The following is a 144,179-nucleotide window of genomic DNA, read 5'->3' on the forward strand; positions in this document are numbered from 1 at the left end:
TAATCATATCCTGATGTAACTATCACTATTATCTGCTGTATTATTGAATTGTGGTTTGTCACACTTGTACTTTGCTTGAACAAAAGTTATTGTATTTCTTGCTCTTATTGTATTACTTGTATTGTAACACTTGAAATGTATTTGCTTACGATTGTAAGTCGCCCTGGATAAGGGTGTCTGCTAAGAAATAAATAATAATAATAATAATAATAATAATAATTCAGTTGCTTACTAATTCTCGCAAAATTGTTTTTGCAGGTGTGACAGCTATGACCACACTTGGTGTAGATATTTGGAGATAAAGCCATGTGATTCTATGGAGGGACCACCTGAATTATAAAAGAATGCACGTATTAGAAAACTTTTACTTATTTATATGTCTGTGGCATGTGACCAACTAGACCTATTTAAGCTGTGTGAGAGCATGCAACTATTCAGCAATCATTTAGGGATCTCGGTGGCACAAGGGGCATGACAGTGGTGGCCAATGCAGCCGTCTTGTCCCTTAACAAAGCAGAAAGCATGGAAAGCCCTGGAAAACACAAGACAGTCATGACAGATCTTTAACACTGGACAAGACACATGTCATTTGTAGTGCAAATTATTGTCAGACCACTAACGGTGAAAACTTAATTCCAAGTACTACCACAGAAACAGGCTGGAAATATTAGTCAGATTAGTTCTTTGGCCTGATCTGCAATTTAATTGTGTCACGCTTCAAAGACTTTCAGAAAGCGCCCATCTAATTGCCTGTTCCAAATAGGGGAAGATCATTTCCCAATTTGTTTTTTAAAGTCTTTAAATCTATGCTAGTTGATAATAACCTATATTAAAATGATAAGTGATCCTGCCCTGCTATACGGTTAAGGCACTTCAACAGATGCTTCTGCCTATAAAGCTCATTCCATTCAGCTTTAATGCTGTAACCTAGGGATATAATTGGAGGTATAACATAATATGCTGCATTTATTTGAAAGTAAATTACATTTTTAAGTAGGTCTGGCTGTAAAATATACCAAGGGAAAAGACTGTGAAACAGTGTCTATTAAAAATAAGGTACATTTTTCTTGGACTCCCAGATCACAGTGGGCGAGAAAATTTAATTATTTTCCAGTCTCTGGTGTCCTGCCCTACATTAATAACTTTGGAGATTATCAGGACAGACAAATCTTGGAGGTTAGCTTTATTGACTCTGCTCTGTGCTGAGGCGTAGATTGCTGTTTTATTTCATTTTATTTGACTGCACCTTTAAAGGTCATGTCCGTTGTCTGTCTTTCTTGGTTGCCTTTTGATTGCTTGTCCTCATTTTCCCAGCATCATCTTGACTTTTCCCCCCAGCCCTGCCACCGTTCAGTATGTCCATGCAGGTATGAGTTTCACTGACATCGGCGGGAATTCAGATGGAAACAGCTTCTGTTAAAGGATTATCAGTATATGATCAAAATGATTATTAGAATCGCTTGTGTGATGTAGTATAGATAACAACCATGGAATATATAAAAACAGGCTGAACATTCGCAGTAGATAGTACAGAAGGTGAAAGGCTGCATCCTTCAGTTGAGAAGAAATATGAGGTCCCTGTACCTTACTTTTACGCTGAGGGAACAAGACTTGGAACTTGATTTCAGGAGACTAGGTTTCATGCCACTGCATGGCACACCAGGAGAGACTAGTTGTTTGATACAGCAAAGGCCTCAAACTATTCACCCGGTCTCTTGGAAGCAGGTTTCAAATCACTGTTCCTGAAAAAGTGTTCCCTCAGCTTTAGGGATCTCATACCAAAAACTCCCCATCACAGAAACAATAATCATATTGTTATAGTAAAACCTTGATTATCCCAACTTAAATGTAATCTCCTATATTATCAGCCACCTGGGAAACAGGTGTGCAGGGCTTTCTGCCCTGTTATCGGTTACAATTTTGCTAGTTTCCAGACTTTATTTTCACATTGCCATCACACTATAACTTGATTGTGCAACAGGTATTAGGACAACATCTTAGCTTCAGCCCTTAACTGCAGTACTTCTTACTTTTTTGGTTTTGTTGTTATTTAAAACGTGTTTATCTCTCAGGTCCTTAAGTGAAAGCAGCCTTTAAGCATTGAGCTATGTTGAACCACAGGGAACTACAGGTAAGCATTAACTAAGCTGCAATGAATGGAATAACTTCAAACCAAGGGGGTGATGTAATTATAGGCGCAGTGCAAATAATTAAAAGCAATGCAAATTACTCAACACGCACAAATAATAATCCGCAATTATGATAATGAGGGTCTCAATGAGTGCATCGCCCCATTTAGCAGCCGCACTTGTAAAGGTATCCACACACCTGACGCGATACAAATGTGTTATACGACACACCGCACCACGACCAAAAAAAAAAAAAATTATTTTTGGTACGAGATGTTCACGCTGACTGCGATGCGACACAGAAGTGATGTGAAAAAATACGGTTTGTGTCAGAGCAGTAATCGCTGTATGACACGTGTGGCGCACGAAAATACAAAGCAAAACAAATGTTAGAGGAAATTATTATTATTATTATTTATTTCTTAGCAGACGCCCTTATCCAGGGCGACTTACAATCGTAAGGAAATGCAGCAAAGTCGACTTGGCGCACAGGAAAAAAATAAACGTTTTCTGAGAAGGAGCTGAGAGTCCTTACGGTTGAGGTCACTCAGCATGAAACAGAGTTGTTTGGAAAAGCCTCAGCCAACATCGGTTATGCTAGTATCCTTAAGAAATGATATGTATTGGCCTGCCCTTTTTAGCATGACATCCAGAAATTTGGCTAGCAGTCTGGAAAAGGTGGATTGGCCTTTCCCTCCAGACATTCCAACTGTGGGCTGAAAGGAGAGAACACAGCACTTTGACATGTACAGGGATAGCAGTCCTTAGATTGACGCTGGGGTCTAGGTCATCCCTCAATTCAGCTATGAGGTAGGATGACCTGCAGAATGAGACGATAACGCTTTAACACCGCGTTCCCCGGCATCCCAAACAAAGAGACACTAGTAGGATTGATTATGCGGGGTCTTTGTCTTGCCCTTCTCTGAACGTGTTCCAGCTCCACAATAGCCAATGTCGTCGCATCAGAAAGTGTACCACAGCAGCCACCCTAACACCAATGACAGGTCTCTGCAGGTGTCTGCTTTAATACAGCTCTTAGTTACTCGCTTCTACAATGGTTTGGAGCTTGTAAGAAGAGGTGTAAAGTTTTTGGAGGGTCAGCAATTGCCCAAGTGCAAGGCAAAACCCTTACATCACATTATAATGTTTATGCCCGCTTAGTATCCAGATCCCACCAAATTCCATCCTCTTTTATTTATTTGAATGCATTTCAATATAACTTTAATGGATGTATGATGGCAAAGTGCAAATTTGATAGCGGTTGCAGAATGCCAGGTGAACACCATTCTTTACATACTTTCTTTCCATACGCCGCATTTTTAGCGGCCGGTAAAATCAGACTTTATGGCTGCTGAACACGATTTATGGCAGTATTATGGGGGGTTTGCTCCCACAGATCACTTTGCGCGTATCCTTACATCACCCTCCAAATGGTCATGCAGAAGCAGCTTGTTACGGACGCTTCCATCCAAGCTTCTCTGGATTGAACCGTTGGCCCATTTGATTTGAGAAAATGTCTCTTCATCCCTGCTGCAATCTGGCTCATGCTGTGTCTCAATCAACAAAAATATGGCCAAACAGACAGAAATGTTCCTTGCGGTTAACCCGGGTATGACCCAGGTACGTGAATTGTGACCCGGGTCTGAGTGCCAATGTGAAAGGGGCTCACTACATCACAGTGCAGGGGGATCGTTTGTTTTAACAAATATCCATGGAAAGTGTAATGAAAGCAAGGTCAACAATTACACTGTAATTGTACAATTCTCAAGATATAACGTAATGTGCATGTGTCATACAGTATGTAGAGGTATAAAATATCCACTTATCATTACATGTCTAATCTTCTGTGTATTTATTTATTTTTAATGACTCAAACAACATTTCCACCGGCCGTATAAAGTTACACTTTGTAGATTATCCCTTAAGATCTTTACAATTGTCATTTTGACATACATGTTGAGTTTCGAGATGTTCCCTAACTTTGCCTTCCCGGTTACTGCTGGGATGCCGGAGGACTAAGAAGAGGAGCTGCTGCAGTAACAACATCTCAGATGGAGAGAGATCGTTTACATGAAATGATAAGACTAGATAAAATAAAAACACGATCTCTGCATACAACAAACAAAATGTAATACAGGAACCTATGCAGGCCATCTGTGCAAACCCTAGTAAAAGCCCCTCGAAAATAGCGTTTGAAAAGCTGGAGTAGTACAGGCGATGCAGCAGCTCTGAGAACGAAATGGGAGGGGGACTCATGTAATTTACTGTACGTTACACTAGTGATGAGAATAGATTAGAAAAAAACCGCAACAACAAGAAGACGACGACACGAAGATTATCGTATACAGTCAGATATCAGTTTCGGTACTTGTGGACGTTATTCTAATCTGGTCTGTTTCATAACTGATTTAAAATTTAAGCGCAGGGTTAGCCCTGCTGCAACCGTGTCCGAGTCTCTCACAGGCCGGACGAGTGAAAGGGTAGCATCAGGAGATTCAAACAGTTATTTTTCGAAATGCAACGGATTATTTATTTTTTCTCTTAAATACAGTAAATAATTGTACATCTCTCTCACGAATATTCGTAATTGCAGCAATGTGAAGAGGATGTGAGCTCTACGTGGATTTTTATAATATTAATATATATATTTTTTCCTTTTTTTAAACTTAACGAGATTTCTTGGTTTTAACGACGAAGAATAATCTATTTCTCCGGCGGGTTGGATGATAACTCGTGCTGTGTGGATGACACATGGTTTGTAATGACAAAAATATGTTTTCCTTGGTATGTAAATTGGTTGTTTTTTCTGCTTTATCGAATGGATTCAGATGTCGAACAGTTACCGATGTTAAACTATATGCAGAAAGCATACTTAACTGTACGGATACAAAAATTTCACTTATCTGTATACATTGTTTTTTTTTATTAACGGCACACACAGTGTATTAAAAACGTTATTTTGAAATTAGTTCGTCTTGGATTTGCAAGACTAAAAATGCTAAATTATAGCAATTGTTTTTTTTATTGTACTGTTGTATCACAGGCGTACTCCAGTGCTGGATGCTTTTACAAAAAAAAAAAATAATAATAATAATAATCATGACTGGCCGTTTTTTTAAAACCTTGTTGTACCACGGCGACACGCATCTAAAATATTTAGTTTCCATACAATTACATTAGCATCGTTCCTTGGTTTTATTCAGTAATTGATGCACATTTTAATTAAATCACCTTAACTATGTATGTGTTGTGCATGGCTGTTTGGCCCATGCACCTCCCCTTTTCTCAGGTTTAATTTAAAAGTATTTTTTTTCGGTTGCTGATTCTCAAATCATGTTATTAACAGTATTTAGGCGAACTGTGCAAAACATTTTATTACCCTCGTAAGTTTTGTGTCTTCTGTTATTTTCTTCAGAAGAGACGTTGCCCGTCTGCTGAAGAGGACAACAAGTATTACTAATTATCTCTCTCTCTCTCTGCAGACACGAGATAATATATTTTAGAGACACATCACAATAAACCATACTATTAAAAAAATGACCACTCCGGCTCTGTTGCCAATTTCTGGGAGAAGAATACCAACCCTAAACCCCGGCTTCTCTTCATTCCCTCATCACCGGGCCACCTTGCGACTATCTGAGAAGTTCATATTACTCCTCATCCTCAGTGCCTTCATCACCCTGTGCTTTGGAGCGTTTTTTTTCCTCCCAGACTCCTCAAAGCACAAGCGCTTTGATTTGGGTTTGGAAAACGTCCTAATACCTCATATTGACTCCATCAAGGAGGGAAAACACCCTGGGGGTCATATCATCCATGGTCAAGGAGGACACGACGAACACCGACACAGGTACACCTTTATACCGTTTTTATTTATTTATTTATTTATTTATTTTTCAGATAAATAAATTTGTGTACATTAATAGAATCATCACTACAAAAATCTGGGTCATGCCATTGTTCTGGTGGTTTTCATGGGAATGGCCTTACAGCTAAAATTAGAAGGGTAAGCTTTGGAAGGTAGCCTAGTTTGTAAACCGATAGGTTATTGCTAAATGATATAACATACTGTTGTATAACCCCTTGTTTGGTGTGACTGTGACTGTGACTTTCACCAGGGACCTCCTGGTTAAAAGACAGGTGCTCTGTCAGGCAGCCAAAAGAGATGGTCTGGTTTTAAGCAAACACAGTACTGATAATATTCACCACTAGAAGGAATTTGCCCTTCTAAATACTGATGGGGTGAAACTCAACACAAACCTTACTCTCCAGCTTAAGAAAGAGCCCAGGTTTTTTGGCTGATGGGAACCAAGGAGAGGGCTGGTGTAATGCACTATTCTTACAGTGGTGTGCAGTGGTTTGGTTCCTGCCCACTGACTATTATGACTTGTACTGTGTGGTTGTGTTCAAACTGATCTATCTATCTACAAAATCTATCTACTATGATTGCACAATACAGCCACAGTATAGTGTGCCTGGGAGGTGGAATGTATGGGTATGTGGTTAGTAATAATGGCAGTGTAGCTGGAGGAGAGAGTTTGTGGGCACCTCATTAATGACCGCCATTAGCGAGGATTAAGCTTGATCTTTATGCAAAATACTCTGAAGAGATGATTCACACTTCATGCTTATTAATGAACAGATAAGTATTATAATGCATTTCTGTAAATTTGGAGAGGAATCTGTTTTCCTGTTAGTCTTCACTGCAATGTTGGCAGGATTACTGCATAATGTTTCAAGCAAGATGTTCTAGCTTCTTTGTAGGACCTGGGTGAATTATAGACTGTAAATTAGCAGGGGATCAGGATGGACGTTCAGTCTGTTTTGGGAATCACCTCTGATTCCAGAAGATATCAAAGTCTCATCCCAAGGAAGGCACAGGTACTGCATCTGCCCACTATTGAGACCCGGTTAACCAGCACCCGGGTCGGGACCCAGGTTGGAGTGCCAGTGTGAAAGGGGCTTAAGAGATCTTTACGTTTATAACATCTAGTGAAAGACCTGTTACCAGTTGTTTAATGCTCAGTCCTGTTAATGATGATGCACCCCCAACAGTAACAGTAATTTTAACAGAATTACTGTACGATAGTTACTGAAGGCTCTGCCAGATGTAATCTGGTTACTTTCAACTACAGAAATTATGTTCCTGTATGCTGCCCATTTCCCACACAACATTACTAATAACACCGTACCTAAACTTTGATAGGTACATACTGTACAATGCTTCATTAGTTTCCAACATTTCTTCCGCTTTTGTTTTAATGGCTAGCTCCTTGTAATTGTTCCAATCTGTTTAGCACTGGTGAGGCATACTTCGTAATTAGGCATTTTTGAATGGTTCATATTTTCATTGCTTCCCCCGCAATGAATTGTTTACAATATACTGTATCTCTGGGACAAATCCCAGTTCTGGAAGCTGTCATCATTAAGCGAACATGATGCATTCCTGACCATTATGAGCATCCCATAAGGGGAGCTTGTATGAGTTTGTCAACCCTCTGCCTCGGCACCTTCTACTGCTAATATCTTTTATAAACGGGTCATTCCATGCCAACTCAACCAGAAAAGGGACATTTCATTGCCCGTCTGTCTCAGATTTTCCTAGAAAAATACACCTCTGGGTTTTCTGACACGTTGAGTTCAGAAATTATTATTATTATTTTTTTTTTTTTAAATGTCAACCAAAGTGAGAAAGTGACTTGACCAAAAAAATTGCCCTAGGTGCAATTTAGATGCTACCATCATGTGTATAATTTTTCTAGGAAAATCTGAGACAGACGGGCAACGGTACTGGTTGAGTTGGCATGGAATGACCCAAACCGTTTCAGCTGGCAACTTCACACTTTGTGTTTTGGAAACTGGCTTTATACTCAGTAACCAAGTGTAATGTGTGGTTCTCTCTAATTCAAGTTCGATCATGGGTATCATAAAAAAAATGTTTTTTTTTTCTGCAAAGCGGCTGCAGGCACAGTCTGTTTTTATCTCAGAAACCATTTGAGGTAGTGACTTAATATTTGCAAGGTTACTGTATTTAAACCTGTCATGCTAACAGTGGACCAATATGGCTGCCATACCAGTTTTGTGGCTGTCGTACACAAAAACATAGACAGGTTTTACAAGCAACGAATCCAGTCACATGTTCATTATTTTCATTCGCTACTATTCTAAAAGAATTCCACACTTCTGATTTACCTCTCGCACTGTTATCCGCTACATGATATAAATCCTGCACTATCTTTTGTTTAACCTCGTCCACAGACATTTTTAATATCACCAAGCAGTCGTGTAAAAAGGATCTTGCAACGTATCAAACAAGCGGCAGTACAAACCGAGAACACTGTTTAGTCAGCTCCCTAATCGCCTCCTGCTTTAGTGCAGGAAATACCGCTACATTTACCTTTTAATATGTTATTTGGGAAAGGGTTACAGACGAATGCGCTGAAAGGTCAGAAAACGATTTTGGTGATTCAAATTCAGTCCTGAGCCTGACCCGAAAATTACATTTTTTGACCCGCAACCGAACCGCAAACCACGAAAAAGCTCACGTTTCCACCTGAACCCAACCCGCGGGCACCCAACCCGATGCAGGACTCTACCTTGCACTACTACAGTATATGTCACATTTTTTTTGCGAGATGTTATTTAACATACTGTGAGTGGAAGTCAAAGTGATGTGCTTTTTCACTGTACTGTCTGCCACTTGATTTGATGAACCTGCGGTGTGCATCCGTATTTGTGAAATGCATGCTGTATGTTTCTTTCTAAGATGGCTGTTGTGGTTGGTTTTAATAAAATGTATGTATCCTGTTGACATTTTCTCAATTGAAATACTGAAGAATTTTTTTAATAAAAATTATATTTAAAAACCGATGGGAAATGCAGTTGGACACAACATACTGGACAGTTTATGGAAAATAGAATAAAATAAACATGCCTACAGTAGTAATATTTAAGTAAACTGTGAACATGTGTGTATGTGTACTGTAATCTTCAAGAAAATTGAACTTTTATTGCTTGAGGTGTTGAACTCCTTTTTCAAAAAGAGCCTGATTTCTTGATCTGCGCTTCCCCATCAGTCACTCTGCCCTGCTATTCACTCTTGCATTTCTCCTGAGCCTGATGTGTTGTGTGGTCTGTAGTGTTTTTTTAAAATTAAGGACTTATGGCCATATTCAGAAACAACATGCGAGTCTGGTTTATGCAGCAATAGACATAACGTAATTTGACTCTCAAAGGTGAAGCCAGTGCATTCCACTACTGATATTATAAATAGTAAATAGCCAGCACAAACCCAGTGCCTTAGAATGAAGATACTGTAGATTTCTGGGGTCATAGCCATTGTCCTCCAGCACATCAAGATGATGGAGCAGAAACTCTCTAGTGTGGCAGGAATCCAGTGTGAGAAAACAGCCAAAAGCCTGCTTAAGATATTGCAGTTATTAAGAGACATCAAAAACAAAGTCATGTCATATCTAAAAGCCAAGAAGAACAAGTTATTAAATTCCAACTTAAAAAAACAACTATCCTTTTAATGCTGCCTTTGTGCTACAGTATTATTCAAAATCTGTGTTGTCTTGAGCTTGTGGTAGTTTATACAAATTAAAAAAAGATTAACAGTATAGCACGGCTTGCACTTAAAAAATGTATTATTATTATTATTATTTATTTCTTCGCAGACGCCCTTATCCAGGGCGACTTACAATTGTTATAAGATATCACATTATTTCACATTATACAGATATCACATTATTTTTTACATACAATTACCCATTTATACAGTTTGCTGCTCAAAATGCTCTGGCTTCCACTTGCACACTGTATTGATCATAAACTTTTATGCTTGGTTTTTGTTAGTTTTGTGTGTATTTGTCAACTTTGAGTATTCCTTATTGCTGCACATATTGCTGACTCATCAAACAGGACGCTGTGTCCTTCTTTTACTGTAATAACAGGGCATGCCAACTTCCTGAAATCCTTCATTCAGTTTAAAAACCCTTTCAGGCACCCACATTTCATTATACAAACCGGGCAGTATTTAGATTCATTGTGATCATCCCACACAGGGTGGTAGTTGCTATGAATTAAGGAGAAACATTATAAATTCCAGTCAATTGCCTGTTTAAAAAAAAAAAAAAAAAAAAAAACTCACATTTTTGGAGAACCTTTTTCCCTCTGAGTTTCAATTGGATCTTGAGCCATTCATGCTACATTCATGCAATTTGTTTGGATGAGCTAGCGAGATTTAGATTCTGGTATAGTAAGCAAACTCGTTAAATTTGCAGACAACACAAAAATAGGAGGAGTGGCAAACACTGTTGCAGCAGCAAAGGTCATTCAAAATGATCTAGACAGCATTCAGAACTGGGCAGACACATGGCAAATGAAATTTAATAGAGAAAAGTGTAAAGTATTGCATGCAGGCAATAAAAATGTGCATTATAAATATCATATGGGAGATACTGAAATTGAAGAAGAGAACTATGAAAAAGACCTAGGAGTTTATGTTGACTCAGAAATGTCTTCATCTAGACAATGTGGGGAAGCTATAAAAAAGGCCAACAAGATGCTTGGATATATTGTGAGAAGTGTTGAATTTAAATCAAGGGAAGTAATGTTAAAACTTTACAATGGATTAGTAAGACCTCACCTAGAATATTGTGTTCAGTTCTGGTCACCTCGTTACAAAAAGGATATTGCTGCTCTAGAAAGAGTGCAAAGAAGAGCAACCAGAATTATCCCGGGTTTAAAAGGCATGTCGTATGCAGACAGGCTAAAAGAATTTAATCTATTCAGTCTTGAACAAAGAAGACTACGTGGCGATCTGATTCAAACATTCAAAATCCTAAAAGGTATAGACAATGTCGACCCAGGGGACTTCTTTGACCTGAAAAAAGAAACAAGGACCAGGGGTCACAAATGGAGATTAGATAAAGGGGCATTCAGAACAGAAAATAGGAGGCACTTTTTTACACAGAGAATTGTGAGGGTCTGGAACCAACTCCCCAGTAATGTTGTTGAAGCTGACACCCTGGGATCCTTCATGAAGCTGCTTGATGAGATTCTGGGATCAATAAGCTACTAACAACCAAACGAGCAAGATGGGCTGAATGGCCTCCTCTCGTGTTCTTATGTGGTGTTCTTATGTGATATTTTGTACCACACACCAGTACCAGACTGTACCTGCATGTCCTGTGTTAGATAAGAAAAAGAAACATTATTTTAAAGAAAATGCACCCACTATAAAGTAACATTGAGCTGCTGCCATAATTGATCTCTGTTTTGTTTTTCTATTGCATTGCGATTGGATGCTGACTCGATGACATTCCGGTCCATCGTTAAACAATTTCGCCTTGTTTCTTAAAATGCTTGCCGGGCCAGCACTGGTATATCTCTATGTGTGCAAGAAGGATAGGACACCAGTCCTGCATCTAATCCAGCGTTTCAGAAGTACAGTGCCCTCAAGTATATTATTGAAATGATTTGGAGCCAGGTGATTGAGCAATCAGACCCTCTTTTATAAATAATTCCTCCCTTAGAGCTGCCTGAACAGCTGCCCATTAGTAAACTCATAGGCTCAGGCTCATGCTGTTTTAAGTGCAGTCAGTTCACAGCAGATTTACCCAGGGGCCTGAAACTCAGGACTGGATGCATGACTGCAGTAATATGAGTTTCTAACTCTGGTACGAGCACAGAAACAGCTTCCACAATGTGCCTGACAGGACTCCAGGGGCATCCCTCCAAATGAATACTCAAGAGTCTCAGAATTTTCTTAGTTTTACCCTTCATATTTTTCTTTTTATTTAGGAGACTTTATAGAAGCTGTTTGAGATAGGTAGGTGATGCCTCCATGATATGATTTCATAATATAAAGAAACTCTAAAGCAGTGTTAGTTGGCTTGTGTACGTTCCCTGTAGACTTGCAGACTATCATATTATCTGCACCTTTTCTGCAGTGTGGAAGGAGGCCTATTTATGGACTTAAATATTAGTTATTTATTGGACATGCACAATCCATCAATTTGTGAAACTATTAGAACATGGAGATTGACAAATATGTTTGATAGAAATTAAATGCTTATATATGAGATTATCTGCACAATATTTTATTATATTAAAATAAAATAGATTGGAAATCTTATGACAATGTGTTTTATGTATTAATTCAGTTATGTATTTATTTTTCAGTGAGAGTAGTGCAGGGAAAGAAAAAAAAAAGCCATCAGGGTATGAAACCAGGATCACCCTGCTGCAGCAGTGTTCCAGTTAGCCATCATGGGACAAGATGTTAGATGAGGAACAATAGCTGTAAAATGTTATACACTGTTAAAAAAAAAAAAAAAAGTATATAATAGAAAAATGTATTTGTCTTTGCAGAATTTGATGGAGCCTACTGTAAATATTGTGTGTATTTTGGTAGAAAAACTGTAAAAAATGCAGAGAAGCGACTGGTTACACAAGTCCTAAAACTCTAGGGGTACAAAGCTGAAAGCTGAAGAAAAATCAGAATTCCACAAAGCAGCTGTAATAGCTGGCAATGATTTTATATCTGTGATGCAACAAACTAAAATATCTGTACAGAGATAAGCTATTTTTATATTTGAATAACTCCAAGTGTTGCTTAGTATAGTTGTACTCTTAATATGTTACCTAAATTTATTAGCAAATGTGTTCCAGACTGCACTGAAAGGAACATTTCCTTAAAGTGTGTTATACATTTGTTGAGGTGGGGAGGGGTCACAGGGAACCTTTTCTGTGTCTTGAAGAATTTAGTGAACCAGTCAAGCTACAAGGCTAGATCTGCCCTGTTAATCACCAATTGATTAATTGTGTTCACTGTTAAATAAAACCAAAACCTTACAAGTTTTATATTCTACTTTTTTGTGTGTGTTTTGTGGGACGGTGAGGCGGCAGGTAGATTTTTAAGAAGGACAAGTATACGTTTTTTTCACAAATTGCACACCGCTGTACTAAAATATCACTGTCAAGGGCAACTGACAGACGCTTATATTTGATAAATGCACATCCAGGCCCTGGAGGATAAACATAGCTTTCTTTTAGTGGCCATTTCTTTTGTTTGCCAGGGGACTGTAAATAGGAATAAAAATCAGTATACATTTTTTATACTGACCTTTCAATTACTGTTCTGTGATACCGCATTTAGGGATTATCGATACGATGCACAGTATCATGATATTCGATACTATCGCGTTATTTTGGATCTTCTGTCCATTACATGTTAAATGACTGCCAAAGTAATGTTTTTGCAAGTACAAAATGCGTAAGAGGCTAATACACAGTTAATAATGCTGATATATATATATATATATATATATATATATATATATATATATATATATATATATAAAGTAGTTGTGTATAACAAGTATTTGTCATGCCGTCAAAAACCTATAAATACCTCCAGTGTTTTAATTCAAACACATGCTCCCTTGAGAAAGATTTTACAACATATCGAAACGTTGGACAGCTGGCTTTTTCCTGCTGAAAAGAAGTTCCAGTGTATTAAAACTATAAATTGACTATAAAATTCAAATAAAACTGGTAGGAAAGCACAACACTTAAGACACAATTTTCTTACATATAAAAAGAGAACTCTGGTGTTTCGGGCAGCTTCAAATACTCGAGTTACAAGGAATCTCTTAATTCTTATCTATAACAAAACAACATAGAAATGCTTTTCTTGAAGCATACTTTTTATAACTAGGCCAGATGTTTTACATACAGAGGTATCTTAGTGCCCTAAAACTGAGCAAGGAATGAAAAAAGGAAACACTGCTGTGGAATCCGATTCAAGAAATGGCTTGAGGTTCTTGCTTGGATCAATAAACAACCAAATGTGCAAGATGGGCCAAATGGACCTCCTCCAGTTTGTAACATTTCTTATGTTCTTAAAGTCACATACAACATAATACCTCAATGAATCTATCTTGTTCAAATCTTTAAGAAAGTAAAACTAGTAAACAAAGTATAAAGGCTACACTAGACTAGCCTTTAATGAATACAGTAATGTGTTACATTAAGGAATACACACAAATGTTGTGATCCTTAATGTTAAACGCTGCATTCATTTTACAATTTTATAGTGTTTAGATATTTTGAAAATGATCACTTCCAAATAATGTAATAAAATTAGTTCAGTGGATACAAAAATCGTATTTCTGGCAAAGAACTGCTTCTGATGGTACTAAAAATGTTGCTAACATATGCAAATTAATAGTGATCATTTTAAACTTGAGCATTATATTTAATGCCACATTTCTAAAACAAACGGTCTACTAATGTCCTTCCTCTTACATCCTATAAGAACATAATTCTGTTTAAGCATATTCAAACCAAATGTCTCCATCAAAACAACTCCCCAGTGCACCTTAAATAAGAACATAAGACATTTTACTAGCGAGAGGAGGCCATTCGGCCCATCATGCTCGTTTGGTTGTTGAAAATCTTGCATAGAAAGGGAATTAGAGAAAAGATACTGGTAACCACTGGCTACTATGATAAACTGTAAGTGATTTTTTTTTTGCTTTCATGCTGAACCAGTAGCCGTCTGCATTGGCGGACTTTTGCAGTGTGACTCGTAAGCTTTATAGGTCCTGTGCTTTGCTCTGCAGGTGAAGCGTCACACGATCCTGTTACCTGTAGGGAAACTGATATGCTGGCAATTAAGTCTATTCATTCTGGTCTTTCCATCACTCATTCATTCAATTCAAAACACAGGAGTTTCACAGCTATTACATTACATGCACACATAATACGGATTACCACAAAATCCAAAGAATAAATAAAAACATAGCTAACATTTTTGACATGCGGTAGAGTTTTAATGACACATGTCTGCTAAGTATATTTTTGCAGCTTATAGCAAATGCACTGTAATGACAGAATAAACAAGCATCAATGAACTCCCTTTCTGAGCAGCAACTAGCGCATTCCTGTTTTATTTGTTATCTTTGCTGTGTCTTTTTTTTAAGTAATATGCACTGGGGATTCATTTACTTAAAGAAAAAACTGAAGAAACTACAGTAAAAGAAAAAAGTGGTGTTTCCTCCCTTGTTTTGTTTTTCACTTCTTTAAAACACTTTCGACGTTTTGGCTGTCTGTTGCCGTTGTCATCTAGTTGAAATCCAAAATAGTTCCACACCAAGCTTCTTTCTCTGGCATTCGTCATTACTACTGCAGTAATTTACATTTCCCTAGAACGCACAGGGTAGTTGGTCAAATTAGTAAGCTTAGTTCATACTGTGTTTAAAGCACACAATTACAGAGTTGTTTTAAAATAAAAATAAAAAAAGAAATTACTTCCATGGATTCTAGCTTTTAATACAAGCTTGATTAGCCACTGTGTGTATGTAACAAGCTCAGCCTGTTAAAACTCGTAGTAAAACAATGAATTGTAGCAATCTGCCATGTTGTGGAACATTCTGATAAGACAATATTTGAGAACAAAGAAAAAGTAATAATAATAATCTGTGACTTCATTGACATGCAATACATGTAATAACAAGACATGTGGAATTATAATGATAACATAGACCAGACCAGTTTAGGCAGAACAGTGTTTTAAATATGTGATGTACTACTTTCGTAAACAATGACACAGTAGCTGGTTTTGATGTCAGTTTACTGATTCTTGCAGTATTTGTGCTCCTGTTTGAAACAATAGATAGTCCCTGTTATTTTGAAGCTGTGTTAAAGCTCAGAGTCTGCATGGGAAGACATAGTAAAGATGGTAAAGTAAATGTGACAAATATTGTCTACAAAAAGGTATCGGTCATATAAAGATCGGAAGTGATAGAGGATACAAAAAAAAAAAGTATTTGCTTCCAGACAATGGAAGACCAATTACACAACACAGACGCTTTTGCTTTTCTGCTTGTGCTCATTTGCTTTACTGTACATGAACTTGATTTTCACGCTTCATGATAAATTACATACAGCATGTCACTCCTTTCTTTACTTGTTAGACATTAGGCTAATTAGGATGTATCAATGCACTCGCACTTCTAGTTTGTCAGTATCCTTATCTATCACTGAATAATTAGCAATCAAAGACTTTGTACTGAACAACCACAGTACAGTTACACAGTGTGTGCTGTGCTCTGCTTATTAAGAAATTGATGGTTATAGATGAGGTGTTAATGATTTTTTTCCCCATGCATTTTTTCGTAATGGTTCTCTAGTTATACTTCTATTTATCTTCCATCTTCTTGAAAACCCTAGCACTCACTTGACATTTACTGCAAATCATTGTATCCCCCTTAGCCAGTCAAACCATGCCCAATATACCAGAAGGCTACATTTCCACTTCATTCACCTTCATGTTTTATTCTTACAGGCTCCTTTGTCTCATAACACTGTAAACAAAACCACAGTTTTTTTTTAGACTTTGCCAGTCTCGCCAGCCAGTTTAACTTGAAAGGGTAATCCTTTTTTTTGGTGGGGGGGTGGGGGCAGATAAACAGCTGTGCCACAATACAAAAGACATTGATAGAGTTTTTGTCAAAATGCCTTATTTTATTGGTATGTGTGTACAAATCATGACAGTACTTACAGTATCGATCCTTTTTAAATGTTTATTTGGCAGTAGAGGTGTTGGCACACAATTGTTATATATGATTATATAAATAAATACTGTTCTCCTGCTGCTGACCCAGATGAAATACATTTTAAATGTATTTATATAAAATAATACCCAGGTCAGAATATATTATCACATAATAATATATGTCTGAGTCTGGTTTTGGGCAGACTGTGCCACTCCAGTTTGTTTAAGATAGCTTCAGATAGGAAGCATTATGACATAGGAATGTGTACTATAAGAATATACTTATACACGTACCTATGTGTGAACTTGAATACAAGGATATATTTCAAAATTTAACAAGAGGTGTTTCTCCAGACAGAATGTCTTTATGAAACAAACTGTGTATAGTGTAGTGACTACATCCTTTACACAGTAAAGAGATCAATTTCCTTTGCGGAATGCATAGCTAGACAAATTGCTTTGAGCTAGCTTCATCGTCAGATAATTGAATTTAAGAAGCAGTCATGGTTTAACATTGCTAATTATTATTGCTAATAGCTTTATTAAATGCAGGTAGAGTGGAAAGAAATAAACTAAACAATAGTTAAATACTCAATTAATTTAGCTTACTTACTTCAGAAAGCCCTGCCTTGAGCAAAGTGTCTCAGGTCAGCATAGAAAAATGCAGTGCTTTGCCATTTTTTGTTTCTGTCTTTATTGCTTTCTTGTTCTTTACGTGTTTACGACCGGCAATATGATCTTTAATGGTATCGACTCATACATGATCAATCGAATGACAGCACCATGTGCAGAATAGTATCCCAGCACCCTCGGTCTTTTGCTGAAGCATTGCATTTTTTTCTAATTGTTAGTGCAGATGCCATGTTGAGTTTCAGCAGAGAACTGTGAGTGAAGTCACATGATGAATGAGGCTGGGTGTGTAGTGCAAAGAAAACCCCCAAAAAACACAGAAAACTGGAGTTGCGAGGAGAAAAAGACAACATTGCAAAATTTAATATCCGAAATACCTAATTCCATTCCAAATGCCTAATTCGGCGAGCCTGTCTGCGATCACTGAAAATCAGTAGCCCTGTATAATATTGTGTGTGTGTGTGTGTGTGTGTGTGTGTGTAATATATATTTGAAATGTCCCAACCACGGTATAATGGGAGTCAATGAAAACAAGCTCCTGACAATATTACTATTGTTAATAGTAAGGAAATGTTACAATTGATTTCCACTCCACAATATCATTTAAAGATTCCTGCATCAACTGTACTATATTTTTACACATTCTGTTCTTGTGGTTACACCCGGCTGGACTTGTGGAGATCAGAAGTGTGTGTCTTGTGTTTTTGTTTTTTTAGCATTGCATATTAAAATGGAATCTAAAAGATTTAAATATAGCCACGAAGGCTGAAATAATTGCTCTATCCAAGAAAGAAGGGGGGGGGGGGGGGGGGGGAACAAAACAAAACTCTCACTTACACATTTTCTTCGCCCAGTCAACGATATCGAAGAGTCTTAAAAGCAGGAATGCAACGTTGAGTGACTATCACAACTCTCAAGTGGCTTCTTCTACTGAAAGAATGCGTGCAGGACAGTACAAGGACTTAGAGAACTTAAATTGGTTTAAATTTGTACTGTATGTGGTCATTTGTTTTGTTAGGTTATCGATGAACTCTTATAACGTCAGCTCCACTTATTGTCATAGTTTATGCTCAGTCCCTTTGAAGGGATATTACGCAGGCTTGACTGTATGTGTGTATGTGTCTATATGAATGTGAGCTAGGATTCTGAGTGACTGCCCCCCCTCTCTACTCTATAGGGAGGACGAGGAGCATTTGAGGAATAAGATCCGCGCAGATCATGAGCGGGCGCTGGAGGAGGCGAAGGAGAAGCTGAAGAAGTCCCGTGAGGAGCTACGAGCCGAGATCCAGACTGAGAAGAACAAGGTGGCCCAGGACCTTAAGAAAAAAGACAGCAAGCTGCTACCGCCAGTTCCCATGCCCAAGCTGGTGGGCATTCACGATGGAGACCCGGGAGATCCTGACGTCAAGGAGAAACGTGACAAGATCAGAGAGGTAAGACTCGCATACATTCATTATTTACTCCCCTACCTCCGGTACCTGTCATGTCCCTCTAGTTGTGCATTGTATCATATTGTAGAGTCATGCAATATTTAGAGATTTAAATAATTCATGATGACCCCATCTCAACCTTTTTCAATCAGCATGGCATCAACCAGCCTTGTTCTCCTAAATATTGCTGACATTGTAAAAACACGAATGAAGGTATTAGCTGAAATGTTAGTCTGCTTGACTTCCAATTTTTCTGTTTTCGTGATTTAATCCATTACTGTCTTACGCATTTATGAACAATGAAATTGTAGTCACAGATTTGATTCTGAATAAATCTAATACACATAGTGTATTTATTCCAGACTGGGCTGCTTGTTGTTGAGCCCTGAAAGAGATTTCGGGTTTAATTCAGGCTTGCAGTGTGATCAGGTTAAGAGTTCAGATTTATCAATCCAAATCTATTTTTTTGTGTAACTAAGGACATGAAGCAATGTATGGTTTTAAAGGAAACACAGTTATTTGGGGTCAAAATAATGAACAAAATCCAAATTTGAGTTATTTTGATTTCTAGTTTTATAATTTTGCGACACTTTCCACAAATTAAACACATCATTGGAATGGCATTCTGATTGTTAAAACAAAGCTATGCCAGCTGGCTCTGTGTTTCAGAAAAAAGTGCCCCCTTATTGTGTCCAGTGAATAGGCTACTGTAGTGGTGGAAAAATTGCCATGTTGCCTTAGCCACTGCTTCACTACCACTTTTTTCAGCAATATCACAACAGAAAATAATTCTTCTTACTCCAATGAAGGTTTCTTTACTTCTGCACTAAGTTTTTTTATGTATAGTTGTTTTCTTTGTTAAGGAGTGTTTAAAGTTGGTTCAGTTCTAATCGAATTGTCAGCTTAGCTTTGACTTGTTTAAATGGAAGAGAATAGCTGTAGGATGCTTATTGTATTTCCTACACAGCCTTACATTCTTCCATTCTTAATGAGTTTCAACACTAATAAATGGCGGAGCGGTTATTGTTTTACTTTCTAAAATGTGTTGCATAAACAATAATGAGAAGCGACCATTCATTTTAATACAATTATTAAATTTAACATTTTAAAACAAAGAAATGCTCAGCTTGAATATTAATGTGATCTCATTTACATCAACGTGTTAAAAGGTTTGAAAGCCTGTTATTAAAATTGGACCATGGGGTAAACAAACGGGTAAATTAGCCAAGCGTGTAATCAACCAGTTCGGCTCAATCAGGTAAAGTAATTGCTTTCAGTACAATTTGTTTGTACTATAGATGCAGATGGTTTGAACAAAAGACTAGAATCTAGGAGAGTTTAAAAAAAAAAAAACACTGACTGACTATTTGGTCCTCCTTTTTACAGAGTGAAGGGAAAGTTAATTTAGTTTCTGTTATGCAAAGTGGAAGCTATGCACTATACAACTGTAACACAATTGCTGAATCATCTCTCTACATAATAACTAGGAATAAAAGTGCTAAACTCCAAGACTACAGCAAACCTACCATAGCCCTACACTGTGGCAAGACCCAAATCTATCAAACAGATTTAAAGGAACTTTTATTTATTTATTTATTTTTAATAACCTTACTCTGTGTTTGTACAAACGTGTGTTCAAATCAGGTCATTAACTCTGAGAAAAGAAAATGAAAATGGTGAGTGAAGGACATACATATGGACTGAAATCATAATTTTAGATACTATGCCTGACTGAAGCTGACTCAAATCTTTTTGACAAATATTGATCTATGTGTGAACCAGTATAAAGTCAAAGGTTTTTCCTAGTTCAAACCACCCAAGACAACAAAGTGTGATCAACTGAGGCAAAAGCATTTGACAGGTCATCATGCAGAATGAGCACGCAGTAGAAGGGCAGTTCTGTAATTGAGTGAAAAGTGATTAAGTGCACCATGTGACAATAAGCGTGTTGCCACTCTACTGTGATGGTATTTTAACACAGTAAAATGGATTTACTTGTAGCTTTTATTTTATCAGGAACATTTCTCTTTGGCACGCATTATGATAAAAAACGATAAAAAATATCGGTAAAAAAAGTTACCCAATTCAGGTTGCCCACCCCTTTCCCATTCAAAAAAAAAAAAAAAAACCTACTAACCCCCACCCCAACTACTGAGTGACAGCACATTCCTACATTTCTATTGGAAACTCCGCTTGTGAGATTTAGAACGAGATTATAATTGGGAATGGAGGTTTGTGCACGGAATTAAAGTGTATTACAGTTAAGGTATGGAGTATTTAAAAAATAATTGCAAATTGTGGTGAATTGTAAAAAAATGCTTACACACAAAAACCCCAGAAGAATGTGCCCGTGACCAAGGATTTCGTTGTGGAAGACCGCAAAGGAAAAAAAGTACAATTTAAGTGTACAAGTACAGTCGAGTTACTACTATACATATATACATATGTACTACTATACATATATACAGTATATAAAAAGCAAAAGCCCCCCCCCCAAAAAAAGATTTGCATAAAACTCAAAAATAGCTAAAAATAAGCACCGAAAAATACAATTAATAAGAATAGAAAAACAGAAGCCCTAATTATGATGTTATATAAATAAGAATGCATATGTATATACAAGCACGTATTGTACTATGATACCTTGAGATGTGCATCGCTCATGAAAACCAAAACACCTCAGTAAATGATTAGCTGACTGAGATGTAGTGATGTTTTATCAGAACTTTCCCCTTTATCATTGGAGGGTACAGTAACTGAGAAGCTGTAACTGCTAATGGCTTGAAATGATTATTAAAGCTTGGCCCAGTTTTACTGAAGTCAGTAATTGTGAATTTGAAATGGTTTGTGCAGTCAGTCGATTTTTTGATAGCTATTCAGATTCCACTAGGTTGAATCTATGCAGGAATCCATTTCCTCTGCAGGTTATTAATATTGACTCTTCATTAAAGTAAATCAATATAGAGTGAATACACTTAAATTATCTAGAAACAGCAGTTCTATAAAATATTTATGATGCTTTATAATAAGATTCTATTAGGGTGGCCAGATTTTAGTTTTCATGACGGGATTGTACATCTAATTCCATTCAGTTTGTGGTACAGAGACTTCTACTGCCAACATCTTTTCACGTGTGACCTGGTACCGATGACCTTGCACCAGTATACAATTAAAACATAAAAGGTTTTCAAAAGCTGAATAAAACGTGTACATTCTGTGTTTTGCCTTGACTACCAGTCAAATGCCTTTTCTGGAATGCAAGGTTATGAATTGTCTAGGATATAACTATTTTAGTTGGAAAGTGTTTTTATCAAGCTGCGCTCTGGGGTTGTTGCTACCAGCCTGCAGCTCATTATAGAGTGCACCTGTAAACTCTTTGCCACAGTGAACTTGATAGCAAGGTTTAATTGTACACTGAGATTATCACCAAAACAGCACTACCACAGCGCTACAATGCCCTTACCAATTACTAGATTCGTAAGGGTACTGTAGCCTCCTCTCAGTCTACATCATAAAGCCTGATTCCCCCCCCCCCCCCCCCCCCCCCCGAGTTGGTAATGATTCGATCTCTACAAGAGTTTCACCTACAAACTCACACATTTCATGCAGTCCTAATTGTCCTGACACCTGCTGTCTTAAGTCTTGCTTTGTTGGTTTATCTGTTTATTTGCTAAGAGGCAGGCAGTCTGTGTTTCCATGTTTGGCACTTTTACTGTGTTGGTTCTGTATGCAGACAGAAGTGCATAAGAGACTGACTTGAGATGGACACTGAATCTGACTAATGCTGTTAGTGTTTTCGCTGAAATTCTTCAAGTGGAATTGGCCCTTTCACACTGGCACTCCTACCCAGTTCACAATCCTGCGTAGTGTGAAACCCAGGTTGCAGCGACCAACCTCAGGATGTTCAGTTAAGCTTAAAATGCAGTTCTCGGGGGCTCCGGTAAAGGATAGCGCCCTATAGCCTGGAGGTCTCTGGTTCGAGTCAAGGCTATTCCACTGCCGACCATGGAACTGAGTTGCCAGGGGGCGGCACACAATTGGGCAAGCGGCACCCGGGGGGGGAGGGCTTAGTTCAGCCAGGGTGTCCTCAGCTCACCGCGCACCAGCGACCCCTGTAGACTGGCGGGGTGCCTGCGGGCTTGCCTGTAAGCTGCCCAGAGCTCCGTTGTCCTTCGACGTTGTAGCTCTGGGTTGGCTGCATGGCAGGCCTGCAGAGTGAAAAGGGGCGGTCGGCTGACGGAACACGTTTCAGAGGACAGCGTGTATTCATCTTCGCCGCTATGGTAATGAAACTAAAGAACCGATCACAGTTAGATGGCTCAGCATTAGAAATGCTCTGCATGCAGTTCACAAGTGCTACTCCATTCTGCGTACTCGGTCTCTGTTATCTGCTGATGGAAACCCAGTGGCTCAGTCACTTCCTTTATGCTGGATGTGCATGACAAAGTAGCTTGTTGTGCAAACACTTCCAAAAGGAGCCCTTGGGTTTGGAGAGAATATGTCAGTGGTGGAGGTAATGTGTGTCAGGGTTAGATGCCTTAAAGGAAGTAGATGGCCATTACTTGTCAGAATTTAGAAGTGTCTGTAAGTGGAACTAATACCAAGGTGACATTTACATCTCAAATTGAGCTGGTGAACTACAGTGATAAAGCAGAAAGTTGATTTTAGTCTCTGAAGGTGAAGTACATTGATTCACTGACAGAATGCATCCTTCAGCAAGTAAATGCTGACTCTTCTGTAGTAACTGCTTAAGAGTTTGGCACTCAGCTTGACCCAGCAACCTTCTCCTTGTTCAGAAAAGCATAAAGTGAAAAAAGCTTTAGAACATGTTGAGGACAGGTTTGGAGTGCAAAGGGACACAAACACAAAGCAGTGTGCTCCTCTGATAAATGGTAACCAGCTGAAGATAGTGGGCAATGGTAAATGACATGATGAGTGAAAGCTACAGAAAAATTGACAAGTCTCTATTTTTATAAGAGTCATAAGCTTACACACAGATATTCTTTCAAATGTTGCACTCCTTTGTGAACTTGCTCTGTGTATGTGTCTCAAGTGTAGAGTGTGAAAGAGGGTTTAGTACCCAAAATCTTTGTCAACAGCCACATTGAACAAACTGATGGGGATTGTTTTGCTTGGTCCGTCACTTGGGAAATACAACTTCAACAAAGCTGGAAAAGAAAGAAAACGTAGGAGGGAAGCCAGGTTGTTTCAGCCATATAAAATCAGAACAACAAACAAAAAAATGAGCCCTGTCACCCATCTGTGATATTTTAAGTTAAAAGAAATACATGCTGCCTAATTTTGAGATGACTCAAGTTAAGTCCATCAGATTGTATTTACAGACCTCGTTGCTGGAAATGAAACAAACACTGGTAGCAGCCAAGACGTTTTAGTTCAGGACAGGCATACCTGTGTTTAGTTTTTTTGTTTTTGTTTTGTTAATTCTGTATGTGAAATAAAAAGTAATTGTACTAATGGACGTATTTTATTATCACAATAATTTACTACTGTAGTTCGTAAGCAATTTAAAATTACTACTTCTGGCAAATTTCTGGGAGTGATTTACTACTGACAGAAAAAAATATCTGGAGCACTGCATACAGTTAAGTAAAAAGGCACTGAGACAATTCACTGTCTAAAAAGGGTACTGTATTATACCCAACCCAGAGTCCAAGGCTTACGCTGTATGCATGGTCAGCTCAAATTCATTTTATATGAATTAATTTCATTTATATATTCATTCATGCTTACATTATTTGTATAATTTGCATGTATGGTGTAATAATCCATTGTAGTTGCTACTAATTCATATTTGATTACTGTATTGTACCTGATTCTACTGGATGTCCTGTTTGGTAGTATGTACACAGACCTTTCAGCTGCTGAACTGAGCTCTTTTGTAAATGTACCCTGGGGGAATTTTTAGGATAATTTGCATTGGATGTTCAAACTACCAATTATTGAAATTAATAAATACATTAAATGTAAAATATTGTATGCTATAAAATCCAGCATTACACAATTTTAAGTGGCCCCTTTGCAAGAACTGTAATTTAGGTATTTGGAATACCAGATATTTTTTTCCTAATTTGCAGTGTGTTCAAGGAGCAGTTGAAAAAACAGCCCAAATGTAGCCTTGTACTTCATGCTTCAATTTTGAGGTTTCAAAGACAGTATGTCAGACTGTGGTGTCATCGTCGTCGTTATTTCAGTATCATTGCTTTCAATAAGACCATTGGAATAAAAGAGGGCCAATGAAAATGTGACCCAGACGACAGGAAATCAGCTGATTAAAATTCCAGCTACTGAAGGGCTGCACATGTACTGCGGAGTGTGTGTGTGTGTCTGGAGCGCCCAGCCCCTCTGCACTGCAGTCAAACGCTCCAACCTCTGAGGCTTGTCACGGCCCATTAAAAACTACAATGTTATCCAAATATCACTGCGACTGCCCTCCTGATGGAGCTGTGTGAGAGGGCCTGCTTTAGCATTCAGAACAGTTCCAGCATGCTGTGGCATCAGGCCAGGCTGCAGGTACAGCCTGTCCACCTGGGGACCTGACTGCAATCCTGAAGAATCTGTACGAGAGGCGGCTGGTGAACTGCAGCTCAAATCAGTGCAGACCGACACTTGATGGGTCAGGGAGGGGGTTTAGATATGACTCTTAATCAAACGCCACTAATATCTAACAAGTCGTGTATAAATTAACTTTTGTAAGCATATTGGCACTGTACAGTGAAGCATACATTTGATTGTGCTCCGAAGCCTGTGTAACACTGATATGTTCTTTAAGGCTAAATGAAAGTGGGTTTAGTTAGATGCTGTCTCCAGAAAAAAAAAAAAAAGCATGGGGGAATATTGTGAAAAGGAAATGATCCTTCAGCTTTTGTTGTTGAAGACATGCAAGGCTTCCTTTCTGTAGATCAATCTGTCCTAATTTTTATTTTTTTATTTTATTATTATTATTATTATTATTATTATTATTATTATTTATTTCTTAGTAGACACCCTTATCCAGGGCGACTTACAATTGTTACAAGATATCACATTATACATTATTTCACATTATACAGATATCACATTATTTTACATACAGTTACCCATTTTTACAGTTGGGTTTTTACTGGAGCAATCTAGGTAAAGTACCTTGCTCAAGGGTACAACAGCAGTGTCCCCCACTGGGGATTGAACCCACAACCCTCCGGTCAAGGGTCCAGAGCCCTAACCACTACTCCACACTGCTGCCAGCAGAACCGATGTAACGTTCACAATGCATGATGCATCAGTCTTAAACAGATCCTTCATTTGCACCCTATCACTTAACTGGGCCATTTATTGACACTTTGTTTTCTTTGCTTTCTAAGGGTAATAAAACCATGGAAAATGCAGGGTTAAAAATGCACACTGTACCAGTACATGTCATTTTAGCTTGCGTTTTACTTGAGAGTATTAAGTCATGTTCTATAGGCGACAGCTAAAGGGTGACACTGTTCCTACTATTGAAATTGCTAGGTTGAAATTGCTCAGGGCCGGGGATGACACTTTTTTAAAATATATTTATAGTATTAATTAGCTAAATAATGTTTCTGATAGATCCTCATTCATGGCCCTCAGCAGTTAGCTGTTATTTAAAAATGCTTCCAGGTGATGCACCTATAATTGTATAGTTTTTTGCACGCAAGGCACGAAAAAGTCCCTTGATTGAATCACTGTAGCATGGTAACTAAAGTGCCGTCCCATCTCACTTGACAATATAGCAGCTGGTTACATGAATGGGGGAAATATCCGGAAGGGATATTCAGTGTACTGTACTCCTGTTCTCTGAAAGCAGTGACTAATTGCATTCCTCAGAAAATGGGCTCAACATGTTGACAGGTTTAAGTATCATGGTCTATGGTAATGTTTATGGTAATACAGTAACCCATACCAATTTACATTTATAAAGCTGCTGACTATATCGTCTACTGAATATGCAACATTAGTGACCAGAGAGGGCTCCATAGAAACGTGGTCTGTTTATACCTATAGCAGGAAAATTGTGTTAGGGACATACGTGTACATTGAATGGATCTTATACTGAAGTTGAAGCCCTTGCTGATGAGAGGTACAGTATAGAAGCACACACTGACTGTCTGAATTAGTGTGGTTAAAGACTAGTAAGTACAGTACCTATTTTTATTATTATACATTTTTCTTATATTTGAACAGGCAATATCTACAAACTTAGTGGGTCAGGGTAGTGAAGATAAAAAGTTAAACATTGAAGGTTAAACATCAAATAAATACAAAATAAGCTGAACTGATATGCTGTGCATTGTGATTGGTTACATTCCACAGTATAATAAAGACTTATGGCGTGTGAATTAAAAATATCAAACAATTATAAATACTCTTATCTTGAAAAAAAAGTCAGCTTTACTAAACTGTCCTTTGCAGCCTTATGCTTTTGCAAACCTCAGTTAACACATTTAATTGAAGATCGTGCAGCTACTGCACAAATGAGGTTTTTTCTTTTCTTTATGTATTTGAACACAAGAGAGTTTCCTGTGTTTTTTCATTAGCCAGTTACGTTGATTTAACCGAGCTATTTCATTAAATTAATTAGCTGGCTGCCCACCTGAATCTGATGCGTGATGTCCCAGATTGAACAGCGGTTTGCTGTGCTGATTCAAGTATTTCTTTTCCGATGCCTTTGCTAAAGTCAGCCGCCGCTGTGTGCTGTTGCTGGTTAAAGAATGCTGAATGGTTTGCCCTTGGGAAATGTGTCCAAGGCAAACATATTCTAGTTTTCTGTGCATAGTAAGTTGTTTTAAAGCAGTCCTGCCATCCTTGGAATACAAACATTGCAGGAGTCACAGTCACTGATGCACTGTATTATGTGGATGCAGTTTTGTATGTAGCTGATCATGATTTTGTTGTTGTTGGATAGCAGCCAGGGTGGGACAAATCCCTTTGTATACTGGTGGCCATTTGGCCACTAGCTTTCAAAACCTGGTGGCCAAGTGAACTTTTATGCTGGCCAACAAACAAGGACGTGTATATTTTGCACACACATTGCTTTTGTGTGCTTTGTTTTAATGTAATGGGTGTTTTTTTTATTATCTTTAAATTGTGGGAGGGGAACTGTATACAATCAATGTGCCAGAGAACTAACTCTGCAAAATCCAGGGAACTTTATGCATTGAATGCCAGGGAACTATATACATAAAATGCCAGGAAATAGAACAATATTAATAAATGCCAGGGAAGACAACTATAAAAAAAAATCCAGGAAAGTAAACGCATTTCTTTATTTTTCAGTTACTGGCTAACATATTAACACTCTGTTAGCTTCTCCTCCTCATCTTCAGTTACATTACACTATGTAACACAATTTTTGTTCCTGGGTAGTAAGTGTTATTTCCTAATTGCTTATGCCTCAAAAGTATAGAAAATGGCTATTATTCCTCACAAACTTTGCTTTTGTGACCAGGAGTGATATTTTGAAATTTACCTAATTTCCAATGAGAAAACGGGCGAATTTGTGTCTTTTCGTTCACATAAAGTCAGAAAAAAACAACATATGAATCCAAATTAACATGTACTTATACTAAAGTAATACAAAAATGACTACAAAAGATTTAGAAGTGAGTAGTTTTTCGAGATTTACGATTATACTGTAAATCACTTTCACGAATCAGCCCCAAATGTAGTCTCCCATCATGTTTTGGCATTCTGAATCACAATGGCATTCTGAATCACAGCTATCGGTGGCTGTCTGTTTTAGTTACTGTGCCGAGAGATCCACTGTACACCCCAGAGACGGCAGAACAACTTTTACCTAACTGCAGTTAATGCAGTTTATGAATCAGTTCTAGAGATGTTTGTCTGAGCTGCTAATGCATTGTGACAGCGTTACCTGAGGGAAACTTATTTTTGCTGTAGGTATCTAGGCAGCAGAATAGATCTAGAAAATGTAAAAAAAAAAAAGTATACATGATTCTGTTTAAACTGACAAGTACCTTACTGATACCAAGGTTAAGCTTGGTGCTGCAGCCCATCTTGAACATTTCCACAAGCTGTGCAGTAGTCCTCACCCCAAGGTTAAGCTTGGTGCTACAGCCCATCTTGAACATTTCCACAAGCTGTGCAGTAGTCCTTACTCCAAGGTTAAGCTTGGTGCTGCAGCCCATCTTGAACATTTCCACAAGCTGAGCAGTAGTCCTTACCCCAAGGTGATGGTTCAAATAACTAATTTTAATTTAACAATTGTTTAAGCATAATTAAGAGAATAGCAGGACAGTACCTGTTGAAACGAGGGAGGTTGGAAACGTAATAAATGGCACCTGTAGCTTCAATTATACGAATGTAACCTCTGCAAATATAACTGTGAAGGATATTATCACTGTTAAATATTTTGTTTCAAACTTTTGGACCCCTCCGGCGCCCAATGCATTATATATTTATATCTATATCTATATCTCTCTATATATAAAATATCTCATTAAAAAAATAACAACTTACAGCTGAGGATGTGGGTTTTATGTTTTGTTCTCCAAAGGTGTCCAAAAAAAATGAGTTAATGCCCTTGCCAAGTACAATCTATTTTCTACCGTGAAGTGTACATAGAAGCCCGCATCAAGGTTACCCTTAAGATGACAGTGGCCAAAAATGAATGCATGGAACTCTGTGAGGTCCCAGCATTTTTTTTTTTTTTTTACAGGTTTACTATATGATATGAGCATTGTTCTGTGTCTCTCTCCCAATGAAATCCTCAAGACAGAGTCAACGGCATATCTCTTTCAATGAGCAAAACTAGTTCAGATTATTTTTTGTCAACAAATTTTGCATGTGCGATATGGAAACTGGGGCACATCTTTTTTACACCATACAATCACAGTGTGGATTTTAAAGTAAAATATTCTAGAAAATTAAAAAAAATGTTCCCAATGAATTACAATATCTAGATTGTGAATTTTTGAGAATATTTTGGATTAGTGCATATTTCCCTGGACAAATTTTATATTTTAGAAAACATTACATTTTTCATAAATATTCTGGAATATAATACCTTTGAATATTATACAATAGAACAGTATTCTAGAGTATGTGTAATATTCTAGGTGTGATCACAAGGGTATAAAGTGCAAAGGCTGTCACAGTTGGGTATATAAATTAATCATGTGTGCTTACGGTGTTACTAATGGCAAATAGAAATATATTTGAAGTTTTGCTACAAGTACTCCACGTAGATAAAGATGATAGTGACTGAGGATAATGGTGAATATGTAGCATCACATGATGAGATGGGGAGCTCTGTTGAAAAAGTAGCATCAGAAGGTTCAGATGGTGCACGAAGCATTGATGAAACAGCTGAAGAAAGCACTAGCTTGTATTGGAAAAGATGGGACAGTGTGACAAAAGGAGACTCCACACACCACGAGCTGGACAACAGAACGTCATACAGAATCGCCTTGGTGTTGTACGTTCTGCAGGTGAAGCTATGTGCAATCTACTGGAAAAAGAAAACACTGAGTTTACACTTCAAGCTGCATCGCAGGATAACCGTGGTACTGGGAAAATGTCCCATGGGACCCACTGTGAGGTACAATATTGCAGTTTAAAACAACAAAAAAATGTTATGGAAGTACCAATATCACAGTGGCCGTCACATACATTAAAAGCCATCTCTAAATAATAAGTAAAATACATGTAAACTTTTCCAAGTGGCAATATTCGTTGACACCTTTTCATTGTTGCAGTAGTTTGTTTACATGTGTCCTGCGACAGTGTTTGCGTATTAAATCGGCATTTACGTTTGCTAAATCTGATCAATAAGTCCTTTTCCATGTCTTGTAAATCCTTCACAAACCCCTTTTACAGAAATGTTCTGGTAGAGTACTAGCCTCCTTTCAGACGCTCTTTTAAAATGCGGGTTTAAAAGACCTTTATGGATGCGATCAGATTGTCTGCCTTTGGGAAATGATTCATCCAGATGGGATGGATATGAAACCCAGACTGAACCAGGATTTGACGGATCCCTTTTCTTTATTCTTTGTATCAGTTTGATTTAGTGCTGGGACAAACTTGGTATTTTCATGTTCAGATATACTGTATGTTCAAAAATTAGTACTGGTATTCAAACATTTGTTCATTTGCAAAATATAATCAAAGCCATTATATGTTACACTGTATTATAAACATATCTCGGAAGTAAGAAAAGGTTGTGAAGGCCTTACTTTACCCACTGCATTAACTACAAAACAAAGGATACCAGGTGTTTTTTTTTTTTTTTGGACGTATATTTCAGGCAAAAACAGTAAATAAAGTAGAAATCGCTGCCATTGCCGTTTCATCACTGAACAAACAAGTGAAAATGGTCAAATTGACCTTGAATAAACACTTTAAATACAATAAATGTGGAAAAGGGGAACATACCACCTAACAGAAAATAAGATCACAATATAAAACAAAAACAAAATGTTGATCACTATATATAACATGCTTTAATTTCTAGCAATTATGTCATTTCTGGTGGCCCTGGACAATAGCGTTCTGCCTTTGAATCCATGCCATGCTATGTTCACTCAAATATTTACATCATTTCTCAAGAACCTAGCTATAAACATATTTTTACTTGAATCTAGAGAAACACTTATCCAAGCATTCTTGTTGTGTTTCTGTCAATAAGACATTCAGCTGGGATAAAAGTTCTGGATATAAATATCAATCTGGGATATACTGTATGAAGGTCGGTTGGTCGGTCTGTCTGTCTGTATTTTAGTCTTACATTTGTACATGCACAGCGGATTGTTACTGTGATCTAATGTTTCAAGTTTAATGAGATCTCATTTTTAAGGTACAGCTGTGGTGGGAGATGAGTGTTACCGACATGCTTGTTTTATTTGGTCTAATTGTTCTGACAATCCCTGCTCATTGTGAAGGAAAGACATGAAGACCTGTGGCAGATTTACTCTCCATCTGGGCTAACAGCAGCACAAACCCTTTTTGTCTGTGCAAATTCCCTCATTTCATTTTGTGCTGCCGTAATTACGTTGAGCGAACGTTTATTCATCCGGTTCAAAATGAACTGCTAAAAAAAAGAGTGGTTATCTGGTTATTCTGATTATGTAAATTAAATGAATACTTATCTGATTACCAACTTAAATAACATTTTGGGAAGATTTAATTTATTGTGGGATTAGAACACTTTAAACTCAGAAATGGATCTGAATACAAAAATACATTTAATGAAAAACTCAGCAGTTTGGAAAATGAAATTTTATGATCACAGGTTTGTGCTAAAATTGTGTTCAACCTCAGAACTGTCTTTCCTTTATCATGCCAAGTCAAATCAAGCTCTAGTTGCATTGTGACTTTGTTTGTTTGTTTGTTTGTTTCTAAAATAGCCTTTTATTCCTAACTTTTAATTACTCAATCGAAGAAACAATAAATAAGACCTCTTATATTGCAAGTATCATATGATATGGAATTTCAGCAAGTCTAATCACAAAAGTGCTTTATATGCAAAAAAGAATATGCGTGTAAAAAATTACTTACTTTCCACAAATATATGTGGAAGGATAAAAGCATATTATGCAAATGTTCTGATGCCCAGGTTCTTACGTAGTTAAATAAAGGGTTCCAAAAATGTTGACTGTAGTTAATAATAACCTCATTAGCCAAGTCAGCTAACAGACTGTTTAGGTAATGTCAATTTCTTCATTTAAAAAACAATTGTGATATTGCATACCAGCAATTCAAACTATTAATTATCTCCAAGAGGTTCCCAATGCCAAGGAAACTACAGTAAGTTTGAAAGGTCCCCACAGTAGCGTTGAAACTAAGGTTTAATTACATTACTTCTCCCTTCTGACTTCATTTATGTCCAGTTATTTACCATTGATTAATTCTGTGCCCAGCAGTTACTTGACATGTAATACAAATGCACAGTATTATACTGTTGCTTGTATACACGTTTCCATTTTGTAAATAAGCTGTATTGGACTGTCAGATCACAAATATTGCACTGCTTTACAACCCCAGTGGGCCAATGATTTTCTTCTGCTGATTAAATACTTTTATCAACATGTGCCTCGTTTTCCTGCATTATTCAGAGTACTTTGCCTCTGGTTTTCTCTTCATTAATTTCAACCCCAGAGGGATTATTTTTTTTTCTTATGATGTCAGTAGAATGAGTAGATCATATTTCATGTGATAATCTATGCACTCAAATTACTGTATGTGGCCAATTCTAAACAGTCCACCTTTCTTCATACTCCGTGCCAACGATATCATATGATTCTCTAGGTTAGGATTGTTAGTGGGTAGCATACAAAAAAATGTAGGCCAGCCATTTTTGTTTTTACAAAGAGAAGACTGAAAATGCCTGCACAGACCATGTTTTTGGTACATAGGCCCCTATTTGTGGTTGCTTATTTCTCTGAATTTAGCATTTATGTGAACATATTTTAGAATGTTCACTCTGGATTTCCCAATTTTGTCTTTTTTTTTTTTTTTTTAAACATATGTCTGAGCCTTTTCTTCTTTATGTAAAAAGTGGATAAACTGAACAGAGACAGGTTTCGCGTGGGTGTGTTTGAAGGTCAGCTAAACACAATGGTCAGGTATAAAGACAGTACACTGTAAATGAATCACAAAACTGTTTTCTACTATTTGTTAGAGTGAAGATGTGTCACCTTCACTGTGCTGTAAGTCTGTTCTATCCTTGGTGTTGCACAGTGAGCCATAGAGTTTTCTCTGTGGCTGGACATACTGAATAAGTAAATGATCCCTGGGGGGAACATCCATTCATTTAAAAATAATTTCTTCTGTTTCAAAGGCACTATCATTACTTTTACTTTTAAGTAAAAAGTCTGTACCATGTTAATAATGGTAGACCTGCCCACCCACATGACAATCTGGATTTTACAACATGTTTTGGGGTCAGACAGAACCTTACATAGACCTAAGTGCTGTTTTAAAACAACCTTTTGGGAGTGTGCTATTACCTGCACAATCCCTTATCTGACCACCTACAACAAATTCAATTGTAATTTTGAAATGCCAATCTTGCAGCAGCCAGCCATACAGGTACACTACAATGACAATATCCTGATGCTACCTTCCAAGTTTCATTGCTCTGGTGCACCTATATTTTTCAAAACTCTTGCATAAACTGTTGAAGTGACTTTCTGAACCACACTTTACATTACAGCGAGTCATACCTGACATGTGAAATAGGCTCTTTGCTCTGATTAACATCTTCACATCCCTGTCTTTTATCTTTAAAGCCATAATATTGTTTGCTCGCCTTTGATCATCCAAGGTTCTGTTATTATTGATGTGGCCTTTAAGTGACGGAGACTGCAGTTGATCATACAATACTGTGACTGATTTTTAAAGGCACTCCCCAGCAGAACAGTCTGCATGTTTATACAGCTTCCTAAATTATGGTTTGTTTTGTTGTTGAGGTGTATTGCGGTGTCTGAATGCTACTGGTATTCAAATTAGCAATTGTGTTTTATGTTACATGTATTACATTGATGTAATTGGACAATAACGCTTACATTATATTAATGACAATACTGCAATGCTATTCCCTTTGTTTTGTGTTCTTATCTTTCTTTCCTTTTATGATTCTATCAGGAAATTCAACCGCTGAAGAAGTTGCACTTTCTCTGAAAATAAATTCAGTGTGCCTGATTTCCACCATTTCATAGACTTGCTGTCATAGAGGTGAACTTATTGAACTAAGGGAATAAACATCTAGTCTCGCTCTGGAAGAGTTTGTTTAACATCCCCATTGTGGGGAGCATAGTATGCAATTCCACATCGCCACAACTAATCTGCTGATGTTTCATTAGCCATAATTCAATTTGCAATATTTTCAGTGTATAGGAACTATTCAGGAAAAGTTTTAGATAAAGATCTAAAATGTTGAGATGTTATACTTTACACTGTACATAAGTGTATTCTGTTAAATGGGTTTTATAAATCCTGCATGATAAATGTGTTGGTGACCTCTGACCTAATGTGGCTGCCACATTCTGCTGTATAGAGACAGTGCACTTTGAGTCTTAGTTTGGTACACAGCTGTATTCTATGATTCACTCAAATAATGTTCCATTACAGGTGGTGTCTGGTAGAAATTAACTACTGTATTTCACTGCCAATTTTAACATCTGGACATATCAATGCTACAGATCTTTTTTCACATGTCCATTTTACTTCATGTTTAGAAACCATTCAGTTATGCATGACAATTTTCTGCGCTAGCTATTAATGGTTACTATTATTTTCATATTGCAGATGATGAAACATGCATGGGACAACTACAGACAGTATGGCTGGGGTCACAATGAACTGAAACCTCTCGCCAAGAAAGGACATTCCACCAATATCTTCGGTAGGTTTTTTTGGAATACTTTTGTGAACTTGCTATTTTTTTGTAGGGAGGGCAGATCTTAATACCGGTACATTTTTCTGGAATGTGTCACAGCTGCAGCCTGAGATTGTGATTCAGTAATACAAACGGCATGTACCTTCATGTTCCTTTTAAACTTTTTTTATTTCCTTTATTTTAATTTTTGTAATGGTTGCTATTGACGAAGAATAAGAGACATGGTAGCAGTATGCCCCATGGGTTAGAGCAGTATGCCCCACAGACTTTCTGCCCACTACACAATGATTAATATGGACCCAGCAGTCTGCAGTAACCAGTGGCTTTTGTGTTCTCGTAGAAATGGTTATACCCAGCATCCCGGATTCATACAAAATCTATGGGGTGTAGGCTTAATTTTGAAATCTAAACAGCATTTGGTCTAAATACTGGTGCCATTTATCTGCCCTTTAATGTCTTGGGATGTAACACTGGACTTAGGCATAAAACAATAAACAATCATTAGGAATTTTAAAGAGGTTGACAAGGATGGAAAAAATAAAACAGTACCAGGATGTTGAAATAAAGCAGCAAATAAACAAACAAATGTTACTGTAAACAAGAGGTGTGTATTTCCTGATATCCCCACATGTGGTTAATCATAATAACCTTGCTGTTTTACAGAAGAAAATTTGCCGTGGCCACTGACAGTGTAACAACTCTTTCTAATTCCTTTTCGAACACCTTATATTTCTTTGCTGAAAACTCATTAAGATCACCTTCCTTGCTGACTATTTGCTGGTAGATTTATTTTTTATTTTTTACATTTTGTAACAGATTGCTTTCACACATTTCTTTTAGGATGCAGGACAATGTTAGCATTAATAAAGACTCTTGTTAGTTGCCAGTCTTCCTGTCCGTTTTTTCTCAAGGTTAGAAAGACAAAGTCCTAACTTTGAGTTAAAGATGATGTACGTGCTTTGTCTGTAATTAAAGAGTGAGGATGTGTTGTCCGTGACATTGTGATAAAGGCAGTTGTGGCGAGACATTGGTTTGAACCAGCAGATCATGCCATTTTCAAAAGAGCCTACATTTGCTGTATTATTTATTTATTTATTTATTTATTTATTTATTTGTACTACCCATTTTGGTTTTCTTTTATGTTCTGATGACAGGGAGTAATAACAGTACTCTTAATATAGACAGTAACTGCCTCCAGCTAGACAGCACACCGCTGTGACAATGTGACTCTCTCTTTACATTTCTGAGGCTATTATCATTAACAGTTCCGAACTGTGAGCCTAAAGATATTTTCATCTCTACTGACTTTTGAAGCCAACGATTATTATAATTCTTGTTATTATTATGCCTACAGAAGGATAATTTTCTTCTAAACTTCAGTGTTTTACAGTCTTATTGTACACAGTGGGGTTACAAGACTTGTGTATAATAAGGTTGATGATAAACCTGCTAACCTGCTTTTTAAAAACAAACTCTACGACCAGTACGGTACATGAACACAATAAAACAGTCACTACCAAAACAAACTTACCAAGCCTTAGTTTAGACTGATGGCCCTCAGAAAGCAGAGGCTCTTGGCCCTAATGCAATAAAGTTTAATAATAAAAAAAAGAAACAGCTTGCAATAAGAAAATATTCAGACAACAAACAAGCAAAAACATACAATAATTTGGTGGTGTAAATTGCCCTATCCTGAGCCTAGTTCCAACACAAAAATGAAAGCCAAGAGCTTTTAAACATTTTAGGCCAAGGAGACACTAGTCTATATGTTGCTAGAAAATTTTGGCTATCTCGGCGAAGCCAGTCTGGGATGTTGTCAGGAAATGTCTCATGAAAGTTACAGTTAACTAGTCTTCATTAACAAGCCATATATATTTAGGTGTAAATGCACCACGGTTCTAATAATTTAAGGTAAACAAAAGAAACCCAATAACGCAAGAGTCAATATGTCTCAAAGGATATGATAAAACATTAATTTAAAGTATATGAGAGAGAGAGAGAGAGAGAGTATTTCTGTTGCAGTAGAAATCAGTAATAATGAACACAGATGGAGAATAGGGTTATCTGCAGATTGATGTGCTGCATCATAACTACAAATGTGTTTGAGTTAATTGAATAAGGCTTCCATTTGAATAAATATTATTTCTTAGCAGACGCCCTTATCCAGGGCGACTTACAAGATATCACATTATTTTTACATACAATTACCCATTAATGCAGTTGGGTTTTTACTGGAACAATCTAGGTAAAGTACCTTGCTCAAGGGTACAACAGCAGTGTCCCCCACTGGGGACTGAACCCATGACCCTCCGGTCAAGAGTCCAGAGCCCTAACCACTACTCCACACTGCTGCCCATTTGATAGTTGTTTTCTATGGGAAGTAGTTTCAATATTGGGTAGTGTTTCGGGGGCTCCTAAATATAAATATATCTGGTCTTGCATGATTTTGCTGGGGGTTCAGACACATAAATACAAAATGTATTTCTACAAGTTGTAGAATGAAGTAGAAAGGTATTCCATGAAAGTAGAATCAACAGATTTCGTTCTACAATTTCTGGCAACATGTAGATTAGTGTCCCCTCGGCTCTAGAGTTTTTTTTATTCTAACCAGCTAGGGCTACAGTACTTGCAAAGCCTTCAATCCAGTGATAACATATGTTATTCAGGAGTAGTTTTTAAGGGAGAATATTCCAACAGTAATGTAAATTCTGCAGGTGAAACGAGGGAGGCCATGCACTCTGAAACATTAATGAATCTCCAATGGAATTTGAGATGGAATTGAGCGCTCTTTTCTCATTCCTGTTAAGTACCAAATTCATCTTCCAAGAATACTGGCGTCGGTTTTGTGCAAAAAATAGTCACCATCACTGAAGAAAGGCAAACCTTGCTGCATAGTTGTTAAGTTATGGCTCCCATAAGTTTTAAAAACTGTATTTCATTGGAATGATGCCCTTTTGATTACATTTTGGAAATAAACTCAACATGAGTTGCCAGAAAAATGTCAGGTAGGCTTAATTGTGGAAGAATGTTTTAAACCGACACCAAGGAAAGATACAGTGCCATCAGTATATACATTATAGTGGCTATTTCTAAACTACAGTAAGAACCACATTAATGTGGACGAGGAGTATTTATTTGTATTAAATAGTTAGACATTCACTGTTACAGCAACACATTCCAAAATGGTTTCTAAGTAGCTATTTAAGAAATATACCATTGTTAATCCGGAGACACTGGCAGTCCAACCTGGAATTTCCCAGCACAGTTATTAATATCACTATTGATTAACTTTGAACAGTACTGCATAGGTTTAGGTATATTTATGTGATGATTTTGTTTTTCTAGCTGCATGCTGATCTACATATGAAGCATAAACGGCATAATTCCATCATGGAAAATGTAACATTGTATTGGACTTGGAAGTTATTAAAAAAATAAAAAATAAATAATAAACAGAAACAAATATTCCAGTTTTATTTGAAAGCGATATTGGTAGGATTAAAGCAGAAGCTATTATAAGCCTCTTTCACACTGGCATGATCTACCAAGGTCAGAACCTACCCTGGCAGGACCCGGTGTTATGCAGGTCAGGTGACAAGACACAAGTAAAAAATATGCGTATCAATGACCCGGAAGTAGCTTGTTACTGACGCTTCCATCCACACTTTTCTGGAATGAACCGTTGGCCCAAATGTTGATTAGACCAAATGTTTCTTCATCCCTGCTACAATCTGCCTCATGCTGTATCTCAAGCAACAAAAATATGGCTAATCAGAAACGTTCCTTGCGGAAGTGAAACTTTTTGTGGCTGTTTGTTATTGCGTCGGCTCACGTACGGCCGTCAAGCATTTTGTCTCGCTCAACCCGAGTCAAAGTGTGTCAACCCACATCCTGAGGGGGGTCACTGGGACCCGGGTAGGAGTGCCACTGTGAAAGGGGCTATATGCTGGCTTTGTTTTAGATTTCTCTGTAAATACATACAACCAACATTCAAGTATAAGAAACCACACACTGTATGATAAATAAATGCAAGGGTGTCCCTATTGAAAACAGAAGAGATTGCTTCTGTTACTCAGCAGGTATGGCCAGTTTTATTTTTATTTTTTCCTAATGGGTTTTCAAAACTAAGCCAACAGCAAGGACATATTTTTTTGTTGTATTATTGGTTCTGACATCCTCTGCAATTAAATAATCATGACATTTCAAATTGCTTGACTTAACATCCTGATTTGCACTACATTCCGGGTCTAAATAAATTAATTAGCAAGGATTGAATGTTAAACATTCAGAAATCTGAGATGGTTCATTCAATTGAAGTCCCGGGTGCTGACATCCTTCCATTTGTCTCTGTCTGTCTGTCTGTCTGGCTGGCTGGCTGGCTGGCTGGCTGGCACCAGATTGTATGTGCAATGTTAGTGTCACAGGATAACTGGTTGCTGAGTTATGAACCCTCAAAGTGGACGTCGGGCCAGAAATGTCACCCTACAGCGCCTCAGAACTCAAATAGCAAAGCACTGTAGATTACACACATGGGCTTCTGATATGCCATAAATGTGTGTTTTTCGAAGTCTAGAAGAAAATAATACTGTATAATAAAATAATCTTGTGCATCTATGTGAACAAAAAGCCCATGCTAAATGTGTTCTGCTAAACTGCTTTCCCATTTATGGTTGGCTGGATTTCAATTAAAGACCTACAGATTTGTGGTTGGACAACTTATTATAAATCTGTTCAGTTAAGAGCAGATTGAGCAGGAGCCTGATTGCTCACATTTCTGACACATCATTGTTTTCATAGAACTAATATGGCTGACTGAGACTGTCCTAGCAAGACCTTTTTTTATGGTCATTGGGACCTGCCTCCTCAAAAGATAGATACAAATACAATTCTCCTAAACTGTATACAATACTGTAATATAGTTTAACTGATAATAATTTACATAGACACCAAGGTTTGTTTTACTATCGGTTCCATTGCTTATTTGCTGTCTAGATGCTTATAAACCTATAAAATGCCATGAGTAAAAGTGTGCTATTTTTATAGTAGAAAGTGGGCCATATTTAAGTAGAAAGATTTTATCATAATTTTTTTCAGACAAATACATAGATTCATTACATAGCAAAAGCACAAGTGAGTATCTGATATCTCATTCTGAAGATGCTGAAGTGATGCCATTTCTGGCCTGACGTCCATCTTGTGGGCTTATAACTCAGTAACCAATGACCCTGCGACACCGATGTTGCATGTGATCTTTGGTGTTGTTACATGCGCTGGAGAAACAGCAGTGAAGGTGATAACTACTATTTTTACAGTCATCATTGAATTTATTTTATTATTAGCCTGATCTTTGCGCACAGATAGTATCTAGAAGATATTAAATATTTTGAAAGATCTGACATGTCAATCATGGCCCCTATTCAGTGCTTTTTCACCCCCCTTCCTGAAGCATTCATCTGAGGCAGTGAGATAGGGACCATTGGTCCATTTGTTATAGAATGACAAAGTACTGTGCATTTTTTTAAAATTTTCTTTATTATTCACTTGAGAGGACAAGGATTAGAAATGCATGTAGATTGAACTGCTCCCTCCCCTTAAAGAGAGTCTGCCCTGGACAGTGGAAGATTTCTGAACTGAGACTGAATGTAAAGTATAGATACATTAAACTGGTAATGAGCATTTATGTATAAAAACCCACTATGATTGATAATGAAATGCACATATATCTCCTCTCTCTCTCTCTCTCTCTCTCTCTCTCTCTCTCTCTCTCTCTCTCTCATGTGTTACCTCCAAAATTATTGGCACCCTTGATAAAGATGAGCAAAAAAGGCTGTATAAAATAAACAATACAGGTAATTAACTATATTTTATGCTCAAATATATGGGGAAACCATATTCTTTTATTCTAATAATTGCTCAGAGAATTTTTTATTAACAAGTAATAACATTTTTTTTCAAAAAGATAGGTGTCAGAACCCCTAAAGATTCTAATAAATAAAATCAAACAAAATTAATTCTGCATTAACATTCTTCTTCTTTAAGTTCATCTTGGTCTTAAGGAACTGTATTGTGGCCTTCCATGGCTTCCTGTTTCTCTGGGGTATAAAAGTGAGGTAACACGCATATGAAATCCATTTGTCATCCCATCACCATGGGGAAAGGCAAAGAACTCACAAATGACCTTCATAAATTAGGCAATGGGTACAAAACAATAGCTAAAAAACTAAATATACCACTTACCACTATTAGGGCAATAATTAAGTTCAAAACCACTGGTACAGTGGTAAACTTGCCTGGTAGAGGACGCAAGTGAGGCAGATGGTTCGGGAGGCAGAGGGAAATCCAAGGGCCACAGTTGGAGAATTACAGAACTTGGTTGCATCTTGGGGTCACCAAGTCTCCAAATGTATAATTAGACGCCACCTCCATGCCAATAGGCTATTTGGAAGGGTTGCCAGAAAAAAGCCTTGATTGGGAGCAACCAACAAATGTAAGTGCCTGGAGTTTGCTAAACGGCATTGGCACTTCGATTGGAACCGGGTGCTATGGTCAAATGAGACGAAAATAGAGATCTTTGGCCACGCACACCAGCAGTGGGTTTAGTGTCGAAAGAACTGCGTGTGCAGAAAATAACCTCATAAATAAATGGTTAATTGACCACAAAATCAACATTTTGCAATGGCCATCTCAGTCTCCGGACTTGAACCCCATTGAAAACCTGTGGTCTCAATTGAAGAGGGCAGTCCATAAGCGCAGACCAAAGGATATCAAGATCTGGAAAGATTCTGTATGGGGGAATGGTCTAAGATCCCTCCCAATGTGTTCTCCAATCTCATTAAACATTATAGAAAAAGACTCAGTGCCGTTATCCTTGCAAGGGGAGGGTGCACAAAGTACTGAAAACAAGGGTGCCAATAATTGTGACACTTCATTTTTTTTGGAAATAAATTTATAATTGGAGAAAAATTTGTAATTTTGGTGGATTCCATTGAATCATTAATAAAGTCAAATATATTCCACATGTTGGAAAATTACAATATAGCTCAGTATTGGTATTATTTATTTTATACAGTCTTTTTTGCTCATCTATCAAGGGTGCCAATAATTTTGGAGGTGACTGTGTGTGTGTGTATATATATATATATATATGTGTGTGTGTGTGTTGTTTTGCAGTGGTTCTGTCAAACAATGTTACAGTAGTGTTTTGTAAAGTATCCTGTGGCTAGCCATAAATACCTTTTTAACGATCTCTCCAGTAATCAATCACTAAATTGAGAAAACCAAAGCCATACCAAATCTGTTTGAGTTGTGCAATCTAAGCCTTCCATTTATCAAACGTTTCAGGTTGTCAATAAGTTTGCAAACTGATTTGCACCGGAGGCAGAATTTAGGATTTTGTTAATGAATTAGACAAGGTCACAGGTTTGCAAGGTGCCCTATTTGCACTTCATCAGCAAATTTGTGAAAACAAGTCTTCTGATCTTAAGCCTAGAGTGGCCTGAAATCAACCTCTGGAAGTCAGCCTGCCACAGGGGTTTGCCATGTCTGCATTAGTAATAATACTAACGCCCCTGAGCAGGACAGAAGCAGTTAACTACAGTATGTTCATTAACAGCAGTTATCCAGCGACAGGATTATATTTGAAACGCTTTTGCAGTTGTCATGCATTTTGGAGCTCAACCCTATTAAATTTCAGCCTGGGGTGAAACAGTTTAAATATGGTTGGATGGATGGATTGATGGTTAATGCAAATTGTAAGGAATAAAAAAGAAAAATACAAACGGCAGACAAATGCTCATTGTTTATTGCATGAATTTGTGTTTTCTGAATCCATTTTCCCCAAGCTACAAGTACATTGAATTGAGCCCTTTTTGATGACATTCCTTCACATAAGATATTCAAAATATAAAAATCTAGAGATGTGTAACAAATATTTGAATCCCCCCCCCTTTTTTAATTTATATATTAACTCCTGATTATCATTTTTGACCCATTTTAAATGTATCACCACATGTTGGAGGATCACCCGCTTTTAATGCTACTGTAGTCTACGCATGTTACTATAAAACCATGGCAGAATGTAAATTGATCTCTAGATTCAAACAATGCTTGACTTATTTATCAACTTCTATAGCATTTGTTTAATTAGAAGAGATCAAGATTAAAGTATTTTTTTATATGATTTCCAAAACCGTTTTTTTTTTTACTTGTTGTCATTCAATCGGTGTAGCAAAATACAAGTCGCGCTATAATAGTTTGTGATAAATGCAAAGGTAAAGATAGACTAATCTGTATGATACACTATAATATGAAGGACACATTCTGGTAAAAGGCTAAATGTTAAGTGTACTAGGGTAGCATGTAGTTCATATCAACTTTAAATAACACTTACAGTATCATTACAGTAAACTATTTGGTGGTCTACAAGTTATGTTTTTGGTTACGTATCATGATACTCTATGTAAGAATCATGATACATTGATGCACTGTTAATAGTTTCAGCGTTGAGAAAGAAGTTTTTAAATCACACTTTGTTTGACTCTACAGATCAATGTACTGTACTTTCAGCAAAGCAACAAGCATTTGCAATCATTTTTGTAACCAGAAAGACCTATTGAGATTGCATTTTCCTTGGGGTGGAAATACAGGCAGCAAACAAGCTGTAGATAAAACGGGTTACAACAGCTTAATATAAAGCAAAATAGAGGATATTGTTCACAGCTTTTTCTTCTAAGCGCTGAGGTTTAGATCTTATTGTCAGGGGGCTTTAAAAATAGCAATATCATTAATAAAGCACAGCTTGTCCCGAGGAGAATTTGATGGTATGTCCCGGTTTTGTAAGTCAGTTATAACTTCTGCTAGGAATAGCCGTCTCCATATCCAGTTCATACTGTAGCACCATGTTAGCTGTTCATTCACTCAATACTTTCACAATGAATGACATAATAGGCTGGATTTCATAAAGTACAGTCGTTAATACTGGTATGAGAATCTGGGGATACAGTATATGTGTCACTTGTAACTCTTATTACCTATAAACGCTTGACGGTGATACTTTTGAATTTACTGCAGGGTAGTACTGTATAGGCTACTGACATACTTGTTGGCTACAGTTGAAAGTTGCAAGTTTATCACACTGCTGCTCAATACAATACATCTTTATCACATGGATGACAGTCCAGTTCTCATCTGATTGATCGGACTGTTTGATCTGAAGTTGGTACATGTACAGTATGTTAAAAAGATAAAACAATGTCCAGCCTATGACTGTCTCTCATTAATCTTTGGTGCTTTGTTTTCAGCTTATGGTGGTTAGAAAGCTGGTGAGATCAGACTGAAGGGAGAACTTAAGGACAAGTTCTAATGACTGTTGTGAATAGCAATGGTGACTGCTGATTATACTGCCCTGATTTTGCAAAAAACTGGTCTTCAGTTTCAGGGTAGTGTGCACTGTTGGATGCAGTTTAAAATGAACCATTTATAAATAATCTTGATTTCTGCTTTAGCTGCAAAGGATCTGTATGGAAATACATTACATGCTCCTGGAACATTGGGGTAACTGATGGAAAACTGTATGTTTTCTTTTATTAACTTATAAGAATATGGTAAGTACATGATATAATTCTGGAGCACTGTAGGCAAAGGGAATAAGTTGTGGTTAAATGAAATGATATAAAGAAGGAAACCAGTCGTTGACCCCTAGTTGTACCTGAGGGGCAGCAACTGACAACTGGAACACTGCCAAAGGCTATATTTAACAGAACACAGACACGCTTTTTAGCATCCTGAGATCGCCAGGTATAAATACTAGCATAGAAGATGCTTCTTTGAGATACGAGTTATGTCTTGAAGCATCCTGAACTCCGGAACAGTGTAGAGATCATGCCAGTCGTGCTCCCAAAAGAATATGTCAAAGTGGCCATTTACTTCACTTCCGTTAAAGCTATCGCTATATTATTGTGCTTAACGATAATGTTCAGTAGGCATGTAACTTTTTATTAATGGATCGGGATTAATTCTTAGTCACTGTTTGGACATCAGTCATTCTAAATCATAAAAATAAGTTTCCTTATAGATCTGGACAGACTAAAGCATCTGTCAATGTGATCCCACATCGCTGAACATTTACTATTTTAACGAAGCACTTTAAATCTGACAACCCTAAAGCATTGCTGGTTTACAGCTCCACGCATTGGACAATACTAGCGTAGAAGTCTGTTGTACTGGGACTTATGTTGACTCAACCTGGGTAGAAACCCCCTTAAGTAGTCACCAAAGAGCTGCTTTGTTGCATTAATAGAAAAATGTATAATAGCAGCCGCCAGGCTCATCTGACAAACTATGGCACTTTTTGGTGACAGAAACCAAACATTCTGATAATAAATCCAGATTATTTAGAGATTGTTTATTAAATTTACTTAAACCAGTGCTTCAAACCATAATCCCACACCCACAGGTCTGTCATCTCAACCCCAGAGCAGGTACCCAGACCGGATCAGGGCTAGTTTGTATCAGAATGCAAAATGAGAAATGCTGCTTCCCTGTCATCATTTATTCTGTTCGAAACAAAACAGAAAGCATAAATAAAATAACCTGAAGGAATAGTGCGTTCCTCAGTGCTATCTATTATACTTGTGTAGTATTGATTGACATGCAGACCCATTGGAGCAGCATGTGTCTTTGAAGGCCACAAGGTGACAGTCCCAACTTTTTTATTGATTGAAAGAAATACCCATAGGCGAAATTACAAATAATAAATACTGTATGTATGAGCTAAGATCCCTTTATTTGAAATATTTATAATCCTCTTACATCATTGGGATTTAGTGTTAAGCCGAGACCAAGGGAGCAAATTGAAAAAAAAACCCTGAAAGTTCTGTATATGTACATTTGTACCCATGCAAAATAGCTTCTTGATTCCATTCCTTATAGAATGGAATGGTTTTGTTGATTTTTTTTTTATATTAAAAAGCATTATTTTTTGTAAGCATTTTATGCACAATAGTTTGAGTTTATACTGCCATAAAAACAAATAGCAAAAGATGCACAGGCTGTTTAAATTATTTAAATACAGGTTCTACATTTTTAGAAAAAAGAAAAAAAACACAACTGCAAGTCAACTTTCAAGATTTTTTTGGCAATTTTTTTGTTGGACTTGTGTTTTTTTTTCTTTTTTTCTTTTTTTTTTTTTAAGGGGGAAGATGCATTTTATTTCTCAAACTGGAGGGACTGTCAAAATGATTTTAATCTTCTTTCTATTTTCAATTTTGCTTTTATAACATTGCAAAAAGAAGCAATGTGTAACTGACAGTTTAAATTAAGATCATTTTTCAGCCTTAGGGAAACGCTAGAATTAATGTTATAGTGCAAAATAGAACTAGATTTAAGGAGAGGCTATCATATCATTACCATGCCATGGAAAAGAAAAGACCAAAAGGAGTCATCTTAAAAGATCCCTGTGGGCACATCATTTGTGTCTGCGTATAATTTGGTGTAAGCCACTATGTTTTCCTCTGCTGACATTTTGTCTGAGTGTAGAGAATGCCACGTTTGCATTTGCTTTGTAAACGCATACAGTGTATACTGTTTGGTAAATACTGTTGACCTGTGCTACAATCAGTGTTATTTTGGTGGTAAAACTTGACTGCTGACAAAAATCATCTACTGTATTTATTTTAAATGCAATAATTTAGTTTATTTTTCTTTATACTGATTGAATTCAACTATTCCTGCTAAGATGAGATGATATGGATGTGAACAAGAAGAAAAAGAGGTTGAAATGTGTTTTCACATTGTACAGTCAGTAGTGCATGTATTTGCATATCACAGATTTAAAGAATTTCTTTAGTTCCCTCCCTATATTTAATTGTGACTCTGTTCTTCAACAGTGTTACCTTATTGTTACGCTTTGACTTGGGGAGCTATGAGTAATGTAGCAGTCGCCTGGGGTTTAATGAAGCTTTCTGCTTCACTAACGGCGTGCCTTACTCTATGAATGATGAATGTGTTTATAGAGTAAGGCGTTGCTCTTACATGTTTCAGTGCAGATATGATTTGCAAACAAGCCTTGGACAAGGGTGACAAAGCCAGCAATCAAACAGAAATGAAGGCAATCTTATGAACAGGATGCAGTGCAGTGTAAATACAACAAGGTTTTTTTTTTTGTTTGTTCCCCCCCCCACCCCCCACCCCCCCATTGGTTTATTTAACCCGTTGCCATCCAAGCTATCAATCCTCGCCATCTTGATTCAAGCAGAAGTAAATTCTACAAGTAGTATTTTACTGCATACTTTTTTTAACCCAACATTTACAGGCATGCCTATAGTAGCAGTGTATTTCCACATTGAACTTTCTTTGAAATGCATTTGGTCACAATCACAAGGTTGCAACAAGCGTTTCTTTTAAACACTTTCAGTTGGCAAACACCTAGAAGCTTAATTTCATGTCTTTTTTCCAATGCCAGACCTTCAGTTAAATGAATACTCCTTTTCCACTGCAGAGAACTCAATAAGTGATGTAATTCCATGTTTATTTTTTTATACTGTAATGTACAGGTAGTGGACAAAAAAAATGGAAACACCAATGTAAAGTCACTTAATAGGGCGTTGGGCCACTATGGTCTCCCGCTCTGTGGAGTTCTCTGTGGACCGTTTTTGATGAAACTGGCTGCTTGTGCCTGTTTTGCCTTGCACTTCGAATTAATGCACGGATATCACGATCCTGGAGTATTCGCTTCCGCCCACTGTTGCCCTTTGCTGATGATGTATTTCCCTCGGAGTTCCATGCCGACATCACCTTAGACACCGTTGCTCGTGAAACATCAGCAAGTTGAGCTGTCTTGGTCACTGAAGCTCCTGCCAAACACGCCCCAACAATCCCCCCTCTTTCAAAGTCACGGAGGCCTCCTCTTGCAGCCATGCTAGCCATAATTATAGACAACCAGGCCTGTCCAGCATTTTTATACATTACCCTAAGCATTCTGGGATGTTATTTGCTTAATTAACGCATGAGCCACACCAAGTATATTGAAGCCCTTGCTTTCAATATACTTGGTGTCCCTCATTTACCCAGGTGCTTACATTTTTTTGTCCACTACCTGTATATGCTAATTACCATTTTTCCTACACCCATTCTGTTTAAATGATGGTAGGACATGATTTATGATGATGCTGGTATTGTTGTAACAATTTATCGCTGTACAATTGTGTGCTGACTTAGGTTTCAACAGCAGCCCTTTCAGGCTTCTGTTTCTCAGTGTCAGAAGTAAAGTCACCCCTGCATGGTGGTTGCTGCCATGTTTTAAAGTTTTTCCCATCCTTTCTTTAATCGAGATGAATGATAATGTAAATAATCAAGTGTTGTATGGGAATGAAGTCGCATGGCATACACCCACACCTCATCAGACAAGAACTTAAAAGAAAAACACAGCACATAGATTTTTGTACGCAGGTCACTTCCGTACTGTGACTGAGCAAAAATGCTGGAGTGCCAGAAAGTGATTTTGGTTAATGACCTGAAAATCAGATACAGTACTGTGTTCTTCTCCCTCTTCTTGTTCATTAACTTCTGCTTTTACTTCCTCTTCTTCCATGCAGTGGTTGTTTCTTGTATCTATAGACACTGGTGTTAAGTATCTACAATACATTAGAAAACCACTTTGGTTTTAAACTTGGTTCCAACATTCTTTACCACAAAATATTGAGCATCATAATTCTGAGACAGATGGATGAATGTCAGTCAGTGTGTCTGTCTATACCTGTTAGATCTACTTTTTCAAGTTACTGATATTGCTGTCTAACATGGTTGTGTGATTGCTAGCCTTAGTTTTCTCATGTGGCACACTAGGTGGAGGCCGACGAGAAATTAGATTTTACAAATCGAAAACTGGGTACCAGTGAAATCAGAGTTTTTGTCAGATTCAGTCTACTGTATGTTCTGCCCCATTTGGATAATGAGAGATTGTTAATACTGTGTATAATATACAGAGGGCTTTATACATTGTTAAATCCCCTCTGCACAAAGAGCACATCTGTTTAACAAATACCTGTTCTCAGCATTTGATTTAATAGCTTGGCTTGCATATATGCAATATTCTGTAGGTACTGATTTCTGACTAAGCCTGTCATCCCTGCATATGTTACAGGAAATTCCCAAATGGGAGCAACCATCGTTGATGCTTTGGACAGCCTCTACATAATGGGCCTGCGTGACGAATTCAAAGATGGGCAGGAGTGGATTGAGAAAAACCTTGACTTCAGTGTGGTGAGTATAGAGGGAAAAAAGTGTAGTGGAGACAGACACATGCTAACTCAGTGCTGTTTATGGTACTCTAATGTCATCAACAGATCTTCCCATCTCGTTGGGTAACATTGCAGGCATACTGTAGGTAGTTAGTCACCTGTTTGCTGTTTTGTGGCAATCTTTGAAGAACAATGCTTTATCGTAAAACTATTACATATGTATATACAAATATTTTGGCTAGTGCCATGTTGAGGTCTGTTTTTGATGTTCTAGAACAAGTATAATAAACACTAATTGATTACTTAATTGTTGACATAATTAACAGATCCAGGATTTCCTGCAAAACAGTAATAATTTAGCCTTATGCACCTTGCTGTACGGGGCACAGTGAGTAAATGCACACAGTGCTTTAAACCAAACATGTACGTTTTAATACAGAATATTAATGTTTGTATCATGATAGGATATGTCCTTGGCATGTTAACATTGAAAAGGCATTTTTCAAAATGTTCATCCATTAACGTTTTTTTTTTTTTAATTTGTATTTATTTTTTAATTTTTAGTTCTGTTGTATCAGCTGTTCAGTATGACAACCATTTCAGAGTGCCTCTGTCTGAATGTATTTTCACAATGTGTTATTGCAATAGCCCTCCCTACAGGACCTTGTATATTCAGAGAGACAGCTTTCTTAGGACTCCAGGGACTGTTTTGAGCTCACCTTTTCCCAAGAAAGGCAATTAAAAACTAAACGTGTTTGTCCCAAATATATGCTCCTAGGAACTTAGACCTCAGGTAATTGGTCTTCATTGTGTGATTAAGCGAGAGAAGGAAATTAAGTTGCAGAGTGTAAGATTTAGCAATATATTTCTAGATTAACGATTAAGTGAAATAAATACATTTCTGTGGAATCCTGTAAGCACAGCTAATATTATTATTTATTATTATTTGTTTATTTAGCAGACGCCTTTATCCAAGGCGACTTACAGAGACTAGGGTGTGTGAACTATGCACCAGCTGCAGAGTCACTTACAATGACATCTCACCCGAAAGATGGAGCACAAGGAGGTTAAGTGACTTGCTCAGGGTCACACAATGAATCAGTGGCTGAGCTGGGATTTGAGCCGGGGACCTCCTGGTTACAAGCTCTTTTCATTAACCACTGGACCACATAGCCTCCTCAGAACTCCTGATAATGCCTGTTACCAGAATGGTGCAGCTGGTGCTGTTGCATACTCCAGCTAAATAATGAGTGGTGTCTTCTCTATGCCATTTTTACCCTTGTCTAATTGATATTGCTGTTGGTATTTGTTTCTGAGTTATCATCAGTTGCACACCTCACTTGCACAGCATGCATTTCATTTCCAATTAGTGAGCACAGGGTACTCTTACCACATGGCTGGAAAGAGACCAAGTCAGATTATTGCTTTTGTTTAATTATTTTTTTTGCCATAATTAAAAGCAACAGGTAACCAGGCAAATTTGGCCTCCCCTCTTCTGCAGTATATGTGTATTGAACCCAAAGTGGCCCAAGAAGCTTTGTACAGTACATGTAATTGGCATTTACATTTTTTGTAAATCCATTGTATTTAATATACCGTGCATATTCTTTAGTTAGTTTCTTGTATATTGCTGGCTACTTGCTTTTTCTATTTTATATTTACAATAAATAAACGGTTAAGAGTTGGGAAGCAAAGAAAAAGTACGTCCTTGGGCAAAAGCTATTAAGAGTAAAGCGATAAAATAGAAATGATTGATGTGCAGAATTCAGATGTTCAGATGATTAAACCTCTTGACCTTTCGGTCAATGAAAAATAAATGATGGGACTCCCAAATTGCTGGAGAATAAATCTGTGCACATATATTAAGATCTGGCTTAGACAGATTACATCTACTGTGGGTGAATATTGCTACTTAATTGTATTCATGTCATTCTATTATTATCTCCCAAGGGATACATATCCCTTGGCCTGGGGATACAGGGAACCACAGTCCTTATGTTCTTATTCCAGAACCCAAGCCATGCAACTGTCATCACATGCAATGAACTTGTTGATTCAAGTAGATGATGCAGTATTAAGAGGCACTGTATTTCAGTTGTGTTTTTCTTTATTTTCTTTCTTCATGTATTAGCGGCCATCCAAAAATGATCATCATTTTCTGAAAGAGTACAAAGCTGGGGCGGGATCCATTGGCTCCTAAGGCAAAAAGTTTGTCTGGAGCCCTGAGTATTATTAGTTAGTGGGGTGAAGATTAGGAGTTTTATTAATGTTATCTTTAGTATAGAGGACAATGCTCTTAATCATAAATCCAGAGGTCTTAGTTTCTACTTTAATGAGCAGAATTTGCTTGGCCCACCCCCCAGTTGCTGCACCTCAGTTTAAGTATACCCCATTATAGAGTAAAGCACAGGGCTCACACTATAAGAAAACCATAAGTTACTTAGCAAACCAGGGGTAGAGTACTCTGTGCTGTGTAGAGAAAAAAATATTGCTTTTAAAATGAATTCACGCCTTCAACTTAATTTGTACTAGGCAGGGTCCTACACTGAGATATAAAATAATTCGGAAGCATTGTGCTATAGTCTAGACTACTTCATGTTTCCAAATAATGTGTTTGTTAATTTAATCTGTGCGTTTATAGTTATTGCTTTTGTAATACATAATAGGCTAGATACGCATTGACAGCTATCGAGTTACAATGCGGTGTCCCTCTACAACGTTACACTTACACAGATCATCGATACAGTTGCCTCGCTTACAACCAGAATAGTGAAGAAACATCTCAACTGTCCATAGTATACCCTCAAACTTCAACTGCTTAGCGTTAGCGCAGAAGATCCAAAATGCCTTGTCCAGTGTATGTTCTAATTACTCTAGCCTGTAGTAACAGTGACAAAAACAACAAAATACACAACTGATCAAAACTGACTTGCACCATTATTAAATAAACATTCAGCTGCTAATGAATCCTGTTCACTCCTTTGAATAACAGCTGCTTTCTTCTTCTTCTTCAAATCATACTGGAAAGTGATGCTGTAGGAGACCTCTCAATGCATGCATAATACATTCTAAAATATTCAGCACCCCTGCATCTGTGAGATATGAAAAAAGCAGCTCACCCCATAGTGTATTGTCCCATTGAAAAGCGATAGGTCCCCCAAATAGTCACTGCAAGAAAAGTATGCGTGTTACATCCCATCAATCAGACCAGCATCAAAAGAAAGGCTCCCAAAACTGTCAGCAAATCATAAAAATAGTCATACAGTAGAATTGTAGCACACAGGAAATACGTTCAAGTGGTCAATTCCATTCTATTAAGCCTGGTTTTTATATATTTCAGCCACATTTTTGCCATTTTGGGTATTTCTGTAATAATTTTTTCCAACAAGTATTTGATAAAAACAAAGGAGAAATGTGTGTTCAAAATAAAACAATACAACACATAGAAGTTTAACAGTAAAATGAAAATGCTGTCACTCTAAGCCTACAGAAAGCCGAGGTGTAAACACAGAATAAATGTATTTCTTCAATATGGCTAACAACTGTCTTGCTTTTTACAGAATGCTGAAGTGTCTGTCTTTGAAGTCAATATCCGGTTCATTGGTGGTTTGCTTGCATCGTATTACCTGTCTGGACAGGAGGTAAGAACCGCTGATTTGATTGTTGTACAGATACTTAAATATGAACTAACTACCTGGCAGAAGTGCAATACTGTATATAGGGATTGTGTGCAATATCTCATATTTACTACTGTGGAAAGACATAACTCATGCAAGCACTTTGTAAGCTGATATGCAATCTTGTACAATTGTATTATAGTATATTGCATTTTTATGTAGGCATGTTTTTGTTTTTAGCATACACATTCCAGTTATTGAGCAGGTAACTTTTATGAGATGGCATATGGCATTGCGAAACCATAATCTAATTCACAACCACCAACTTTTCATCCCAATATTTGAGTGCTTTAGCCTTGCCTTTTGAGACAAGCTTGACACACTTGGCCTTACTGGCTGGCCGCCTTCTTCCTGTAACCTGGATTGTTTGTGTCTTCTATTCCCGTCATTGCACCAACTTAACGGCTTATTGTAAAGGTCATTAAACTGTGGCAGTTTCGATCTCTGGTTGAGATTGACAAAGCAGATGTAATGAAAGATTAAAATGTGGCTTGGCAGATCACCCAGAGGGCTGGCAATGTCTCTATGGAGTGTTACTATGGGGACGGAAGCATGCCACTTCATCCTGTAGCTTCTGTAGAGGAGTTAAGGATCTTGTTCGAACAAATGCTTTAACCTGTTATATGGTTGTGCAGTTTACCTTGACCGTTTTACAGAACATATAGCATAGCACGTAAGTTCAATACATTTGCATATTATGTCCCACAATTTGCAGCATGTTACATAATCAAGAAAGAATCATACTACAAACTCCTCACTTCCTAAATTAAACTATGAATAAAATAAGTTTCTCTGTGTCGTAATTAAAGAAAATTGTTAAGTGTTGTCATGTGGTTTCTTGCCAGTACAATTTAAATTAAAAGTTGCACTGTATAGGTTTTCATGATTGCACAGTATAACTGTTTTTGCTTTTTGAATATCAGATCAATGTATAAGATGTTTCTAGGATTACACTGTTATTTCTGTAGTCATTTAACATTATGTTTCTGCAAGTTTTAAATGTTTTGTAATTTAAAACAATGCCACATCATTTAAAGCTACTCCTTGTAGTCATCAGTTTAATTCAGTCCTGTTAAGCAAACTGCCCACATAAATACCATATTCCTTTGAATTTAAGATGCCCTCGAATTTACAGACGTGCTCAAATTTGTTGGTACCCCTCCACAAAAAACGAAGAATGCACAATTTTCTCTGAAATAACTTAAAACTGACAAAAGTAATTTGCATCCACCATTGTTTATTCCATATTTGATAGAAATCAGACTTTGCTTTTGATTTTTTATTCAACATAATATTGTAAATAATAAAACAAATGAAAATGGCATGGACAAAAATGATGGGACCGCTAACCTAATATTTTGTTGCACAACCTTTAGAGGCAATCACTGCAATCAAACGTTTTCTATAGCTCTCAATGAGACTTCTGCACCTGTTAACAGGTAGTCTGGCCCACTCTTCCTGAGCAAACTGCTCCAGCTGTCTCAGGTTTGATGGGTGTCTTCTCCAGACTGCAAGTTTCAGCTCTTTCCATAGATGTTCGATAGGATTCAGATCAGGACTCATAGAAGGCCACTTCAGAATAGTCCAATGTTTTGTTCTTATCCATTCTTGGGCGCTTTTAGCTGTGTGTTTTGGGTCATTATCCTGTTGGAGGTCCCATGACCTGCGACTGAGACAGAACTTTCTGACACTGGGCAGTACGTTTTGCTCCAGAATGCCTTGATAGTCTTGAGATTTCATTGTGCCCTGCACAGATTCAAGGCACCCTGTGCCAGGCGCAGCAAAGCAGCCCCAAAACATAACCGAGCCTCCTCCATGTTTCACTGTAGGTATGGTGTTGTTTTCTTTGAAAGCTTCATTTTTTTGTCTGTGAACATAGAGCTGATGTGACTTGCCAAAAAGCTCCAGTTTTGACTCATCTGTCCAAAGGACATTCTCCCAGAAGGATTGTGGCTTGTCAATATGCATTTTAGCAAATTCCAGTCTGGCATTTTTATGTTTTTCTTTCAAAAGTGGAGTCCTCCTGGGTCTTCTTCCATGGAGCCCACTTTTGCTCAAAAAGCGACGGATGGTGCGATCAGAAACTGACGTACCTTCACCTTGTTCAGCTTGTATCTCTTTGGCAGTTATCCTTGGTTCTTTTTCTACCATTCGCACTGTCCTTCTGTTCACTCTGGTCGATTTTCCTCTTGCGGCCGTGCCCAGGGAGGTTGGCTACAGTTCCATGGACCTTAAACTTCTTAATAATATTTGCAACTGTTGTCACAGGAACATCAAGCTGCTTGGAGATGGTCTTGTAGCCTTTACCTTTACCATGCTTGTCTATTATTTTCTTTCTGATCTCCTCAGACAACTCTCTCCTTTGCTTTCTCTGGTCCATGTTCAGTATGGTGCACACAATGATACCACACAGCACAGTGACTACTTTTCTCCATTTAAATAGGCTGAATGACTGATTACAAGATTGCAGACATGTGTGATACTAATTAAAGAAATTAATTAGTTTGAAATATCACTATAATCCAATTATTTATTATCTTTTCTAAGGGGTACCAACAAATGTGTCCAGGCCATTTTAGAATATCTTTGTAGAATAAGCAACAATTCATCTCTTTTCACAGCTTCTTTGCTTTATTCTATGACATACCAAAGGCATGCAAGTATACATGATAAAATAGCTTTTAATTTCATCACTTTTCAGGAGGAATGAAGCATTATTTCAATGAGCTGTAAGGGTACCAACAAATTTGAGCACGTCTGTACAAAGATACAACCTCAATTATGCATATGGAGGCAGTTTGCGGCCGTCTGCAATCACACAGAGCATGTACTGCTTCTCATTTCCAGTCGTGATTACTCACCTGTTTTTCTCCCAATTTGTGAATTATGGTGAACTATGCCTGACATGTCAAAAAAATATGGGCGTCTGATCAGCATTTCCGATCTGTCCAGCTGGCACGGTTTGTTAGAAATGCTGAAATTGTAAAAACTTCTCTTTGAATTCCTCAGGAAGCTAATGACTCTTCTTTGAAAATAGCTGCCTGTATGTCATGGATGATTCGAGATCGGGCAAGTCTTTTCTCGGCAGTCAGTCACGTTGCTGTTTGTGTACTCGGGTAGTCACGTCTTTTGTTAGTGATTTTTTAATACACGCATCACTATACTGTACTCAAATTTAAGACGCAGGCTATTTAAGAAGAAAAAAAAGGAATATTGCATCCACTGCTGATTTTAGTGGAGTCGTATACAAAATGCTTTTTTCCTGCCAAAGGAAATGTGTTCAATATTCACAGAACAAATAACGGCTTGATTGATTGTGTTTACCTTCTATATCTTCGGTTTTAAGCAGCTCTTTTATGTGTTTGTCTCATCTTGTTTTTTATAACTGACATCGCAGGAGGCAGGTAATAACAACTTAATTCAAAGGATTGGACTCATTCTAAGACGTGTCACCTTAAATATTGAACAGAGACGTTGACAAACCCCTTTAATATTGTCCCCTCTGATCTACATGTTGGGGCAGGATATAGCATGCACTGTCATGCATGATTTATGCTACCATTGTATTCCGGAAAATCCATACGATGCCCTTTTAAACAAAAGTGAAATAGCTGCATTATAATAAACCATCAAAGGATGATTCTTCTTCTATTGTGTTTCATTTGTAGTGAAATGCTATGTAGATTCATTCACAATTCCAGACCAGGCTAGGCCATACCACTGCAGCAGCATTGTTTTCACAGATGATACTACTGTAGCAAACCATTTGTTATCGCAGGCAGCCCTGATGAGAGAAATGATCCAGGTTTGTATTCCAACTGTAAAGCTGGGCACCCCCTTACCTCTTTTCCTAAGAGACCTCATTACATTTTCCAAACTGCTACAGACAGATATTTCACATCCCCTCCCAAATAAATACCAGTCGCACATATCTGGTACTAATCCTCAAGATATTTACTTATAATTAACTTTAGTCTTGGAGCAAAACAATAAATCTCTGCGTCCTTGGCTTCTGTCCCTGTGAACAGCTAGACTGTATAACTAAGCCCTTTTATTATGGACTCAGGTTGTGGTATTTCTGTCCTGTTAAGAGAATTGATTACTAAAAATGAATTACTAATCATCACAAAAAATATTTCATGTGAACCCTGTAGTTCAGGGCTTCCAAAACTTTTTTTACCAGAGGCCCACCTGTTCAGCTGCATTAGGCACTGCGACCCACTATTAGCACTCCTTGGGAAAATGTCAAATTAAAAACATTTTATATATATATATATATATATACAGTACTGTGCAAAAGTTTTAGGCAGGTGTGAAAAAATGCTGTTAACTAAGAATGCTTTCAAAAATAGACATGTTAATAGATTATATTTATCAATCAACTAAATGCAAAGTGAGTGAACAGAAGAAAAATCTAAATCAAATCCATATTTGGTGTGACCACTCTTTGCCTTCAAAACAGCATCCATTCTAGGTACACTTGCACAAAGTCAGGGATTTTGTAGGCATATAGTCCGGTGTATGATTAAACAATTATACCAAACAGGTGCTAATGATCATCAATTCAATATGTAGGTTGAAACACAATCATTAACTGAAACAGAAACAGCTGTGTAGGAGGAATAAAACTGGGTGAGGAACAGCCAAACTCAGCTAACAAGGTGAGGTTGCTGAAGACAGTTTACTGTCATACACCATGGCAAGACTGAGCACAGCAACAAGACACAAGGTAGTTATACTGCATCAGCAAGGTCTCTCCCAGGCAGAAATTTCAAGGCAGACAGGGGTTTCCAGATGTGCTGTCCAAGCTCTTTTGAAGAAGCACAAAGAAACGGGCAATGTTGAGGACCGTAGACGCAGTGGTCGGCCAAGGAAACGTACTGCAGCAGATGAAAGACACATCATGCTTACTTCCCTTCGCAATCGGAAGATGTCCAGCAGTGCCATCAGCTCAGAATTGGCAGAAAACAATGGGACCGTGGTACACCCATCTACTGTCTGGAGAAGTCTGGTCAGAAGTGGCCTTCATGGAAGACTTGCGGCCAAAAAGCCATACCTCCAACGTGGAAACAAGGACAAGCGACTCAACTATGCACGAAAACACAGGACTGGGGTGCAGAAAATGGCAGCAGGTGCTCTGGACTGATGAGTCAAAATTTGAAATATTTGGCTGTAGCAGAAGGCAGTTTGTTCGCCGAAGGGCTGGAGAGCGGTACACGAATGAGTGTCTGCAGGCAACAGTGAAGCATGGTGGAGGTTCCTTGCAAGTTTGGGGCTGCATTTCTGCAAATGGAGTTGGGGATTTGGTCAGAATTAATGGTCTCCTCAATGCTGAGAAGTACAGGCAGATACTTATCCATCATGCAGTACCATCAGGGAGGCATCTGATTAGCCCCAGATTTATTCTGCACCATGACAACGACCCCAGACATGCAGGGAAAGTCATTAAGAACTATCTTCAGCGTAAAGAAGAACAAGGAGTCCTGGAAGTGATGGTATGGCCCCCACAGAGCCCTGATCTCAACATCATCGAGTCTGTCTGGGATTACATGAAGAGAGAGAAGCAACTGAGGCTGCCTAAATCCACAGAAGAACTGTGGTTAGTTCTCCAAGATGTTTGGGCCGGCCTACTTGCCGCATTCCTTCAAAAACTGTGTGCAAGTGTACCTCGAAGAATTGATGCTGTTTTGAAGGCAAAGGGTGGTCACACCAAATATTGATTTGATGTAGATTTTTCTTCTGTTCACTTACTTTGCATTTTGTTAATTGATAAATATAAACTATTAACATGTCTATTTTTGAAAGCATGCTTACTTTACAGCATTTTTTCACACCTGCCTAAAACTTTTGCACAGTACTGTATATATATATATATATATATATATATATATATATATATATATATATATATATATATATAAATAAATTTAGTCATTGCCAATTATTTTTTATTATTTTCTCCCAATTTGGAATGGCCAATTATTTTATTATGCTCAGCTCACCGCGACCGCTTTTTTTCACACAGTGGGACTCGCCATGCAGCCACCCAAGAGCTACAGCGTCGGAGGACAACGCAGCTCTCTGGCAGCTTACAGGCAAGCCCGCAGGTGCCTGGCCAGACTACAGTGGTCGCTGGTGTGCGGTGAGCCGAGGACACCCTAGCCGACCTAACCCTCCGTCCCCCGGGCGATGCTTGGCCAATTGAGCGCCGCCCCCTGGAAGCTCCCGTCCTCGGTCGGCAAAGGAATACTTTGGACTCTAACTCGCGACGTCCAGACTATATAAAAAACATTTTATATGTTTAAACCTGTAACATAATAAATAAACCAAACTTTATTCCTTTGAATAAATATTGTGAAATCACATAGAATATGCACTGAGTTTTTAAACACTTGAATTTAGGTAATTAAAATAAATTGCAAAAACTAAACAGATGTTTTTATCATTAAATTAAGGACCTTTGTATAATTGAAAATTTTAGAAATGCAGTTATTTTTCTTGGTCATCAAACAAGAAAGAAGTGCATGTCTCTTATTATTCCGATTCATAAATACCTGAACAGGAATCACTTTTGAGTAAAACCAGTACAACGTGCACAAGAACATAACTCTTGATCCTAATTTCTGAACACTGTAACTTAACCAAAAAAAATATATGAAAATAAGTCATCCATCTGCAGCGAAATTTGAATCCGTCAAAAACCTTTTTTTATTTATTATTTTTCAACAAAAAATATTTTACCATTATTTTAAGACAACTGTGAACAAGCCAGTAATCAATAAAATAACAGTATATCCAAACATTTTAATAAATCAATTACTGGTATGTAACAAGATGTATCAGTTTGATTAATAACTTGATTTAGTTAATATTGAAACATACATCAAAATACTCAATATTTTAAATGTTAATAGCTAATTAGTCCCACAAATGTATTCATCATAGGCATCAATTTAATTTTTAAATGAATGTTATCAAGTACAAAAGTTAGTATGAATATGTTTCTTCAAAACAAAAAAAAACCCATTCCTTCACCTCAAAACTGAGCCCACGGTACAAATGCATTCAAACTCCTGCAGCTGCCGTTTTTGTTCTTTATACTTTGCAAAATGTATTCTTTGTTTGCGGATTCGACATATTGTAATTTTACTAAAACACACTGCTAACATCTGCCAGCAGAGTGATCATATGACCTTAACACTGGCCTATTGTCAGAGCTCTTGCTCTATATATCCCGCCTACATTTCTGCTTTGATTGACAGTCTGCCAATACTGTCGTTACACTGGATTTTTCTGCAGTTATAGCTGCCGCCGGCGACTGCTTTTCACTATTAATAGAAAAAAATACATAGAATGTCATGCTTCCGCGGCCCACCCAGAACTGTGTCGTGGCCCACCTTTGGGCTGCGGACCACAGTTTGGGAACCCCTGCTGTAGTGTAGTTAAGGCTGCAACCCTTCAGTACTTGTAATAAAACCCCTTTACCGCACACAACAAAGTTGCAGTCATACAGTATCTGCTGCCACAACAAACAATTGGGATAAGGCTGAGGAAGGCAGGGAGATATAGAGGCTTTATTGCTCAATGTGACTTTATGCTTGTTTATCCCAGTATTATTGTTAAATTTAATCAGTATGTTGTCAGTGATTTGTGAATCGTCTTGGTTACCAGTTACCCCTACTGATGGGAGAAAACATCCTAAATGAGGAGAAATGTTGCCTACTGTATTATACTCCTGACTGTAATACAGAACCCTGAGCTAAAGCTGGATAATATTATATATATATATATATACTGGATAATTTGGATGCTAAAGTTATGTTTAACATTGTTGCAGCAGCTGATTGATTGGGTATTTTAATATAAAACCCATTTCTGCAATCTTTCCGGACTGACTCGGCCCTGTTAGCCTGCGATAAAGCAAGTGAAGCATTACTGTAGGTTATGGCCCTGTAATAACAAGTCTCGGTAGATGGAGGAGGATTCTGTTTTTTTTATTTCTAATGAAGCAGTTTAAATGTATGCTGGCATGCATTTATCAAAGCTAAGATGAATGCTTAGATTTATTTTGCATGCATTCCCATGGTAGTTCTTATTCTTGGTCTGGTGTGTGTTAAGGAATATGTGATAACATCATGATGGTATTTTTTTATATATATATATATATATATATATATATATATATATATATATATATATATATATATATATGTGAAATGTCCTTTAGTAGATTCATTTCTGAGAGTGTCGGCATCTACTCTCTGTCACTAGCTCAGTAGTTGTGGCCTGTGTGCTAACCTTCTTAATAATAAAACTGCACCTGCACATCCTCAGCATTAATCTGCTACTCCAGAACATAATCCAGCATATCAACAAACAAAATATGTTCCTCCTGCGGTGACAACATCACAGTTCAATTATAAATTCTGAAGATCATCAAGGGTAATTATAAATAATTGAACTACAATGTCCTCCGTCACTTAGAAAATCCATCCCCAGTCCTACACGGGGCAAACTCCCAGTGTAAAAAGACAGACTCCTAGATGTAGATTTGATGACAGTAATGAATGCACTGGAACTCCCATGATTACCTTGCAATCCATTTATTTACTTTCATATTTGTTGCTTAGACTGTGATATGCTGTACTTGAATTCATTTATGTTTTTTGTTTTTTTTAAATTGCTTGTGAGTCTCTATAACCCTATTTTCCGCTTATGCATTCAGGTGACCCGCGGGATACATTTTATTATTTCCACATTGTGTGTAATAATAGGATTTATTTCTGCAGCTCTGAAGTTTGAAATGGAAAATTGTAGCTGGTACCATTACTGTGCTAATTTACATACCTATTTGAAGATTCTGTTTTTTTAAAAAAAAAATAAAAAAAGTCTTTGCCTATGGTAACATTTTGATAGGGACATTAATAAAGGTACATTAGTAGTATCAATTGAATAGAATCATCATGTTTCAAATCATGCTGTATATTTCACTGTCTCTAATGATTTAACACCATATGAACTGGTTTACATAACAAAGTCAAACCCAACTGAGGCCCAGTGTGTAATTTCCTACTGCTTCTTTAAAAAGGGACACTATGTGAAAGGAAACATACTATAGCATTGTGCGGTGAATACAAATGAAACCTGCAAGACATAGAACATGTTCTGTTGGTTTTGTGATTTGTTCAACACACTTTTCATACTTTTTGTTGGCTAGTATTTTTTCTCAAATGTGTGTTTCCGTTTTCTAATTCAATGTAGCCTGGTTTTCCTACATTGATAAATCTTTCTTGCTCTTGGTAGGTGTGAATAACAGGTTTTTCCATCCAGCTTTCTGGTGCACCATTGCATTTGCAGCCTCCAGAATAGCCAATAAAATTGATTAATTAATCATAACACTGCTGTTCTTCTAGCAGCTTTAAGAAAAACTGGTAAAGATTGTGATTGATTAGCAAAACAAAATGTACAGTTAGCTTACCCGGTTTGAAGTCGAATTTGCCACAATTCAAAGTTTATTCCAGCCACTGTGCTTCTAAAGCATTGCTTAAGGCTGAGGATACTGGCAGTAAATTAGTTTTTCTTTTATTTTCCTGCAGTGAATGAAGAGCCACATATATGTATTAAATAATAATAAGGGCCTATCTAGTCTTATTAAACCTGTTTATTCTAAGACCCTGTCTGTGTGTGTGTGTGTGTGTGTGTGTGTTTTCTTTTTCAGGTTTTCAAGATCAAAGCTGCCCAGCTGGCAGAAAAGCTGCTGCCTGCATTTAACACCCCGACTGGTATACCCTGGGCGATGGTAAATTTAAAAAGGTGAGGATTTCCATCATTGAGTTGATTGTGTGCCCCCACAGGACTTAATGAGATGTGCACTACAAATAGTACATTGTGTGTATCAAACTCATGCACAGCTGACATCTTCAAGGGTACATTCAGCTGTTGCATCCCAATGTCAGGTGGCTCTGAGAAGCTAATCAGGCTGTTCAGTTCTGCAGAGCGATGTAAGAATGCACGTTGTCTCAAGGTTTTCTCCCTGTTATGACATAGATAAGAGTCAACAGAAAGTTTAACAGAAAAAAAAAGAATTTTCGTAAGTGTGCACTTTTTCAGTCTTTTTGTGTTACATACCAACAGACTTGGGATGTGTCTGTTTGTTTTTTTGTTTTTTTGTGGGGGGGCTTTGTGGATTTGCTATTCAGGTAGCTGCAGTTTCATGTTTTTGAGCCTGGTGGCTATATCCAGAAAAATAAATAGGTGGGCTTATGTATACTGTGTAGGTTTGTTACACTAGCATGCATAAGAAAGCCTTTGCTTTCTATCTAGTTTTTAAACCAGTCAGGTTAGAAAAGCAATATAGTAGAGTGGTTAAAAAAAAAGCCAGGCAGGAATATATACTGTATATGTAATGCCCTTAATACACTTTAGGCCAGATATTGGTGTTTTAAAAATCATTGATCGAATCCCCTGGTACATCCTTTCTCCTGTGGTGCAGTATAAAAAATAAGTTATAAATTTAAAATAAACTGCGCTTAGCCTTTGAAGGTTAGCTTTGTCATTGTCTAAGTTTTCAATGATAAAGAGATCCTTTGGGGTAAGTCTGGCTGATGCAGGGAAGTGTGTGAATCAGCGATAGAGGAGGGAGTCCTTGAAGGGGATGGGTGGGAATAGAGGGTGGAAATCAACAATAAGCAAACAAACAAAAAAGTAGGCCACCTATATGTAGGGGTTGGGTCATTTGTTTAATCTCCCACTGACTGACTAGATCATCGCAAACAGTTTACATGTCAGATATCATGTTTTGTATATGCAAAAAGGTTTTAATTAGCAAATTGTAACCCAAATGTTATCCATTTACTTGTGCGCTGTTTCAGTTGAGTGTGTTTATGCGTCCTGTTCACAAGGAGGCAGTTGAGTTACACTGACACTGGGGGCATTCCTCACAACATGCCTCTGCATGAGCCGACTCAGGGACAAATGCATTCACAGTAAAGCAAGAAAGAGAGCTAACGTGGCTCTGAGCCTGGTCTAAAGTAGGCTACATTTATGACAGCTCAGTGTAGGACTGCTCGGTTTACACTACAAGCTGTCCTTAGAGTCGAGCAGTCTCAATGCTGTCCTAAAAGTGGCAAGTGTAAACTGAGTTTCCCAGACCAAGCAGGGAGAATGGATGAGATGGGACAATGTGGAACAATGCAAGATCGTCTGGCAAGACCTATGGGCAGTGGAACAGAGCAGGATCAGTTTCCTCATCAGATCAACATATGATGTTCTCCCATCACCACAGAACCTAAACCTCTGGGTAGGAGAGGATCCCTCATGTCCTTTGTGTTCATCACCTGCAACGTTAAGGCACAAGATGTAAGGTGGGTCTTAGCCAAGGACGGTTTACTGCGATTACCAGGTGCTGCGATGTTTGACCTTAGCATTGGAAGACAAGAGTAATATGACCAATAAGTTGCCACCAGTTCCATGAAAACATTACACACAAAAGACAACATTCCTCCACCCAGGAGAGCAACTGCCAAGAAAAGGTGTTAAAACCAAGCCTCACCCAGGACAACTGGAAGCTGTTAGAGACTGGAAAATGCTGGCAGATGTTGGTCAACGGCTTATTTTTCCACCTGAGATTGCCACCACTAATGGTTGACCAGATATTGTCTTGTGGTCTGGATCAGCACGCCTTATTCACTTGGTAGCGTTAACAGTGCCATGGGAGGATTCGCTCAACTAGCCGCTGAAGCAGAACAGTGAGGCTGGAGAGTCCGGGTTTGTTGTGTCGCACAGTGAAGAACTTATTTGAAGCAGCAGAGAGGAGCAACAACTGGCTGTGGTTGAGTTGGGGATGTCAAGCACAATAGAAAGAAAGAAACGCTGATGTACGGGTAGGTAAGTGAGTTGAGTGGGGGACGGATGGGGGTGATGCCGGGACGCCAGAATCACCGTCGAGCCCTCTTGAAGTGTCGCGGGCTAGTCGACGAAACACCGAGGATGGAAGGTGCCCAATTGAAGAACCCAGAGATGTACCGTACTTAGCTCAATCCATACGGTTGTCATGATGATGCGCTGGGGCGACCGCACAGTGGTTGATCCCTGGAGGCAGCATCGCAGCCATTGTGTGTGCTGATGCGCTGGGGAGCCAGCATTATACTTCAGCCATCAACACTAGGCAGAAGGATATCTACATCATCAGATGGAAGGAATCGCAAATGGATGGAGACGCAGATGGATCACATTAGTTTACTGTAAAGCTGCGTCTTAGTTGGTGCTTATCTTGGCGAGAGCCAAGTTCAAATCAGCATGAAGTTTTAACATCTACTCTCATGTAATGGAAATCATAATGTTTATAAGTCACTATTGCACAAAGCCATTTATTGGGTTATAATGAAACCAAACGTCCCATCCAGTTGTACTGCATTGCTAGAAAACAGATAACATTGGGGGTGATGCTGCAGTTGTGGGGCTTTAAATTTATAGAAGGCATATATTTACTCACTAAATTATGTGAAAGGGGTTTGAATTGGGTAAAACATGCAAACAATGACTTAACCCCTTTTTAGAATGGCTTTAAAACTGAGGATATGGCTGATGAGAGTAGAGGGTTAAAGCATATCAAAGCATCTCTGTTTCCTTCTGAACTGGTAATAGGTTGTTAATACAGTACCTTGCCCCCATTAACTGCTCAGGTTTACCGGACAACCTAATTGTTTTAGAGAAGTTATCTGAGCTGTCTCTGTGGAGGGCAGACTGTAATGTATTCCAGGCTAGACAAAGAGCGGTGGGCAGGATAATCCACAAGAGGAATTTAATCCCAAAAAAGAATGTTTACTTGATTAGTTGTTCATCCATCTTAAAGGAGAAATTAATGTTTAGGTAAATTTTAAATAAAAAAAATCACAAACTGTAACCTTTTATTTAAAGGGTCTGTACTTCACTTGACTGATTTGAATGGTTTTGCTAATGACATCCCTGACATGTATTCTAAAGTGTTTCAAAGCTGAATTTGTTGCATGTCAGTTTCACATCTGATTACTTTGATAGTGGACTGATTATCCAGCCCCTGTATTAACCAGTTTATTATTATTCAAACCACAATTTTAAGACCAGATTAAATGAAAGCAGACTGGAAGCTCACAGATAAATATTAGATTTATGTTCTGTTCTATGTTCTGAACTACCTAAACCTGTTCTAGGTAAGCTGTCTTTCTACAGGAGTTATCTAATCAAGTGAAGTCCATAAGGCCAAGATAGGCATTGAACCATGGATGCAAACCCATTAATATCAACTAGTTCAGAAGAGATTCAGCATGGGTCTGATGATTGCTTGCACTTGATCAATTTAATAACAATAAGTTAGCAATAACAACAGGACTGGGTGCGGAATAAGTGGATTATTAAACCTCATACAACCAGGTTGCGGTGAATAATAACCAGTAATAATGTGTTTGGCATTTACTGGGTTATTATTTTGCCAAAAGTGCACAGCGCACTGCAATATCCTATTTATAGTAATCTCGCTTTGGGAATGTGCAATCATTGGCCTCGGCTGGTGGAAGCAATCACAGATTGTAGAGCTCCACTTGATTCCACTTCTTGATTCCATTTGGGACCATGCTGCAATTATTTTGCTCCTTCATTGTCAGTTTTTCTGTGATTTGTATTCACAGCAAAAGACTTCATATCTAGTATAAGGCATTTGACAACAGTGCTGGCTCTATTATGAAGAAGCGCTCTTCAGATCAAACTAAGACAGCCCCATTCAAGTATCTTTCATGTAATCACAATCATTCTGTCCTCTTAAACCAGAGCTGCTGTTCTGACTTTCCACTTGTAAGATTGCATTTGCATTTGTAAGTCTTTATGACCCTGTGCTGCCTGAAGCCAACGGTATATTTTTGATATGCAGTACATAATTGCAATTATTCGAGTGTCATTTATACAAATCTAACAAAATCAGTAGAAGTGTTCATCTATTTCAGTTAAAACCATAAAACCTAATTGAAGTGTCCCAGAAAAAAAACACTATGACTGCTTTCTCTGCCGTAGGAGGTTCGGTGTCCCACAAGCGTATGGATACCAACTTAAATGAAAAGTACATGGCTATGGTTGTAGGCAATGGTGTGGTATCTGTAACAATATGTCTAGGTTTTTGTTTTGTTTCTCTTATGAAGAGAAAAAAATGGAATTACTTTTTTTCTTTCGATTTTAGTGTTGCTAACCACATTTTTTTGTAAGTTTGAACAGAAGCGATATTAGTTAGTTATTGGACATGCACAATCCATCGATTTTGTGAAACTATTAAAACATGAAGATTGACAAATATGTTAATAATGATATAAATAAAATGCTTATATATGAGATTATCTGTACAATATTTTATTATTTTAAAATAAAACACAGATTGCAAATCTCATGGCAATGTGTTTTATGTATCAATTCATTTATGTATTATTTTTCAGTGAGAGTAGTGCAGGGAAAGAATGTTGCAGGGTACCTTTTGTGTATCTTGAAGAATTTAGTGAACCAGGCAAGCTACAAGGCTAGATCTGCCCCTGTTAATCACAAATTGATTGATTTGTGTTCAGTGTAAATAAAACCTCTGTTTTTGTGTATTTTTTGTGTGAAGGCGAGGGGGCATGTAGATTTTTAAAGAGGACAAGTAGATCTTTCTAGCATTTTATCCCTTGGACAAGAAGTGTTTTTCAAAAATTGCTGCACACCACTGTAAACTATGTAAACAAGATGCAGAAAGATATTTCAAAGTGCTTTTTTATGTATAAAATGGATTACCTTGAATGTGAGGAGGCTTGTTTAGGCCTTGTACATGAGAAGACTAATAGGGGAAAAGAGAGAGAGAGACCTTTTATCAGATTTGTTAGGTAGAGACAGGTAAGCTAGAAGATGGCTGATATTTTCACTTTCTATTAAAGTAAATTGACTGCTACTGAAAAAGGGTTGGCTTTAATTGACTATGCATTGACCTCAGAGAGCATCTCAGGGAAATGTTGTAGGAATCCGGTTGGAAAGATGCTGCTTTTAAATCTGCATTATTAAAGCAAGCCACCTAAGTGACTGAACTAAGCTTTTTGTCCCCTTCATTCTTGGAGATGAGGGGGGGGGGGTACATGTACTGTACTTTAAAGAAACAAATGGCTTTTAAAAAGTCATCCATAACTATAAAACACTCAGTGGTAAGAAATGTAGTAATAATAAAGTAATACCAGTTTCAGCAGTATCGCTGTGTAACTGTTTTGTAAGACAGTGTTCAAGATGTTTTGGTAACCATGACATTGTTTTTCATTTTGGAGCAATGTCATGCTACTCTTTAGCAGTGTTTCATTTGGTTTGGCTGATATATTGTAACTGCTATGGCTGTTGTGGTGAATTACATTTCCATAGTCCCATCACATGTAATGCATTCCCTATATTTTAAAATGAAACGCACTGCTACAGTAACAGTGAAAGATGAATTTATTCAAGAAATGACCATAGGTCTGCTTGCTACTGTACCCTGCAGATAAAAACAAAAATTGGAAGCCATCATTGTGTACAGTATAAGTGAAAAGTGTCAAGCTGGTGCTGGTCTCCTGTTTGCAGCTGGAATAATTGTCTCCCTCCTCTTCGCAGTGGTGTTGGGCGCAACTGGGGCTGGGCTTCTGCAGGCAGTAGTATCCTGTCTGAATTTGGCACTCTGCACATGGAGTTTGTTCACATGAGCTACCTAACGGGAAACCCTGCCTACTACAATAAAGTGAGTGAAATATTTACATTTCTAATGTGTTTTGCCAAGAAAAAAATATGTATTTATTTGTATTGCAGTTATCCAGGACTGTCCCTTTGTTTTTCAGTGGTCACTAATGCACATACAAGGCATAGTATATCTGTTATTCCAAAGTTTGTACTAAGAAGAACTAAGAACTTATTCAGTCACAGTCAAGAAATAAAATACCTCCGGTAAAGGCTAATGGTGTTACATTATTAAAAAATAAACAAAAAAAGAAAAGAAAAAACACAGCAATAAGAATTCTCTGAACTGGTTTACATTTCTGCATAACTGCTGTCATAGTAACAGATGCTTAAAGGCATAAAATCAATTGCTTCTACCATATTTCTATTTAGCAAAGGTCAAGAAGAAATGAATATTGAAGGCACTGAAAGCAACAAAAAACAGTGTTTATGTCTTTGATTTACTTAACTGGACTCTTGGATAGAGATATATTATGTTGAGAATAATATTGTATAATCTTCTCAAATATAGCAAATACGGGGACTCCCTAGTGGCTCATCCAGTAAAGGCGCTCCATATGAGTCCAGACTATTAAAGTCCAGACTATTCCGTGAATGGGAGCTCCCAGGGGGAGAAGGGTAGACAACAAAGGTAGTTTTATGGTACAGGAGCACTTGGAATATCGTTCCCAGCAGTATGTCAAATTAACAATATCAAAAGGTTTATTTGCTACCTATTTGCTAAAATATTTAATATCATAAAGTAATTTAAATCAGCAACTCCAAATAATGAAAAAATTCTGTTGTGCTTATCTGCCCAGTGAGCCGTGTCTCACAGCAAGGCCTAATTTCAAACAGTCACTATTACTGTACAGCTAAGTTCTGAACAGATGTGAGTTTCCAGCACACATTTACCCACTTCACACCCGTTTACACTGGCCGTTTTTAGGATGGCTTTGGGCCGTCTCAGGTCTTTTTTCTGCAGTGTAAACGCACAGTGCCAGCTTAGGTCCATCTGAAAAGCAGTGTAAACTCACCCAACTTTAGGACGACTCACGCAAGACGTAGAGCTTTGTCAGTGCTTTGTTCAACACTCCAGAACAGTGCAGTAGCTAAACAAAGATGTGTTTTTTAGGTTATTCTCATGACAAATAATTCATAAATATTAAACACTCAACAGTGCTTATTTTTTAGAAATACTAAAAGAAACCTTCAATAAATGACACATGATAAGGTCATACTGGTGATTTGTTTGTTTATACTAAAAGGTAAAAATAAATTGTGCCCTACTTTCAGACTACATACAGAACCAAATTCCTGTAGGCATTGACTGTGACTAGGAAATGTAATAGATTAGCCCAGAAGCAGAGTTTGATTGTGTTCTTTTTCGTGCAATTTAGTGCCGACTGGTCAAATACATACAGATCTATCACTGCAGTAACTGGCAGGATTGGGGAAACTGTGAAATGGAGTCACCACATAATTACTAGTAGCTGCTCAATAACAATATAACATCTGTGAAGAGCCTACAGCTGTGTAACATTTTGCCCGGCTAATTCTGATAATACATTGCCAGTTAGCACCCTAATTGATGTTCATTTCCTTTAATGCCAATTAGGTCATGCACATTCGAAAACAGCTGCAGAAAATGGACAGGCCCAACGGTCTATATCCAAATTACCTGAACCCAAGAACAGGGCGCTGGGGGCAACGTGAGTATTTTAATAATCTTTTCAACTCCCTTGTGAGTATTTTAATAATCTTTTCGACTCCCTTGTGACAACATGATTGCCAGTTTGAAAAATAAAACAATTCTAGAAGGGCTTTGTAGAATAAGGTTACCTTACTTTTGAACTGCACTAAACTAATATCCAGAGATGAAAAATCTCTGCTGATTGGTGGTTTTCCGCTTTTACTGCCCCCCGTGGCCATTGATCTGATCAATGCAGATCTAGGGGGAAATTATTATTTATTTATTTATTTATTTATTTATTTATTTATTTATTATCTTTTAAGCCCTAACACATTTGTGACAGTTGGTGAGGTTTTTATTTATTTATTTATTTATTTATTTATTTATTTATTTATTTATTTCTACATAAAACAAAAACAAAAAAAACTGAAAAAATAAGGCACAGTTTCATTAAGGCGGTTGTTTTTACATTACGTACCCCATTGGTGCTTGTAGACGCCTGTCTTGGCAAATTGCTATTTCATTGGTCCACAAACAAGTACTGTGCATTAAACAGTTATGGTGCAGTTCTGCAGTTCACATTGCAGAAAATGGTGAAAATAATGGGACGAAAGGAAGGTGATGGCAAAAAATTAAGACATATATATTTATTTTCTGTTTCACTTGTGCAGCGAGCGAGTAACGGGGGGTGTGGTGAAGCTGAAGTTTTAAACTCAGTTTACTGCATATAAAGCTTTCGGGATAGGGAGTAATTCTACATTGTGGTGTCAGGATAAGAGTTGAGAAAGGGTAGACTGCAGAAACAAAATGTAAACACAATAATAATAATAATTATAATAATAATAACAACAAAATGCTATTGAGAGATAACAAAATACTGGCTGTTGCCCCTGTTTTAAATTATTTAATTTTTTTTTATTTTTGTTATTTAGTTTGGCATGAATCCTACAATAAACCTAAAGTAGGCCTCTTTACAACATCAGAAGAGCCCTGTGATTCTTATTCTCTCCGATTTCAGAAAATCAGCTTATTACTGTTCCAGTCATATTTCTTATTGTAATTGGCGTTCCTGGCTGATTGGTTTCTAATCCTGTAGTGTGTGCACTCTTTATTTTAATGGAAGCTGTGGCCTGTAGACAACTAAGCTCACATCAGCGCCTGTTTTCTTTTGACACTAATGGACTTCATGTTGCTCCTCATTTCTTTAATGTGTCTGTCATGGGGATAATAAATGACGTGATTAAACAATCTTTTAAATGATTGGAGGAAGACAATTATTTTATTGAATTCACCCCTGAAAATTAGTAGTTTAGGAATTATTACAGTTCCAAATGTATTCATTGACTTTGTTTGGAGCATGTGACAAATATTGGTTGTCACCAATAAATAACCATCCAGTTTTATCCCATGTAGATCATTTGCAAAGGACAGTGAGCTATCTTCTTTACTCCATTACACAGCCATATCTAATGCATTTTTAAGATGCTGTTGTAATGGTTTGGGGCTTTGCCTCTTTTCGTTTTGCAAAATCAAAATTACATATAAAGAATGAATTTTAAAGATAGTAATCAATCTCTGTTGATGCTTTAAAGAAAGAGATTTGACAAGATGAAACGGTTTTCATACGCAAAATAGCATTATTCCACATTGGCTGTCCTTAAGGTGTACCATTAAGCGATAATGAACTTCAAAAAAACTAAGAAAGGGCCTTTTGAATTTATCTGTAAACAGCAGGGGTTATGGAAATTAAATTAGATTCGTCCCAGCAACAAAACACAAAAAACTTGCCAAGAGCTTTCTAATCAGTAATAATTAGCATTATAGACACTCAATGGAGTAGTGTCAGATTCAGAGAGTAATGCAGTGCTGAATAAAATAAAAAAAAAATGAATACAAAAAATTAGACATAGCATGGCCTGTAGCATTTTATTGCATAACCCTTTTACCTAATTTATCATTACTATAAGCCTCTAAGTGGAAAGCCATCGCAGACGTTAGACCCATTTTCTTTTCATATTGCTTTGAAAGACAAATTGTGTTTTCTTTTTTCTATAAAGACTACAAGCTTCTATATACAGCAGTATAATTTTGACCACTCAGATTAAATAGCCTGAACTTTTTTGTAGCGGTAAAGATATGCCTAAAGAAGCGGACAGCAACCTTTTTGTTTTAAAGAACCAAACATTTTAGGGCAGTTATTATGCTGAGCTTGGCAGCATCAACATCTGCGTCAATTAGTTTGATCATATGGTGCACTGTGAAACGTGCAGTAAAAATCCAATAACTGTCATTATGGCTTTGTGTTGTTGGCTAAAGAATGCACTGCAGTGGGGTACTGTATGTTGCTATACAGTTTATTAAAAAAAAAATTGCAAACCTTTCATAACTGTCCATATAAAAATGTGATTTCTGATCACATAGTTATGCCTGCAAATAAACTGGCTCATCATTCCCCAAATCACTGTAGCACCTCTAGTGCACACAGGAGATTATTTTACCACATGGGTTCAGCTACTAGACTAGATCATGACCAATTTGAAAAGAATTACGAAATGTGAAATTTCTGTTATTATTTTATTTAGTCATTTGTTGATGTATTCCTTCAAGAGAGGAAAAAGGATACACACCTGTTTCAAGCAGAATCTGGTCCTTAATGCTTGAGCAGAATGTAGCAAAGGCATTATAACATAATAAAAACCAGCATGTGACAACGTGTGCATACAAGGGTACAACAAGCTTGTATAAAGAAGAAAAACAGTAGTGACTGTGCTCTTTGTGGTCATGTTTATGAAAGTATTAAGGAGGCAGTTCACGCATCCTGCGTTTTGTACTCTTGGTTCTCAATTCTTGTCAAGCATTTTAAGTGGTATAACAGCTTGCTCCAGGCAGGACAGAGTGGGATGGAGGAGATTCCAAGTCTCGATCTATGGACTTCTGGAGAACCTGAATTAGATCCATTTTCATGCTGCTTAAAAAAAACTCTTTCAAGAATAGTTTCCTAATTTGAAGCAGAACGAATTTACAAATAATCTGATTATATGTCCAGTATTAAAATATGTATTATAAAGCAGTAATCCTACCTTGGCCCCTTTTGCTCTGAAGCATTTGAATGGGGAGTATATGTTAATCATGCCTTACTGTGGTTTTCTTGATCTAAATGTACTATACATACTTATTATAATACCTCCACAACCCAAAATTAGCTGAATCATCCTAGACCCCTAGCCAGTGATCCTTGTATTTCATATTAAACAGCAAAAGTACTCTGTTAAAGACAGTGTTACATCTGGCTCTGGCTCACCCAAGAAAAAAGGGTGAAAATAGGGTTATTGAAATTCAAGATTAGATTTCTGCTGGTGAAAATTGCCAAGGGATATTTAATCAATAGCTATTAGCGCTTACCAAGCACTCCTAGAAAGAAAATCATTTCAATTACAGAGCACATCATTTTCAGATCTATGTAACCTTATATAACGCTCAGTTTCACAGCAGCGAAAGTCATAATAATGTCATTACTACTCAGGAGGTCAGCATCTTTTTAGACTGAGCATCCTACTAAACTAATCAGTCATAACACCCCAGGCTAGAGGTGGAGCACAATTCAGTTCAGTTACTATGAGTGGGAAGCCACATTAACAAGGTCTCAACAGCATGTGAGCAATTCTACTGAAAATTCATTTCAAAAGAAGAATTCTTAACTCTTTGAATAGCCAGGCGTGGGTGAGAGTGATTGTGTGCATTTCAATGTGTACAGAATATTCAAACAGTAAATTGATAATCCTGGTGCCTGCTTTACAGATACTGAAGATAATATTAAAATTGGTTCTGGGTAATCATACAGTATTGCACCGTGAACTGGTTCATCTGGACAATGTTATCATGCCATGAGGCATTCGGAAACAAATGTCCCATTGATTTACAAAAAGTAAACGCTATAGATAAGCATGTCTTGTATCTGCACACAGTGCCATAAAACTAATTGGGGAACTCGCAGGGGCATACTGATGACAAAACCTGACCGATACCATCGCTGAACTAACCTCTTGTTTTACATTTTCTTCATAGTATTTTTCAGCCCTATTATTATTTGTACAGCAGATTTAGCTCAACAACTTCTTGGCAAATTGCTTCCAGTGTTGCAGAAGTAGAACTGATTTTAAAAGCATTAGAACTGATTTTATTCCTAGGGGGCGGCGCACAATTGGCCAGGGTGTCCTCGGCTCACTGCACAGCAGTGACCCCTGTAGACTGGCCGGGTGCCTGCAGGCTTGCCTGTAAGGTGCCCAGAGCTGGTTTGTCTTCCGACGCTGTAGCTCTGGGTTGGCTGCACGGTGGGCTTGCAGAGTGAAACAAAACGGTTGGCTGACTGCACACGTTTCGGAGGACAGCATGTGTTTGTCTTCAGCGCTCCCGTCAGCGTGGGGGTGGTAGCGGTGAGCTGAGCTCAAATACAATTCGCCATTTCAAATGGGAGAAAAACAGGGTAAAATCAATTGGCGACTACTAAATTAAAAAAAAAAAAAACTGATTTTAGGCCTCAATATTTTTCCTAAAATGCAGTACTCTCCATTGGGCTATTTTGATCCCACAAAATAAACAGAAAATGTCAAATTTACACACAAAATATAGTTTCCCCCAAGAGACATACTAATTGATTCACTGGGGCTATCAGTCTTCTCTCGGACCTGTTCACTTACCTCCAATGGACAGGAATCTTGTACCTTGCATTCGGGCTGATCTGTTTGGATCGCTGGTTCTGGATGACTGGTCTTGCTCTTCTAATTTGATTTGAGTAGATCCGCCTTAGCTCTGCTCACACTTTCATTCGTAGAAAATGACTGTAGCAGAACATTGAAAAGCAGGATTGCATGGAAATGCATAAAAAGATGTGGAGGTTTTTGTTTTTGGCGAGGATGTGTTCCTGGTAGACTGTGTTATTGATTGATCTTAGATAGTTTTGATGAATGAGAATACTAATTAGGGAACAAGCCTCATTTCCTATTTGAAAATGACTTGTCCTCATTTGCAAACCCTTACATTCAGTATAGCCAGCAAATATTTTGAAGATATAGTGATAATAATAATGCTTCTAATACCCTTTAGCCTGGTAGCATTATTGGAATGTTTAGACAAATCTGTCTACAATCATGTCTGTACTAAAATAATACTATTATTAAAATAATACAGTGTTAAATAACAATAAGATTAATGTTGCCAATGGTAAATGGTTCCATGTAGTGCCTGCATTACTACTGCACCTGCTGGGAACCTCTTTTCATTCTATGGGGACAGGAATTGTTAGCATTTTCTAAAAACATTTTATTAAGAAAATAAGCTAAATAGAGAGTTTAACGGTTGGATTTATGTATAGTCTAATAAAGGTAATAATAAAAAAACGAATCATTTAAAGCTGGGGTGTCATAATTTTTATTTTTTTTCAGAATTCACTTGTATAGTACTGTTGGTAGGTCAATAAAAGTATCCAAGTAGTTTTAACGCAAAGTGTATAAAAAAACAACTCTGAAGTTGACATCTCTATGAAAAGTCCAGCCCACCGCGAAGCTGCAGCTAATTTATGCGTGACTTCACACCAGGACAAGCTCGCCATCCTGCCAGCTGCTTTCCTGCATTACCCCTCACCAAAACCCTTGTCAGTGACACACGTAAACACCCAGGAGAGACGCCATGGTAAATACATGTGTAGTGTACGGCTGCTCCAACACACCAAGGCCATTGGTATATCTTCATGAGTTTCCAACCACTGGAGATTTACAAAGAACAAAAGGCTTCACTGCTGAGGTGAAATGATTGTTCTCTATGCATTACTACAGTCTCTCGTCTCAACTCCCGCATAAGAACTTCCCTCCCGATCACTCAAGATTATTTAGATCGCCAATCTTAATATAAACTTTATCTTTATTTATTATTATTATTTTTAAAGCGCTGCGGAGCACCATTTGAAGTGCCCCACCACCCGCTTGTATAATTGTGCCTATTTGATATGGACCATGTTTGCCCCACACATGTTCTTATAACTTTTGTGTTTTTGACATCTCCTCTTCATGGCTTGGCTCTTTTTTTAACTTGGATTTCTTTTCACATTGACAGTGTTTTTATAAAACATAGCCTACTCACCGTCTTACTTGCCATGGATCGTAAGATCATGTTTAAGATGGTACGGTCATGTTTCATGTTTAAGATGGTACGGTTGAATTACATTATTAGATGATACATTCTGGTTTAAGTTTAGTTTAACAATTCCTGCTTTGAAACATTATTGCTTTGTGTTGAATTTATTACATTTGTATTTTGAAGCCAGGCTACCTTACATTATTTACTGTATATGTAAGAATAATTATATTGATTTGTGCAATAATTTGGAGTAAGTTGTGCAGTAAGTACGAAAAAAAGGAGTCCTCCCGATCTCGTGTTTTTAAAAGTTGCAGGTATGCAGATGTACTTTGAGATGTACTTTGAAAACACGTCTCCAAAAAAATGAAAAATTCGTCATGACACCGTACTTAATACTTTTAGAGCTGTCGTAAGTCAGCATTTACACACAGAGCAGCTGTAGATTCAATTACTTCTGCATTGGCTACAAAGTCTGTGTGCAGTGAAGTATAGAAATATTTTGGTTTTGAGGAGGCTGATGATGGAATAGTAAAACAGTATAACAAGACCTTGTTTTACTCCATGGATATTGTGAAGCAAAGCACCACTAAGTTAAAGTAAGTTATTGCTTTTCATATGTAAATGCCTGTTAACGTGTGTATGTCAGTGTTTTGGAAGACTGATTATTATTGAAATAAGTGCATGATATTGATATACAATTTTCATATCGTTGCCACCCCTAATTTTTTTTTTTTTTACTTAAACTAATACAGTGAGGAAACAATACCCTAACAACAAATGTATACAATGATCCCTGTTTACTCTACAGAGTTCACCCCATCTACAGGCTAGCAGAAAACAACTCAAAGTACTCTTTTGCTTGCTCCAACTTTGACCAAATTATTTTTTATATAAGTGTATACAACCAAAAAACGAAATTTAATATTAACCTAGGCCTCCTTGTAATCCAGGTTTCTGTGGACCAAGATCTGTTTGTTTGTTGGTTGGCAACAGCTGAGCAGACCAATGATTGGCTGAGTTTTCAGCTAATCCCATTTGTCATTCATGTTGTCAACGTAAGTCACAGTACATGCTCCATCAAACCAGAAATTAGAAAGTACACCAAACTTTAAGAAGCATGACCTTGCTCAATAATTTATTTTGCATCATATTTAAACAAGTGAGGTAGTCACAGCCGCAGGGGTTGCAGTTAAGCAGTTGTCTGCCAATACGTGACGTGCCTTAGCAGCTCTTTCCTTAGCTCAACCGCTAAAGTTAAGTTGATTCTTTTTTTAATAAAACAAAAAGATGATCACTCTGGTCCAGTGTAGCTGGCTGATGTGGTTGCATCTTGAGTGTACTATAACGTTAAATATTTGAATTGTTATATAAAGCTGCAGTGCCCCACAGTCATTTTTTTATCATTTTGTTTTATATATGTGAAAGACTGTTGTATTGGCTCCAGATCTATGAAACATTAATCAAATTCCCGGGACAATGCCTGGAGATTTATCAAGATGCAAATTGTTTTATAATTCCCTTCATTTAGGTGGCAGGTGCCAGATTGACACCATCTGTTCAAACATAATTCTTGAATCTTAAAAGTCTTATGTAAAAAAATGACTGTATCAAGAAGAGAAGTTTTATGTATATAACCCAGGAAACACTATTGATATGAACACACAGTTTAACTTGAGGTACTGCATAGAATACAGAATCATTAAAAGCATTAAAAATACATTTGTTTACAACAGCTGTGGCCAAAAATTTAGCAATTTTAGGACTGAAACATAAAAAAAAAAACATTTAGATCTTTTATTTAACATCATGTAATCAAAGGAACTATGAAATGATATTGCAAAAGTCTACCGGAAACCATAATAGTAGTACAGTATTTCATGTCGGTCACATTTTTTAATTTTTATTAATTTTTTTGTTAAGTATATGGACAACTACAAAGTGGTATGTAATTCATTATGTTAACGTAACATTTTTCAGCAGGTTTCCTACGACTTTATGTAGCAAAATGAGTTAATTGTATAGAGTGGTGCAAAACTTTTGACCATAGCTGTATATATCCCTAGTAGTCCGTGTCCCCAGCGGCTCACCTATTAAAGGCACTACCATTTGGACAGCAGTGTGAGTCATGAGAACGTGACTTGAAAAGTGGTTTGAAGGGTCCAAGGTTAATTTAAAAACACTCCTTTGTTTTTTCTAGCAGGTTAAGCAAGCATTAGATTGCTAATAACTAGTCCTCATCCCCAGTGCCTGTATGAATTGAATACTGTGAATAAATCCAAACATTCGTAATGAGGTGTGCTGTAATCGTCCAATTAGATCCTTTTTTTATAAGCTTAGTTTCTAGTTCCTGTCCTCTCTTGTACAATGAAACTTGTTTTTGGTATTTGATTTTTGTATATATATATATATAAGTATAAATAATATTTGGTTGAAAGCTGGTGGCATATACACTTTTGCAAATACTGTGAAAGAGCTAAGAGTAAATAGATAAGTTGATGTGTTAATGCAACACTGAATGACAGTAAAGACTAATATATACCGTATTACTTCAAAATAGTGCCACAGCCTTTATTTTAAATTGTTAGAAACAGCTGTGGTACTTAATTGAGGGCGGCGTTTATCAGAAAGGCTATGGTTTTTGAACGGTGAAGTATTTTATTACATGATTTAAGGCATTTTAGAAGTGGCGCTGTGAGCGCCTCCGATCTGCAGGAATATCCTCTTGTGTGTTTTGGGGGCTTTAATACAGTACATTTACTGACAGTTAACGAGAGCCTATTGGGAGTTGGGAGGTCAGGGAGTACTGTACCAGCGAATCAAGAGTGTATTGGTTGCTATGGGGCGGGACAAGAAGAGGAGAGAGAACAGTCAGTAATTGAGTGTGATGCAGTTGTTTTTTTGAACAAAAAATATTACCTCTGACTATGGGTTTGATTTCTGTTAAAACTAAAATATATCCTACTTGGTTATTATTATTTATTTATTCTCACTGTAGTTTACCTGATTGTTTGTAATTTCTCTGTAAGAGAAACCGAAACTAAGTAGATAGATAGTAAGCAAGTTTTATATATATATATATATTTGTACAGGACTGAGTAACTGATTACAACTGAATAAAAAACAAAACAACTAAACTACAAGAAGATATCTTCAGCCAGCTTTCGGATAGCGCTTAGAGTGACCGTCAAAGCTCTAAGTTCCTCTTGAGTTTTTAAGTTTTCACCATCCTAGCTGAGGACGAGGTAAACAGACAGCCCTTGTTTTGTCCCCTGCTGTGTTGGCACTGAACTCTGCAGAAAAAAGGGACGTGAAGGACTGCTGTGCTGTAAGTAGTTCATCTTGGGTTGTCTTTTAGGACTCTACTATAAAATAACATTTGCTTACTAAGGTGGGTGTACATTAGTTTGTATTACATGCTGGATTGAGGTTGCAGTCTCTTTGGGGGTGTCATGTACATAGGCAGAGTTGCACGTTTCTTTCTTTATTTTTTGAGCAGGGGTAGAAAAAAAATACCTTTCTGTTTCATTATTGAGAGCGGCGTTTATTCGAGGGCGGCGTCTATTAAAAAGCTGATATCTGAGTGAGGCGTTAATTCGAGGGCAGCGTTAATTTGAGGGCGGCATTATTTCAAAGTAATATGGTGCGTGTGTGTGTGTGTGTGTGTATGTATATGTGTATATATATATATATATATATATATATATATATATATATATATATATATATATATATATATATATATATGTATATGTGTGTGTATATATATATATATATATATTCCATATTGCGAAGTAATGAACAAAGACAATATTTGTGCAGTGTATTTATGTTTACGGGATGATAAAGCTTATGAAGCATAAGGCCCCTTGTTCTCTTCTGACTGCAGTAAACATTTAAATTGTAGAAATCTATTACTAGTAATGGGTTTTTTATATTTTACTTTGACAGATCACACATCTGTGGGAGGACTGGGCGACAGCTTCTATGAGTACTTGTTAAAAGCCTGGCTAATGTCTGACAAAGCTGATACTGAAGCAAGGAAGATGTACGATGATGCCATTGAGGTAAGCATATATTTCATTCCATTTTAAAGTACCTTCAGCAGCTGAAATGTCCGTTATAATTAATTTAATGCATTTTTAGGTTAATAACGTATCCAGTGGGGAGGAGGTTATGTTTTATATATATATATAAAGCATTACTAAAATGCTTAACAACATGCTTTCTGTATCATGGAGCTGCCTATCCCTTTTATAACATTTTACCATGGTATTTCTGCACTGATTTAGCTGTCTAGTTTTAGCATACTTTTCCTATAGTTATACTATGCCCAGATGACCCTGGTTTGCCATGTTTATTAATATGTTTTACCATACTTCATTATTCTTTACAATGCTTACCTATATTTTACCGTGCTTTCACAATGCGTTCTATTAGTTTTGCTCCAACCCAACAGCTCTGAGTCATTCACCTTTCTACAGTATATCAGCTCTTTATCCACCTTGTCCCACACTGCTCTCTCCATTGTCAAACTGTCAGACATAATCTCAAGATCTTTACCACCTTTTCTATTGTGACTTTGTCTTTAAGATAAAGAAACCTAATTTGCAGTCAGGATGACACTGTGCAATAAGCCATACTGTAATAATACAATGCAGTATTCTGGTATGTTGCAAAATTAAAAAGATATATATTTACAGGCATGACTAAGTAAAAAAGGTATTAAACAGTTTTACAAAAAAACTATATCTGCTATCACTAGTTAAAGTATGTGTTTGTTAAAACAATTAATAAATGGGCACATCAAGGTGACACATTTTACATTTCCAGTTGAGCAATTGAGCAGCATCTGACTGATTTTGCAATGATGGGTCACTTTAAGTAGGCCTTCACTTTGTAAATGTTACATGGCAAGGCAGGTTACATTGTTTCAATTGGACATTGAGTTTCAGTTTCTGTAACCCCCCCCCCCAGGCGATAGAGAAACACTTGATCAGAAAGTCCAATGGGGGGCTGACATTCATTGGGGAGTGGAAGAATGGGCACCTGGAGAAGAAGATGGGTCACCTTACGTGTTTCGCTGGTGGGATGTTCGCCCTGGGGGCTGATGGGTCAAAGGGGGACAAAGCTGGGCACTACCTGCAGCTGGGGGCGGAGATAGCACACACCTGTCATGAATCTTACGACAGGACAGGTAACAAATGCTGCTGGAATAGAGATTGTATTGAATAATCTGGTATGTGAATGTGTCTGTAAGTTTTACAGTATCTGAAAGTAACAAAATAGGAGAGAGAGAGAAATTATTCTAGAAATCACCTGGTGTGTCAAAAAAAGGAGTACAAGTAATGCAGAAATAAATAACAAACAAAATAAATTGAAGGCGTTGTCAACTGGATAAATTAACAGTTGCTTTAGTCATTCGTGTTGCTTCCCACAGCAGTTGTAAAATTGTTGTGTGAAGAATTCTACTATGAGAAAACAGATGAAACACTGGCCATACTTTTTAATAAAGAAATACAAATTAGGAGACTTTTACAGTTCTGCTTTCCTTCTTTGCCCAAGGCTTGTTGGTACAATGTATATGAACTAAGATGTTTCATGTATAGGAGGCGGTGTGGTCCAGTGGTTAAAGAAAAGGGCTTGTAACTAGGAAGTCCCTGGTTCAAATCCCGGCTCACTCACTGACTCATTGTGTGACCCTGAGCAAGTCACTTAACCTCCTTGTGCTCCGTCTTTCGGGTGAGACATTGTTGTAAGTGACTCTGCAGCTGATGCATAGTTCACACACCCTAGTCTCTGTAAGTCGCCTTGGATAAAGGCAACTGCTAAATAAACAAATAATAATAATAATAATGTAACAAAGAAATATAGCATACCTAGAGAATCAAACGTAGGTGTCCTGGTCACCCTTCATTATTCCTCCTCCATACTAACATGCATGTCTTAACTATCAAATTAAGAAGTTCTGTTTTTTACCCAAATAAAAGTACTGTTTTTCTTTGACATTGTAGTTCTAAAGCTGGGCCCAGAGGCTTTCAAATTTGACAGCGGTTTGGAGGCAGTGGCAGTCCGGCAGAATGAAAAGTATTACATTCTCCGCCCGGAGGTAATCGAGACATACTGGTACATGTGGAGGTTTACACACGACCCAAAGTACCGCCAGTGGGGCTGGGAAGCAGCACAGGTAAAAACTAGTTTTCATTTCTTAACAGTTCAATAACAGTGTCCCGTCAGCCTCAATACTGACACGTAGCCAGTATGTCTGTCTTGAGCCCAAGACCCCCTTTTTTGGGTGACAGGCTCATCTTGTGTCTCTTGTGTGCTAATGGTTGGCTCGTTTTCTCTTGCATTGAAATGTGAATCAGTCATTCATTATGACTAAAGCAATATATACAACAGCCTTTTCTGTTCATAAAGTAACTATAGTTACTTATCAGGGACTAAGGGTCATTTTGTAGACATGTTAGTGTTAAAACCTCATCCAAGGTAGTACCTTGAGCTGAAGAGTAATTGGTAGAATTAGTCTGCAGTACTGTCTTTTGCTGCATCCGATTTCGAGTAGCTTGACTGCCAAACCTCACAAAAAAGAACATAAGAAAGTTTACAAACGAGAGGAGGCCATTCGGCCCATCTTGCTCATTTGGTTGTTAGTAGCTTATTGATCCCAGAATCTCATCAAGCAGCTTCTTGAAGTATCCCAGGGTGTCCGCTTCAACAACATTACTGGGGAGTTGGTTCCAGACCCTCACAATTCTGTGTAAAAAAGTGCCTTGTATTTTCTGTTCTGAGTGCCCCTTTATCTAATCTCTATTTGTGACCCCTGGTCCTTGTTTCTTTTTTCAGGTCGAAATAGTCCCCTGGGTCTACGTTGTCAATACCTTTTAGAATTTTGAATGCTTGAATCAGATCACCGCGTAGTCTTCTTTGTTCAAGACTGAATATATTAAATTCTTTGAATTCTGGTCGCTCTTCTTTGCACTCTTTCTAGATCAGCAATATCCTTTTTGTAACAAGGTGGCCAGAACTGAACACAATATTCTAGATGAGATCTTACTTGTAAAGTTTTAACATTACTCCCCTAGATTTAAATACAACACTTTTCACAATATATCCGAGCATCTTGTTTGCCTTTTTATAACTTCCCCGCATTGTCTAGATGAAGACATTTCTGAGTCAACATAAACTCCTAGGTCTTTTTCGTAGATTCCTTCTTCAGTTTCAGTAAAGCCCATATGATATTTATAATGCACATTTTTATTGCCTGCGTACAGTCCCTTACACTTTTCTCTATTAAATTTCATTTGCCATGTGTCTGCCCAGTTCTGAATGCTGTCTAGATCATTTTGAATGACCTTTGCTGCTCCACCTATTTTTGTGTCGTCTGCAAATTTAACAAGCTTGCTTACATGAAGCATGCTTTCTATTTGTGAGGACATCTCTTTTCCAAACTGCACAAAAACATAGGAATAAGCAACAATATAAAATACCAAAAACCTTTTAATTTCAACCCAAACCTCGTAATCCAAAATATTATGAATGCACTAAATAATATCTACAGCACTTCCATCTACCTGCTAGCAATGTACCCGCTACTCACTAAAAGCTCCGTTTTAAATGTGCTTTTTACATAAACATCAGTGTGGTCGCACCAATGCTTGGTTTGTGTTCCCTTTCTTCTCCTGTGAAGTGTCTGGGCTGACTAAATGCTGACATAATCATTAAAAACAATAGGGGAATCTACAACGTTCTTTATCGGCTCAGTGCATTTTTTTCAAGGTATCACACTGACTCTGCAAATTGATTACATTACTTATATTTTAACATTTAAATTCTTAAACACGTGAACATGTTAAAACTTCAATATAAATCCATACAGATAAATAAAATAAGGAGATGCATTAATAAGTTATAAAAACAGTTAGTTGAATATTATAGGCACTTTTTTTAGCGTTTGCCTCTGAAGACGGTTCCAGTTGGATTTGTAGATGGACTGGGGTATTTACGATTCAACCTGTGTAGCGTCAGATATTTCTTATTCTTACTGTGATTGGCTGCAAAGACGACAGGGCTAGCCAGAGACTGGATAATGTTTGTTTGTTGGTTTGGTTTTTCTTGTGTACAGTTTCCTAGTAACTGAAGACTCTGTATTCTGGGAGATGTAGTTGTTAGTGGAAGTTTCAGGAGAGGCATGGGGACAGACAAGCTATGCAGCAAAATTGCAATGCCTGTTTTCACAATTTAATTTAAATTGAGTATGTATTTGGGATTTTTTAATGAGTAAAAACGACAGCTTATCTGGACTGCTGACCACACCAAATAAGTACTTGAAGCATTCTCAGAACCAAATACAATCTCAAGAGGCATTGCTTTCTTTTCATTAAATCTACATGTGAATGATTTTATAATGAAATATGCATATAGTGATCATATTTAATCACACTCCATGTAGCCTTGGTCGGAATGGCATCATGGACGCAGTCTGTCATTTTCTTACAGGAGAGAGATTAAAGTAGTGTTGACTCCATTGAGAACCATCCCCTTAGACTCCTGCACGTCATTGAAATTATATTTCACATGCAGCCACTGTAAAATGAAATCCGGCTGAGATTTACTGTACATAGTTTTTACACCTAATTGTGTTTGTGTTCATTTTTCTCAACTGCAAATCTAAAAGCATCATAAATGTCTTTGTGTTTTGATTTATATTTACAGAGATCTTACAGCTCAGTGAAAGTAAAATGTGTTGTGCTTTCTTTGTCGCACACTGTACAATACTACCACTCGCTCTCTCCAATACCAGCTTTCCTGTTTTTCTAAACATCATAATAAATCTAAATTAGCAATGTGCAACTGTCCTTCGTGGATTTGTATGCTTCCTTATAATGAACACATAACAGTCAGAAGTAATCAAGTTTTATAGATTTTAGGAACATATATTGAGTACCAGGTGATAACTTACGTTAACCAACTGCAAGACTGCACTTAATGTGTTAACTCACTTTGTGTCAACGATCAACATCAGTTCATATTTTTCTGGTGGAAATCTCTTGATACAAGCTTAAAATTATACTAAAGTTATTTGTACCTGAAATTAATTGGTCAAGATTGGTCCACTTTAGCGGGAATGGCCCTACAGCATGGTTCTCTACTTACCTTACCTGTACATTCAGATTGATCCAGACAACACTTTCCAATCCATTGCCTACCTTAAACATCATTCTCAAGATTACTGGGTTATTGAAGTGCAGTACGCCTGCAGTGCTGAAGCAAACTCAAACTGGCACATACCCACTCAGCATCCTAATTAGGCTTTCTCTATGAAGAACAGGCTGACCACCTTGAATTATACATTCAAACAAAGCTGTTATTTTCACCCTATGGTAAGAAAAGTGATTTCATTGCTGAAGCAGTAGTTTCTTTGTGTGAAATCCCAGGGCTCCCATTGACTGTGATCAGGCCTGTAAGTCAGGCGATAAACCAGTCATTTAGAAACCATTTAGTGGATATAATAGTGTTTATAGACTGTTAATATTAATAGCACAAAACTCTATAAAGTCTCTTCATGGAGACAAGCCTATCAGGCAACACTGACAATTGACTAATTTATTTTCTGTTTTTTGTCCCAATCTTTTTAACCTGTAGAGAGCTGACTAGAAGAAAATGGGTTTTAATGAATGTCTTGGCTTGCCACTGCTGTTTTAAAATCCAAAGACAAGCTCTGGACAATGAAAATTAAATTTAGAGTTCCATTTACAGAATCTTTTATTCTAGTATAGTATTTCACAACTTCTTAAGACGTGTATACCCAGTTGTACCACAAGCTTTTCCAGTGTGCAAAACAATTCTGAGCAATGATGCTGTTTTATAACAGGATAGACTCTTGGTAATAGTGTCTCCATAACAACAGTTTACACTGATGCACTTCTACAACACTCATAAGTTGAAACCTGGTCTTAGAAATAGTGTTTGACTTATTGTAACCGGTATTAAAAATCTGAATGTTAAATTTTAAAATTTTACCGAATATGAAGTAAGTAAATTAAATGAAAAAATGAAACTTAACAAGGTTAAAACCTTACTTATTTAACTAAAAGTAACTTTCCAAAATTAAAACTCTGCTATTAATAACCAAATGGTACCTTGTAGGAAAAGTGCTCTGCAGGCGGAAGTGTCCCCTTCCCCCAGATCGACTTCAAGAGGGCAGAAGCGACACTCTTAACCAGATCTGAACAAGGAGCGGGGTTAATGACCATCTGCTGCACCTGTCAAAGTACAGCGGGCAAGCTTTGGGCAGGAACATTACAGCACTGATGGCTGCCCATAGGCAGCTCTGGCTTTCTCGTGCCTGAGGCCCCGATGGGAACAAAGTAATCTTTGCTTGATGCCCCAGTTTCTCCAGGGCACACGTTCAGGTCCGTTGTAGATGAGAAGCTGCAGCGTTCTCACCTGGCACAGGAGTCCTCGAAGGAGCTGGCTCGTCTTCTTCCTAAACAGAGGACCCCAGTTCATAAGCCTGCAGCTGTGGATGTTTCTTGGATGAGCTTATTGCAACCCTCAGGAATGCCAGGGCCGCTTCTACACGTTCTCAGTATAGGTTTATATGGGGAGTTTTCCAGTCTTGGTATCTCGTGGGCTGGACCCCATCACTTGTCCCATGGCAGACATACTGCAGTTTTTGCAGGACCGTTTTAATGAGGGGAAATCTCCCTGTAATCTTAAAGTCTACCTGGCAGCTATTTCAGCTTGCTGTATTAAAATAGACTGTGTCCCCAAGAGCTCACTTCCTGGTGGGACAGTTTTTGAAGGGAGCTCGTAGGTTGTGTCCTCCTCGGAAGGGCCTTGTCCCTTGCTGGCGGTTGAATGTGGTGCGTAACGTGCTTACGAAACCACCATTTGAGCCCCTGCATTCAACAGAGATTAAATAGCAGCTTTTTACCTGACACCGTCTGGACTGCCTATGACCTAGCCAACCTGCCCCCACCAGAAAAGGGCACTGGCAGTGGCGACCACCCCCCCCCCCCCCCCACATAAAAACAAAAAAAACAAAACAAAAACAAACTAATGAAGCGAAACCGTGCTCAAACCCGATTCCTGATTTTAACCATTTGTATGTAAACATTAAGCTAGCTTTCTAACATTACCAGATCTTTCATCACAAACAGTTCTACGCCAGATTGTCACAATCAAGAGAGCTCCAAACACTTTACAGGCAAGGTTCTCTTATCGACAGCTACACCTGCACTAACCTGAGAGTTTGAAATGGAAGGATCGTCACACTCTTGTGCTGTTAATAACATTCTGAACTACAGAAGAGTCAGGTTTGGTTTCTCTTGAAGGGTCTTGGACTTTCTGTTTATGTTATCAAGGTTTGAAAGTTTGAAATAAACTGCGCACTTACATATTCTCTACCCACTTATGAAAAACATAAAAAAAGATATTTTTTTTTATTTTTAAATAATAAATAAATAGCAGTGGTGTAGCCAGAAATGTTGGCGACTTGTTGCCTAGGGTGACCACCCGTCCCTAATTGGGCCGGACAGTCCCAAATTGTAAAGATCAAGTCCCGGTCCTGGGCTTAATGTCTCCAGGACGGCATTTGTCCCGAATTTGTAGACACAGTGCAATCTTACAGTTAAGCGCCACAGTCAAACCATAGCATATCTGTTTATAGCACATCATAGCACCACCCCTGCCGCATTATTTTGCAATGCCTTACACTCGCTCACTCACCACTTAAAACAATAAAAAATGTATGCATATATCCAGACGCGCCCGCAGAAACCTTTCACATGGTACTCACGACTGAATCACACCGACATCTCATCTCATGCCGATAACGACTCTGCATCAACATGCTGTAAAGTGTTTCAGTCAGAGTGCTGCATTTCTGTTCTTTCCTGAGTTTCCCTTTTTAAAAATGGTTAAACCCAGCACGCTGCCATCGAGACAGAACAGCAACTACAATGACAGCCAAATAGTCCACAACAATAAAAGCTACAAATAAACCTATTTGAAATACAGACTTAAAGGAAAAACTAGCTCACAAATATTTAATGCTGGTTCCATTTCTAATCATTTTACTCTCACAATCACGATAACTAATTATTACCCCCCCCAGAAACAGTAAAAAAAAAAAAAAAAAAAAGTTGAAAAAATATGTAACTATACCCCAGCATAAGAAATGGCAGGTGTCCCGTTTTTTTCATTTTGAAAAGGTGGTCATCCTACTGTTGCCCTGAAAGTTGTATACTACTTCATAATACTGTATGTACAACATGAAGACCTGATGATGGTTAATTTTACTGTATGTGCCTAAATAAATAAAATGTTTAGTGCATTTATACAGTGTATTTACACACAGGTTAACAATAGGTTATCACAGGGCTCGAAAGAAAGAAAAAGACACACAATACTGCATACACAATATAATTTACTGACAGGAAAATTAATATGAAAATCAATCAACCAAAACTATTTCTAATACAAGAACTACACAAACAACTTCAGAGACATTTAAAGTGATGTATGCAGTGTATATAGGCCTACTAGTGCAATATTAACTCCACGTGACCAGACCTGCCCCTCCCACCTCCCCCGCCACGCGTCGCCACTGGGTACTGGTCTTTCCACGAGAGGCCTCGCAACCTCTTGGGCATTATTCCAGGGTACATCTATCTCTTATATAGTATGGGCTACTCCCTCCTGGTTTTGGGACCAGAGTGCTAAGGGCAGCCACTCAGTCTCCCCTTTATAACAAATATACCATAGTGTGGGATTACCCTACACTTTTTCTCTAGTTTCTATACACCTAGATGTCATAGATTCCCCAAACCCTGTTTTTTTATATCAAAGTGCCAAGAGCAGCTATTCAGTTTACTGTTTACAGCATGCACACTGAGGTGTGGGTTCTCCCCACACTTTCATGGGTCCACAAAAGAGTCCTACACTTGCAACAGCTTGGTTATAACATTTCTATTTCAGTGAACCAGCTGTTTAGCATTTATTTTCAGGTAGATGGGTATTAGCTTTTTATCTCTGCTTGACAAAACATTACAATAGATTGCCTAGATTCATTCTTTCCTGAGATTTCAGTACCTGTCAATGTGGTCTTGCAGAAATTAAACTGGATTTCCTAGACATGCAGAAAATTGGATTAAGATCTTTAAAATGTGCTAAAGGAGCTCTACAATCGTGTTTTGTATTGCTCTTGGGGTGAAATAATCAGCCTCTTCTGTGATGTGTTTTTTTGAGGATGCAGTGATTCTGTTGTCTCTATGCGGTTTTCTTAAATGATGTGTTTTGCTAGCATGCTCATTTTTTTGTGGCATGTGTAACTATCCGATTTCATTGGGACTTTTAAATTTAAACCAACCTTAATTGGTGTACTGCAGATGAGAAATGAAAAATGTGAGATTGGGTCTGATGTGTCATTCTGTTTTAGGCCATTGAAAAGCACTGCAGGGTCAGTGGAGGGTTCTCCGGTGTGAAGGATGTTTATTCTTCATCCCCAACTTTTGACGATGTGCAGCAAAGCTTCTTCCTGGCAGAAACACTGAAGTAAGTATTTCGCTTTTAGTCTTTTTATTCATCTTTGTTCACAGATGGTAACCAGATACGGGGGTGGAAATAAGACTCCCATTGTATAACAGTTTGATCCATTCCAGGTTTTACTACGAATTTAATAAGACACTCCTGAGCTGGTTACCTATACACTGTGGCTAATCAAACTCGTAGTAGAACCTGGAATGGGTGAAACTGCTATGCAATAGGAGTCATATTTCCATTCCTGAGACTAATCAAATCAGTCTCTTAAAAATGTCACTGTATCCAAATTTAATAGAAAATGACTTGCACTTGCCTACTTAGTCCATATTAAGTTTATTACTCACATTTTAATGTCGTTGGTGCAAGATGCTTGCCTCAAGACTTGCAGAAGTGCTGTCTGGTCTGAAATGTAACCCTTTTCCTGTGCAGTACCCCATGAAAGGCTGTCTTGGCCGAAGAGGATGAGTTGAAGGAAGTTTTGGTAGAATTCCCCAACCTGTTTTTTTTGTTTCCTTTTGTCCTCCCATTGTTACTAATAAGACTGTTTGATAAGCAATCAGACATCATTAGCATACTTCACACTAACTTTGGCACAGCAGATCTGTCAGCTTCAATCTGCCACAGTTCATTTCAGTATGGCTGACTAATTGCAAATTAGGGCACCACTTCCAATGGTTTCAGAAATGCAATTTGTATAATAAGAGAGTATATAATCGTATAAAAGAGATTGAAGCAAGGTAAATAAATACATCAATAAAACTTACCATTCACACAGTATTTTGCCATTTACTGTCTAGTGCCAAATTCCAGTTTAGAAAAAGAAAGGAGCAATCTGAGAATCATATATTTAATCCCTGAACCACGCACATTGAATTGGGTTTATATTCCATAAGATTCTGTTGATCTGGAGTAAAAACAACAACCTGAAACGATTTCAAAAGGCCACAATCTGTGTTTTCCCTTAAACTGTGTTCTTGTTCCCTCGAGAAAGTTGAAAAAACATTGCATCTTGTTATTAATAATGTACCTAGAGAAATCGGCATTGTAGTACATAAGTAGGTATTATATGAAAATGTTAAGTGTCTTTTGGATATGTTTTTATATGAACAGTTTCAGTATATTTCAAAATCCCCTTCTGTTCATAGATCCACAAGTGTGGTTGTGGTCAGTAAAAGAAATACAACCAAATGAAAACAGAATGCCTGCTAGACAAAGCTAAAGGGTTTTTTCTGTTCCAGATCAAGAACATTTCGTGAAATAAAAATCCATTACAATTTGCATGTTTCAGGATTAAAATAAATATGATTATAACGTAGTTCGCTTCTGCTAACTGGAATATGCCATTAGAACATATATTCTAAATTCTAAAATTTATTTACCTTTCCTAAATCTCTTCAAAAGAAATATTTAATACAGAGAGAAACATTGTCTTAGATAAAATAGTGCAGAATGAAACTGGGATGTTAGGTCAGTAGTGCCCCCTGCTGGTTAATTATAAAAAATATTTCTGGTGGAAATTTGATTTACTATGAAATGTGTTTCTTGTCAAGACCTAACTTGCCTTCAGAGCTGAATCCATAATTTAGATATCTATCATATTTAGGGAACTAAGAAAATAACTTAATAAATCCGTCCATTATTCCATTAAGTGGCAAAGCACACAATTAACAAGTTTCAAGAGGTTTCAATGAAGAATCCAAGTCTGCTCAAAACAAAAATGTTACTTTTAAAATAGTAGCTCTCAACTCTGGCCCACTAGATCTGTTTCAGTCCAGAACTTTGTTCCAACCCTAAATTAGCTGATTGATCCTTAACCCTGTTTAATTCACTAATTTAGGATCTGGTTATAAAAAATATCTGGACTGGACTTAATCTCCAGAGTTGGGAGCTCCATTTCTAAAATGAGGGGATCTGTTTGTTTGTTTAAGGTAAGATTGAAAACACAGGGTCTGTATATTTGCATTCCGTAGACCAGTGGGGCACAACTCAAGTCATGGAGGGCCGGTGTCCCTCCTGGTTTTTGTTCTAACCATACCCTAAATTAGTTAATTGGACCAATTAAGCTTCTAATAAGGTCCAATAAAGTACTTAAGGGTGCAGTTGGAATAAGAACCTGCAGGACCAAGTTGTGCACCACTGCTGTAGACCCCTAGAATCGTAGTTGGTTTTATATCCTTGTACAGTTATGTTTTATCTGAGATACTGGTATACTGTAACATCGACCTCATTTTTTTGTTTAGCAGAAGCAGGTGTGGTTTTTTTTTTAAATAACCTAGTCCAGGGGTTTCCAACCCTGGTTCTGGACAGCTACAGGATCTTCTGGTTTTCGTTTCAGCTGAGCTCTCGGTTACTTAATTGAACCAATTATTGGTTTAATTAGTCAAGATTAACATGTTTTCCAGATCTTTAGCCATTGATGTAAAGACACCTAGAAAACCTGAATGTTTCAAGGACTGAGGCTAAATACTATAGTAATGATTATGTCTGAAATGACTGGGTGAAAATACTGTAGATTTTTGATAAGAAGGGGGTATCTGGTACTCTGAAACAAACATTAATTGGATTTCAGAACTTATTTGTAGATTTAATACCTTTTTAGTCATTTAAATTAGTCCGACAGGCTTATCCAGTGGCTAAAATCTCAGGAATAATTGGAAGCGACAGGCTTTCAATAGTAATTATTGGAAGAGTCCGTCTCAAACAAGCTGGCTGGGCCAGTTTATGTCTCCAGAGGTCTCAAGTGATCAAGAAGGAAGAAAGTTCATGACTGGACAAATTTAAAAAGTCAATTGGAAAGCAATAACAGAGAGTACTTGTGGTGCAATGTTAAGTTGCAATTCTGGGCTTCGAGTGCTAGCAGGGACAATGGGGGGGGGGGGGGGGGGGGGAATAAATGTATACACTTAACTAGTCATGTCTTGCCTCTGTGTTAGGACTCATTCTGTACACCTTATTCTGATTTCAGGTATCTGTATCTGCTGTTCTCCAGTGATGACTTTTTACCTCTAGACAGCTGGGTCTTCAACACAGAAGCTCACCCTCTGCCTGTATTGCATCTGGCAAACACAACTCTTTCAGGCAACCGTGTGACTCGATAGGATCTGAAACTGGCTGCCTCTTGTGCTATTGGACCACTTCAGGCCTTCAGACTGATGAAATCAAATAAGTAAAATCCAATCAATTAAAATAGAAAAACTATGAAATCCTGTAGAAAGATTTGTGTCAGCGGACTGGTTGCTGCAGGGGATTGAGCATTCTCATTTCTTTCTTACTCTAAACGTGTTTGCGCTGGAGATCAAAGCAAGTGAATTTAAAAGATTCCATTTTTTTTTTTTTAACCTGACCAAAATGTAAGGATTACAGTATGTCGCGGACATTGGGAAAGAAGATAGACTTATTCCCTCTTCAAATGTGTGCAAGGATACCTCGTTTGTTGCAATATGCCAACCAGCAAACACATTTTCTGAGTGGCCTGGCATGGAAATCCGTTGACTAAAACCTTTTGTAGAGACACTTTGGAGGGAGCCAGGGTTTTTTTTTCTGTAGTAAATGAAAAACATCATAACTCAAGGTCCTGAATTAGTATAGTAGCAGCTTAATGTTTGTGTACATTGCCCTTTTTCACTTGGTATTTTTTACTGAAAGAAAAGAAGTCCAGCTCTATTTAAACAACTTATCAGCAGTCATGTAGCTTCTTGTTCAGTGCATAATTATGCTCCTGTATACCTTGTAATGTATGCATTTGTTATCTTTCTTTATCCCTGGAAACAAAATGGAAAATGAAAAATCAGAAAAAGAAAAACAAAGCCCCTTTCAGCCTTTAAGTTGGAGTCTTTGTTAGGTGATTTTGAGGATGAAACCTGTTTTGGATGCAAATGGTAAATGAATGTACGACTGTTTTGCACTCCCTCCTTTAAGTGATAAGTATGTAGAGTTCTAATTTTCAGCACCTTCATGTGCATATTGTGGCACCAAATGATGCCCATGTTTGTGATGTAACCTGTACCTCAGTGCATCTTGAACAAACATAATAGATAACCGTCTCCCTTTAGTATGAAGAATTTTAACAGAACAATAATGTCATTTATTAAAAATATGGCTCAACGTAGCTCTGTTCTTAATGTGAAAATTGCACTGTTTAAATTGGAATTTTATTATAGGTGTGCCCAAGCATGGCAAACTGGGTTGCACAACCGGTACGTTTTTATTAGAGGGGGTGATCTTTTATTTGTCCGTTGTAATTTTAAACGTGTATGTGATGAAAAAATAAAGACCCGTATAAGAGATGCTGTGCTTTTTTCAGTGTGAAAGCATTTTTTTTTTAACCATAAAATTTGAAATATAGAATAACAGAAAAAAACACAGTCCTTCTCTAGAGTTGATTTATTATTCTTATTTTATGTTTTAAAGATAATTGTATAGGAATGAACATCCCAGAAAGTTGTGATTAATAGTGAAGTTTAAATGGAGAATGCAGAAGGGGTTCTCGTCTCCCACTAGGATCCTCAGCATGGCAGACGCACAAAGAGATTTGATACGCAAAAAAAAAAGTTCCTGTGATGATTTTGTATACACCCTTATCATAACAAACATCAAAGAAACTTTGCATGTTCAGAACACTCCATTTACCTAGGAAATAATGGGTGTAGTTTCACATGTTTCCAACCATCAATAATAGAATAAGAATTATGCAAATAAAGTCACTACAATGACAAAAAAACCCAGCTTTCAGAAAACAAGTTTAATAATTTATACATGTATACATTTGCTGAGAAAATATGCAGAAACGCAAAACTTTCAAAAAGCTCCTTAAATGGTACAAAAGCAGAGATTTGGCATGCTTAGCCATATTGTATGTATTCGTTTATTATTTTAAATAAGGACTTCGTATACAAAATGTTCCTGTGTGTATCTCCTTTTAGCTACTGCACACTTTTTTGTTTTGCTAATTTTAATGTTTTTTTTTTTTTTTTTACCATTATACTTTGTATTATTTGTTTGAATGTGTTTCTCTTTGTAAACTTTGCAGTACATAGTATTAAAGGCACAATGTACTCACTAAGTTGCAGGATTACCTGTCTGTCAGTCGATACAGTACAAAGATGCTTACCATTTATAGGCTTTTCTAGCAAGCTTGCAGGAAATAATCATTAAAAGTCTCTATTTGAATTTGACTTTGACTTGACTATAAAGCCTTGGTATCTAGCTTGATGTATAAATAACTACAGTCAGCACTCGGATACCCGTTACCCAGATACACGTCAGCTGCATTTTACCACCCTTGTATAAAGAATAAAATCAATCCCCATTATTTATATATATATATATATATATATATATATATATATATATATATATATATATATATGTATATATAGAGTAAAGAATTTGCTGTCGTTTACCAGGTTAAAGACGTTGTGTTGTGTAGAATAGTTGAACAAATCCAAACAAAAGCTGTACTTGCAGTGAAACACGCCGGAGCGTGGTTTTATTTGAAAACAAAACAAACAGAAAACAAACAAAAACCTATCCCGTTCTCGGGTGCTAAACTACTCACTTATTATTTTCCCTTTAAACTAAACAGGGGCAGGCTAATTCTGCTTACCCTCAAAACAAAGTCTCCTTTTCACTTTTACAGTTCTCTGTTCTCTCACCGTTTCGTCTCTCTCTGGGTCTCTCCTCTCTCCTCTCTCCCTGACCATCTCAGATTAACCCGTTTTAAGTGCTGGGCAATCAAGCAATTACTCAATTAGGACCAATTGCTAAATACTCTAGACAACAGTCTGTTCCCCATGGCCTTAAAACCCAACACTTTATTTCCCAGTTCGTTTGCTGGCCAGTTAGTTTATGTTGTCTTCACATTTTATTATTTTACTTTCCTTTGAAAGCTTTAGCACAACCTTTAACTTTTTCACACCTGAAGATTGCATGTTTGATTACCTTGCACACCAAACAAATGAAAGAAGCACCAAACTTTGGTGTCATTTTTTCTTTCAGACTCCATCTATATACTACTACAACCCACAAAAAAAAAATCTGACCAAATACAATGTGAAAAATTTGCAAAAATGCAGAAAATCAGACGGGACAAATACTTTTTCACTGCACTGTATATGTAACAAATGAATGCACTTCCCCGTCACGTGTGATTTCCGACTCCGTCACCAATTTTCTGATACAAAGACTATCTCTTCAATGCTACAATGTACTTCTCAACCTGCTTTTCTTTTTTTTTTTTTATCGCATGCTAAATCAGTCTCTTTATTGTGCATTTACACAGCACTTCCTCCAATTTCCCATTTAGAAAATTTAAGCAAAAACAAAGCGAACAAGACAAGCTACAGTAATTTAAAGAACTTGATCATTAAACAGTTGTAGATAATGTAATGCATTTTTGCTTTTGTGCATTTTCATTTGCAAGTGAACTGTGACATTAGGGCCTGTTCGAACACTATATTCTGCAATTTTGAATATTGACTTTGGATACTGTTTTAATTCTGAAAACTGGTATTTTTATTTTTTTTTATCTTTTGCTAAATTGTATTGCCTTTTACGTTTTATGCAGTTCTGTGCATGGGTAACATTTTGATTTAATTTTGCTGTTGGGTCATTAATGGGGAATACTGCTAAAACAAACAGAGAACACTAACAGATCTGAACAAGAATAACACAGTTTACAAACACACATTATTTACAGAGTACTCATTCCCTTCCCCAGTCCATAATCAGGTCTTTTCCCACATTGTGCACAAGGCAAATCCCTCCCCCACCTCCCCCCCCCCCCCACCTCCCGCTCGTCTCTTTTGGCAAGTGATATTTTCAGAATCATATAATTCTGAATTAAAATACTTCCGTTGAAAATATATTACTGTACCAACAAAACCAGCTACAGCACATCTAAATGGAAGCCTACTTATTTTAAAACACAGTCCTTTCAGCTATGTATTTTTGACATTGTACTTTTTCCCTGAAAAAATGTACAAGGGTTGGAAAGGGCCAAAATTAAAAAATCAGATATGCATCACACTTGTTTAACTGTCACTGAAGTCAGAATTTTATTGGGTCGGGTATGTGAGTGCTGACTGTAAAAAGACACAGGCTGGCAATTATACTTTGAAGTACATGAACACAGACTGGAACTGGGAGCCTTCTACCTTTCACAGTTCAATGAGTGTGCTGACTTGACAGATTATATGCATCACTTCTGATGTCATGATGAATTCAAAGTCTGGGTTGTTGTCTATGAGAAATCACAGCGTCTGCTTTGAACCTGGCGGCTCACTGCTCCTGCTGCTGGTTCCACTGTATTTGTAATTATAAAATAATTGTACAAATGTTACAAAAAATATACAACAATAAAAAGTTAAGCTGGGCCCTTACAAGGCTGTGGTGCCTTAGTGGACAAATTACAGTAACTAATTCTGTGTTTCATTGAGATTGTAAACCATTAAAAGATTTTTTTCAGAATTATATTATGAGAAGGTGGACGCCAAGGTTGCCTGCCTTTTCTTGCATACAAACCTTGCATACTGAATGTAAACCCTTTGGTTCTGCTGGTGAAAAAAAAAAAAAAAACTATTAATAATGTGTGTTGTTGGGAATGGTAAATGTATTTAAAGTATAGGTTTTTAAGCAGTAAGGTGCTACTCATGAATTAATTTCCCTGCCTGATGGATTAAAGGTATGAGGTTTCTCATACCAGTTTTCATATATCTTGATTTTCTGCACATGTGTAAGATTACAGGTAAGACATATTAATTGGGATGTTTGAGTCCCCTTGCTTGAAGTTAGTCAATTTGTTATCAGTTCTGATTGTGAAGTTATGATAGCTCCTTTCAGTAAAAGAAGTCTCAGACATGGTCTCTGCTTCAGTGTATTTACTTGAACTAGATACGTTTCCAACTCTTGTAGTTACAGACAGAAGACGGCAGCATTGTGCTAAATCATAACCATGGAAAAGCATGCTTGTAACTACAGCACAGCAGTGACTTTTAAGGGAGTTTAAGGTGGAAATTTCTCAGATTCTGAGCTTCATCTTTTATGTAGTAAAACATCCCATAGGTCCACGACACTATTGTGGTGTTCATCCAATTATGTTCATCTGAAATGTGAAATAGCAACAGCAGTGTGGAATTTACACGTCCGCATTGGTTTACTCAAAATGTATTTTCAGGACATTATTAGGAACTCCCCTCTATTTCTAAATAATTTGTGGTGCTTTACTACATTCAGCGTTTGGGTCATTATTATGCTTGTTTGAAGACTTTCATGATGTCACAATCCTCTGCAGCTGTCATCCTCTCTTATCAATGACTAATGGTTTCCGGAGGATCAGCAGTTCTGTGACCTTTGCTTTGCCGTTGTCTATTTGCAGTTATGGTCGTCACAATTCTGCCATCAAGCCTACTGTGCCAACAGCTAACTCCTCTAGACGGTGCTCCAGATACTGCTAAATATATGTACCATCCAGGGGCTCAACTTCTTTATTAACATTGCCTCGTTAGTAGGGTTACCAGACATCCCGGGAAAACAACTGAAATTTTCCCAGTTTTCAGCCTTTTTTTGTTCTGGTCAGAACAGTAAAATTATTAATCGTCCCGGTTTTGCTATGGTATTCACTTTTTGTACGTAAAAAATTAAAAAAGCAACTTATCATCAGTGTCCTTTTATTAGGTTGTGTTACCACCATTCAAAAAGAAAAGAAACAGTCTTAAGGATTGTTTAATGCTGATATGTTTTTTATAATCCTGTTTTTTGTACATTTTAATGTTTTCATTAAATGACAATAGAAAGAAAACAAAGACTCCTTATGATCTGCAATAAATACACCAGGTGTTTCATTTTTATATTATGATTGTTATTATATACTGTTATTTTAATGGTGTCCGTAAATTGAAGAGAAACAAAAAAGCCAATTTTTACACTCTGGAAATCTGATAACCCTACTCATTTCTGACTTACTGTAGTTCCTACTAAACTTGTCACACCCTGTATTTCTTAATATGATTATGCAGCTTTCCAAAGAGATTTGAACATTGATGGTAAACAGAATTGGAAGTTAATGACACTAAAATTCGGAAACATACCAACTGCAAGGCTTCCAGATGGGACTATATATCAACCATAATCTACAGAGAAGAAATGCAGATCAACACTTACATTATGAACCTGTTCATACTGGCTGGTCCATGGCCGCCTCCGGGCCACTGCATATTTAGGTCTGCAACCCCACTCACATTTGCGGTTTAAGGCGCCTTTGCGCGTTCACATATGTGACTGAAAAGCAGGCCTAAAATGTGCCACTTTTTTTTTTTTTTTTTAAATAGAACGATAGCCTTCACTCAGAATGGAAGCACTATCGGGATATACAGTAATCCTTAATTTGTAGCAGATGTTTCTTATTAATATATATTTTTCAATGCAGCACAGTATCAATTTTATGGTGTGTATATATAATAAAAAAAAAAATTTAAGTCGCCAGTTATAATGTTTTTATTATTTTCTCCCAATTTAGAATATCTAATTATATTTTTTTGAAGCTTTGCTCACCTCTACCACCCCTGAGCTGACTCAGGAGCGGCAAAGATGAACACACACTGTCCTCCGAAGCGTGTGCCGTGTACCTAATTTAGCCTAGTGGTGCCCCGGGCAGTTGTCTGGGCTGCTAGCTCATAAAACTGGCTCTGCCTCAAACCAACAAACATGAGTTTCAGTTCCAAGCTGAAAACAACATTTAAATGACAAATTAACCCATTGTAGTCCAATTATTTTGACCCTGTCAGGCTGGTCAGGTCTTATTTAATTCTGGGGAACAAAATAACATTTTGGACCATGTACTGTTCAAATTGAATTAAAGTGACTGTATTTACATAAAATATGTTTCAAATCACTATATTGTACTCACAAAGCAGTTTGGAGTAGTGGTTAGGGCTCTGGACTCTTGACCGGAGGGTCGTACGTTCAATCCCCGGTGGGGACACTGCTGCTGTACCCTTGAGCAAGGTACTTTACCTAGATTGCATTGCTCCAGTAAAAAAAAAAAAAACTGTGTAAATGGGTAATTGTATGTAAAAATAATGTGATATCTTGTAACAATTGTAAGTCGCCCTGGATAAGGGCGTCTGCTAAGAAATAAATAATAAATAATCAAAGTGATACTCTGAGGAAAGAAAATTATACAATTTTTCCAACCAAAAACAAGTTTTTATTATTTTCTTTACTATTTATATGAGGGGGACATTGTAAAAAATTTAAAAAAAAAAAAACACAAACTTATTGGTTTTGCTGAGTTAGAGTGACTTTAGAGCAATCAATAAAAGACACAAGTGAAAAAAAATAACCCAAAACATTTTTTAAATGTATTTTATAACTATTTATTTGAGAACTGTAAAATACAAGATAAAAAAGTGCACAAATTTGAACCAACAACAATTATAGAACAAATATAACTAATATGTACATGCTATTCACAGATTTATTTGTAGTATCCAGTGTGTGATACTTTTCAAGTATCTATGTATCACAAAACTATCTGCTCTTACAGGTGCGTGTCTCCAACCCCTCCAGATTAAATACATGTGACGCATTTTAAAAGGTGCTCCATCTTCTTGTTCTTTATAACTACACATCAAAAAACTACAACATTGAAAACAGTGAATTAATGAGGCTCCATTACAGAAGGATTTGTACATGGACTAACCATAAATAATCAAATAATGAGTTCTCAAAGAGTGAAATATCACGGGAGCACTGTGCTGTGTATGCAGATCAGAGGAGTCTGTCAGGCATAGCTTTCACTGGGGCGTTCTTCTTGCTCGTTCAGGTCAAATTGGCATCACCTTGTGATATACATTCATAGTATGGATAATGGCGCATTTTCTTTCTCCCAATAAAAACAGCTCTACAAATCAGTCCTGTATTAAATTATAACCCTTGAACAGAGCTGGCTTTGTAGAACATCACTGGCTCCACCTTCACTTCATGCAACTGAGAATGACAAGTCTTTAATTATTTGTCCTTAGTAATTAGGAACTGTGAGAATAATGAAGTGGGCAATTAAAGATAAACTGAGCAGCATTATTTAATTGAGACAATGTGAAACCTTGGAGGATCAATTATTTAATTACTTTTCCTTGCAGCTTCCAGGGGTGACAACACACACCAATATTTTGTGTTCATTTTTGTCTGCATGTTATGGAGCCTGCATAAGATGCTTAAACTTTACCAGCAGTGTTGCTTACATTACAAATGCACTGTGTGGGGTGGGGTTCAATGTATCTTGTTGAAGTCTGCTCTCTGGTATTAATCAATATTGTTAATAGATGAGGGAGTGAATTGATATCAATCGGTGGATTTAGTAAGTGGAAACCAAACCTTCTTTTCCAAATATCCCTTCTTTGTTATCTGGAATGTCTGGAATGGAAACTTAGATTACTGGATGTACTGGATGTTCAGGTCACCTTTATATGTGTTCGAAAGACATACCTGTTCAAAGTTTATTTAGGAAATGAAAATAAAAAAGCTTCATTGCTCTATCGCATCCTATTTTTGTGTAATTTTCACCCTCTCAACCAATTAAAGAAGTCGGAGTAAAATTGTTCTGGAATGCAATTTAAATGCTTAACAAAAGACATGTGTATCTTGCTTTTCTTTGAACTAAAGATGAGGTATAATAATGTACTATGTGCGCTTGTACCTGACTTTAGGCACTTTGGGTGATCACAAGAAAGCAATCTTAACCCAGTGTACAGTACACCTTCTATACTACACAATCTGAACAACACAAAATGCGACACAGCCCTCATAACAAATGTGTATTTACTTGAATTGGTTTTGCTTCTGTAAATAAAAAAATAAAATAATTGCTTTTGCTTAAAGTAAATTCTACCAACGGGTTCACATTCGCTGTACACATTTACTGTGTAACCAATGTCACAAAATAACATTGGTTATTACTGGGTTTGTGGAGTAGGAGGTATTCCCTTCTTCCAGCAGTGGTTTGTTCTTCAGCTAATAAATCTCACAAACACTTCCGTTGTAATACATTTAAACAATTTTAATCAAAGCCATTAGCAATTGAATTGAAGTGGCTACAGGGACTAGACTATTTATTTAAATACAGCTCTTTATCAACAGTCAATTTTACTTCTAAATCATACATGCTCTGCAACAGCTGTAAACACAGATTTATCAGTCTTGTTCATGCTAATGTAACAGTTGGAACCGAGTTGGGGAACTTCATTTGGGCATGATTCCCAAACTTGAAAATGCCTATAAGTCCAATAAGCAGATCATAATGTTTAAATTGTATTTACAAGATAAACTAACAATGTATAAGCATGTAAAGCATAACCATGATCATCATTTTAAATGTATAAAAACAATGTGTGACAGGTGTCATTTTCTATATAAATGCATATAAATGCATGTTTGCATTAAAATATGTTTCTTAACTGAAAACAAACAAATTGCTGTTCTCAGTACATGACTGTATGTACATGTAATGTAAATGTGGCATATGTAGAGATGGACAGTTTTCCCCTTAAATCCCCAGATTCTGCTACCCTTAATAGCTTGTCTTAACCAAGTTCCATTACAATTGAATACATTTCTGTAGAAAACTTCTGATTTGACCAAATGGGCAGTGAGTGTGAAAGCTTGATTTTCTGCCACTAAAACTGCCTGTGTGAATGACCCAAAGCTCTGCCAACAGAGGAAAGGAATACACAGGCGGGACTGAACAATGAGCCGAAGGGATGTACTTCTAAGCGGAATGTAGAGTAGAAAATAGGCACATTTTATAGCTACAAAATGAATGTGGAAGCATTGTAGTTTTGCACAGAGTTCCGTAGTATCACAGGAGCTACGGTGAACAAAAAAGTGACTGGTTAACAACAAACAAGCTGATAGCTAGTTCATTTGAACTATAGAAGCATTTTTGTTTCAGCTCATTTCTAATTTATTTAACGAAAGGATTTTTCTGATTAAATTTAACTGCTAGAAATGGTGTGTGTGTGGTTTTGTTTTTTTCATTGAAAATGCAGTTTGTTTACAGAGTCACTGAACATGTGTTTCCATTGCTCAATCCTTGCATAAGACAACTGGGTACTGATAACCTCGAGGTTCTTAGATTAGCTATATGACTAAATGAGTGAGAGGAAAGTCTGCTTTTACCCCCTCTGCTGATTCGGGTCCGCAAGGTGGAGGGATATGTGACTACTCATAAGAACATAAGAAAGGTTACAAACGAGAGGAGGCCTTTCAGCCCATCTTGCTCATTTGGTCGTTAGTAGCTTCTTGAAGGATCCCAGGGTGTCAGCTTCAAAAACATTACTGGGGACTTGGTTCCAGATGACTCCCACAATTCTCTGTGTTAAAAAATGCTTTCTATTTTCTGTTCTGAATGCTCTTTTTTTAATCTCCATTTGTGACCCCTGGTCCTTGTTTCTTTTTTCAGGTCGAAAAAGTCCCCTGGGTCGACATTGTCAATACATTTTAGAATTCTGAATGCGTAGTCTTCTTTGTTCAAGACTGAATAGAGTCAATTATTTTAGCCTGTCTTCATATGACATGCCTTTTAAATTAGGAATAATTCTGGTCGCTCTTCTTTGCACTCTTTCTAGAGCAGCAATCTCCTTTTTGCCTTTCATTCCTTCAGCGATGTTGGGTGTAGGAATCTCCAGTTGCTCTGTTCTCCAGAATGACAATGGAAACAAGACCCTGGTCTATCTAGGATTTATTGCCTAGTAATTTAATAAATAAATAAATGAAAGTTCCCAGTAAAACATCAAAATTGCATTCCAACAGGGAAAATCAGTTTTTACTCTATATACCAGCAGTACTTTCCATCAGACACAATATTACTTGTTTTATTGGTTAAATTCAGTTAAAACATCACATTAGGGTAATACTGCATAACACAAACTCATTATTTGACCTCTCCTCTATTTTCCTTGGATACATTTTTTTTGTGTTCAAGGAAACATCCTTGTTTATCTGTTCTTAAATACTAATGGGGGTGTAATAATGCACTTCATTTCCCTGAGGGTACATGATTAGGTAATAGTTTAGGCTTAGTATCCTCTCCAAACATTTGGTTGCAAAAAACATTGCTAGACATTGTACTGGCTGGAATGATAAATACCTTTATTAGTCATGGGGTGTATCAGTGTTTGCTTTTTTAAACTGGTTAAGAATTTGATCAATATGTACATTGTTTTAATAAAATTATCAAACAGCGTGCTACACTGTTGTAAGAGAATTACAATGTGTTACTGGTCATTCAGCTATTAATACAACAATGGGAAATTTGAAGATTAAGTAGAGAGGACTTCCGTAACTCAAAAAACAAGATACTTAAGGGGCTACTGAGTGGCGCATCCAGTAAAGACGCTCTACGTGGACTGCAGGATGTGCCCTATAGTCTGAACGTTAGTAGAATTCGAGCAGGCTATTCCTTTGCCGACCGAGGACGGGAGCTTCCAGGGAGCGGCACTCAATTTGTAGACAGAGGGAGGGAGGGTTAGGTCGGCCAGGGTGTCCTCGGCTCACCGCGCACCAGCGACCCCTGTAGTCTGGCCGGGCGCCTGTGGGCTTGCCTGTAAGCTGCCCGAGAACTATGTTGTCCTCCGACGCTGTAGCTCTTGGGAGGCTGCATGGTGCATCCGCAGTGTGAAAAAAGCGGTCAGCTGACGGCGTGTGCTCCTCTTCACCCTCCCGAGTCAGCGCAGGGGTGGTAGCGGTGAGCTGAGCCTAAAAATAATTGGCCATTTCAAATTGGGGAGAAAATAATAAAAAATAATTGGCAACAACTAAATTATTAAAAAAAAAGATAATGGAAATTAAATTAAATACAGACCAAACAAAATATTTTCAGTACAGTACTACCCATAAAAGGTTACCATGGTATTTTTGCAGCTTCCCCATGATCTTCCCATGGTTATACTATGCAGGCTCCATTTAAATAGCCCACAGAACACCAACAAGATTACCACATTGTAACACAATTTCTCGCCCCTGGTCCCCCATCCCTTCTTTTAGTCAAGGTGCATCCCCTGAATCCCTTGACAAGAGGTCACTGCTGGTGCAGAGGTGCACCAATGTTAGTTTATGGTGGCCTATCAGTGGCAACCACTGCAGACTCCCGCGAGTGATTGCAAACAGCCACCTTGCACCGCTTCCCTGCTCCGTGCACGCAGGAACTCAATGCCCTGCAGGGCGCATGTTGCTGCTTGCGAGACGGAACCACACGGGTGCAGCCCCAGCATCTTAGACTTGTAATCCCAATTTCTTGACAGCAATTACAGCCACTTACATATTGCTTATTTTAATAACTTTGATTTATATTAAACAACATAAAACAGTACCATACATATACCATAAAGAGCCCTGTTGCATATAATGCTAGGGGAATGCTAGGAATAAAATAATCCCAACAATTCAAATAGTTGTCACAATACCCTATATTAAAATCCAAGTCTGTGTATCGGTTTCCTCTGATGTATATTTCTCTGCTGATTTTTTTCCCAGTCTGTTAAGTTTCTCTAGGTAAGTGCGTATCTACAACAGCTTAACTACAACAAAGTGTATTTTTTACTGTACTTCAGAGGATCAACTCTTCAGGTTTATAGCCAGTTTCCCTTTCCACCCCTTAACAATTCATATGTAAGAAGTCAGCTATTCCAGACTTCAGAAACTGCAGGTTTGTAGCGTGACCGGATTTCAGTTATTGATTAGTTCATTGGAAACCTTGATATTATGTGCTTTGCACAATGGAAAATGTTACCTTGTCGGAAGTTCAATGACATTTAACAGGAGTGCTTGCACTGGTGTTAGCCTGTAAATGCTACGCTGACTTCATACACAAGTAGGCATGGGTATCTTTCCAAAGGGGGTAAGGCTTTACATAAGTGTATCCAGATCATGATACTTCTGCAACAAGACTTGTTACTGAATGAAATCAACGGCTATTGGAGGAACAGAAAACTAGCAGCACTGTTGCAGGAGGAAACATGATCTGAATACACTATGAAACTCTAAGTCAGCTCCACCATCTTAGTGAAAGCTGAGGGATGTATTTGGTTTTAATAATCGGGTGACAGACTAAGAATACATGTTGCTTATACTTAACCAGGTAGCCATTAATGGTGATTATTCTTTCAATCCTCCAAGCATCTTAAGTTAAGACTGTTTCACTTTATTGAAGTGCAGTATAGTGCATCCAACTTCCACAATGAGAGGCTTTAGGGCACTGATGGTTTTGAAGGCTGGTCAATAACATCTATACTGCTGTGTTAAATCGCCTTGATAAACTATCAATCAAGTTTCATAATAAGATTTTTCTTGTCAAGATCCGACACAGCCAGATGATATAAAATCAACCAATCAGATTCTTCATTAATGCTTGTCAGAATTTTTTCTATTTATTTATTTTAATGTCTTTCATCCATATCTTCAATTATAACAAAGAAAATTCCAGAAAATGCTGTTTTGAGTTTTGTTTTCTTCCAGATGTGGTTATTATAATGTTAATATCATGTACACAAAACTTGAACTCCTGCTTTATTCATGTTTAAAGATTTGTTCAGTTATTTCTTAATAACTTTAAAGGAGTGTTAACCAGTCATCTTATTAGCTCTAATTAGTTTGAGGAACATTATCACTGTCCTGTTTCTCTGATCTTCAAATGGTGAGGGTTCTACAGTACATACTGCTGGTGTTTAAATCATTAAAGGAACACAAAACATCTCTAAGTGTTTTTTTATCTATAAAAATAAGTATGATGACAGGATTTGTTGTAATTTAATATTTAAACTACGGTGATTCCCGCTTTTTAAATTGATTGAAAATAAAAAAAGAACCTTGTGTTTAACATCTTTTGTTGCTTTGATCATTTAAAAATACGGTTTCAAATGACTTCATGTGCTGTAGTCTTAAACTCATTTTAATGGTGCTGTAGACTTTCAGACTCTCAACCCCTCTTAATTGTTAACTGTCATCTGATCAATTGTATCTTCAAATCAGTGAAATGTTATAGTTCCAAGATAAAAGGACACATAGTAAGAAGAAAACACGGTTTAGGATTCCAGATTCTGCATGTTAATTTCATGTTACCTAATTTTAGATCCTCTGTAACATATAGTATGCATACAGTCATTTTGAGAGTCAGACAAACAGTTTAATCACAATATCATCAATTTGTATGTTCATACCGTACTAAAGAATAGTATACCTTTTATTTGCTAAATGGGAGCAGCAGGTTTTAAATCCTGTACCTACAGCAAATGTTTAGATAGGACACTGCCAACTAAAAGTACTTAGCCCTAGTTTATTTAGATTACCATTTTAACTTCGGACAAGAATCTTGCTGAGAGCTTCTTGTTGCTTCCTTCTCTTAGGGTAATTCAGGATGTGAAAATATCTGAAACACAACACTAGTGATAAACTGCTTCATCCTGGCACCTTTTCTGCAGGTCAAAAGATCTTACTGCTACAAAATCATTGGAGTGAGTTCATGAGACTACAACATGAGACTGTCAGATACCGGCAATGTGCAACTTTTCTTTAATAGCGTCTTTGAAATATCAGAAGAAGGGCTCCCAGGAAACAGGAGGACACATGATAATATTGATAGTGTTAATAAGAGGTCATGAAATAGATTTTGTTACAGTATCTGTTTATTGTTAATAAACAACTGACCCCCCCAAAAAAGAAAAAGAGACATTTGCATAATGAGATGACAAAGATCTAACCTGCAAACACAAGGGTAGTAACCTGTCTGACCTGTGAGGCCTTGACTTAAATCTACCACAAACCGATTAGACCCTTTCTGGCATTTCCTTGAAAGCTGCTTTTAAGTGACCAGGGGGTGCATTGATAAACCAAAGGAACAATAACAGCTACAAGCTGCAGAATGGGAGGACACTCTGACCATGCATCAGTTATGAAATGTTCTGCAACACTGTAAACTGTAACTACAAACATGTTCTGGTTTCTTACTGGTTTAAATAACCCAGCACTAAACTGTTCATACCCCATGCATAGGGTTCATTCCTATTTAGTAACCAGTTCAATTATACAGTCCTGATAAGGGTAGGTAAATTACTTCTGAAAAGAATGAATTCCTAAAAGGTCATGAGTCAGAAGGCATACTCACAAACAGGACAATAAAGCCTTATATAAAGTATTAGTAAGTCCTTATATAAAGTACTAGCAAACATGCTACCTGCATCACCAAAAACTGCAGCCTGTTTTTGTCTGCTGACTCAAGCAGTGTGGGTTATAGTATTACACTGTATGTTGCATTTCCTGACTCTCACAAGCCCTCCCCAGCATGACTGAGATCTGGTAACTCAGCACATTCATCATGCACTGGAGACTCCTCATCGGATTTGAAACCATTTAGATAGCATTGAGTAATGCGTCACACAAACTCTCCCCGCCCCCCTGTCAAAAAACATCTGTATGGAAAGTATTGTTGCATTTGTGGGAAATTGTCAACTGTAGACAATATGTAGAATAAAACATACTGTATTCGTTTTCATAACTGGGGGAAAACAAATTCAGGATGTTTTTAGTCATTTATTTTAGTCATGACTTTTGACCAAACTAAAAGCAGCAGTTTTCAAAGCACATTTCCAAAAGGGTTCAGCTAAACGAGGTGTCTTTATGGTACCGTGCCTTAAATATTTTTGATGTGCCCCCATGATGAAAAACACGAGTCAAAAGACTAAGGCTGCCACTTTAAATGTTTTTGTAAAGGTGTATATTCCAGGGGTGAGACTATTGAAGTGTGTGTGGATCAGCCAATCTAGATCGATGTAAGGAAGTTATGTAGAAATGCATTTTGGGAGTGGGCTGATAATAGTGGTAAAAGTATGCTTTGGGGCCTGGAGTGCAACATGGTAAAGAGGTAAAACTGTATTTAAAAAAAAAACAACAACATAGAAGTAGACCTACTTGACTGATGGAAAAAGCTAATGTAAAGCATTCATTATGCTGCAGGAAACACAGTGAGAATGTTATACAAAAGTTTTTTTTTTTTTTTTGTTCATACTTCTGAATGACTGCTATATAAGGAGCCTATATATAAAAATGTACAGTATACTGCACTTTCAACGACCTCTCTTTCTTTCTCAGACTGGATGGCAGAACTACATTCACATTTTGTTTTATCATCAGGACACAGAAACAAATGCAGAGCAAACAATAGCACTGTTAAAATCCTGGTTAAAAGCAATAAATAAATCTAATTTTGTTCAATGATCTGCATTGTAATGAAACCTCGGTATTACTATTATTATTGAGCATATTATATTATTATTTGTTTATTTAGCAGACGCCTTTATCCAAGGCGACTTACAGAGACTAGGGTGTGTGAACTATGCATCAGCTGCAGAGTCACTTACAACTATGTCTCACCCGAAAGACGGAGCACAAGGAGGTTAAGTGACTTGCTCAGGGTCACACAATGCTGATTATGGAGATATACAGGGTGTCTGGAGAATCGCTTATCAAATTTTGATTGACCATTTCATTGCTAATTCTTATTCAATACTATTATGTATATACTGTAAATATATATGTAATGGCCATCCATTTTTTCACCATACTGATAGCTCTAATTTTGAACTTACAGCCCTAGTGGAGGATTGTTTTCTGTCCAACACTATCCTGTTTAACTGTTTATCAGGAAAAAACCTACAAACAAGCTCATTTTGTTTCATTCTTTTTAATCAATGTAGTAAAGAAAGAAAGAAAGAAGTCTACAGTAGTTAAAGCCTTTTGTAAATATTAGCTCTTTTAAGTACATGTCAGCATGAATGCTTATCTAGTTAGACAAACTCAGAGTTGGATATGAAACTGCCAAATCTGTTCTTCAGGATTCTTTCAGATGCTTTTTATGCTAATTGCATTTGAATTTTACCCTATGCTGCTAAGATCTAAATATGGAGTCTCATACAGAGGGACATCACATAAGAACATGAATAAAACAATTGGTTTTGACTGCTCTGTAAAATATGTAATTTCAAAGGGATTCATTTGGCATATCCCTTCCAAAATTAAATAATGAAGGAATAACTTTCCATGGCATTCAGCAATTGCAAAATGTTATTGTTAGTCATGGGATAGTGATGTTTTTTTTATATTTATATATATCGTAAGAACTGAAAGAAGATGACTAAACACACAAACATCTGCTGTCTCATTTGTTTCAACCAGTCTGCTTCCTATTAGTTATTCATTTGCTGGGGTGTGTCTTCTTAAGCCATATTTAATAAAAAGCTACCACTGTGTTTGTCTGCTACCAATGTGGTTGTTGCTTGTTTTAGCTTCAGTGGTTGTTTTTGATAAAGCAGGGTTGACCTGGATGACAGATGCAAGTACACAACGCGTGTATCAATGCCCTGGAAGCAGCATTGCTTATATAAATGATAAAGAAGGTCACCAAAAAGAATCTTCCAGGACGTCATCACAGCACGGCACGGCCATACTGGGGGTGTAAATGGGAGCATTTATGGGTGATGATGACCTCCTTCATCACAGGTGGTCAAAACAACCATGGCGGTTGATGCAAAACTGGTATCTTTCACACCAAAATGTCTATTTGCAACTTCAGAGCACACTTACACCTCCATTCACAGGAATTAGAAAGATATAGTGATGAGTGCCAGATACTTGGAATTTGTGACCCCTACTCTGCACCCCCGGTGAGCGAGCACACTTTGACATGATTTGCTGTGTAAACACCATTCTAGTTTATTTTTTACTTTTAAGAAAACTTACTTGCATGTTACCAATTAAGAAAATATACATTTTCAATAGTTTGTTTAAAAATCTAGTACTAATATGAATAATATAGTATTTATATGTTGTTTGTATGTAAACGTTTAACATCTTTCACAATTAAAAAAATGTATATGATATTTTTTGCTATAAGTATCATACCTTTGTATGGGGATTAAAAAAATGTTCTATGAAGTGTCAGTAACTTGAATCTGTAGATTTTTTGTTCCTGGAAAATCAACTTCAGCGAGTGACAGCTAAACGGTTAAGAGACGGTACTAAGGACTACGCTCTACAAAAATGAGCACAGCATTCACAATATGGTCCATAACGATTTCTGTTAAGTTTCCAAGTAGCCTAAAATTACATGTATATGAATACAGTTTTCATTATTGTGCATTTAAATATGTTATAAACTGATGGTTCCATGATTTCATATAAATATTTCTGGAAAATCTGTTATACAATTAAGAGTGTTACACTTAATAATAATACTCACTAGTATGGCGGTGTAACCTGCTGGGCTCATGTGACTGCAACCCCTCAATAATTAATTGTGAGGTAATCTATTTTACCCTATATTACAGCTTTCATAGGAAGGTTGATAAGCATGCCTAAAATCACCGTTCAAACAGTTTTTTGTTTTTTTTTAATTTTGTTTCAAAACATAACACAGTATAATTGAATAATGGGGTGCCAAAAACTATTGTTCCATTAACTGGGAAGTTCTCCTCTCCCACTAATGGAAACGATGTGTTCCCTACAGGCTATGAGGTATAACTGCAACAAACCAAAAAAAACCCCCCAAAAAACAGTACCAGTTTCAACATAAAAATAATAAACTGCTTTATCCCTTGAGAGTACACCATATATAGCCTTTAGCTTCTGCAGTGCTGGGTTCCCTAACATAGCATGCTGGTCATGTGTCATCTTTGAGGGTAGGAGATTTCACAATGACTCACCAGCTGCTAGAGTGGTTTCTGCAAAGGCAAGGTTCTTAGTTCTCTCTGACTTGATCACAGATACTGACAAAGGGGGGAAAAACAATAATTAAAAGTCTGAAGACACGCAGCACTTTGTTTTCTCTAAATGACAGAAGCATGCAGCATTGAAGTTACTTCAGAAAAATCAGCAAGTCAAAAGGTAAGTGTTCGACCCTCTTATTGGAAATGCAAGCACATGGTTGGGTATGTTCATTTTGATAATAAAACTCATTCATATGTAGAAATTGCAAGAGCCTATCGAGACTAAAGTTATTAATTATTAAATAAAAGGTGAAGAGCAGAATTGTAGTTTGCTTTGACCTGTTTAAACCTATAGTATGCATTCAAAGATGTAATTCACAGTGAGTCAGGGGGGTTCTTATTTATAATTCCCTCCTTCTCACTCAAAAGGGAATTGTTCACCTCACTTTTGTCTATTATCCACTTATGGATTAATTGTACTGTATTTTAGAAACCACGATTTCACATTTCTTGGTAATTTGAGTATATTAGTTATACAGCTCATTTAGTATTTAGTTCATAAGCACCAGTATCTGTTAAAATAAACTAAAAAACATTACACCACATTAAAGCTTAAATACATACTGTATAAACTGTGTGCTTTAATCAGTATCTCTATTATTATTATTATTATTATTATTATTATTATTATTATTATTATTATTATTGTTATTATTATTATTATTATTTAATTAATTAATTAATTTATTTCTTAGCAGACACCCTTACCCAAAGCAACTTACAGTTGTATACAAAAAATATATAGCAAGAATTACAGTACAATTGAGAGCAAGATACAATATGACTTCAGTCCTAATAGGAATACTGCAACACATGGCAAATGCTAATTTTGAGGACAATAATATGTTTAGGACATTTATGTAATGTCGGTTATTTTTCAGTTTGATCTGAATTGCACCAACTCTCTGCACACCTTGGCTGTGAGAGATATCAAATATTTTGGAGATTGGTGGCAGTGAAATGACTTTGGGAACAATCCTCCATTCTATTAGTGACTCAGGATGTGAGGATACAAATATCAAAACAATCCATGAGTGATGAAAGATGCAACACTACATATAACACAAGAGGCAGCAGCAGTAACAGAGGAGACATTAATAGAATAAAAGTCAATACCACAGAATGTTTTACGGAATGCTAGACATACTACTGGTACATAGTATAACAATAATAATTCAGTATGTACTGCAATATATTATATATATTTGTTTTCACTCTGTATGACTACAATGGTTGGATTTTTTTCACAGCTTATACTTGCTTATTAGTTGAGACAGTAGTGCTTGCAAATTTATATATGAATCAGCCTACTTTGCCAGTTAATGGCCTTCAAATTACGTATTAAGTGGCTGTACCCTTGACAATGCATATACCTATTGTGGTAAGAGCACACAAAATGGGCAGGTTCCTGGTTGAAGTCAAGTGAGCCATGACAAAGGCATTAATGGAGGAGTAGGTGGTTTTAAAACTAACTGTACTACACTTCCACCACCTTCTGCACGCTCTCCACTCCTCCCCCTCAATTTATAATTCATTTGTTCAAATGTACTGTAGTTTGACCAAATTGTGTGCAGATTTTTTTTGTTTTTAGCCCACACTTTTGTGTATATGGTATGTCACTTATTTGACTAATTATTGATTTATTATTCCTGGTATGTATTGTCTCCATGTTGTATACCGGTTTCAGTCACAATGGGCAAGACAGCAGATCTGTACCTTGTATTGATAGATTTGTGCTTGGTTGGTAGGCCTTGAGCTTCAATTTACTTAACTATTTCACTGTTTCAATAAAAGCTTGCAAATCTTATAACTTGTAAATCACTTGTAGGAATGATTTGAAAATTGGTATACCTTCAATGGTGGGGGATGATACAATGCGCAATTGAAGACTGTTATGACAAATCACTGAAGACATCAGCTACGAGCTATATATTGATACAATAGATATAGAAGCAAAATAATTTGCGAACAGTAATTTGCAAATGTCTTGTTTATTTTTCCTTACCATTACGATTTTTCTAACTAAAATAATTTATTTTTATTAATCTACCTGTTTAGAAAAAAAAGAAAAAAAACGTAATAATAATAATAATAATAATAATAATAATATAGCCAAACTGATATATGTCTCGTGGCATTGTATTTGAATTTTGCGAGAGCTTCCTGCTACCTGGCAACACAGGAACCTCTACTGCCAATCAGGGGCTTGAATGCTGACAAAACAGCGGAGGGATATCCAACACTAGTGTCTAGTAATTCTATTTAACCTAATATTACTGCAGTAAGTCTCATTTTTTGCTGTCATACAACTTCTGGAATAAAAAAGAAGCAAATACATTGAATAAATAGAAATATATATATATATATTTCTTTTTCAAAGAAGTAAAAAAAAAAAATAGTTCCGATCGGTGGAAGGAATCTTCTATGGGGTTCCTCAGTGAGTTAGTAGGTGTATAAAATAGTTTCCCAGTTGCTCAGAACACGTCTGTTACATTTCATGCTGTGAGATGTGGATGCAAACGTGTGTATAATCCGTTTTTGTTTTATCTTTGACAGTTGAATGTATTAAGAGGAAAAGTCTTTATTTTGCTAGTAGGTATGTTTTTTTTTATTTATATTTCACATATATTCGGTTTCTTGTTGTAAACACTGGGATTTTTTTTTGTGTTAATATTGTAGCAGTGTTTTTAAAACAAGGTTAGGACAAAAATAAACAAACGCGTGCTTCCAGTTTTCATGCTCCCACGTCCAGGTGTACTTTACTAAATTGAGGTTTAAACTATGAAACTACTTAATATCACTGCTTAAATTATCATAATCTTAAGAATAAAAATACATCGGGGTTTTTAAAGTTGTTGCTTGTATTATCCTAAGTTATTTATATGGATTTGTACCTCTACGGTATACTTTACAAACTATTAAAATTAGACCAGTTTTATATGAGTTTCTAATTGTCTTTTTGAGTTAGTTTCTTAAAAACCTCACGATGCAAGTGGTGCTTAAGCACTCGTTTTGTTACGTGTGTTTAAACTGGCTTTTATGCTAAACTAGTAAAAACCTGAACACTATTAATATAGCCTACTAAAGGAAAAGCATTTGTGAAGCTGAATCGAGAATTTCAGTGCAGTTCCAGAAATGCAGTACGATTTTTGTGTACACCACATTGAGCCTATTTGTAACGCTCGGGAATCGGACAATGCAATGTATTTGCCAGAACTCACGAAGTTCTGTAAAGAACACGACCTGGGACTTGTGTATCCTGATGTATTCGACCTACTGGTCACGCTACCTGCAGTTACAACTGCAGAAAGATGTTTCAGTGTTAAAAAGCTCCACAGCGTATGGACTTTCATTGAAATGGCAAGTGAGTGTAATGCGTACGCATACGCACATATCGTTTAATTATTATTACTTTATTTAGCAGACGCCTTTATCCAAGTCGACTTACAGAGACTAGGGTGTGTGAACTAGGCATCAGCTGCAGAGTCACTTACAATTACGTCTCGCCCGAAAGGCAGAGTTTAATGTGCACCCCCCAAATATCGGTCAAATTTATATTCCTGCGCACGCCCCTCCCTATGTAAATACATTTCCAAGATTATGTTAAATTCTACACTTGCAAATTCTCGTTTTATTTTCAAATAACTGTTTATAAAAACGTGGCAAACTAATTTTGTCGGTAGATATTTAAGTACATTTTTGGAATTGCGCTATGTGAAATTTTGGATTACTAAAATACATAAAAAAAATAAAATAAAAACTTGCCGTTGGAGCTAGTATTTTATACAGGATGAGTAACAGGTCGGTGATATTAAAACATGGTGTTTAGTCCATGTACATTGTTCAAGATTATTTAACACAAACCTCTGATTGTTCTCCACAATGTTGGTTCTCCTTATGTAGCGCTGGCATATGTGGTACTGTTGGGAGGGGTGTGTGTGTGTGTTGTCTTATTTTATTTAAATACTAATACATGTTATAATGTATTGGTTGCCTAAACGCGTTTATGTATATATGATAGCAAGTTATGTATTCTTTCCAGAACCTTTTCTCTGTGAAAGTCATGCAATGCCAATCCTGTAATTTAATATGCCTAGTAAACTGAATCTTAAATGGTCACATTTTATTTGGAAGAACTTGAATTACTATGGGACCCAATTGCCTGGCTTGCACTTTGTAGTGCTTGGCTGCAGGTTTTGACCTCATGTACACTTGTCAGTTTGTGTTGTGATAATTCATTCTCCACATAGCCCTTGTGCTTTCAGATCATCATGACCTTGTTTGTACTACATATTTATGCTGTGTTTTAACTTTTTTCTTTTCTACCCTGGCTCCTAACCTATTTTTTTCCCCATAGATTTGAGAACCTACAAGACACTAAAATGGCAGAAATTGCAATCCTTGAATGCAGGTCCCGTAGTGTGCTGAGCTGGGAACAAGTAAATCGCTTAAATGAGGTACTGACTGAGGCTGTCCCAGTTCATGGACGTGGCAACTTCCCTACTCTGGAGATAAGACTAAAGGACATTGTCCAGATAGTCAGAAACCGCTTGGATGAGAAAGGAATTAAAGTCAAAGATATCTGTTTAAATGGGTCCACTGCCAGTCATGTTTTGGTGGAAGACAATGGCTGGTGCTACAAGGACCTGGATCTAATCTTTAGGGTGGACCTCCCAAGTGAGACTGAATTCAAGATTATCAAAGATGTAGTTTTGAGTGCACTATTAGATTTCCTGCCAGAAGGGGTGAACAAGGACAAAATTACGTCCATGACTCTTAAAGAGGCGTATGTTCAAAAACTAGTGAAAGTTTCCACAGAACTGGACCGCTGGAGCTTAATTTCCCTGTCGAACAACAATGGCAGAAACGTGGAGTTGAAATTTGTCGACTCAATCCGACGGCAGTTTGAATTTAGTGTTGACTCCTTTCAAATAATCCTGGACTCCTTGCTCTTTTATTATGACTGCTCAGAGAATCCCATGTCAAAGCATTTCCATCCAACTGTAATCGGAGAGAGTGTGTACGGAGACTTTGAGGTTGCGTTGGACCATCTGAAGAACAAACTTATAGCCACCAAGAACCCAGAGGAGATCCGTGGTGGTGGGCTGCTGAAATACTGCAATCTTCTGGTCAGGGACTTCAAGCCGACAGATGAGGAGGAATTCAAAAACCTGGAGCGCTACATGTGTTCCCGGTTTTTCATAGACTTCCCAGACATTGTGGAGCAACAGAGGAAGCTGGAATCCTACCTGCAGAGCCATTTTATTGGTGAGGAAAAAAGCAAGTACGATTACCTCCTGATCCTCCGCCGGGTTGTCAATGAGAGCACAGTGTGCCTTATGGGACATGAGAGGAGGCAGACTCTGAACTTGATCTCTCTTATTGCCTTCCGGGTTCTAGCTGAGCAAAACGCCATACCTGATGCATCCAGTGTCACCTGTTACTACCAGCCAGCCCCCTATGTTAGAGACTTGAATTTCAGTAATTATTACATAGCCTCCTGCAACCAGTCTTATCCAACTTGGCTGCCATGCAGTTGAACAAGAGAAAAGGCACTTGATGGGGGTGGGGGTATAAAGGGTCCAGGAATTGAAGGTTTTGGTATCTGTCCACTTGGATGAAAGTAATAAATCATAAAGTGGACAGTAATTTCAACATTTAGAAATTGATGGCTTGCTTTTGTTTATTTTCTTTTGAGTTGCTGTTTTAGTTTTCTTAGGGCCCTACAGACATTAAAGTACATTTTGAACTCTTTACTCGGTGGGGGGGGCTGTACAAAATGAGCTTTACCTAGCTTGTGTTGCAAATGTACTCTACAAATTCAGAATACTTTTATTTGAGGGGCGTTATAGTTTATGGACATAAATCCTATTTTGAATCGGAAAATGTTGAAAAGATTAATTGGAGAGATGGAGGGAAAAAAATCCAAAAAAAGTTTAAAAGTTGTTGGCTGTTAAGTCTTGCATTTTATTAACTGCTATCCAAACACCAAAAAAATTATAAAAGTGGGGTTTACAAAAAAAACAAAAAAAAAAGTTTAAATAAATGTAATAAATAAAAGGTTGGTGAATATTGCACACAGCTTTTGCACAATGACTTTTGAACAAATGCATTTTGTGTGGGTGAAATTATTTATGCAATTAAAATTAAGTACAGTGGGTAACAGCTTAAGTGTTGGGCTTGGAAGACCCTTTATACATTGGTGCTTTATTATTTAAATGGTATAATCATTTTGTTGTTTTGTATACATGCATAGTGCTGCAGACAAGTTCAATGATTCATAAATTCTACTTGCCCTTGTAAAAGGTTATTCTCTGCTATTCCCTTTTTACTTGCAGTCAACCCACGCCACCACCCCACCTCACTCTACTCCCCCTTGAGGGGCTATTGTAAAAGTAACTACTACTCAGATGTGCAAATTCATATTTGGAGCAGTGTAGTTTGTAATCCCACCTACAGATTTAATTAGAATAATGTAGTCTAGTACTTGTTTAGCTTCCTTTTCTAATTCTGTTTAAAGTTCCTTTGTACATTACAGACTGATAGTTAAGGAATGGTATGATTTTACTGAAAAGAAAATATATATAAGTAACAAGTACGCTTGATGCAGCCTTTCAGTTCTAGCTGGTATTGTGGGCTTTACTTTAAGTTCCTGGATTTTTATTAAGCCAGTTAGCCTGTGTGAAATTCTGTTTGTCAGATTCATAGAAGCGGCAGTCAGGGAGTGTGCTGAGTGAGCCTTTTTGATGTTTGTTTTATATAAACTACCATGCCCTGTTGCAGGAGAACAGGATTTGGAATCCCATTGAAAGTGAAAGGCAGTCTCGTCTAACTTTACAGTATATCCACTAGATTTGTTCAGTATTCTTCCCAGTAGGGCAATTCAGGTATAGTATAGTATGCCATACCACAAGCTTTTCTGGCGTTTTTGGTAGGCCTGGGAATCTACTCCAAAAATGTGCCTCTGACTGTGAATCATTCTTTCAGAAGGTCCTGGGGACCCCCTTGTGTCTGCTGGGTTTATTTCCAACGGAGCTCCCCATTACTTAACTAGACCCTTAATTTAACTAATAATTTTACCTTTTGTAGTTGTTGCCAACTCTTAAACGGTTGCAGAGTTCAAGTTACTTCTAAAATGTTGTAGCTAACTTGAACTCTGCAACTGTTTAAGAGCGGAAAACCATTAAAAAGGTCTAATTAAGCAAATTATCATTTTAATTAAGGGTCTAGTTAAGTAATGGAGAGCTAAGTTGGAATGAAAACCAGCAGATACGGGGTCCTGAGGACCAGGGTTGGGAACCAGTGCTTTTAAGGGACATTTTTGGACCTTGTTGAGCTGTGAGCCTTTACACCTAGTTGCAGCAGTCATTTAAAGTAACAGCAAGCTATAATTAGCTCTGGAAAGTTAAATGTGTGGTCACGTTGCATATCATTTATATACATACAGAACTATATTGTTGTAGATAAGGCTGTCTGATCCATTCAACATTTTGGTTAAATGAAAGCACAGGTTTAGAATTAAGTTTCAATTGTGGTTCAAGCATGCAGGAACAGTGTAGTGTGTATGTGGTGTGTTATCTGGTTAAACATGGGGTTGCTGACCTCCCCTCCTGGAGAGCTATATACTTCATGACCGGGTCACAGTAATCTTCTGTGGAAGAAAAGTGGCATGTACCTGGGTCGGAGCATAATGGACTTTAACCAGGTAGCTGTAGATTAGGAATCTGTAATATATGTGAGGAATCTGTAATATATTGGAGTCTTTTTCATACTGTTACTTTTTCAGTAAAGTTGCAGTATTCCAAGTCCAAAAACAATTGGAGATTTAATAACCTGAGGTATCAATGAAAATGTGTTTAGGTTTTAATGAACAGCTGACTTGGAGCATTTCTATTTTCCATCCTGGAAATATTTAAACAACTGCTTGCCAGTTAGCAGATTTTAATTCTATGTTATGGACTTGCATTCTTCTCAAGTGTCTTTCGTTTGCTCATAAAACCATTAAATAAGCATATCCTGGGTATCACGGGTAGTAGTTTTCCATTTCTAGGTGCATCTATTCCCAGAGTAATTATGTCCCTTGTAAGTACTACAAATGTACCACAAAACTACAGTTCAGGTATAATTGGCTACAAAATAAAGCTGTTTGACTTTATAAATTGTAACTGGAACGGAGCGCTTTTTGGTTTCAGCACTTTATATTTCTTTGATTTATAATCATATGCCCGATTTGTATGTTATGTTATTGTGTGTATGTATGTGAAGTTCTTGCTCCTTAAATTAGGATATTTAAAGGACTAAAACCTATTGCATTTTGTAAAGTGTACCTTGAAATACAGTGCTTGTCACATTCTTGATTTTAAGACTCGCACTCCATGGGGAAACCTGTACTGGATTATTAAAAGTACTTGTTTAAGTTACTGTTTAGTTAATATATTCAGCCTGTCATTCTGGTTTCAAGAATCCTGGCAGAGTAATGTGACTTGCAGTAAACACAACAGTTGCTTTTTTCCCCAAAACGGCCTATTACTAAACTACTTCAGCTTTTTATAATCAGGAATGAGACAAACCTAATGACTACCACTGTACTGTATACTAAATGTAATAGTTTTGTTTTTTTAGTCAAGGGGGCAGGGAGAAATAAAAAACTGCATCTAAACTTAACATTACAATCTGCTTAAATCTCTGTTTTACACTTTCACTGTTTTTTTTTTTCTTTTCTAAATAGCATGCATGCTAATGTTTATTGTTCTACAGAACTGTTTAAAAAAAAAAAAAAGTAAATAAATAAACCCCTTTAACTTCTGATGAACTGTGTCATCTTTAATGATCTACCACATTTTATGGATTGATACACTACAGAAGATGCTGATTTTGGAAGAATTGAAACACTTTTTTTTTTTTTTTTTTGTAATCAGGAACATTTTTTAAATATTTGCTTTTAACAGTAGTTTGTAGGAAATCTTGAAATTCAGACACACATGATTTTCACACAAAAAGCCTTTTTACTCCAAAGTGTACTGTAGAATGCAAACAAATATGATCTAAAGGGCCATTTCAGTATGATTGCCCTATGGTTTTCTTAATTTGTCTTCTGTCTCCAAAAAAAAGTTAAACATGATTCAAGTTCTGTGGAGCTTTGTATTGTTTATTATGGTTAAAATATTGGGGAGCAGACGATGAGCATCTTGAAAGAGCAGGTGATAATGGGCCTAGATTTGAGTCCCATGAATGGAGAAAAACAAAGACTAAATATTCCTATGACATGCATTGTAAGAATAGATTTCGTTGGAGGCATTAAAAAGGTTTGATACGGTTAGTTTTTGACCGAAGGTTACAGTCAAATACTGTATCAAGCCTTTTGGCCAAAATGGTATGTGGCTAAAGTAAAGCAAAGTCCAAATTGGCTTCTATCTCTCAAATATAAACACATCCCTACAATGTGATCTGAAAGGTCAAACTGTAAACCTGATCCTACTAAACAATCTACAAATTCTGAGGGGAAATTCTACCACTACCTCAGAAGATAGATTCTGAATCATACCTCTATTGGCTTAAAAGAAGCCACCAATGAAAAACCAGTAAATAATCAGACACTTCCAAAGTATGTGTAAATTCAAATAGATTGTAGTACAGTATAGGTGCCTTAAATTACATTTTGGCTTCAATGCCTGGATTCGGGTTCTTGTTTCACTTCAATTGTCTGTTTTTTGTTTAAAGATAAAGAGCTTGTATAGGTTTTCTGACACAGTAATGGCTAGATCGGTGTCACCCTTCTCTAAATGTGAATGGGGGGGAGTATTATTAGGTGTAATGTGTTAACTTGAAAGGTGACAGATCCCTGTGGGTTAGGTTTAACATCCTCTTTCCCTTCCACCCCTGCCCCAGCACTGGTGCTGGATTATATCAGCGATACAGCAAGGGAGTTTCCCAAGCTGCGAGGGTGGGACGGAAAAGATAGTAAATAGTTTTGTTTTTTTGTGAAATAGTGTGTGTTTTTCCACAAGCCTACAACACATTATATATGTAGTCATGTTTTTACTGTGAAGGGAAAAACAAATGCACCATATTCAAACCCTTGAGTAAGGGAGATGATTTCTTTGAAACAAAAAAGACACTCTCAAGATGACAGGTATTCACTTCCAATGTGACAGAAGCTGATAAGATGACAGTTTCACTTGCAGAGTGACAAACTGATGAGCAGTAAGACCAGGTGTGAGGTAAACTTTATTATCTCTACATACTAAATACTTAAATCGCGTTTCACTCTTTACAAAAATACCATTGCAATTAAATAAAAAAATAGTAAAAAGTTATAAAAATATGATAGTTATGTGGAATAGGGAAGTTGATCAATTTGTTTTTGACATGTCATGCTGCTAACCTTTTCACACTGAATATAAATCCTACACAATAAAAGCATTCCATTAAAAATAGAGCGGACTAATTAATTTGTAATGTGTAATCAGTATGTACGTTACTTATCTTTTAGCCTGTTTGTCGAATAATTTGCAGGTATGGAATGTAATCTCACTGAAGGGTTCATAAATTAGACCCTACATAGAGTGTTACCATTATGACAAAAAATCATTTCATACGTACGAAAACTGACAAGTTAGAATGAAAAGGACCGGCCCTATAAAGATGTGATATCTACAAAAAGGGCCAAATTATGTGCAAAAAAAAAAGTGTAAAGTGTAAAAATGTAATGTAAAATTGAGGTGGGCAATATTATTATTATTTATTTCTTAGCAGACGCCCTTATCCAGGGCGACCTACAATCGTAAGCAAAAACATTTCAAGCGTTACAATACAAGTAATACAATAAGAGCAAGAAATACAATAACTTTTGTTCAAGCAAAGTACAAGTTTGACAAACCACAATTCAATAATACAGCAGGTAATAGTGATAGTTACATCAGGATATGATTAAATAGTGATAGTTACATCAGGATGTGATTAAATACAAAGTACTACAGGTTAAAAACTTGGCAGATTACAGTATTCTGAAGTACAGGATTAAATGCAGTAAAATAGGGGCTGATAAGAGCAAAATAAAGCACATTTACATGAAGGGTGATAGTGTCCCGGGATACAAACAGAGGAGTTCTACAGGTGCTCTTTGAAGAGGTGAGTCTTAAGGAGGCGCCGGAATGTGGTCAGGGACTGGGCAGTCCTGACATCTGTAGGAAGGTCATTCCACCACTGCGGAGCAAGGGTGGAGAAGGAGCGGGCTTTGGAGGCAGGGGAGTGTAGCGGTGGTAGAGCTAGTCTTCTAGTGCAGGCGGAGCGGAGAGGTCGAGTGGGGGTGTAGGGAGAGATGAGGGTCTGGAGGTAGCTGGGTGCAGACTGGTCAAGGCATCTGTAGGCTAGTACAAGATATGGCATGTTTTAAAACCTGTGCAGACTTGTGATGCCCCTGGACCCATGCCAACCTGCCACTGGTTATTGTCAGTCTCCATACCAATTAAACTGTAGGTTGGGGCAGATTAGGCACAGATGCTTCCAGGGCTAAATGTGTTTATATATTGCGATATATGTTGTACACATAAACAAGTAAGCTCCCTTAAAGCCAATGCCATTACTTAAACAGCTGATGTCCCTTTTTCTATTCAGAGAATGTTTTCACTGTGCAACTGACAAGCTCTTTTTATATTTGCTCAGTAAAAGATCTATCCAGGCCGAGTCCCAGTGAGCCTAGAAGGCCTGGTCTGACGCCAGTGCCTGCAAGCTGGATAGAGCTCAAAGAATGATGCGATGTATATATATATATATATATATATAAAACAACATTCAAAAACAATATAGTGATGTACAGCTGAAAGCAGGCCATGGTGTAAACAAAACCCACACGCATGACCTGTTTGTAAACTACACGGTGACAATGAAAGATTTCTGGAATGCTGGTGCGACTGAATGACAGATAGAGGTCTTAATAAAAAGGGAAACACAGCACAAAAAATAATCCCTTACAAAGGGCTAGCTTCATGTATTTAACCTCGCCTCTGCCCAGAATCTCATGACATTAAACTAGGAGCAAAAGCTTTTTAAAAATGGTAAAAAAAAAAAAAATTTGTTGTTTGTTTGTTCTTATTCTCCATTATTGAAAAGGTTGTTAATATTTTTTTGTTTCAAATACAGTCATTGGATTTAGATTAATCTACTCACAAAAAAAGCCTTGTTAGGTGCAAAATTATAGTATTCTGTACTTCTATCTAGATTTTCAAATCCTAATTCGAGAGTTGAGTTTATTCAAATACCTTTTGAAAAATAGCTCCAGAAAACTGTTGTGAGAATTTGCAAGTGTTACAGTGGAAGCAGCACTGATCCAGTTTACATTTAAACTTGGGATTTCAACACATACAGCTTACTCATGTCCAGTCACTTCTGGTAAAATTGAAGAAATGAGTAGCTCAGGAACTGGCCTGCCTAAATTGCTGGTCTTTCAAGGCAGGCTTGATGGTTCATCCCCCATCTGTGTTTTAAAGACTTTTTACAGTGTAGTTATCCATAAAAAAAAATAATTATCACTGACAATGTCAATGTTTCTATATATATATATATACAGTGCCTTGCGAAAGTATTCGGCCCCCTTGAACTTTGTGACCTTTTGCCACATTTCAGGCTTCAAACATAAGATATGAAACTGTAATTTTTTGTGAAGAATCAACAACAAGTGGGACACAATCATGAAGTGGAACGAAATTTATTGGATATTTCAAACTTTTTTAACAAATAAAAAACTGAAAAATTGGGCGTGCAAAATTATTCAGCCCCCTTAAGTTAATACTTTGTAGCGCCACCTTTTGCTGCGATTACAGCTGTAAGTCGCTTGGGGTATGTCTCTATCAGTTTTGCACATCGAGAGACTGAAATTTTTGCCCATTCCTCCTTGCAAAACAGCTCGAGCTCAGTGAGGTTGGATGGAGAGCATTTGTGAACAGCAGTTTTCAGTTCTTTCCACAGATTCTTGATTGGATTCAGGTCTGGACTTTGACTTGGCCATTCTAACACCTGGATATGTTTATTTGTGAACCATTCCATTGTAGATTTTGCTTTATGTTTTGGATCATTGTCTTGTTGGAAGACAAATCTCCGTCCCAGTCTCAGGTCTTCTGCATACTCCATCAGGTTTTCTTCCAGAATGGTCCTGTATTTGGCTCCATCCATCTTCCCATCAATTTTAACCATCTTCCCTGTCCCTGCTGAAGAAAAGCAGGCCCAAACCATGATGCTGCCACCACCATGTTTGACAGTGGGGATGGTGTGTTCAGGGTGATGAGCTGTGTTGCTTTTACGCCAAACATAACGTTTTGCATTGTTGCCAAAAAGTTCGATTTTGGTTTCATCTGACCAGAGCACCTTCTTCCACATGTTTGGTGTGTCTCCCAGGTGGCTTGTGGCAAACTGTAAACAACACTTTTTATGGATATCTTTAAGAAATGGCTTTCTTCTTGCCACTCTTCCATAAAGGCCAGATTTGTGCAGTATACGACTGATTGTTGTCCTATGGACAGAGTCTCCCACCTCAGCTGTAGATCTCTGCAGTTCATCCAGAGTGATCATGGGCCTCTTGGCTGCATCTCTGATCAGTCTTCTCCTTGTATGAGCTGAAAGTTTAGAGGGACGGCCAGGTCTTGGTAGATTTGCAGTGGTCTGATACTCCTTCCATTTCAATATTATCGCTTGCACAGTGCTCCTTGGGATGTTTAAAGCTTGGGAAATCTTTTTGTATCCAAATCCGGCTTTAAACTTCTCCACAACAGTATCTCGGACCTGCCTGGTGTGTTCCTTGTTCTTCATGATGCTCTCTGCGCTTTAAACGGACCTCTGAGACTATCACAGTGCAGGTGCATTTATACGGAGACTTGATTACACACAGGTGGATTCTATTTATCATCATTAGTCATTTAGGTCAACATTGGATCATTCAGAGATCCTCACTGAACTTCTGGAGAGAGTTTGCTGCACTGAAAGTAAAGGTTAAAAAAAGTTTGAAATATCCAATAAATTTTGTTCCACTTCATGATTGTGTCCCACTTGTTGTTGATTCTTCACAAAAAATTACAGTTTCATATCTTTATGTTTGAAGCCTGAAATGTGGCAAAAGGTCGCAAAGTTCAAGGGTGCCAAATACTTTCGCAAGGCACTGTATATATATATATATATACAGTAACATTGCCACACTCGCAGTTGATCGCTGCCCCTTTTAAAAGACTGACCCGACACAGAAATTGAGGTTTAAGCACTTACGAGCACTTTCAATAATATAAAATAAACACCTAGCTCCTTCGGAGCGCTAACTACACATTGGCAGGTTTTCTGACTAGCTCGCAGGACGGCTAAGCCGTTTACCTGACAAATAACAAAACAAAAACACAATTTTAAACATGAAATCAAAACAGTACACACAGTTCCTGTTTGCTTACTCTTACGACGCACAATCGGGCACTTCACACAACAGCTGCCCAAAAGAGAGAAACTGCGTTCCTTAAATACTCTGCACCTGTGTTTGGCAGGGAGGATCTTAACCCCCTCCCTGCTATGTTACAATATATATTTGATGCAATTGATGCAATTTAGAATAGAAAATGGAAATAGTGTTGAACACACGCTGATTTGTTTATTTTGTGACCATTATAAATGTTCTCTTTCTCCTTATAGGCATATTAAATTGCCATTTTTGTATAAACAAATGAAATAATAAAAACCTGTTGTAGGGCGCTTGGTTTCTATGTATTCTTGTTTCAGTTGATCCTGCAGTATAGAGGGAGTAAACCTTTTAGGAACTAAGCTGTTAAAGATTGAGGTTTGGAGGTATTGATCAAGGAGATAGAAGAGGGATGGGGGGAGTGTTTTACTAATAACAGTGTTAGGGATCTTCATGAATATGAAAAGTCTATGCGCAGAGAGGATTGCATTTGATAGACACAAACCTTACCAACTGTAGAATAGTTTTTAAGTATATGATACATCCAACCTAAAGCAAAGGCAGGTATCGCAAACAATGTTAATGTTATTATATTTTATAAAACAGTCCATTTCTGCTTCAGACAATAATTGACATTTTATGACATACTCAGCTTCTTCCAAACTGCTTACAGGTAGAGTAGCATACTGATTTATCCATGTTTTTACTGATTAACTGCTTTTATATGTATGTTATGGCACTGTCTTATACATATCCATATGAAATGTTTTGAGAAAGACAATATTTCTTTCTATCTGTTTTGGCATCCTTCACAGTCTCATTACTTACTGGGGTTGAATACATATTGAAGCAAAGGATCAATGCCTGCAAGGTTCTGTATTTTTGGAGTATAGTTTGTGGGAAAAAATATAAAAGATCAATATACCAGGTAACAAGCTTAAACAGTAAGCTAAAGCACCATGTGTCAAATTTGAAATCCTTCAAAGAAGTATTTATATAGTGCTGAATAACAGCAAAAACCTGTTTCTATGTCAGAAAATTCATGCATATTTTGTCAAGTACTTCATTTTGACTAGTCTTATTACTTTATATATATATACAGACGTGCTCAAATTTGTTGGTACCCCTCCACAAAAAATGAAGAATGCACAATTTTCTCTGAAATAACTTGAAACTGACAAAAGTAATTGGCATCCACCATTGTTTATTCAATATTTAATAGAAATCAGACTTTGCTTTTGATTTTTTATTCAACATAATGTTGTAAATAATAAAACAAATGAAAATGGCATGGACAAAAATGATGGGACCGCTAACCTAATATTTTGTTGCACAACCATTAGAGGCAATCACTGCAATCAAACATTTTTTGTAGCTCTCAATGAGACTTCTGCACCTGTTAACAGGTAGTTTGGCCCACTCTTCCTGAGCAAACTGCTCCAGCTGTCTCAGGTTTGATGGGTGCCTTCTCCAGACTGCAAGTTTCAGCTCTTTCCATAGATGTTCGATAGGATTCAGATCAGGACTCATAGAAGGCCACTTCAGAATAGTCCAATGTTTTGTTCTTATCCATTCTTGGGCGCTTTTAGCTGTGTGTTTTGGGTCATTATCCTGTTGGAGGACCCATGACCTGCGACTGAGACAGAGCTTTCTGACACTTGAGATTTCATTGTGCCCTGCACAGATTCAAGGCACCCTGTGCCAGGCGCAACAAAGCAGCCCCAAAACATAACCGAGCCTCCTCCATGTTTCACTGTAGGTATGGTGTTCTTTTCTTTGAAAGCTTCATTTTTTCGTCTGTGAACATAGAGCTGATGTGACTTGCCAAAAAGCTCCAGTTTCATTCTCCCAGAAGGATTGTGGCTTGTCTATATGCATTTTAGCAAATTCCAGTCTGACTTTTTTATGTTTTTCTTTCAAAAGTGGAGTCCTCCTGGGTCTTCTTCCATGGAGCCCACTTTCGCTCAAAAAGCGATCTCTTTGGCAGTTATCCTTGGTTCTTTTTCTACCATTCGCACTATCCTTCTGTTCAATCTGGGGTCGATTTTCCTCCTGCGGCTGTGCCCAGGGAGGTTGGTTACAGTTCCATGGACCTTAAACTTCTTAATAATATTTGCAACTGTTGTCACAGGAACATCAAGCTGCTTGGAGATGGTCTTGTAGCCTTTACCTTTACCATGCTTGTCTATTTTCTTTCTGATCTCCTCAGACAACTCTCTCCTTTGCTTTCTCTGGTCCATGTTCAGTGTGGTGCACACAATGCTGAATGACTGATTACAAGATTGGAGACATGTATGATACTAATTAAAGAAACTAATTAGTTTGAAATATCACTATAATCCAATTATTTATTATCTTTTCTAAGGGGTACCAACAAATGTGTCCAGGCCATTTTAGAATATCTTTGTAAAATAAGCAATAATTCATCTCTTTTCACAGTTTCTTTGCTTTATTCTATGACATACCAAAGGCATGCAAGTATACATGATAAAATAGCTTTTAATTTCATCACTTTTCAGGAGGAATGAAGCATTATTTCAATGAGCTGTAAGGGTACCAACAAATTTGAGCACGTCTGTATATATATATATATATATATATATATATATATATATATATATATATATATATATATATATATATATATATAATATGTGTGTGTGTGTGTTTTATTTATTTTTTTATTGCCAAGTGCAGATGTTAGATGTCCCATGGTATGCAGAAAAAAAAAATGCTTGCAATCTGTCCTTCGCACTGTATCTCGCAAAACTAAAAGTAGGTCATAGAGGTCACTCTTAGACGGGTAAATTATAGATTGTGGGATACTTATGATGCCCAGATCAAGGTGACAGAATACCAGGCCAACCCTCATTTTCTGCTGTGCTCAAGACAGCGGTAGAAATGGTGAACCAATGTGGATAAGCATTTGTCCAGTTAGTTCCTTGCCTTAGAAGAACACCCCCAGAGACTAAAGGTTATGTATTCTATAAAACAGCCTTGTTCTATAGTGGGAGGAACATACAACTGAGTTGTTATGAGAAGTTCAACAGCTTAAACAAATTGTCTGTTCTGACCAGGAAATGGGCTGATTCAAGCTGTGCAAACAAACAAGCGCTAGAAACAAAAGTGGTTATAGTTATCTTGAAAAATTGCTATTTATAAGAACTCAAAGTCCCGAGAAACAGGTGAAGACAGAAAAGTTGCAGATGTTTTGGTGGCTTGTAGTGCTGCCTGAAATTCAAATGTTCTGAGAAGCAGATCTCTCAGCAGCATTGAGACTGATGTGATTCTTAACTCTGTTTAATACGCTCTGCTGATTTTGAGAAACAATGGCAAAGTCTAGGGGAAACTAGGGGCCTATTTTTATCTGTTTGATGGTCTGTTCCATATCCGTACAGATATTTTCTTTCTTTCTTTCTTTCTTTCTGTTGCATTTCCACCAGATATTACTAGTAGACTCTCTCTAATCTGAACCAGTTGGGACCCGATCCTGTTGAAATTAGTTATTCGCTTGGAGTGCTGAAAGTAATTTGAATAGTGAAAATTCCTTGTCTGGTATTTGTTTTATTCTTTTCATACTTGTATTTCATCAAAAAATACATAATAAGCATTTGAGTAAAACATTTCACCTATTATATCAGGTAAACTGCCTGAATGAGTCTGTTATTCATCTGGGTTTCCTGTATCTCACTCCATTTCTGCAGCAATGATGAAGGTAGTCTAATAGAGACTCTGTGTCCAACAGGGTTTCCTTGAGAATTGAACTTTTTCAGCACTAGGCAACTATACAGAGCGATAACTAAAATAACAATTACATGGATTTCATTTAGCATTAGCAAGTAACGTTTTTTGGATTGCTCTAGCATTCACCAATTTCTCACATACTGTATATGTGGGTATACTCAAGTTATCTTTCCTAGACCTCTCTACAGGTGCATTTAAAAAGTCTGATTGACAGGCACTGCAGAGCAGGTGAATACAATGCAGGTGCTGTTTTTTTATTTTTTAAATGAAATCCTTTTAGTAGGATCCATTTTAGTAGGGTGCATTAGCCTCTTAATCTAACTTTCTAGATTGTTGTTAAGCAATCATTTTTAAACCTTCATATTGTTAAACAGTTACATCTTTGAACACCCAGTACTGTAAACCTGTACTGGACATATGTTAGGCATCTCAATTTATTTTAATCTATACTGGTAGGTCTGTATTCTGTCTGTGTAAATTGTTTTGTAAACTTCCCCATTTGTCCCTGGATGGCATTGAACATATACTGAATGTTCCCTCCTGTCCAGTGCTTAAATCACTGAGCTGCTTGTGCCCCATGTGGAATTTCCCCATTCACATTCATTCAGAAACCTGCACTTTTTTCACTTTCCATGAAGACAGCTGTGATTGTGACTCAGTCTAATACACCCTCAATTCCCCCTTTTGAAACTGATTTGCTGCAAAATGACTAATCTGTAGAGAAAATTGAATAAACTGTGGAATTGAAAACCCCCTTTCTCGTGTTGGAACAGACACCCACTAGATGAATATAGGATATTTTTTTTTATTTATTTATTAATTTATTTATTGCATTTATATAGCACTGGTTATACAAAAACATTGCAAAGCATTGTACAGTACATAGCAGAAAAAATAAAAAAACACAATTTATTTGTATAGTATGTCATACTATACGCCGCCATAATCAGACCATTTAAATAACACATTTAAATAAATGTATGCACAATACAAAAGCAGCAATTTTAAAGTTACATTAAAACCCACTAAGATAAGAAAAACATTTTATAAAAGTGTGTTTTTAGTCTTGACTTGAAAACTGTAACGGTCCCAGCTTCCCTGTCAAATGAAGGCAGAGCATTTCATAAGTTAGATGCTCTACAAGAAAAAGCCCTACCTCCCGTGTTGCTTTTGTTGACCCTAGGAATAACCAACAGCCCTGTAATCCTGTGATCTCAGAGTGCAGTTTGGAAGATACGGGCAGTAACAAAACAGGGGTAATATGTTCACTTTTTCTGGTTTTAGTCAGAATTCTAGCGGCGGTATTCTGAACAGCATAGCAATGGAAGTTCACTCCGTGTCTGTGGATAATGTCACCTAGCGGTAGCATATATAATGAAAACAGCAAGGGACCTAGAATGGAGCCCTGTGGAACACCACAGACTTCAGAGAATGCGATTGATTTTACCTCCCCAATAGAGACAGACTGAAACCTACCAGAAAGATAAGATTTGAACCAGGATAGGATGTGATCTTTAATGGATATTTAGTCTCTGTATAACTAAAAAATTCAGCTAAGTTTTAAACTCATTTAAAATCCTTGCCGTATTCATTTATGATTTTAAATATATCTGTATACGTATGCTAAGCCATCCATAATTTTTTTAAAAAGTACCTGGATACTGCTGTACATTGGAAGCATATTATTATTACGACAATAAACATACATCAAATACACCCTAGGCCTATAAAAATCCTCCTTGGCGTCCCAAAATATTTTGTTGGCAAAATGCCATGATTCATCCATCACTATAAACATTCAAATCAGGAGACGAAAACATCTGTCTAATAATTGAATGTTTCTTTTTAGTACTTCAATTGTTTTTACTTTGAGCCCACACATAATACATTTGTAATCATACACATGAACAAAACTATTTACAGAGAAACCAGAGCTCGCACAAAATCCATAAATACATAATACATACTTGCCAACATTTGGAAACTGTTTAGCGGGACCCTCGTTCCCATGGGGGGGGGGGGGGGGGGGGGGGATTATAAGCATCATACACATAGGAGGGGTCATACACAAAAAACACTCTAATAATAGATGTATCCCCTCAACTCAACGCCACACATGACAGTTAGTGATCAGCAGATGTGTCAGCCGCACCAAGAGCACAGAGTGTGGTTTTCACTAACTCTACTGTGCAGAATAAATTTGCTAGGGGACATTTGCTAGGAAATTGGGACTGTCCCGACCATATTGGGACTGTTGGCATGTGTATTTTTATGCATAATAAAAGAGGACATTATATAAACCGGTCATGCCATAGGTCAGCCAGGGCAGCAGAGACTGAACTCCACGCCTCTGTCCTCACTGGTCCCGCCCCAGTCATCCTGGCTGTGGTCCACTCGAAATGAACAATATCCCTAAACATATAGAGCCAAGAGTGGGCCAGAGTTGAATCTGGTGTTATTCAGAGATGCAAAATTGACTTTTAATGTTTGTTAAGCCAGTGAGTAGAGTTCTAAGCAGAGTCAAAGAAAGATTAAACAGGGAGGGGGCCCCACATATTTTGATTATTTTGCTCTATAATGGTAACTAAATAGGTCATTTCAATCAAACAAAATGAGACAGAAAAAAAAGAATCCACACTTTTTGTGTTTAATGTTGAATATGAGGCTTGCTTGCTTGTTAAAGCATAGTTATACAAAATTAGTCAATCAATATATAATTGAATTCAAGGTCTCTTAGCACTTATTTTTCATTTGTAATATCATTTTAATACCAAGTTTGTCCAGATAAGTGTAGAAATCTGTGAAGTGTGATACCGCCTCGATTTCATCCCCAGCTAGGGAGCCGTCACTTTGTTATTTCCGTAGGAATAAACAATAACCCAGTTCAATTTTATTTATTTATTTATTTTTTTTGTGATCATCAGTCACCATTATTCAGCAGTTGGTCATTAGATGTGATGAAAAATAAATGTTCTCCCGTTCTTTTGTTTACTGTCTGAATATAATTTTGTGTAGCGTGGCCTTTTCGTTGCTAGGCTACAGGTTACACCTTTTATTTTTATTTGGCTTCAAGTTGTTGTTTTATTTGAACGTTTCATTATATGGTCATGCTCCTGTCTATATTACATGGTCTTGGTCTTGGTCCTGTCTATATTACATGGTCTTGGTCTTGGTCCTGTCTATATTACATGGTCTTGGTCTTGGTCCTGTCTATATTACATGGTCTTGTTCATGCCTATATTACATTGTCACGAATTAATCTAAAACCTGTCTTCCCTTGTACAAGGTGCGATCACCTTTCTTGAGTGAAAGGTGTATGCGGCAGAGATAGATGTCTCTTTGATAGATTTATTTGAAGTCTTCCCACTGATGATGGGAATGGGAATGTAGAGATGGAAGCTCTGCTAACATGATTTAAGTTTTTGCAGGTATCAGGCTTTTAAAGACACACCTGTGGTGACTTTGACAGACTCACTGAGAGCAGAAACTGACCCAAGACTGTGACAGCTACTGGAAGCAGGCTGATCTTTGGGATACAAATTGAACATTTGTGAAACTGCATGTGTGTTAAAATGTTGTAATAACTGTACTGTGTTTTAAAGAATATAAAGCCAGCAGAAATACTAAACAAACTGTTAAAACACACTGTTCATACAAAAAGTTATAATATGCTCTGTATTAACCTATAGTTATGTGAGAACATTCTATATTCCTGTTTATTCTGTTATAACAGTGACAAATATTATTGTATCTTTGTAAGTCTGAGTAAAAAGGGAGCTAGGTTGGGGTCACGCTGACCAAAAAACACCTGTGAAATGAGCTAAGCTTGTACTTGTCTGGGTTACTGGTGCCAAGGTTTATAACCTTGAGGAGAAAAGCAGAAACGAGAATCTCATTTAATTAACTCAAATGTTCACAGTGAAGTCTCTTATTCAAAGAAGTAAGTTTGATCTGAAAGTAGTGTTTAAGCTAAACACAGGTATTCTAGAATAATTCCAACAGAATATAAGTGTAAATGTTTTATTTTAACAGAACTGTTAAGTTTGAAACGAAGAGAATATAGTGTAGAAATTAACTTAAAGTAAAAACTTCAGTCAAAGCATAATGATACCAGTCCATGTCAGGCATATCTGCCAAAGAGAATGTAATTAATTTGTTAACCTTGTATTTGCTTGACAGCAGTTTTGTGTTCTGTATGAATGTGCAGTACTTTGACACAAAAAGCACAACATTTTTTGTTGGAGGTTTTCAAGGCTGTTCATACATGGACCACTTGATGTGTCTGACACAGGCAGAAGAACAGTCAATACCTCAATTTAGACTAAATTGGGAAAAATCTAGTGCTGACCATGTAGGTCTCTGCAGGGTCCTCATTCACTGGAGCCATGTGGGTATATATATATATATATATATATATATATATATATATATATATATATATATATATATATATATATATAAAACTTTGTTTGTTGCTTCGGAGTATTAAAACTCTGATCCACACCTACCAGCACCCTCTTACATGGAATTATCTTAATTGGATGAATCATTATTTATACTCTCTTGCAAAACATGCAGACAGAGAGTGATTTACTCCACACTGACTCAGGGTTTATCATCTGAATAACAAAGAAATGCAGTTTCCTAGTTACTGAGGCCACATTGAGAATGCATGTGGCAGGAATCAGAGGTTAATCTTTGAGCAGATGTATTTGAGCTTATCTAGACACGTGGCAGAAAAAAAAAATCCATAAAAGGGAAGTTAGTGGCTTTACATCCACCAGAGTACCCTAAGAATTTGACAGGGTAGTTTTCAGTTTCTACACAGATGGCCTACTCTTCAGTCTTTTATTATCCCCTGTTGGGAAAGCACATACCTGCTAGTGGATCTAGTGGAGGCTAGCTTATGCACATACGTCACACTTCTGAGGTTATCTGGGAGTGCATGAGGCTATCGGCCTGTATGTCTGTCTGATTATCTGCCTGTATGTCACCCTTACATTTTTAAATGTATCTAAAAAGAGAGCAAACTTCTTATCCAATCATTCAATTATGATGAACCTTGCAAAAGCTATTCTTTTTATGAAAGTATCACAACCTTGGAGTATATGAAGACATCTGTAGGTCACATTTGCATAATATTGCTGAAGTCTGAATTTAAAGCTGTGCCTGGGGGGTGGGGGGAGAATGTCACAGTACTTGTGTTATAATATTAGGTACAATAATTAGTCTTATTTTTTTAAACCTGAAATATATATATATATATATATATATATATATATATATATATATATATATATATATATATATATATATATATATATATGTATACTGTATATATACTGTATATTTTAATGTTTGTTACAGATATACCCATAAAAAACGTATTTGATTCTGTAGCCTATATAACAAAATAAATACTATATTGTAAAATATAAAAGCATACTATAATATATACAGTGAATAGAGGACACATAATGGTCTTTCATTTGATATCACTGTTAACTCCATGGGTTATGAAAGGCCTATGCTAAGTGGATAATTGCTTGTCAAATTGTCATTAAACTTGGTCATTCCTATTCTATGCATATTGATATACAGACGTGCTCAAATTTGTTGGTACCCTTACAGCTCATTGAAATAATGCTTCATTCCTCCTGAAAAGTGATGAAATTAAAAGCTATTTTATCATGTATACTTGCATGCCTTTGGTATGTCATAGAATAAAGCAAAGAAACTGTGAAAAGAGATGAATTATTGCTTATTCTACAAAGATATTCTAAAATGGCCTGGACACATTTGTTGGTACCCCTTAGAAAAGATCACAAATAATTGGATTATAGTGATATTTCAAACTAATTAGTTTCTTTAATTAGTTTCACACATGTCTCCAATCTTGTAATCAGTCATTCAGCCTATTTAAATGGAGAAAAGTAGTCACTGTGCTGTTTGGTATCATTGTGTGCACCACACTGAACATGGACCGGAGAAAGCAAAGGAGAGAGTTGTCTGAGGAGATCAGAAAGAAAATAATAGACAAGCATGGTAAAGATAAAGGCTACAAGACCATCTCCAAGCAGCTTGATGTTCCTGTGACAACAGTTGCAAATATTATTAAGAAGTTTAAGGTCCATGGAACTGTAACCAACCTCCCTGGGCGCGGCCGCAAGAGGAAAATCGACCCCAGATTGAACAGAAGGATAGTGCGAATCGTAGAAAAAGAACCAAGGATAACTGCCAAAGAGATACAAGCTGAACTCCAAGGTGAAGGTACGTCAGTTTCTGATCGCACCATCTGTCACTTTTTGAGCGAAAGTGGGCTCCATGGAAGAAGACCCAGGAGGACTCCACTTTTGAAAGAAAAACATAAAAAAGTCAGACTGGAATTTGCTTAAATGCATATAGACAAGCCACAATCCTTCTGGGAGAATGTCCTTTGGAAAAGATGAGTCAAAACTGGAGCTTTTTGGCAAGTCACATCAGCTCGATGTTCACAGACGTAAAAATGAAGCTTTCAAATAAAAGAACACCGTACCTACAGTGAAACATGGAGGAGGCTCGGTTATGTTTTGGGGCTGCTTTGCTGCGCCTGGCACAGGGTGCCTTGAATCTGTGCAGGGCACAATGAAATCTCAAGACTATCAAGGCATTCTGGAGCAAAACTTACTGCCCAGTGTCAGAAAGTTCTGTCTCAGTCGCAGGTCATGGGTCCTCCAACAGGATAATGACCCAAAACACACAGCTAAAAGCGCCCAAGAATGGATAAGAACAAAACATTGGACTATTCTGAAGTGGCCTTCTATGAGTCCTGATCTGAATCCTATCGAACATCCATGGAAAGAGCTGAAACTTGCAGTCTGGAGAAGGCACCCATCAAACCTGAGACAGCTGGAGCAGTTTGCTCAGGAAGAGTGGGCCAAACTACCTGTTAACAGGTGCAGAAGTCTTATTGAGAGCTACAGAAAACGTTTGATTGCAGTGATTGCCTCTAAAGGTTGTGCAACAAAATATTAGGTTAGCGGTCCCATCATTTTTGTCCATGCCATTTTCATTTGTTTTATTATTTACAATATTATGTTGAATAAAAAATCAAAAGCAAAGTCTGATTTCTATCAAATATGGAATAAACAATGGTGGATGCCAATTACTTTTGTCAGTTTCAAGTTATTTCAGAGAAAATTGTGCTTTCTTCGTTTTTTGTGGAGGGGTACCAACAAATTTGAGCACGTCTGTACATCATGGTCATCAGCTTTTAAATTATACTGATGGCTCTAATTGAATTTACAGCCGTGTTGGGGGATGTCTGTTGCCAACGTCCTTGGTATTTTAATCAAATTTTACATGAAAGCATTGAAAATGAAATACTGACACCTGGTTCCATTTTCACCTTCTGTAAACTGTAACCTATTATAAACCAGAATAGCTCTGCTAAACTACAACATCAGTATTAGTAAATGTGTATCAAATCATGTGAATTCAAAATTCCAAACAGAGCAATAACATCAGAATTTGAGAAGGCAGGGTTTGTATGTTTTTTTCCCACTAATCTACATTCAACACAACACATGGAGCTTTGGGGAAAAAAATAAATAAATAATAAAAAATAAAATATATATTTACTAAAGGACACCCTTCCAACAAAAACCCACAAAAAAGAGCCTACTTAGCAGTCTGAAATCAATCATTAATGAACAGGACCTACTTCCTTAGAAAAGGCAATAGAGTGCAAATAAATCTGTTAGCATTTGAGGTCCAGAATAAAGAGGGGATTATGATTTAAGTAAAAGTTGTGTTCTGTGTTGGATGTTTCTGAACTTTATGTAAGGCTTCATTGGATTCAGATGTAAATGGTGAATCACAGAGGCATTACTCCACTGTGAACAATGCAGGATGGATTACTGGCCAAGCATAATACCCTGCAGGGTTATGTGTATAACTGAGAACCATGTCAGGGCTGATACCAATTTCCACACCATGTTGCATTACATTATTCCTCAAAATCTTACCCGTCAAACACTTCAATTTGCAATGTAGATCTCACTTGCCACGTGTGACATGATCTGTTTGCTCAAGCATGTCATCCCTTTGAACTGCACACACAAGATGTACATAGTGAATGGAAGTGCACATGTATGGCATTATTTAATTTGCTATAATAACCCCTTCGAGGATTCATTATACATTATTACTAAAGACCATACATACTGTATTACCTGCTGCAAGATCTCTGCACTATCAATCAGTCTATTTTATATAGCACCTTTCATTGTGGACCACCATCACAAACCGCTTTACAAGATACAGTAAAAAAAAACAACACATAATACATTAGACACAGTGAAAAACAAAAGCATAACATTAAATACTAGGATGTGAAAATTCTAAAACATTGTGGATGCATGTGTCATATAGAATCATAAGAAGATAGAGAGAAAGATCAGAGATAGCAGAGACACAACAGTATGTGTATGTCATATAGAATCATGAGAATAAGATGCAGTGAAAAATCAGAAGTGGCAAAGATGCAACAGCTAATAACAGATATCAGGCTTAAAGAGCATGGAAAGCAAGAGAGTGTATTGAGAGTCTTGAGAGTTAAAAACATCATCACTGGCTGAGATGCATAACAAGTATAAAGTAAATATTTAAAAAAAAAAAACCAAAAAACACACACACACACACACAAAGGCATCCTGTATTAATAAATATAGGGCCAGGTCACAAAACAGGCCTTGCTTTAATCTTTAATTCCATTATTTTGGGTGGCTGGCTGAAACCATGTTTACCAGTGCTTAATCACACATATGTTCTCCATTCCCACTAAATCATATTATTATTATTATTTATTTCTTAGCAGACGCCCTTATCCAGGGCGACTTACAATTGTTACAAGAGATCACATTATTTTTACATACAATTACCCATTTATACAGTTGGGTTTTTACTGGAGCAATCTAGGTAAAGTACCTTGCTCAAGGGTACAGCAGCAGTGTCCCCACCGGGGATTGAACCCACGACCCTCCGGTCAAGAGTCCAGAGCCCTAACCACTACTCCACACTGCTGCCACATATGAATCTGTTTCAGCACCTTGGCTCCTAGCTTCTTGTCAAAGTTCTCCAAGGATGGAGCAATTGGTTGTAATAGAATTATTGTTGCAATAACAAGCTAATCATTGTTAAATTGTGGCGGGTACCTTTTCTACATCCATTCAAATAGTTTACTAATGCCAACTGCAGTGGAGATGATGGCTATCTTTACTTTCATCTAAAATGGACCACATACAGTATAGCATCCATGTGGCAATCCATTCTATCAAAAACACAGAAGACTAGATACTTCAAATCATCAGGATTTCAGAAAAAAAGAAATTCAATTCAGTGAAGTTAACAAACCAGAATTAGAACCCTCATGGGTAATCTCAGCCAATCATGTTAGATGGGTCAATATTGCAGACCCTCTAAAAGCTACTGGGACTTACCCTACATTTATTTATATTTTTTTATGTCTTCAGTCACAAACCTGCTTGTTCCATTTATAATAGAATTAGTTACCTTGTCTTTTGTTTAAGTGCCCATGCCTTGGGACACCAGCTGTCACCACGGTCAATTACCTTGCAGGTAATGAGGCATTACACTTAAATAAACAACCCAGTCCGTTAAAGGGGCTTGTGGGTAATATTACATTGATTCATATTTGTTTTAGAATTAAAATGGGCTTACTTTTAGAAAATTATTTTATAAAGCCATGCGAGTCATTGAATATTCTACTGTAGGTATGTTATAACCCCACACTATGCCAAATCTTGGCAAAACCCACAAGCTTAGGATAATTTCCAAGATTGTCCAGCACAAACACTGCTTATCTCAGAGACATGGAAATTAAAGAACATATCAACGTACAATTTAGTTCAGTACTAAATTGTCTGGGAACAGGACCATCAGTGTCATTGGCAATCAGCTCAGTATAATTCTTACATAACATTATTTGGGCATTAACAGAGACAGTAAACAGGCAACCCCTTTTCCACTGCGTCACTGCAATCTTCGCTGTTGCTCTTATCACATGGAGTAGGATTAATTGCTTTGTACTGTTTGTTCGTGTTATGTATTTTAAGACCTTTTCCTTTCACTTGTTGTAAATTATTTCATTTGCAGTGCATACTTTTTAAAAGTTCACTTACAACTATTTTCAATAAAATGCACAGTAGTTTTACATTTATAATACTTTTCATTACCCTGCAACTGAAATTTGATTTCAGTGTTACTGTAACATCAATTTAAAAAACTGACAAGTATGCACTTGACACCTAATAATGCATTTTTTTTTTTTTTTAGCTGGCCCCTTGAAATTCATATTAGAGTGAATAGACTGTATGTATCTATTTTTTGTTTGGCTCAAGAGTCCAAAAAGTGTTTGGACAATACATGTCTAGGCCTGCTGTATCTAGCCAAAGTTATGATATAACATTTGATGGAAAATATGGTCAACTATATGAAATTCACAAATACTAGTTTCGCCCATTTAGAAAACAAAATTGAATCACATGGAGCACCTCGTGCTACAACCTCATTTGCTCTGTAGACTTCAAAGATGTTTGAAGAATCAGCATCTGGGTTTATCCGTGCCTAAACACATCTGGTGTGAAACAAAAACACTGTGGTATCAAAATTAGTCTGAATCCAGCTCAGAGCATCTGCATGTCAGAGCAAGAGGACACCATGTTGCAAATACAGAATTCATACATACAGTCTAGTAATAACCTGTTGAATAGTGATGGCTGAATTCAAATGTGAGACCAATACTTAAACCATGTTACCTTGAATTGCTAGTTTATCAGAGCGACTAATGCCAACAGCTAAGTACAAAAGAGTGTTTCAGGGGGAAAAAAAAAGAAAAAGAAAATTATCAAGATCACCTGAATATGTATAAATGAGCAGTTTAGCCTCAGAGTTGAAAAAACACATCATCATCATGATGTTGGGCAGGCACTTTGAGACGCAGCAGTGTTGATTCCTGCCGATACAGCCGAGCTGTCACAGATTTGTTGTCACCAGACTCCCACACCTGCTGGATTTGAGACGTGCTGTGTCTGCAGTCTTTTGCTCATAGGCTGGCCTAGGAAATACTTATGATGAAACAGGTGGAATCATCAGAGCTGAAAGGCAATTGCATGAGTTCAAGTCCAGGAATTTAAAAAGACCTGCAGGGTGGAGGCAGCTGTCTCTGGTGTGAGTGTTATTGTGTGGATTAACCTAGAATGATGAGCTCAATACAACAATTAGTCAGTTTAATACTTCATTACATATTAAAATCAGCATGCAATACAAAAAGGTACTATCCTTTCTCCATTACACAACATCATAAACAGGGAGTACAGAGTACCTGATGCAACTGTACTGTGCAAAATACATTGAAAATGAGCTCTCATCAAAACGCCTGTTGAATCAACTACCAGCTCAGATTGTCTTTTGGGTCGTCTTTGGTGATCTCAATCCTAATTTACATCTGAAGTGCCTTATGAGGTTAAAATCAGATGATAATACAGGAGGCCAGGGAAGCTTGGTGATATTCCTCATGCTGTAGTGATTCTTAACTTAGTTAAAGATCCACTAATGACCTTCAAATGTGTGTGGTGGTTTGTGACTTTAAAACATGCATTTTAAATAATAAAGTTGGATAAAGGCCATAAATTCGAAGTCTTTTCAAAATTAGTTTGGGCATTTTTAATAATTCCAAACTTCACAAAAAATAAAAAATAAAAACAAATGTATTGTTGGTTTTCCAGAATGTTTTATTTGAAGGCAGCTAGTGGCCGGAAAAGAAAATGCAGAAGACAGGAGATTGCAGTTTTAAAGTGCCTTTTATCTGCACATTTATTATAATTAAACAAACAAAACAAAGGTAAAGATGTACCCAAGAAACAGTGCACAGAAGAAAATAACTGGCTCATCTTTTATACCATGTGGCCTGGGTTAATTGACAACCAATTAACACCTGGCCACATTCTGCACATGTAGTTTTGCAGGGATGTGATTTTAACCTCATCGCTGCCAAACTTAAATTCAAAAACATAAAACTAGAATTATAAAAAAAGCACAACCACACATAATATTTACAAATGTACATGTGCACAGTCATGTTATCTCCTAGTTATGAATATTTATGTGTGCAGTTCACATTAAAAGTTACCAGTAACCAAAAAGTGCTGTACTATAACTAAAGATTCTGTAACATCAAGAATTGTAATGCCATAGAAATATCCCAATCATACAGTCCTGGCAAAGGTTTGACTACTTGCTCACTAAATACCTTGGTAACTATAAATAGGTTTCGAACAAAAGTAAAGCACTTTATTCAGCTACTTTAGAAGTCTTGCAAGAGCAGTGGTACAACATGCTATTTATTTACTAGGAAATTAGGACTGGGGGTGGGACATTGACTGTCATCAACTCCACTTGGATCCTTGTTTACTAAATACTACTGTAATTATTCCTGAATAGATAGAGAACAGATATCGGTAATAGTATATTCAGTTTACTTCAGAAATGTGTTTGTGCAATAGTAATTGACAAGACAGGTATCACATTGAATTTTATGCCAGTCTTCTAGCTATTTTTGAACAGGGTATGATTATTTATGATATTGTGGAAATACATTTTAGACCGGCTGTATTAAGATCAGCCACTATTTAGATCATTCCAAATAGTGTCTAGTCTTGCTGATCAACTTCTTACACATTATTAATGTCTCCTGAGCCTCCACACATGAAAAATGACCGCTATGTTTTGACAGAAATGATCGTGGGTTTACTTCATAAGATACGTTCAATTGAAAAATCAAAATGTAATATACAAAATACCAAAAACATAAAAAAAAAGAAAGCCAACGTGTCATTTGGAGAAATCTCAAATGAGGACGTCTTATCTTAAACTTATTCCAGATTTATTCCAGTACACCAAGCTGGTTGGAATGTATTACTTTTAATTGCTGCCCTTGTAAAAGTTTACTGTATATACCAAACAAACAACGCTGGTTCACGTTGAGAATTTAATGTAATGTTAATTCTGACCTTGAAAATGATAAAGTTAATGAAACTGTTGTTTACAGTCACACATCACTCAACATAAATGTTTCTTTTCTTTCTTTAATTACATCATTGTTATGTAAACCCTACAAAAATAAATACATTCATGGGCATTTAACATGATATGGACCAATTATGTGAGAGTGTAAACGGGTACTTTTTAAATAGTGTTAATTATTTGATTTGATTTCACATTAATTTACTGTAGAAGGCAATTATATACAATTTGTAATAGTTATTCTATATAAATCAGATGAAACACAGCACTTGATATTATAGAATACACAAACCAAGGACACATTTCAAATCACATTCACAATTTTATTTGAATTTTAAGCCCCTTTACCTCCAATGAGGACAAGATCCTGGGACAAACCATAGAACCATTCTATACTACTTTAATTCAAAACACTCCCAACTCCTCGTTCTTCTAACCCTATTCACAAAAGTTTGGAGTTTCACTAATTTGAAAATGAAGTGCAATTACTCAAATACAGGCCATGACTCCCAGCTTGTATTCTGATAACTGATCAAAGTGATATAGGGTATCGATTAGTTTCAAAATATGCACAGGCCTGTCATATTTGGATGTCAAATGGTCTTCTATGAATCAACTCTGAGGGATCTATGTTCATAATTATTATTTTGACTAATTCATATACTTACAGCACAGACAGACTAAATGCATATTTCAAATTATGAAAGTGTTCTAAAATCTTAATGTTTTTCCTCCATGTGTCACAAATGCCTTTAGGTCTTCATGTATTTGTCCATAGTTTGTCCATGAACCTTAAACATCAAAATAATGAAATGTTAATAATGAGACTAGTTATGAGCAGAGGAAATATGATTAGCATTTAGTTAACCTTCCTCCTGGTAAATTTTAATATTTGGTGTGACGCAATTCCTGTGACTTTCAATGAGAAATACTGAAAAAGATCAACTTGTAATTAGATATATTTAAACCAAATAGCAT

The 144,179-nt window shown here is 37.1% G+C and overlaps 2 protein-coding genes across 6 annotated transcripts; both read left to right on the forward strand.

Moving 5' to 3' along the window:
• The first annotated feature begins 4,090 nt into the window (after positions 1–4,090).
• Positions 4,091–94,418, forward strand: LOC117406862 (mannosyl-oligosaccharide 1,2-alpha-mannosidase IB). Of its 2 annotated transcripts, none has more exons than XM_034011221.3 (14): positions 4,091–4,913; positions 5,612–5,976; positions 18,497–18,752; positions 35,037–35,133; positions 49,268–49,386; positions 52,925–53,005; positions 62,760–62,854; positions 68,666–68,789; positions 70,383–70,476; positions 80,538–80,653; positions 81,564–81,783; positions 82,601–82,773; positions 90,031–90,146; positions 93,100–94,418. In XM_034011221.3, exons 2-14 carry the CDS (start codon positions 5,666–5,668, stop codon positions 93,230–93,232), a joined length of 1,935 nt encoding a protein of 644 aa, XP_033867112.1. In that variant the 5' UTR covers positions 4,091–4,913; positions 5,612–5,665; the 3' UTR covers positions 93,233–94,418. The 2 variants fall into 2 exon arrangements, with proteins under 2 accessions (XP_033867112.1, XP_033867113.1); XM_034011222.3 differs by having other exon boundaries at positions 4,091–4,883.
• A 17,495-nt stretch (positions 94,419–111,913) lies between these two features.
• Positions 111,914–120,749, forward strand: LOC117406610 (terminal nucleotidyltransferase 5C-like). 4 transcript variants are annotated; one of them, XM_034010760.2, is made up of 2 exons: positions 111,914–112,061; positions 116,301–120,749. In XM_034010760.2, exon 2 carries the CDS (start codon positions 116,326–116,328, stop codon positions 117,481–117,483), a length of 1,158 nt encoding a protein of 385 aa, XP_033866651.1. In that variant the 5' UTR covers positions 111,914–112,061; positions 116,301–116,325; the 3' UTR covers positions 117,484–120,749. The 4 variants fall into 4 exon arrangements, with proteins under 4 accessions (XP_033866651.1, XP_033866648.1, XP_033866650.1 ...); XM_034010757.2 differs by lacking the exon at positions 111,914–112,061 and adding an exon at positions 114,408–114,539; XM_034010759.2 differs by lacking the exon at positions 111,914–112,061 and adding an exon at positions 114,409–114,535.
• Positions 120,750–144,179: the final 23,430 nt, after the last annotated feature.

Source organism: Acipenser ruthenus, chromosome 8 (assembly GCF_902713425.1).
Source record: "Acipenser ruthenus chromosome 8, fAciRut3.2 maternal haplotype, whole genome shotgun sequence".
Classification (NCBI taxonomy): Eukaryota; Metazoa; Chordata; class Actinopteri; order Acipenseriformes; family Acipenseridae; genus Acipenser; species Acipenser ruthenus.

What these genes read in the sequence shown, in the direction of transcription:
- LOC117406862 (XM_034011221.3), top strand. Translation starts at nt 5,666, where the DNA reads ATGACCACTCCGGCTCTGTTGCCAATTTCTGGGAGAAGAATACCAACC. An exon ending in AACGTGACAAGATCAGAGAG is followed by an intron (nt 18,753 to 35,036) that starts GTAAGACTCGCA and finishes TTCATATTGCAG; the next exon opens with ATGATGAAACATGCATGGGA. An exon ending in AACAGGGCGCTGGGGGCAAC is followed by an intron (nt 70,477 to 80,537) that starts GTGAGTATTTTA and finishes TTACTTTGACAG; the next exon opens with ATCACACATCTGTGGGAGGA.